Source organism: Biomphalaria glabrata, chromosome 5 (assembly GCF_947242115.1).
Source record: "Biomphalaria glabrata chromosome 5, xgBioGlab47.1, whole genome shotgun sequence".
Lineage (NCBI taxonomy): Eukaryota > Metazoa > Mollusca > Gastropoda > Planorbidae > Biomphalaria > Biomphalaria glabrata.
In genome coordinates, this window is record NC_074715.1 from 13,215,307 (window position 1) to 13,326,388 (window position 111,082).

The following is a 111,082-nucleotide window of genomic DNA, read 5'->3' on the forward strand; positions in this document are numbered from 1 at the left end:
AAAAATAAACTATTTAAACATCTCGTCACAGCTACTATACCAGTATCAACTGCTACTCCAGAGAGAACATTTTCTTATCTTCGAAGACTTAAATATTATCTACGAAACACTACTTCCGAAAACAGACTAAACAGATTGGCTTTGATGAACATTCATTATAATGTACATTTAGATGCCAAACATATTGTAGATATATTTGCAATGAAAAACAGAAACATTGTGTTATAAATAATATCAAGGTTTAGAATGTTTTACATTTCAAAACATTTCTACCCCTCTCCTCTGAAAAGTCCTGGCTACGTTCACGGTTACACAAGCTACTCAATTGTTTTTAGCATTAGAAAGCTTTAGTTCTAGTGATAGTGAAGATGATTTGACATATTTGCCAGAAAATCATGGTGTAGATGATAACATTGTGAAGAAGACAAGAGCTAGATATGATGATACTGTGGTTGACTCAGATTCTGACAGTGACAGTGTTACTAACAATGATAGGACTGGTATTATTGCTACAATTTCAGAACCAGATGATTTTAGACCTAGAACTAGTGGTAATAATGATGGGTGGCAATGGGAGAGGGTTGCTGACAATTGTCCTGTCAGTACTGCCAATACATATAGAATGTCCCAGCCTTCTTTAAGTGGAGTCAATTCTGAGTTAGATTTGACAAGAGATTCTACACTGTTTGATGTTTTTACTAGGCTAGTAGATGGTTGCTTCATGAACTTTTTAGTTGATAGCATAAATGACTTAATGATTATGCTAAAATTGTGATTCAAAAACAATCCTCCTACTGTCAGGTCCACTTTTAATAATTGGACAGACACAACTGTTGCAGAAATGTAGAAGTTTCTCACAGTTTTTATTTGTTAAATTAAATTATTTTATATCCACCTATGGTCTGTTCATTTGTTCTAATTGTTGCTCGTAGTGTGCCTGTTCAAAATTTACTTATGTGAGCGGGGAAAACTCAAAATTACTTCCCCTAGAGTAAACGAACCAAGATCATTTTAAAATATTAAAAACCTCGCCACAAAAGATTGGGGCCTCGTGGATTTTAGAACCATAATTTACACAGGAACTTGCACTTTATCAAATTGCAAACTGAGTGGATAGTGTTACTAGATTTTTTTTATTATGTCAATTTTACTTTAGATTTTATCACTTTGTTAACTTTGTTTAGCATTATTATTTTGGAATTTTATTTTAAGTTATATCACTGTGCTTAGCATTAAATTAGTGTTATTATCATGGGCAACAAGATTGTTTAATACGGGCATCATATATCTCTTTTCTTAAGTATCATCCCTCCTTTTAATCCTATTAATATCCCATTCAATTCTCTATAATACATTATGGCCAGCAATACAAGGTCCAAAACAGACTCTGACAGAAAACTCAAAATACAAGAATTGACAGAGACAGCAGCATTGTTAGAGTTAGAAGGTAAAGATCGCTCTGACTATATCTGACAAAAGTTGGATGAATGGGAGTTAGAGGAAAGGACAGCTTGAGAGCATGTGCATGAGTTAGCTATGGAAAAAGAAAAGCTCGAGCGGGAAAACGAGAAAAATGAACATGAAAGAAGCAAATATGAGCAGGAATTAGCCAGAGATAAAGTGAAATATGAGCAGGAATTAATCAGAGATAAAGAGAAATATGAGCAGAAATTAGCCAGAGATAAAGAGAAATATGAGCAGGAATTAACCAGAGATAAAGAGAAATATGAGCAGGAATTAACCAGAGATAAAGAGAAATATGAGCATGAGTTAGCGGGAGAGACAGGCCACTGAAAGAGCTAAAATAGCACAAGAGGATGAGGCGGCTCGTACAGTCGCTGATTCTCAGCCTGCTAGCCCAGCTTCCAGCCAAGGGTTCTCAAACAGCTCACCCAACATCCCCTTCGAGCACTTCGATGAGAAGAGCGAAAGTGTCGAAGTTTACTTAACACGATTCGAAGAGGTGGCACGCTATTATAGCTTGCCCAGGGATAAATGGTGCTTTAGGCTGGTTCAATGCCTACGAGGCATACCTAAAGCTCCCCACTTCCAACGGGATGACTATATATATATTGTTATGACTCTACATTACGCACTGTCATTTGGCGTGACATTGTGTACCAGAGGACACGATAGAGAACAGAGAAAGGAAGATGGCCGATGATTAGAGATGAAAACGACGCTTGTGATGTGATTAGTGTAATTCTAGATCTAGTTTCCTATTTGGTTATTAAACATTCTATTTTGTTATTTTATAATCCTTTCGTTGAGGTTATTTGGCTAAGTTATAGCAATTGGTGTCAGAAGTGGGATCCTCAACGAAAGTGGAGAAGAAGGTCTGGATCTATGTATGGGACATTGAACGATTCCATTTTCGGGTAAATCAACATAAGTTTCGGTTTTAGTTGATCAACGTTTGAATACGCACTGTCATTTGGCGCGACATTGTGTACCAGAGGACACGATAGAGAACAGAGAAAGGAAGATGGCCAATGATTAGAGATGAAAACGACGCTTGTGATGTGATTAGTGTAATTCTAGATCTAGTTTCCTATTTGGTTATTAAACATTCTATTTTGTTATTTTATAATCCTTTCGTTGAGGTTATTTGGCTAAGTTATAGCAATATATATAAAATATCTATTTTAAGTACTCTATTGTGTTCGGGGATCCTAATTGGTTAAGTTAGTCATTGTTGTGCTCTTTACTTCATTTTCAACTCCAGTATTAGCTTAAATCATTATTACTAGTCGGCTAGCAGCAGCGAGACAGACACAAAAGATTTATTAGTGGGTTGGAGACTCAGCCTAGAGAAGAGAAAGAGTTTTAAGACAGACAGACAGACTCCACCATGGAGTGGTAGTATGCAGAGCTGGTTAGCTACAATGACATCCAGGGGCGTGTGTCATGAGCTAAATTTTTTGTTTTCGTTAACTGCAAACACAGTAATATGGAGTAAATTACTTAGATAGCTTGCAATGTTAGCTCCAAGAAGTGTGTGTTTGTTCACAGACACTTTAGGATCTAGAGTAACTCTTATGGAAACAGAGATACTTTATTAAATATTGTGAGAGTAAGAAATGCTTGTTTTCACTTCATGCTTTAGTATAACAAGTAGACAAAGGATGTGATTGTTGGACAGAAAACTTCAACTTGATGTTGTTTCATATATAAATCTGATTCTAGTTTTTCTATTATCAGGTGTTAATGTAGATGCTGAAAACATATGAGCACTGAAAAGGAAAATATTTGTTGCAAAGCAATTGCAAAAGTACTACTGAAAATGTCTTGCTATAATTTAACATGCATAAGCAAGCATCTAGAACTCAGGCGAGTTTGTTAGATTCGTCATTCAATATGAGGTCAATAAACAATTTTTATGTGCTTGAGCTATAAAATAACGAAAATGTTTCCGATTTGAATAACAAATTAACATAAATTGTTATGGTCATCAAGATTTTTTGTTTTTATTATTAATTTGTTTTATTGCAGTATGTCTTATGATGCAGCACACCCACCAGATAAAGTAGCCCCCCCCCCCCCAGCATGAGAGGAAATACATCATATTTAAATCTGTATAAGCACTTTAAAAAATATTAGCAGCATATTCATCTTGTAGGTGTTTGGTTAAAGCAATTTTCCAGGAAAACAGGACATATTTGAACATATGTTGTGAGTGTGGCTACAACCAAGAATGGAGCAATCAACCTAAAATTCATCAGCCGCCTGTATGCAATTTATTGTTGTCTGCTGCTACGCTCTTCACGGCATCTCAGACAATGCAATTTTTAGATACATAAATGTAGCTAGAATGTCAAACTCTACCTTTTTCAAACACCAGAGGGATAATTTACATTAAACAGTGGCAAACAGATATTCCAGGGAACAAAAGGACATTGTAAATGAACTGAAAATATCTAATTAAATCTAAAGTTAGCAGGGGATGGGCGCAGCCATTCTCCAGGGTATAATGCCAAATACGGCTTATTTCTTTTTGAAATGCCAAATTAACCAGGTTTTGGACATTAAAGTTGTCCAGGTCAATACTTTTGTTGGTTATTACAAACAATTCTGTATCTACTGAAACTAACACTAGGCCTAATGTCAATTACACTAGATCTAGTCTGAATCTTCCCCTTGGACCAGTGTTTCAGATTGAAAATGCTACCTTTTGAAGAAATAGTTGGGTGGTGTTCACCATCTAGATGAGGACTGCTGTCTTTTAGATTACTTTATTTATTACTAATGAAATTATAGAATTGATGGTAACAGAAACCAATAGGTATGCAGAGCAATAGCAGGTAACTAAAAGCCAGAGGGATTCTCAGTGGAAACCAATGAATACTTAAAATATTTATACTTTTTTGACATCAATATTTAAATATTATGTTTGGTATTTATTGGGTTCCAAGTACTAAGGTCTACTGGTCTTTGAACAAAAGCTGGAGGGTGCCAGCAATAGCTGATGTAATGGGCCACACTCTGAAACAATTTGGCAATATTTTCACCTCAATGACAGTGCACACCAAAAAATAGTGACAACTAATACCCACTGTACAAAATTAGGCCTTTAATGGATCATGTATGGCATACAGGCAGGCAGTCTACAAACCTCAGCACAAACTGAGTGTTGAGGCAATGGTAGGCTTTCATGGTTGCCTCGAAATCAAGCAATATCTGAAAAACAAGCCAACATCTTGGGGCATCAAGATTTGGTGTTGTGCAGAAACCTCATAATTTCAAATCTCCCAATGGCCTGGGATACAATAAGGTCATGTCGATGACCGAGCCATATTTAGATAAATACCATGAAGTGTATTTTGACAATTTTGTTCCCTCTGTAAAGTTAGCTGTGAATTTGTTAGAAATAAGATTTACAGCTGTGGAACCATCAGATCTCACAGAAAGGGTTGGCCTCTGCCTAAATCAAAGCAAAAGAAAGGAGTTGTGAAACAGAATGGGTTTATTGTTACTACACAGACAAAACAGCAGGTCAATATCGTGTCTACAATTTCTGACCCTGTCATGGTCACTGTTGAATGTAGATCCAAAACAGGCATGCTAGATCTTGAAATACCTCTGCCAGTAGTCAACTATAATTGTGGCATGTTTGGGGTGGCCCTTGCTGACCAGCATCATTTGTACTACCCATTTGGGCATGTAAGTGGTGAAGATACATGCTTTGGTACCTGATTGACATCTCTATGATCAACAGTTTTTTTATCAATGAAGAAACCCAGAGCTGATGATACAGCAGATTCACCTGATTATTACAAGAAAGTTGCTGATCAACTTCTGACTGCAGCAACAAAAGTTACTCTACTAGACACATAGGCTGATCAAATCCATACCACAGCCAGATCATGGAAACAACTGATATAGACCCATTTAAAGGAGAAGATAACTTAACACATAATGATGATAAAACTAAAGCTAACATCCTAAATAAACTTTGCACCAGCATTCTCAGTTCCAGGAGACAAAGACATATTACACTTAATTTGAACCAGGTAGACAACATAGGAGATATAGAAAATAAATTAATGCCACTGTATTTCATTTCCTTTTGTTATTAAATTTTATCAAAATTTCTAACGCAAGTTTCGATGACAGATCTGCACTGGACCTTCAGCTGCTTAGTTCTATATATTATATATTATCCAAGAATCCACGATTTTAGGTAGGCTGACTATTTGCACCTATTTTTTTTTTATCCAGTGGTTCCCTTATTGTTGCCATACTGTGGGAGTTTATTGTTAGTATAGTTTACCTTGGTGATTTTATGACTTACTTGAGGCTGATAGAGCAGAACGTAAGCAGAGAGAGAAGCACAGAAGGCAGACAGAGAAAAAGAGTTGAAGTTGGCACGGTTTGCATCTGAAAGGGCAGACAAAGAACTAGAAATAGCTAGGATGGAATCAGAGAAAGAGCTAGCTTGGATAGAGTCTGAGAAAGAAATAGCTTTAGCTAGATTAAACAGACACCAGTGAGAACATGTCATCATCAACAAACTCTTATCTAGATACTCCCCGTAACGCAGTTAAACCTCCAAACTACTAAAATTCGACCAACGGGTGGATGATCTAGATAGCTACATCACCTGATTTAAACGCCATGCCCAAACTGTTGGGTGGTCCCAGGATGACTGGGCCACTTTTCTTTCCCTCTTAACAGGAAAGGTCTTCAATACCGCCATGAGATACGAGGCTCAGGTAACTAAACATTACCCATCCCTAAAGGAGGCCTTATTAAAATCTTTTGAATATACAAGTGAGGGTCATAAGGGGAAATTTAGGACATGGATGCAGTGGCTGAAACTTTAGCAGGGGCTGAAACTTTAACAAAAAAAAAAAAAAACTTCAAACACATCACAAAAACAGAGCCTGAGACAATTAACAACAAACTGATACTGCAATTACAGCAATACAAAGCGGCTCATCCAAATAAAATTTTGTCGAGAATAAAGAATCAGCATTTGTGTCCATTTGCACTCTAATTCCAGAATCAAGAATCGGGCCTACATAATCAACCTAGACAACAACCAGTTAAAACAGCCCACTTCTTGCGCTTTGTGAAAAGCTTCTAAAACTTCTTTACATGACTATAGTGAGTTACTGAGTATAAGCCTAATAGAATGTAGATATCTAATAATAATTAAATAATATATTGGATCTAGAGTCAAGTTATTACATATAATATATATAAGTAGCTCTAGATATAGATCTATCTATAGTGAAGGATATATATATATTTTAATATAAAAGTTTAAAAGGCCTACTAAGCTACTACTATATAAAAAAAAAAAAGTATATTCTATATATATATCCAGATGGCCGGTAGGTCTATCACTCTATTAGATGAGTAGATCTAGATCTTATTATTATTATTATAATAGATCTAGATGTCTAAATCTAATCCCATTTGAACTCATGGAAGTCGGCAGGCAGGGTTCAAATTAGAAAAATCTAGGGGCCATCGTAACAACAGTGAAAAAATAATAGATCTAGAATTGTAGTAATAGCAGCAATTAGCGCTACATAGCGACCGGGCATCATTCATGGATACTCTTAAGTTTAAGTCGAATACTTTTTCAAAAGCTGGCAAGCAGCCATTGAAGTCTAGATGCTCTAGATCTAGATCAAAAGTATTCAAATTAAAGAATCTAGATATCTTATCTAGAATATATCTATCTAGACTGATTCAAACCACTCTAGTCTGGACCGAGATCTAGACTTATAAGACAATACACAAGATTTTTTTAAAAAAATAGAACTTTAACTGTGTCAAAAGACTGGATGTGCGCATGTTCAAAACAAATCAAAAATCTTATTTCGCATTCTTCCGAAAATGGAAAAATAATAAAATCAGATTTTTTTTTCATAAAAAAAAAATTGAAAAAAAAAAAAAATCGGATTAAAAAAAAAAAATGTCTGGAAAACTTCGGATTTTTTTGCTAGAAAATCGGATCAGAAGAAATTATTGGAAAATTCCCATCACTGCCCTCTACATCACCCCCAGGTGTAGAGCAGGCCCTAATTAACGGTGTGAAAACTTATATAATGTTTGACAGCGCTTGCAGTTTTAACGCCAAAATAAAGAAAGCGCTGATTGATTCTGCAGATCTCACTGGTGAAACGGTAGAGATCCAAACTGTCGACAAAGCTACACCTACAATGGTCTTACCTATAGCGAGGGTTCATGTAGAATGTCCATACGTGCACAGGATCATTAACGCTGCTGTTATGGAGTCACCCGTGTACGATTTTATTCTTGGCTCCCAATATGTACCATTGGGAAATGTCAAGAAGCCATATTTTTCCCTGCCAGTCAGTAGAACGAATAGACAGAAGGATGGCCCAAATCAGCCAAACACTGGGCGCCATCACTAAACACCTCAGTTCAACCGAACTGAGGGAATTAAACTGGCATTGACAGTGTCAGAAGGTGTTGGCGTGGTCAACAATCTTGGCTCCCAAGTATAAGTATGATACCTGCATCAAATCACAAAGGTGGTAGTTGCCACCGATTCCAGCCCAGTCAATCATATTGCAACTCTACCTTCACTGCCTTAGGTAGGACGCACAGGTACCCAAACAAACCTGACCTCAACTTCAGGTCACAGTATTCTCCACCCAAACACAACAGTTCATGGTGGGACCGAAATTAAACTTTAAACAGATACCTGGACGCTCAATCTTACGACTCGTTCCTCGAATTTCGAGTTTTTTTAGGACAATTAGACTGGACAACAACGAAGCTCAAAAGAAACTTGTATGCAAGTACTAATGGTATTCTGCAAATACTTTTTAAGTGGGTGGGTATGTGACGATACGAAACTTGCACACTCAAGTTCATTTGAGTTTTTTCCAGCAAACCCTGAGAAACTTAAATTTTAACTTAAAATTATTTTCTTGTCCACCCATAACTAATTTCTTTTAGGATTTATCTCCCCTTTCTCATGGGACGTAGCACAGCATTAACTACCTTCACTAGGGCTAAGTTTAATTATTGGCCCTGGACGGGTGACCAACAAGACAAAAGACTGCACCCGCGACTTAATAACTTCACACCTTCCCTCCCCCCCATCCCCCGCAGGATACGCACCGCTCTAAGAATAGCTTTGCACTTGGGCTGGACAGATACATATTCGCTTAAGTCCCTACTCTCACAGTACAGGCCCTAAATCGGACATGACGCTTGACATGTCCAGTACATAGATACATGTGAGAAAATCACCTAGCTTTCTTCCCCACCTGCTAAACAAAATGTCCCATCTATATATAGAGAGACCAAAGCATTCTAAGTTAGGCCCGCTAGAATTCATACAGTCTCCTCTGTTAGGAAGTTTATTTGTGAGGTTTCACAAGGGACAAACGGCCTGGTTGCTACACCCGATTGCTATATCTGGTTGCTGTACCTGACTGCTATATCTGAAACATATTGCTGTAACTGGTACCTACCTCTGTAAGATCTCCACTCAAAGCTAGAAACTACAGCTGAGAGGTCCACCCCACTACTACTTAGTCTGCAGCACCAAACCTCTCTACTGTTAAACAGGCAGCGGCCTCACCCTAGAGCCAGGTTGCCTACAGCATAGAGAATATCCCGAGACGACATCCTAAGACAGAGCCGGATGACTACAACTGCCAGAAGACGACCCACGGCTAGCAGCTAAGAATATAAGTAGTCAGAGCTAGGAACATTCTTCCATTCACGCTTAAAGTAGCAACCCCTGATGAGCAATTACGTTAGATATTAACACCTTCATTTCACTTTCTGATTATAGTATTTTATCATTTATATATTGTAAACTTTAAATCATTTTATTTTATGCATTTAATTCACTGGTCTGTTCTTACTGTTAGTTGCGGTGTGCCTGTACAAAGTCTTATATGTGAGCGGGATAAATTAATAAATTTCCCCTAGACTTAAATAAACAAGCCAAAAATTAACTAATTAAACATCTCGTCAGTCATGACAGTTTAATGTCTTAGAAATCTTTAAGAAGAAAGTTATAAAAAAAAATATCTTGCATTTGTGTTTGGTAGTAAATCTGAATGTGGCCTAAGAAAAAGAGTTTAGAATTTAAATGATAGCAAGAAGATCTTGGTAGCTATTATAAACTTTTTCCTATTTCATGATAAAACTCAGTAGTTTAAATGTTAGTGTGGGAGGGTTCTCACTGAAAAGCAAAACAAAACAACTAAAAAAAAACTTCTATGTTTCAGTGAGGCAGAAATTACTTCCATGGAATGACTACATAATACAATGTCTGACAGGTGCAATGAATCAGTTTAAAGCAAAACTTACATGACAGGTACAATGAATCAGTTTAAAGCAAAATTATCACAGATCAAATGGACATATAGTTAAATTATAAGCCAAACCTGAATGTTGTAATCAATGCTGAGTAGATAAGTCATACAGACATTTTCTATCATTGTCCTTCATTGTCCTCTTCAGAAGAAGAATCAGAATACTGCAAGTTCAATACATTGGTCTTTTCCTTGTCACCACTGGAAGATTTCCGGGACAAGATTTGCTTCTTCCATGTATTCCCTGCACAATGTGTTGCAAGTACTTGCTGCTTTGGATTCTCATGAGGAGTCAACTTTGAAAGATCAAATTCTAGTGGTTTAGATTGAAGTTCAGGATCGATGCAGTCAACATCAGGCTTGTGTGGCATGGCATAGCCGTAGCAGTTTTTATAGAATGTGTCCAAGCCAATCACTGGCGTTTCTAATAGGGTTACATCTTGAGATTTTTTATCACTATTGTTTGTATATGAAGCTTCTGGCCTATCAACTTGTTTGAATGTTTCTGAATGATAAAACACAAACATGTCAATTCTGAGTACATTTTAGACATTAGAGAAAAAACAAACAACAAATGAACTCAATAGCTCATATTTCCAGTTTGAAAAATACTCTGGGGGGCTTTAATACTGGGTCTATGGGCCTGTTTGTTCTATTCTAAAATAAACTTTTAAAGAAATCTCTCCAAAAGAGTGGTATGTCTGGGTAGCAGTCTTGAGTATGTGACAGTCCAAGCGTTGATAGACTAAATAGATGATTTTTTAAAGAAATCTCTCTAAAAGAATGGTATGAAAGAAAGTTGATGGATGCTTACAATTTAATGTTATGTAAAAAAGAAATGTGACAAGCAATATATAAACAAGAAGAAACAGAAGTAGAATTCAATAAATAGATCAAAAATTTTAAAAAATATATAAACAGGAATAATAATTTTCCCCCACTAGATTTGTATAACCTACCTATAAGTGAATCATCTGAGCTCAATTTTCTTTGTTTCCCTGTGTAAGGCCTATCAGTCCATGGTGTTGCATCTATATTTGGTTCAAGTTGACGTATCTTGTGTATAAAAGCTTTATACTCTCCACGCAGCTGGCTTATACGCCGTTCAAATTCATCTATTTGTCTGCTTGGGTAACAAGAGACTTCCATTTGCTAGTTAAAAAAAAAAAAAGTGATGTAATAAGTTGAATGCTTTTTATATGGATAAGTGTGCTCAGATAAATGCTAAAAGTAAAGCAGTAAAAAGCTAACATTAAGGTAATACTTACAGTAACATAAAACTCAATATCTTTCAAGACACTTGGTAGCCATTTCTTGATTTCATTTACAGTTGTTAAAGTTTCCTAAATTAAAATATACACATATAGTTCATATAAATAAATGATAATTAGTCTTTATTTTCTTTATTTTTTATTTCAATTTTTTTTCAACAATTTATCAAAACTGGGAATCTCAATGCTTTGCCCCTAGTTTTATTCAATGACTTAAGATAAAAATAACAGATTTATTTATAATTTTAAAAAGTTATCCTCCTTGTACCAGTATTTGGAAAGAGAGAATGAAATATTCTGGCTCCAGTAAAAAAAAAAAAAAATCATTAATTCAGTACAAATGGATAATAATGGCCGATGAAAAGTTACATTTATGTCATTCAGATTAAGTAAATAAAGAATGACATCAAGACCAGTCTGCAGAATATCTTTTTAGTCAACATAAGTGTGCATAGCAGCAGTTCTATACTGATATGAGTAGCACTTTGAAAGACACAAATAATAATCATTAAGAATGAGTGCAGTTTTTCACATGACTGCAACCTGCATCTTTTTAAACATCTGAAGCAGACAAACCTGTTGTCTGCCAGGGGTCTTTTTTAAGTTTTAAGTCATCTTCACCTGCCTTCTTCAAGGGCAGCGGTAAAAACTATGTTTACAGCACACAATAACTAAATGATTTTTTTCACTCTATTTAATTACTCCAACCCAAGGACATGAATCCTCAAGCATGCCAAGACTGACTTGTCAGTGATGTAAAGTCTAACAGTAACTGCTTGAATACCAGTTTACTTTTAAACAGGAAAGACACAGATAACAAATACTGAGCTTGTTTGAACTTACTAATTTTGGCCTGGGTGGTCTTTTCTTTAGCTGTTCTGTTGAACAAAAGAAAGAAACATTAAGATATATTATCTATATAATATATTTTTAAATACTAAACATCTAGTAACTAATCTAGCGCCAGATAGGCTTTCCAATTATTTTTTTTTGGAAAAGGGGGGGGGGGGTGAGGGGGCCTATTGCTTGGATTTATAATGTAGAAGACCAAGATGAAAAGCAATTTAAACATGGATCTAAATACTAATTTATAACAAGGTTACAAAAGACAGTTTGTGTGGAAACACAAACTCAAAATCGGCCACCGAAAAGGTCCACCCAGGCAGGCTTCAATATTTTCAGAAAGAACATCCGAATGAAATTATATCAAAGACAAATGAGAGATAAGAATGGAGAAAGAAGGTTGACAGATCTTGTGTAGTGCCTGAACGCTCCAGCAGATCAAAGGATAGGTGAAAGTGAATGTAAAGTTAGATGTGAACCTGGCCTAACTAGTTCCCCTTTCAGACCTTGTGGTTTATAGGGCAGATGATGTAAAGTTCATCTGTTTTTGTGGCCTACGATTAACGAGGGTGTCATGTAGCCAGCACAACGACCAACCGCCTTTACTTTTCCCCAACTAATGTCAGGTACCCATTAGAGCTGAGTGAACTCAGAGGCGCCCAAAGATTCCAAAGTTGAAAATCCCAGTCTTCACCAGGATTCGAAACCCGGGACCCCCGGTTCGGAAGCCAAGCGTTTTACCGCTCAGCCACCGTGCCTCCCCTGGCCTAACTTATGTCTTATAATTGATCTCATTGTTTTGAAATGGCTCAATCTCTTATTCGAATCCTCAAAAAAAAAAAAAAAAAAAAATTCCGCAAGAAAAAAAAAAATTCCAAGAAAATGAAGTTTACAAGATTACTATTCATGTTAAATTAGGTCTATCTTATAATGCATACTAATTAGCTTTTTCTCATTAAAAAACTGCTTGCATAACTGATTTTAAAAATTAGATTTTTCGCTTTCAGAAAAAAAAAAAGTAGCCGTTGCATCAGAACTTTGAATGGTCTAAAATATTGTGATGTCGGATTTTCAATATCTTTTCTAGTTTACGAGATCTAAACTGGACGGACGGACAAACATTTCGCACAAAACTAATAGCGTCTTTTCCCCTTTCGGGGGCCGCTAAAAATTATGGAAGATTTGAGTTGGGATAGAATGTAGATTAAAAACAATTTGGGAATAGGAATCACTACCATTTTAACGAGACAGGATAATAAATTACTTTGAAAAATCTATGCTATGAAAGGATTGATTCTTCTCATGTTAGCACAGCACACATTGACATTGATATAATTTATTAATATCTTTGTTTCCACTGCTGACATTCTTCACTAGATCTGGAATTTAATTTTAATTTGTAACAATGTAACTGTAGGAGATAACTTTAGCCATGATAAAGAGTTTAGATCTAGACTAGAGTAATATAGACTCACTCTAGACCTAGAATTTGTTGATTTGTTACTATTACATTAGCATTGCTTAACTAGATATATTTCCTAAAGACTAAAGTAGAACTAGATAACTAGATCTATTTATAATTAGATCTATAATATATAATATAGATTATTTTATAAATCTATCATCTCTACTTTAAAAAAAAATAAAAAAATTTAGCATCACATTTTGTTTTTCAAAATTAGACTAGCTCTTAGACTTAGAAGATTCTGTCATATCAAGTTATACTTTATACACTTGAAGAAGTATATTCAATATTCTAGATCTATATCTTTTTTTAAAATCTAGAATAAACTAGACTAGACCTATAAGTATAAGTAGTATATATATATATATATATATATATATATATATATATATATATATATATATATATATATATATATAAATATATATATATATACACCCCATATATATAAGTTATTCACTTTATTCCATTCAGTGATTATAAACTCAAACTGACATAGTGCAATACAGTCAACATACAATCTAGATTTCAATCAGAATCTAGTCATTTTAAGTACAGATTAATAGACTATAATTATAGAGATTCACTTACTGCCCCTGTCAACCTACTTCATAATTTGTCTTGGAGGCTTTACTAAGCCTGTCACTACGACATGTCGCACTATCAGATGACTATCATTTGATCTAGCTAGATACTATATCTATAATGAAGTATAATGACGTCAGTTTATATAATTATAAGTTATAATCTAGAATCTAGATCTAATATTTGTATAGTGCGCATTGTAGATCTAGGGCCTATAGATTATAAGCCTAGACATAGGATGACGTAGAACACTTGAATCCGAATCACTTGAGATTGTTTTGAACAAGTCTTTCATCTCCTATGGCACATTCTACTCACAGCTAGATGTAGCGGCGCCTTCGTCACGGATGTGGGCCCACTCCTAACACTAACACGCTCCTTTCTCTAAGTGGACATGAACGGAGACTGTCTACGCTACGCTAACCTGAATGGTCAACCACGCTCTTCCCTCCATCGGTCAAGTTCTCTATTGTCTAGTCAGCCCTCGGTTTATGGCAGGGTCAGCATTTCCTCCCCGCACCCCTAGATCTAGTTCAACTTGCCACGTGACCCTGGATTATAATACAGGTCCAGATTACTTGCTGACTTGGTAACTTTGTGCTAGGCGATGTGATGATGTGCCTAACGTACCAAAGTGCATGTCATGTTTAGACAACAGTTGTTTCTACAATCGCTTCGAAACTCCATTTCTTTTACTACCGTATTTATAAATTAACTTCTATTACAGATTTGTATCTATTCCGATATATCTAAAGTGAGCAGTCGTTGATACACTGCCACGTGAACAAGTCTACGGTACAGTCATTGATCATTGATCAAACTTGAAATGAAAAAAACACAATGATTCCAATGTTCCGAATCTCCGACCTACTTTAATTTTAACATAAGTCACCTGGTTATGGTATTATTCATGACAATAATTGGCAATGTCTTCCTATGATAAGATGTAGATCTTAATCTAGTACTTGCCTAGATCTAAAAATTACCACGTGACATGAAATACGTAACAACCCTTTAGACATTAAAAGAAGCAACAAAAAAAAAACAAAAAAAAAAACCTTCAAATCAGTAGCGCATAGAAAATAATATGTTACATAATACAATTAGAGATAGGCTACAACCATCAATGAATATGGATCAATCAACCGTATCTTATCTTATATAATACAGACGTTACTTCAAAAAAGAAGATGATTACGTCCTACGCGTCATGCATTTAGTCATGCATATTAACCAATGACTTAAATTCTGCCAAGTCACTGGTTTTCCTGGCTAGCTCAGGCAACCCATTCCATGCTCTAATAGCACTAGGGAAGAAGGAGTATTTGTACAAATTTGTCCTAGCATATGGGATGAGGAATGTGCTTTTATCTTTGTGTCTTTCAGAGTATTTTATTAAATTTTGTTTTTGTATTTGAAGATTATGGTTCAGTGTTTTATGTATGATTGCTACTTTACTTTTGAAACTTCTGTCCTGAAGGCTTTCTAAATTTAGTGATTTTACTAAAGGTGTTACTCTAGTCAAATGAAGCTTTACCAACTATTCTGTTCTGAATAAAAGAAGGCTATTTGGGAAATCAGCAAGGCTGACACTTTGAAAAGAACATTCTGGAGGTATACACTCCCATACACTGTAGGCGGAAAACGTGACAGGTAGCCATTCATTTCCCCAACAATTCACTTGTCTGTTGGACTTGTAATGACCACCTCCATTTTTCTCTGACATTACAGAACATTTGGTTTGCAGGAGGGGATGGGCGGAGGGGAAATGCAATACAGAAGGGGGAACAAATACAGGTCAAGGTCTTGTACAAAATGTTCTACTTTTGCTCGTCTGAATATGATACTGGACTCAGAACCTTTACATTCTCTTTATACTGTTCCAACATTCTCAATCTATGGGAAAGATGTAATGCTGCGGAGGTGGGGGTAAACTTAACATCGAAGGCCCCGGGCTTTCCAGGTCAATATTGTGGCACATAATGACGCTGCTACTAACAATCTTCAAAGGACGCATTCGATGGTCAACGTGGACTCTGAGAAAGATGAACGGGTGGATACAATCTACATTTTAGTCCACAGTCCCACCTAGTCGGCAATAATTTGTCAAATGCTAAATTTGAAATCTTTTAATAAAAGTAATAAAAAAAAAAAAAAAAGAATTCCTTTGCTCTGGTATTGCAACGAACGTTGATGGGTTTGCACTGTAAAATGAAAATGTCCATACCGCACTAAGAGAGAAATGAAAATTTCCATACTAAGCTAATTTACCGACGGACCAGATAACAGCAAGATATCCCCGTTGTACAGGAATATTGTGTTACAGTGAACAAAAGTAACAGGTTAACGAATTTGAATGGTCCGAGTACGCCCTTCCATCTTTTACCAACTCTGTCTGTTAAAAAGTTTGTACGCGTTATTTCTACCAACCCAATCTCAGATCAAGCTAAAATATTGCACACTTATCTCTTTTACCTGACAAAACAAGAATCAATTTTTAAAAAATAACCAATTAGTTAATGGAGATCTAGATCAGACAGCTGTTGTTTTCCTTTTGTAAAAGCTGACATTTTTAATTCTGCAGGCTGTGAGGAAATATTTGAGGAAATATCACAACCTCTGTCAGTCAAACCAAAGCCCCATTCTAGATTTACTGAAATGTGAGTTTTCAACAATATGCCTGACACTTACATTGCCACCAAAAGATAAAAATGGTGCAATTCCTATTAGATAATTTACTCTTAACACCACTTGATCTTTCAATAAATGTTCCAAAGCAGTCAATAACAGCAGTCACTGTGAAAAGCTTGAACTAATCCCATATGCACTGTAGTTCAAGATTCTCCTTTTCAGGCCAGCTAGACAATTCAACTGGCCATACATGACACCCAGAAGTATAATATCTTTAATTCAGTCATTTGATGTATTTGAAACATATAATGCTACCTTAGCTTTAGTTGAAACAAATCAACAAGGAGTTGCTGAAATCTGTAAGGTTACTTTAATTGATTCGTGATTTCTGGTTCCAAGTAGACAAAATATTCTATTCATTTCTATTTAATCTTCATTAATCTCATTGTTTAAAATTAAATACATAACTTTCTAATTTTAAATCCTGCACAAACGTATGCACTTTAGACTCAAACACTGAATGAAATTCATGGTCAAATCAGTCTTTAAGCATTTTTATGTCTTTCAACAGAACATCACTGTTTCTTGTGTGCAAATTGTGAACTTGCCATTAAAGGAGATATAACAAATATTCATTTACAGACTAAATATTTTAAAGTGAGAAGCCATAATGTGAGTTAGCTACAAACATACAATAAAAGCAAAAGTATTAATCTAGCTCAAACATAGGGTTGTACTGATAGTGCTTATGTAAAGCTTTGGATTTTTTATTTTGTTTTGAGTTCTTTATAGCTGCATACTCGCAGGCCAGAATAAGACATTGGCCCCAAAACCCCTACAGAACAAAAACTATATGGAGAGCTGCCAGATCAGGAGACCATTGCACAGTTCTTTGCAGATATAGTATTACTTAACTGAACACTCAAAAATATAAACGAGAAAGAAGAAGAACTGAAGGAGAACAGTTTATTTCAAACAAAGCTACTGTAGATATAGAGTGTCAAATGAAGAACACAGCAGAAATAAAAAATAAAGAAAAATCTTTTAAGGCCAAATACCAAACATGAATGTCAACAAAGATGAATTAATTGAAATACAGCAAAATGGAAATATGCAAAATTTTATGCAATAGAACTGAAGAACCATACAGTAAAATAAATGGAGTGGCTAAAAAGCACAAGAAAATAAAAAAAGGAAATGAAGTGATACAGATCGAAATACCTCAGCAATTGAGAAAAAGCATCATTGAAACATGCCATTGCAGTCCCTTGGCTGAATATATGGCTTACACAAAGACACTAGACAAAATAAGACACAACTGTTTCTGGCGAAATAGGAGCAAGAAGTAAAAGCATATATACTAAGAGTTGTGTACAGTGCATAAGAAGAAATCCAATCACAGGAGTCTCACATATCTTCACAATTATGACCATATGCCAGTTTAAGACATGAATCCCAGTCAGGGTTCACATGTATAAATGCAGGCCTACCTAGAAAGTTTGGAATGAGTGTACATGTGTAATTGTCTTGAGATTGAGATAGTTAAATTTATAGTGGAGACTCTTCTTTATAATTGTTTACTTCAAGTATTATTTCCAAGCTCTCATTTTATAATAACAGTATGATGTATGACAATTCATCATGTATTCAATTATTCATTGAAATAAACATAATGAATATTGTATTATGTGATGCATTATGTTTTTGTCTGTTCAAGAGTTGGGTGAAAATAGTAAGAGTTAAAATAAACCAGTTTGCAGTACACCAAGCCTACTAATTAAATCGCTGTTGCTGAGAGGTAGAGGGCTTGGCTTCTGAATCTGAGGGTCCCGGGTTCAAATCCTGGTGAAGAATTGGATTATTCATTTTGGGATCTTTGGGCGCCTCTGAGTTCAACCCAGGCCTAATGGGTACCTGACATTAGTTGGGGAAAAGTAAAGGCAGTTGGTCACTGTGCTGGCCACATGACACCCTCGTTCACTGTAGGCCACAGAAACAAATGACCTTTACATCATCTGCCCTATAGACCACAAGGTCTGGAAATGGAACTCTACTTTACTTTTTTTTTACTAATTAAATACAAATTTTAATGTGATCAGTTTTTACTAAATCTAATCTATTTGACTGTTACAATGGATACACATGGAGTAGCTTTGAACTGGACTTATTTTAATATAATTGGTTTTATATTCAAAGAAGATTGAGGACTAGCTTCATATTTTAAAATTATATAATGCATGCCTTTGAAATCAATTTCTCTGTAAGTTAGAATGTTGCAATGTCATCACTATGGGAATGCTAAAAATCCTTATATATATATGTAACTGTAGTCTGGAATTGTTGATTTTTTAAATGCATTAGAAATTTCAACTCTAATTTGGATACAGCAAACATGGCAGATCAAGTCAATTTGCAAAAACCTTTCATGTCCAAATGTCATAGGACTCATTCTATATATATATATTTTATATACAACTATAATTTGTTTAGTAAAGTTTAATCTTTTTCATGCAAAAAGCACTGGGCTAGTAGACAATTAGACCCGATAATATCAAGCACTAGGCACTATGACTATTAATAGGTTAGTATCAGGTAGATAAAATAAGTAGAGTACTATATTTATATTTGATCTTGATCAGGGATGAACTGGTTGTCAAAATAAGCCAGGGGCATTTCTATACACTCTGGCCCATAACTTGATTAAATTGTATATGATGGGCATCCAATTCTAGGTCTATGGCTCCACAACCATTCATACACGCGAAAATTTGTTCACCCGACAAATCGCTCACCGACAACTTAGAGTTAGATATCTAGATCATGATCCTGTCATATAGGCAGTATTATACTTATAATAATACTGTGTAACTGAAACTGTCTCTAGAGTTAGAGAGTCTATTAGGACAGGCTATTGTATTATGCCTTGCCCTGCCTCCGCTTGTGACTAGTCACCTAGCTTGTCCTAGCCTAGATTGGCCCTAGATCTAGTAAATTCTAGTACAATCTAGTTTTTAATCTAGTGTTTACTAGATTCTAGATCTACTATCTAGATCATTATAATTTAAATAATTATATCTATTAATTACTATTATAAAATAGACTTAGAAGACAGTGATTAATTTTCTTTTTTTTAAAATCTAGTTGGTGATATATATATAATATGATAAGTCATCATAACTCATAAGTGATAACATTAACTTAATCATGATTAACTAACTTATGATTAAATAGACTATTTTTGTGTGTATAAAATAATAAAAAATGTAGAATCTATACTATATACATAGGATAGGCTATAGAGATCTACTATGATCTAGATCTAGGTCTTTACGGTATCAGAGAGTCTCTTGTCCTTTCTTTTTTTTTTTGTACAAAAATCAAAAACAGTAACAATACATCTATAATCTATATAGACTCTAGATCTAGAATTAGAATAGATTTGACACCCGATTGTAGATCTATAAATAATACTATAATTATTAATTATAGTAGATCTAATTAGTATAATCTAATAATACTATTAGTATGATGATAGTCATAGATGTAGTGTCTATTAAGTCTATTATTAATTGAGTCTAGTATAACTATAACATTATATAACTTAATATAAAAGTATAAGTATTGACTATTGACACTACTGACTGACTATTGTGAGTATGATTGAGTAGTGAGTAGATCTAGAATCATCTAGATTCTAGTTACTCTAGTCTAGAGTACTCTAGTGAGACTAGTGACACTCTACTAACTCTAGTCTCTAGACTAGTCTAGACTCTAGTTAACTCTAGTAGTATAACTATAACTACTAAGTTTAACTAGTACTAGACTTACTAGAGTCGTAGTACAGTAGTACTAGTACACTATGATGATCACTATCTCACTAGTGACACTAGACTAGAGTCTAGACTCTAGACACCTAGTCTAGTTAGTTTTAAAATTAAATAGTAATACTAATACTAGAGTAACTTACATCTATCGAACACCTTCGTTTTAAGGTACTTATCGAACACCCCATTGTATTTTTTAAAATTCTCCTTTATTTCGATGATTATAAAGAAACTAGTCCATTCTTATTGTGCATCGTCCATTTCTTGATAGTTAAGTTATAATTAGTTTCATTTTCACCCGAGGATCATTTTTTTACTTATATTCAAAGTGCATTGGTAATATTGGTATAAAAATTTCACATTTTTTGACCTCTTGGGAAGAGTGGAGTGAGTCTCGGGTTAAGGGTATTTTTTAATGCTTATGACGCTTCAGCTCAAAAAAACTATATAATACGCTTCTAATTAGGCTGAGAAATATTTACAACTATTTATTTGAAAGTGTCCTTTGTTACCTAAACATGAAAATTGAGGTTTAAAAAGGGGGTGTTCGATAATAGCAGTTTTTATATAAGCAATCTTAGCTTCGTAAGATATCGAACGCCATTTTAATGTTAAAAATAAACATCAAAGGGATATAACCCAAAGAAGACAAAATATTTAAATTATATATTTTTTAATTGTTATTTTTTAAAATAATGTAATGCAAAGTACAGATATAAATAAATCATATGTTACAATTTGTATCAGCTATTTGTGGTTTACCGTAAATGTGCTATATTTTTTTAAGTAAATAGATTTACATCGATATGCACTAATTGTACCCATTTTAAAAGCTTGATTTTATGACACATATATTATATATTATAGCTTGATGCCAATGGCATCTATGGCCAACCATGGGAAGAAATAGAGTGTATTCAGTTGTGGAATGTATTCAGTTGTTGTTTCTTTTTCAGATGCCCCATTCTATTAACTTCTGAATTTGCCCGATTCTATTAACTTCTGAATTATGTGTTATAAATACCAATACCTAGCGCATGTACTTGATGTGAAGAGATATTAATAAAACGAAAGGGCAAAGGGGGAGGTATAGAATGCAGATATGGTATTTTGAAATAAAAATGTCTTGGGCAGGTAAAAAAAAAAGGTCGGGGGGTGGGGGAGAGAAACAGTCAAGACACTGTATCCAGAGATCATCAATAATTGATCGACCATTAGAATGTGACGTCAGCCTCAAATACATAGAGTCAGTTGTGCTCCTCGATCTAGACGTGTGGCGCCGAGTCTATAAAATATTTGCCATAAAGTATGATAAAGCTCATAATGCGCTACAAAGACACTCCTTTGAAACATCACAAATACACAAAATAATAACAATAACGCATTTAACCACTCTCCTATTCTGCCTACACCCCCTATTACCCGCGCTTCCACTCTCCAACATTCACACTTTTTCAGTGCAAAGTAACAACGTAAATTTCAAGACTCAATCCAAACGCAGCCACCAGACTAACACACAACAAAAAAAAAATGGTCAGTGACAGCCCAACACACAGGTGTAAACCAGGCCATCAACACAGCCCCAAAACATTGTTCAAGTTGTAGTAAGAACAATGTTGAGGGGAAAGGGGGAGGAGCCATCAGTCGAGAACCTACGGTCAAGCCGCTAATTAGGTCACAAACACTAGGCATGATAGATACGTAGTATATATAGATATGTTGTTTGTGCGTGTGTGTGACAAATACTAAGCGTGCTCTAAAATACGTTTTTTTTTTTTTTGGTTAACCAGGTGGTTTAGGGAGGGCGGATTTATCTACATCTATAGGTAACACAGCTTGCAAGCTACCATAGCTTTTCAGCACCCCCCCCCCACCCAGATCGAAAAATATCTAGCACTGACTTTTGGGCTGTTACATACACTGAGCGTGCTAGATCGGCGGCTAGTTACGTAGGGCCGCGTACCGTATGTTTCGTTTTTAGGTCAACCAATTAAACTGTTGTGTCCTGCAATGACTTGGGGAGGGCGCGATTATCTATTGGCTACCAAATTTAAAGCTTATTAGGCTCTCCCTCAAATAAATAATATCTGGATTTAATTTATTAATGGCCTTATGTCTCAAAATAGCTTAGACCTAAATAAGTACTACGGTAATGCGTTACTGGGCTTAGCACCGTCAGTTTCTAAGCAGAGCTGATCAGTGATAGATTCCTTCGATGTGGACCATTTGAAAATGACTAAAAATCTGTCTTTCTTGACATGGCGTAAAAAGAAAATGATATAAATAAAAAAAAATATAGATTATAACACTTTTGAAACACCATACTTTTCACAAAATTTTAAGATTATAACACTTTTAAAACACCATACTTCTCGTGTGTTCGATAAGTTCCTAATATGTTCGATAAGATAAGATAAAGCTAAAAAAGTGTTCGATAATTTAAGCTTTTGAAATCATCAACCTGAGCCATTTTAATATCAAATATGGGTAATAGTTTAGATACGCAGATACCTTTGCCGACCACCGTGTTGTTTGTTAACAATATTTATCTCCCTTACCTATATTGAACTTTCAATAACTTTTTTTAAAGAGAGTTTTTGTTCTTATGCTGTCAACTTATGATTTTTTAAGTGTATTTACTGAAATGAAGGTCTAAATAAAATGTTATTAATAAATTGATGAACTTGTTGTTTCTTCTTTTTTTCTACTTATGAAATTATTAATTAAGAAATATATGTTAACAATTAGATCTATAATTAATATATTAACTCACCAAGCAAAGCGAAATAATGATAAAATAAAAAAAACAAATATGCATGAATTAAATGAAATGAAACACGCATCTATATATACATGTTATGTTTAATTTAATTTTTTTTTTTGAACAAAATTATGCATTATGACTTAGTGATCTTTTTAGAGCAATGACAATAAATGATATAGATCTAGTACGGGAAACTTATTACTATAAGAAATAATACTTTTATGTTTATCTGTTGATGATTAAGACTACAGTTAGATCTATACATTTCTAACGAATTTTGAGCGCTCTCTATTTTCGTAAAATCACACCACGAAGAGAAAGAATTTTATGAAGCTGACACAGATCAGTGTCCCTTTCTCTTTCGCCGTAAGGTCTTCTGAGTGGAGTCTACTGTCTACCAGAGATTTTTTGGCGTGTGTTTTATGATCAGATAAGACTAATGTCTGTGTTTATAACTCTTACCACTACCTCTGGCTCCACCTCTCTTGGAGGGAGGATAGGTCGAGTGTAACTAGATCACGAACGTCTTTGTTAAACGTTACGTAGCACCTGTTAAACTATCATGTTTCACAATCTGAAATTTACTTTGCGTAGAGTGGGGAACAAAAGCCAATGTATAAAGAAACAGGTAAGAAGCATATACACTATTATTTAGATAATTTATGCATCTTTACTTTCGGAGTTCATTTAAAAAAAAAAACTCCTCACCTATTACACTAAATTTGTTTAAGATGTGTAGTTGTGTGTGTGTGTGGGGGGTAGCGACTCCACCTACCAACCCTTCTCTTCACATGGATCCACTAGCGCCCATGTATTACATTCCGTTACGGAGTCCAAATCAAGTTTTTCTCTCCCGCCGTACCGTACAGGTGGCGATTGTCTCCGTTTATTCTTACGTACCTTTAAACCCTCGCTGCGCCGGCCGTCACACGCGATCTTTGTCTTTACGGCAGAACTAGGTGTGATGTAATCACCTTCCCCTGTTCGGAGCTTCGCTGCGCCGGCCGACACACGCGATCTTTGTCTTTACGGCAGAACTAGGTGTGATGTAATCACCTTCCCCTGCTCGGAGCTTCGCCGGCGCCGTGGTCATATTAGGTCATCTACTGCTAGGATCGCTGGTATGCTCATAAAGGGAGAAGGGCAAGGTACGGTGTTTTATTTGGTCAAAATTTATCCTTCTTCGCTTTCTTTGTCGGTTCGTTTCACCGACATGCAGTTCAACTGAGGTCTAGTCGGATGAGACTAAGACTGAAACGTGATGCAACATAAACCATGTCACGATCAAAACTCTCTTGGTTGTATCCTATAATGTCGGCCAGCTTGTACAGATAGTTATGTACGACAAAAACTCCCGTGGTTGGATCATATCGTGTTGGCCTGCAGTCTATAAGTAGTTACATCAAGAAGTAGTTATGTATGACAAATACACTCTGATTGTCATAGAGTCTAGTCCCCCTCCCCTATTTGGTCCACAGAAGTAGTGACATAGTATTTTTATCTTGAAGCTCTTTCATCTCATTAAAGAGATTTGATTAAGCCTTTGATTTTCATCGCCCTATCCCTATTTGGAGCCATCACAAGGTTACTAACTGTGATGCCATTGTAACATTTCCCGAATCTGTTATAAAAGCAGTTCCCTTCCACTCTTCAAGCCTATCATTACTTTCTCTACCTTGTTGTAGATATTGCTTGTTCTTATATTGTGCATTGTTTTTCATTCAATATGATTATAAGTTACCGTACATAATAAGAGAAGGATAAAGAACTTGTACTTATAGCTACCATATATTTTTTAACAGCAGCATATGGAGCTGATGAAAAAACATGGGACAAATCTGCAGAAATGCTTGCAGCTGCTACACTACTGCAAAGAGACATCTATACATTCTCACCAAACCACAACAAAACAAAATACTCATGGCTATTATTAAAACCTTTATTTCATGATGCAAACACATACATACTATCTCACACAGACAACCATATATGCTGCAATATAACACTATTGCATACAAATGGTAATCACTTTGATGTGGTTGTACCACAAGAGGCCACATGTAACCGTTTTTTTGCCAAATCCACTGCTTGGAGTATGATGATTTAGCCTAAATTTTTAAGTGTTGATTAATATTTCATCTTACAATATATTCAGATTAGATCTATTTGGCTATTTGATTATTTTTCTTGCCTTTGTATTTTATTACATAAAAATACATAGAAATATACCCATTTTTTAAAAGATACCACATTTTTCTTTTGCATGTCATTAATTTCATCATTAAATAACAATTTTTATGTCCATTATTTTCATGTATTTAAAGTCAGGGTACCGGTATCTATTTATTTAATTACTTTTATTTTGCCAATAAAAGATATTTTGTTAGGCTTAGAGTTATTTTTTTTATTTTTCTATTAATTTTTTTGTCTGTTGTTATTACTTTAACTACATGATTTTAATTTCGATTTTTAGTTATTTTTCAAAGTACAAAAGATTGTTTGCATTTTAAATGAATTTTAATATTAGATCTAATAGCTGCTAGAAAGAAAGACAAAACAGCAACAGAAAAAAGTTGGCAAGTAATTCAAGGGAGATAGTCTAGTACTAAGCCTTAAAACCAAAATGGCGTATTTCCAATGACAATATATGGTAATAAGAAATAAAACTTAAAAAATATATATTTTAAAAACTATTAATCTCCGAGGAAATCAAATTACATATTTGTAATCTGCATTTTTTTCTGCATATTCTGAAAATATAAGAGAAACCTAATTTAGCGTTTCTAGTGTCGTATACTAATACCCAAATATAAGTTTAACTATGAGTAGTAATAGAATAAAACATGTCTACTTTTTAAGAAAAGTGGATGAGGAGTTCACAGATACAATCAGTTTTTTTCTAGGTCTAATTTTTACGGAGATACACAAATTCAAACATAAAAAATGTCGGCGAATGAGCTTAACTTGTTCGATAAACGTAAGTGTCGTAAGTTACTGCTCACTACTGAGAATCTACTCAAGTCTACTGAGATCTACTCTTACTGAGTCTTAGTCTTACTGCCTGAGTGTCTCTTAACTCTTACTTTATTTTAACTGAACTAACGGTATAAATTAAAATTTACCAACCTTCCTTTTGCTGCAATAAATAAACACGGTTCAGTCTTGCGAGTTGTTTTTCTTCGTTTCTAGCCATTTCATTCACAACACCATGCAGAGGGTACTCTTTCGGATCCAAAGTTAGTATTGGGCATTGGTCTGTTTTTGTTTTTTACCTGTGTAAGCCGATTAGGACATACGTAGGAGTGCTGCAAGGAAACCTTTTTCCGGAGCTCCAGCAGCCTATTTCCAATCACATGTTATCAAATGATATATAGAGTCTATAGGGAGACCTCACTGGAGAAAATGCAGACCAGGTACAGTGGCGTAGCAAGGGTGAGTTGAGGAGGGGGAAGGGAAAATTTAAAACTCCCCCGTGCCCCCCCCCCCTTGAGCATACGGAATAAATGTGCCTCTATCTGTGTGTCTTTCTGAGTATTTTATTAGGTTTTGTTTTTTTATTTGTAAGTTCTGGTTTCTTGTCTTATATATTATAGACGTTACTTCAAAAAAGAAGATAATTACGTCCTACGCATTTCATGTTTTATTGTTTATGGTGGATATATGAGATGCACTAGCGGATCCAGAAATTTGGAGTGGGGGGGATTTTTTTTCCAAACCCTAACCCTAACGCCCAGTAAACCCTAACCCTAAGCATACACGCATACAACATATATACATATATTAAAAAATAAAGCAAGTTTCTCAACCTTCTGGGAAACAGCCATTTTGATGCCTTTCTCTTGACAGCTAGGGGTCTGGGGGAGCGCAGTAAAAAGCGTTTTCTTGCATTATTCACTGCAGAAACACATTCTCCTGACATCTGCTGCTCATTATTCATCCTATTAAAAAAAAAGGACCTTTTGAATAATGTTTTACTTGAAAATATTCTAATGTGAATTTACAGGCCCATACTATAATACAACCGATTTGTTCATTGAAAAGTTAACACATATTTAGATTAAGACTTTGAGGATCGCCGCCGAAAAAAAAAAATATTCGAAAAATAATATTTAAAAAAAAGCTCATTTGTAAGTGATACATTTTGTTCAATAGGCATGTTTGTAACTTTGTTTTGTTACAGAACTATATGCCTATTATAATTCAAAGCTCTAAAAAAAATTTCGGAAGTGGGAGGAGAAATTAAAAGGACCAATTAGATTCTACTCATAGACATAATATATATATATTATTTTTTTTTATACAATAGAAAAATATTCATATGAGTAAAGGTTGGAAATAAAAGGTGACTAGGAAAATAATATTTGGGTTTAGAACTCATCTCAATTGTTACCCTCATAATGGAAAATTTTGTATGAATTCTAAATTTTCCAAAACAAAGTCTTTCTTAAAATAAATAAGATAAATTCGTGTGCAATTACATAGGCCTAAACTCTGTCGACATATTTGACTATTCTGTTTTAAAACGTCATGTTTTCGTCTGGAAAGGGGAGAGGGCGGTAGAGTGAAAATGTTAATCCTCGCTCCTTTTTATAATTTCTGCTAATGATTGCATTTGTCATTAACGAATTCTTCGATATAAGAATTTAATTTATAACAAATATAAATTATATCAGAGACATTTTTTTTTAATTTTGTAATTTCTTAACTAAAATAAATAAATAAAAAAAAAAGTATTGGTTTGTCCGATGGGCGGAAGGCGATTGCATGTATCGCCCGACCCTCCCACCTGGTACAACCATTTTTCATTTTATATTTACTAGTGATAAAATTTGAGATCAGAGTCTGTGTGCTACATAATATACAAATGGATTAAAACATCAATATGTAGTTTATATTATAATTGTGTTCATAAACTATGTTTTCTCTATAAAAATAGGACCGCCCCCCACTCAGATGCAATGCAATATGCACTCGATCATTAGGGTCTATGGCCTATAGTCACCCCTACGGTGTTTTTGTTTTGCTTCCCTACTGGCCTAATCATCTATAGTCTAGGCCTACTAACGACGGTTTTCCACCCGAGCGCTACGTTGAGGTTGAAAATTTTAAGCGCTGTCAGTGACCATTTATAGTGAAATTAGTGATTTATATCTAGAATCTAGTACCGTAATGCACTTTTACAGCAAGTTCAATGTCGAGTAGGAAAAAAAGTCGATGAGATTAAACCAAGTTCTTAGTTTGACTTTCGTGTAAACCCCCATTGCAATGTGTGGAGTGTCTAATAGTATGTTAAACCTAGATCTAGATCCAGGGCCGGCCGGACGATTCTCTCTCCAGATGCCACAATTACGGGTTTTGTATAATGCAGCTTTTTTTTTTTTTTAAATTGCGCGTAGGTTAAGTTTGGCACTTTCCCTATTGAAAGACACCATAAAATGACAATATTGTCTATATTTCAGATTTTTATGAGTTTTCAAAATATTTTAATAGGCCTAAATTCAGATTTCGAGGACTTTTTCGTATATTTTGCAATTTCAGGAGATTCACAGGAGCTCCTGGTAATTCAGAAATCTGTTAGATATAAAAATATAAAGTGTATAATTTGCACCTAGAGTTAGCGCGTGGCCTATGAAAGTGCGTGGCCCACTGCGTTCGCATAGGTTGCAGTGGATTAACGGCCGGCCCTGTCTAGATTTAATCTAGATTCTAACCATTTGTGTAGGCCTTTGCATTTTTTTTGTCTGATATAAGATTTTATTTGTTTTTATTGTTCCAGGTATAGATCTAGATTCTAAATATCAACGAGTGATTCTAGTTTTTATTTTTTATTTGCACTTGATAAGTTTAGGGAATAACATTTTAAGTGCTGAAAATATTAGGCCTAATTTTACTAGATCTAATAGATTCTATCTTATTTTTAATTTTAGTTTTTACGTATCTAGACTAGATTCTATTCTAGATCTGTATTACAGATGTAACTTTAAAAAAAAAAGATATTATAATTACGTCATACGACTAGATCTAAATAGGCCTATGCATCATCATAAATGTCATGATCATGTCCATGATCTTTACTTCAGATTACATTGACATTGAAGTCTAGTGACAGTAACGTCTATAACTTTAGCCTATTCAATAATACTCAGTTAACTCAGTATTAATAGTATCAAAAATCAATGTATCTTTATCATAGCCTATATGATGATAGTCACCGCAGATAGTGTTATAAATCTAGTTTATAAAAAATATTATTATCTATAGATCTAGATCTAGTTGTAGTAACTTTTAGGCCTACCACTTTAATTTAGACCTAGTATTTATTTTAATCTAGACCTAGAATCTAGATACTTAATATTGTAGATCTGTAATCTAGTTGAATAATTAAAGAATTATGGCAGAACAAACCAAAGAGCCAGGACCAGAGGCAACCATGTGCAATGATCATGATGAAGTCTTGAACCAGTGGACGCAGTGGTCAAATGTAGCTAGATTCTAGATTCTACTAATGCACTTTTAGACTACAGGCTCTAGATCTACTAGATCTATGATATGCATAGATAATATAATAGATTCTAGTAGTTGCTAGTCAGTCTAGCTAGACTGTAGATCGATAGGGCAGAGTCAAGGTTATCAGACACATGCATGCAAAAGGGGACAGGAAGAAAGATGAAGGGCCTATTTATAATATTATCTTATTTCTCAGAGCAAGCAACATTTACTTTAGGTTGTACTTTTTGAACAGAATTCATATTCTGATATGTCTCTCATTGAGTCAATGGAGAGTCTATTTTGTCAGACCACTAAGAATAAGACTTCTTTATTGATCCCTATGGAAAATTTGTTGTGATTACAAGGACTCTTTTCTCATATAAAACAACACAACAGAAACATTCACATAAATAGAACAGACGCAACATAAAGAGTTCATTCAGCACCTAGACACATCTTGGTCCTTTTCATGTTTCCTGATCAAAGGGTGGTGTTGATAAAGTCAGACCAAGTAAGGTACGAACGAGTTTTTGTACCGCTCTGTTCTTGTCTTGATTGACAATAGTATGCTGTGACTTTGTGTTGTTCATTGGAAACACTTCTCAAAAGATAAATTCAAAAATTTAAAAGACCACTTTTCAAAAGGTTTCAAATGAACAGTGTTAATTATGGAATATCATTGTTAATGAATAAGGTTGTCCAAAAAAGTGTTCTCTTACTGTCCTGCCAAATATTTGTTCAAGCTGCAGTAAAAAAACTGTAGGCCTTTATTGTTCCCAACAATACCCCATTCATTTAGGTAGTAGTATATGCATGCCAATTTAATATTTCACTTATGAGTAATAGCATACCATAACATTAAACAACATAGTGAAAGCCAGACATTTTTCCATTTTAGTTCAATGCCAACTTAAGAATGTCCTCCTTTTGCTCGACGTCTGGTAACCCTAACAATATATATATATAATTTTTAGATTAATAGATCTATATCTCTAGCTCTGAAGTCTATATTAATATTATTTTATTATAGATTTAAATATGCTGTTGCTTGGTTTTAACAACAGACAAATATTTTTAGGCTACTTTGGATCTTAACAGGCTAGGCTAATAATTATCAAGGAATGTTTCAAAAGCTAAAAAAAATTTAAATATAATAATATTGATATTTAATTATTTGATTGGTTGACCAGTCTTAAAATATGGCCTGTCAATACAAATACCAATGGCTTGCATAAATACTATTGAAAATTTTTTTATTGATTCATTAGTTCTTTACTGACTTGCTGAGTAACTTGCAAGAAGCCAAGGATAAATTACAACTGTCACTGGATGAATCCGAAGTACTGAAACAAACTAATGCTTCTCTTCACTTAGGTTGGACTCTTTTGTTATATATTTGGTTTTGTTTCATGTTTTTTTTTGTTGTTTTTTTTTACTATTTAAACAATGCTCTAAATTTAACACTGCTGAACTAGCCTGATGGTTAACTACAAAGACAAACCATTATATTTTTAAAAAGTATGAATTACCAGGATAATGTTCTGTATTACTCAACTAAACTATTAAACTATCCTCATAAAGTTTACTTAAATTACCTCATTGAAATGGTGTAGTAAGGTGCAAATATATTTCAAAGATGAGTTGGTTGTAATGAAAATATAAGATATTCATACAAATTCTTTAGAGCTCTCACTGCTACTGTTTCATCCTATCACAGATTTAGTGAAATCACTGTAAAGTTCTTATACCTGACATTTAGATGTATAAACTTTGTCATTATTTCAACATAAAGCTATAGGCCCTATTCTATGTCCTTTTTGGTACCCCCTACATGTATGTGGAATAGTTTTCTTCCTTTTTTATTTTAGAATGTAGTAACTTGCAAGAGTCAATAAAAAAGTATCAAAGTAAAGTGGAAGCAATGAAAGTACTTGATAGTGAGTATTGATTTAACACTTAAATAGGTATTTAAATTTTCTTGGATGCCTGCACCTTTTTAAGGAGTGATAGGCTGTTTAAAGTACTGCATGAAGACTCAGACTTTGGACATATTTCTTTAATTTTTCTCAGTTATTGTCACTATTTGTGGCTGACAGATGTGTGTATACTGGCTGATCTTAGCAACCTGCAGGGATGGATCAGTGTTTGCCTACTGCCTGATTCTGTTAATAGATTGGATGATAAGTATGGTTTCTGAGAAAGTCTGGTTGTTAATATTTGAATGACCTGTGTGTTATGAACATCTATAGTATGACAGCTTATATTTTTAATAAAGTAGTTTGTGTATGTTGTCTATCAGACATTGACAACAAAAAGAAAACAAATTGAACACTGGGGGGAACATGGTTATGTCTTATAAAATTATATATATACATATTACAATAAAAAATGTAAAAAAAAAATCATTATTTTTTCTTCAGTAATGATTTATATCAACCCAGATGTATAGTGTTTAAAACATTTTCTAGACTATTTAATTTTCTGTTGACAGATGAGCTAGAAAGTTTGAGAGAGCAACTATTTTGTAAAGAGAAGGTAAATATTTGTATGAACAAGCCAAATATAATAATTGAGACATAAAACTAATATTAAATCATAATTGTTTAAAATAGTCAATTCCTATTAATCAGATCACATCATATGATTACCTATTAACTGATTTTATTACATAAACATGATGGTGTGATCCATTGGAATGCACTGCAATGTTTGGCAAGTCAGTGCAGGTGCTATTAGAAGCATTAGAGGCAATACTAGGGTTGATAGTCACAATGCCTAAGTAAGGGGCACGACTCCTCATTTTCTCCTCAAGTTTGACCCCTAAAGCTTTACTACGCTGTCAAGCAGCATATGCTGGAATCTCCCAGTTCTAGAGGTAGCCTACCGGTACCAGTTATTCACCTCATTTCCTACACCTAAACCATATCTAAGCCACATAAGTAAGCCAACTGCTGGATCTGGTTGTTAGGGGCTATTTGAGATGTATATCATTGAGGAGTGTTTTATGTGAGATGTATATCATTGAGGAGTGTTTTATGTGAGATGTATATCACTGAGGAGTGTTTTATGTGAGATGTATATCATTGAGGATGTGACAAGTCAAAAACTCGCTGTCAGAGTCACTCAAAATTATCACAGCATTAATTATTATTTTTCATTATTTATTTATTTTATTTTAATTATTCCCCCATCCTACCCCTGAATTCTCCACCCGCACCACCTTTTCTCCTCCAGGCTAGACTTAGTTGACCACATTGGAGATAGCGAAGGCGCGTCCTTTCATTTATCTGCCCTTGATCGGGGAAAGGTAAACACCCAATCTCTTTTGTCTTGCCCGCCGGATGTCTGAAGGACGGTCGCGGTTGAAACCACCTTGGTTTGAATGCAAGCTAATCCTTCTCCCCCCCCCCCCCCCTTCTCTCACGTCTCTCTTTGATCTAAGAGATTACAAAGGTCAACACACCGCGTGATATTCCAAGGTGCGGCTCCCACCTCGAGTCAAATCCACCCACGTGTAAGATAAATCTTAGCCTAGGGCATTTCCTGTGTCCGCCCACATTCTCCAGGCCTATATATAAGTAGATTCAAATCAAGCCAGACCCTTTCACTCCTCTATCGCTGTCGATCGAGTCTGGACTATATCATTTATTCTCCCTCCTAGAGGAATACCTGGTGGTAAGCCGAACTTAATCACAAGTTCCATCTTAATTACTTTTGTGCTATTTCCATTGGATATCATCATGTGTATTTTGTTTACTTCATTTATATTTAATTAGTGCATTGTGTATTTCTCACTGGCGTAAGTAGAAAACATAAACATGCCCTATGTATTTATTTATGTATTGCATTAATCTATTAATGCTACGTTGCTCAATTGATCGTTGATTCAACCATGTATATATTTGTACATCTTATTTTATTTCCTTTATCTCGGTTGGCCGCCTTGATAATTTTACTAGCGCACTGATACTGCGTCTAGAAAAGAGATACGAGTTATCTCCCCTGTAGTGAATTATCTCACCTTTACTCATTTTACTCTAACGAGAGTTGCGCCCCTTGAATGGACACCCTCTCCATTCAAGTGCGCTCCATTGTTCTCGATCGACGGTCATATGTAAACATACCGTCAGGATCGCTGACCACCGCCCAATTCAACCCCCCCCCTCTTTCTCTATCCACCTGTGTTGTTTATTTGAGATTATTATTTCCCCTTCTATGTACATTTTTATATTATTATTTCCCCTTTTATGTACATTTCTATATTGCTACTATCTGCCATCTATTTTCCAAATCCCATTTTTCATCATCTCCCCTTTATGCTCTAAAGCAATTTTACCAGTCTGACGAATGCACCTCAGTCGAGGGCATCGATAAGATGTATGAGAGACATGTCCTAACTTGTCTTTATTTATCCGCAGCCTCCCTCAGGTGTCTGCCTATTGCCTATTTAGGTGCTTAGTGCTATTCAGCACTGTATTTGCTATCAAGAATCACCTATCGCCTATTTGCCTACTGGCCTATCTATGTGCTTAGTGCTATTCAGCACTGCACTTTCCTATTGAGCATCATCTACCGCCTACGGAGATCTACTCAACTCTACTACTTGGCGCTATCGGCATTGTCCGCCTATTCGACGGCCCACCTGTCAAGCTATTAGGTGCGACGTCCCTATAGACCAGATCTGGGTGAGACGTCATAGCTACGCCAACCCTCTGCAACTCACTGGACATATCCTGTCAACTACGCTGCCCACGGCAGATCAGCTCTGCCCGCAGTAACCTTGTGCCCACGGTATCCGGCCACCCGCCATACTGTGCCCACTACAGATACTAGAACTTGGGACTGAGACTCCACAAGAACTATATCGCCGGCGTCCCTCTATCCGCTAGAGCGCCACCTCCAGCTGCAGAACCTCAAGCCAGGACACAGCCAGCTGCGACATCAACAGGACAACCAGCTAAGTCAGAGGACAAAGTGACATATTCTCTTATTATGTGCAAGAGTGATGATTAAACATAGAATATACTAGAGATAGATGCAAACCCTCCCCCTTTTTATTATTATATGTATATTTATGTAAATAAATATTCTTTATTTTAACTTTTGTATCTATCTTTCATTGCTTTGTCTCGTTGCGTGTCTGCTCCCGATTCATATGCTGATAAGTGGGGGTGTGATAGTTTTAAAAATAATCATCCCCTAGACATAAAACGTGCCAAACACACATCACATTTCCCCACCTGTCACAGAGGAGTGTTTTATGTGAGATGTATATCATTGAGGAGTGTTTTATGTGAGATGTATATCACTGAGGAGTGTTTTATGCGAGCTTATCCCCATTGATACATCTGGCCATAACAATCATTAAAACCAAAGTTATGCCTTTATATTTTAAACATACAAACAAACACTCTTGGTTATAAAAAATATTTCATAAAAAAAAAAAAGACAAAATTGATTTGAAGCAAATATACTGGGGCGTGGTGGCTGAGTAGTTAACTGCTAAGCTTCTGAACCTGGGGTCCTGGGCTCGAATCTCGGTGAAGACTGGAATTTTGAATTTAAGGATTTTAAGGGTGCCCCTAATGGGTACCTGACTACTCGGGAAAAGTAATGGCAGTTGGACATTGTGCTGACCACATGACACCCTGCTAGTTAACTGTTGGCCAAAGAAACAGATGACCTTAACATCATCTGCCCTATAAATCACAAAATCTAAAAGGGGAACCCTAACTTTTAATCATTGCAAAACACAGTCCATTGCTTTAAAAAAGTCTTATAAAATTCCATTCTATTTATTTATTCTTATTATTCTGTATGATCTTTTTTATTTTACCAACTGTACTGGAACAAAATCACCTAAAATATAAATACAATATTGGAAATGATTTTGATTCCCTCTTCCATAAAATAGAAGTGCAAAGTTTTAATGCACTTCCTGTCATCCTGAGATCATTGATTCACTAGAGGCATCTTCAAAGCTTTTCTGATCAACATATGCTGTCAATGTTTTTAGTGTCATTATATCTACTTTCTTTGTAGAACTGAAGTTTTTGTTGTTTCTGGCTAAAATGTTTCTAGTGTTCTGCTTGTTGAATTTTCACAATTTTCTCAGTAGGGGGACTAGTAAATCCTGCTGACATTCTTTGGCATGGTTTAATGTAGTTTTATCCATATGCGGGAATAATAGTACATTTATCAAAGGATTACTTGGATGACTGCTCTAATTCAATGCTCTCAGGACTGAGGTTGAGCGTTGCTTACCATTGTCCTCTGCTGTCCTGCAGGAGGTTCGGGTAAAGAGCATATTAATTTATAATTGTGAAGGAAGTTAGGAAACCTAAGTCTGAAAGTTCTGTTTGATTCTGTCAAAACAAATAGCTGTTTTGATTAACCATGACATGGATCCAATATAATTTGACTTTTTTTTCCCTGATAAATGATTAATCTAAACAGTCTTTTTTTTAGCAAGCATTATTTTAAAAAAATAGATTATTTTATGATATCTTATATAATACAGATGTTACTTAAAAAAAGATGATTACGTCCTACGCGTCATGCATTTAGTCATGCATATTAACCAATGACCTAAATTCTGCCAAGTCACTGGTTTTTCTGGCTAGCTCAGGCAACCCATTCCATGCTCTAATAGTGCCAGGAAAGAAGGAGCATTTGTACAAATTTGTTCTAGCATATGGAACGAGGAATGTGCCTTTATCTTTGTGACTTTCTGAGTATTTTATTAAATTTTGTTCTTGTATTTGAAGATTATGGTTCAGTGTTTTATGTAGCCCCTAAAATTGCTACTTTACTTTTGAGGTTTCTATCCTGAAGGCTTTCTAAATTTAGTGATTTTACTAAAGGTGTTACTCTAGTCAAATGGGAATATTTGTTTGTTATGAATCTCACTGCTCTAGTTTGTGTCTGTTCCAGTTTCTTAATGTTTTCTTGAGTTGAGGGGTCCAAAACAGAGGATACATATTCCATTATTAGCCTAACCAAGGTATAATAACATTTTAGTTTCATGTTCTTATTTGATTTATAGAAATTTCTTTTAATAAACCCTAATGCTTTGTTTGATTTTTTGATAGGCACTGGAAGATGCTATGATCAACCATGATGTTGCTTTGAATGATTTGAAACAAAATTTTGAAAAAGAAAAAAAAGAGTTGTTAACTCGGCTCAGCACAGAATGTAAGTTGAAGTTTATTCATTTTGAAAGATCCCAAAAATTTGAGATTCATGGTTCATACAGCCATTTGTAAAACTTCCAATATTACTTTAAAGGCCTACTAACAAACATTTTGTATATAGTTGCAGAAGAACTTGCTAAAGTCAACAGTGAGCTAAATGAAGAAAAAGAAGCCAAGGGGAAGCTACTGAGTCAGTTGGAGACATCAGAAATGGAGAGGAAGAATGAGATCTCTAGGATTAATTGGGAGGTGGAATTATTTAGTGTTACCTTTATATTAATAAGTTGGTGTGGTGAAATTTTGATAGGGCTTTTCAGTATATTGTCATTTTTTTTTTTTATACATATCTTAATTATGCAATAGGTGGGATTGATGGAAATTGTCTAAGTTGTAGATTGGGAATGAGTACTTGAATAAAATGTGTCCATTTAGAGCCTAGGACTGACAACAGGCAAAAAAAAAAATTGCATTTAAAAATAAAATTAGTAATTAAAAATATGATCAAACATTTTATAGCATAACCTTACCAAAATTTAATACAATATATATATAGGTTTTAAAGAAAACTTGGATTTAAAGAGTCCTTCTTCTTCTTACATTTCTTCTAAATTGTTCTCATTTTTAATATTGAATTGGAGGGATCACATGACCAGTCTTATGTATGAGATGAACTGCTTAGTGGTTTCTACACCAAACAGCTTTCTATGCATATCTTTTAAGGGGTATCTTGGATGCGTATCTTAATCAAGCCTCTTTATATGATCAGCACTCTCTGGTGACATGGAGTTAGACAAAACTTAGCACTCCTTTTTTATCAATTATTGTAGTTCTCAAATCAAAATGTACAAAAAAACATAATTAAAAATTAAATAAAAAATTAGATGGTACCTTCGGGATCCAGTGGTGGTCTAGAACCTTATAACTCTTTAAATGGTGTTAGCTTTTAGAGCTTAATCAGAAGATCTATTGTATAATTTAACCTAACTTTTTTTGTTGTACAAATTTAATTTCTAATGTACTTAAATTATTTTTTTTGTACATTGGACAGTATGAAGCCAAATTAACAGAGATTCAACGCCAAAAGGTACAGATGGTGCAACAACAGCATGATGGTTTTAGCAAAGATCTAATTAGAACTGTGAGTATGTATAGGGATTTAACCTTTTCCACTTAGTATCATAGAAGTCAGCAATATATGTTAGTCTGAGCACACCAAGAGTCTGCAGAAAGTAATTAATAACTTTAAATTTCATGCTAGCCAAAACAACATTATGTTCATTTATTATTTAAAATATATACAGAAACAAATGTTTAGATTCTCAGTTGTTTCTTTAGTATCTGAGTATTCTTATCAAAGTGTTGATAGTATTAACTTGTTATAGGAGCTTATCTTATTTATTTGTATTCATGGAGGAACATTGGTCTTCAATTACACCTAGTTAATACACTAATGAACACGTTTTGTGATGACTAGATGAAAGTTGTTGAGCTTGCTGGTATTTCTTTTCATAACTTTCAGTTTTTATTGTTGGGAATGGAGCTTCGTATTCTGCTTAAGTAATTGGAATGGCTTTTAAATGTGTATTACACTTAGTCTAAACTTCAACTGCTTCGTGGTAATTGTTTACAATGTATTAAAAACAAAGTAATATTTTTCTCCCTAAAGTAGAAGTTTGATCATCATTGTTAAGACTTCAGATTTGAATGGGAATAATTTGTAACACATCATGAACAACATTTTAAAGCATCATGACTACAATTTAATGTTCTGTTATGGAATAGCTAAATGGCTTAAGAAATAGCTAAAGTGATCTATATTACAGCATTATTAATGTTATGTGTACAAGATTTAAACATTGGAATTAAATAATATAGCCAAGTTACTCATTTTAATTTGAGTACTTCTATTGAATTACACACTCAGTGAGTTAGTTGAGTTTTCACTTTTTCATAGAAAATAAAATTATTGGCTTCTGAAAAAAAAAAGTAAATTTAAGCTGAGCAAACCTTTTCCTATGAAAATAATTCTGTACGCTGCTTTCAAAAGTGAAATTTTATTCAAATTGATCAATAGTTAAAGAAATGATCCATAAACTTTATCAGTGTGTTCTAGACAGCACCAAAACTGAAGAAAGAATATAGTAATCAATCATTTTGTTGTTTAATACAGGCTCCTAAGACAGCTGGTTGTTTTAAGATTAATAATTGTTGCATTTGGTTCTTTCTCAAATGATTGCTGCATAATAAAAATGATCTTATTTAAACTGAAATAAACTATCCAAGGCTCTATGGTTACCTGAATAAGTAACATTTACCTTTTTTATGTATTGGATTATTTTCAGCTATTAAAGATATTCTATGATTTTTGTTTTTCAGAAGATGCAGCACATGAAAGAAAGTTATGAACAGGAATTAGCATTGCTAAAAAACAATATTGTGACCTTGCAAACACAATTAGACAATTTGCAACAAGCATCCCATGTTCAACATAAAGTAACTAGCTCAAACCTGCTACTTCAAGAATATCCTCCTGTAAAAAGCCCCATGTCTGAAAACAGAAAGGTCTTTCTTCAAAATAAGAGAAGAATTAAAAAGCTATAGGACATCAAATACTTATTCTTTAAAATGTACACATTTTTTGTGTGTGATTTTGACTTTTATTGTGAAACTGTTGGAGGTGAATTAAAGTTGTATTTCATTCTTGATTTCAATTTCAAAGTTTGAATTGTTTGTGTAATTATGTAGCTTTTTATCTTCCTAATAAAATCTTACAAATTACCTTTTTTCACCCTTTCTTTTATTTGTTCCATTGCAGTTTGTGAAGTAAATTTAAATGTGTATGCTGGCGCATAAACATTTTGAAATAATTACATTTACTAACATGGTATTTGTAAAAGGTGTCAACAGCTTGGTTATCCTTGAAAGAAAGTCAAATAGATATGCATATTAAATTAGTTTTAGAATAAAACAAAAGCTTTACCAGTCAACAAAGATGGACTGGACATGTTGGTCAACATCTTGAGCTACTCCACAACTAAGGTGACGAAAGGCAAAGAACATGAGAGCAATGTACAAATGTAATTTTAAGTGGAGCTGTATTAGGAATTTCTGGCCATAAAGCAAAACAATAGCAGCTAGCTAGGCAAAAGTAAAGCATTTATTTGCTAACCAAGTTACAGGACATACCTTCTAAATAAGAAAAAAAAAGCACTTAAATAAATAAAATAATGTTTTTAGTTATGTTTCTATACTTTAAAGTGTTTATCTTTATTTATCTGTGTTACTACTTAAAAGCGTAGGTTGTTGTGGAGTGACTTCAAGTTTAGTGATTTTATCATTAGTGTTTCTTGGTGATTTCATTGATTTGATTGCATTATGTCCCTTGTTTCGGTTCACATCCAATCCAACAATTACTCATGAATTAACTCTCCCATGCTTCGAAATAGGAAACCATCTCGGAAGTAAACAAAATAAAAAGCTATGGCGGCCTTAGAAGTGGGTGTTACCACTGACGAGCTACGGATAAGCGACGGAACACTTAATTTAGACTCACCAGAAGTGAGTGAAAGCCTTGAAGAAATTGATTCAAAAGAAGCAGAGGCTCTTGTTGAAGATGAAGATACCAGCATTGAAATGTTGTCTGTACCGTGCAGCGATGAATCGGCCGCACAGTCTCCTACAGACCCGGAAGAACAGAAATTATCGGGGTGGTTGAAACTTGTAAGTGTGGGTTTGGGATTTCGAAAAACTATTAAACACGTGTGGTTTGTTTATGGAGAGGACACTGGAAAATTGTATTATTATCGTCAACCACAAGATTTGCTTCCATTAGGAGAAATTGACCTCAGAACGTCATCATTAACATACGATGCAAGCAACGTTGACAAGCCTGGTTTGTTTGAAATACGGTATGTAGCATGATTATCTTTCATTCCTTTTTATTGAATCAATATCTTTAATCTAAAAAACAAACCTTACAATTTGATTTATGCTCTTTATGGCAAATCATGACATTAATTAGTTCTCTATTAATGCTCGTTGCAATATTTACTAGATAATGACAGTAGAAATCTTTTTAAGTGCATTTTGCCACATCATTGTTAAGGTTGAAATTGATATATATAGTGGAATTGAGCCTAGATTCCTTAATTTATGCATCACTGTAAGCATGTGGTTTGTGATAATTACTTCAGGTGTTTCTGTATCATCGCATTATGTGCAAAAAAAAAATAAATCTTTCATTTGATCTGGTTGTAGACAAGCAAACTAAAAATTTAAAGAGTCCAAGCTAGCATTATTTTCTTAGGTGTTAAGTACATTATGACTTCATATTAGAAATCCACATGTAGTGTGTAGTGTGATAGTATTGTTATAATTTATTAGAAATTCGAATGTGGTGTGAGAGTCAGTTCAGATATTGTACTAATTGTAGCACATAAAAAATGTATTAACATGTCATGATTTTCTTTTTGAAAATGCCAGTGACTAAATTTTATACTTATTATTATTAAATTATTTAAAATTAAACTTTACAGTATTCTAAAAACAGGACATCCTTAGCTTCTATTAGTGTGTTTTTATTGACATTTCCCATTGTTTTTTGCTTACTTGGGCTTGCTAAATATTGATTGCACAAAGTAGACTTGTTTGTTTCCTTCTGTTGATATTCCTTTTTTAAAAAAAAATAGATAATATGTTCTAAATTTTGTAAATCAGAACTCCAGCAAGAAAAGTTACTTAGTTAAAAAAAAAGTTTTATATTAGAATATTTGTGTGTTTGTCTTTGTAGTGAGAAATGTATTGCAAAGTATGATTGAAATTAATGGGTAATTATTATTGTTTAAAAAAGTCTTAAGCCTCAACAAAGATGGACTGTTTATTATGTCTGACAAAGGTTATACTGATTTTAATGATTACTGTGTTATGGACATGTTTGTTGGGAGTTGCTGTTTTAACATTGAAACTTGATGGTTACTGTAACAATATTGCTGAAATAAGTGTTAGTGTTAATCTTTTTAGAGTTGCCGAGTGAATGATATAGGACACTATTAAGTTCTTTAAAAATATGATACCAATTTGAGGCATTAGACACATTCTCAGATAGTTTTGAGGCTGTGGGATAGTACACATATTGTTTTGGAGAACTCTTAAAAGACTGAGATGCATTGAAAAGCAACTTCTAAAGAAGCCATAGTCTTCACAACTCCAGCAAACAACAGCTTTATTATGTGTTATATGTGGCAAAATATTGAATGCCATAGCCAAGTCTTAATAGCTTTGTAAATTAGTGCACTTTTTCCTTGTTCTTGAGACGATGTCTTATTACTAGATCTATATGGTAAGTAAAAAAAAAAAAAAAAAAAAAAACAGGATTAGAATATCATTATTTTAATAGTGATATCAAGTGTTGGCATATTCTAAAGAGTCATGATAAGTGTTGAATAGTTTGGGGTTTTTTTTGCCAACAGAACACAGTTGCTAAATCCTAACAGATTTGATCTTCTGTTAATTATTTTTAGGAGAGGGAATGGGCATTCTAGCTTAAAAAAACAACAACTGCAAACATTTCTAATCCAAATATTCTACAATCTACATTTAGTAACAGTCTGCTTTTGGGGGATAGACCCAAATCTACACAATTTGTGTGTGTTGCATTTCTAATCTGTATAATGTAATTCACACAATTTGTGTGTGTTGCGTTTCTCATCTGTATAATGTAATTCACACAATGTGTGTGTGTTGCGTTATTCATCTGTAAAATGTAATTCACACAATTTGTGTGTCCCCGGAGCTTAGGAATGGCAGGTGGTGGTTACTATGGTTGAGTTTGAAGAATGACAGGATGTAAGGTGGGCTGTTTACCTTGGTGTTAAGAAAAGGTTAAAAACAAACTGTATTTTGTACGACATATTCTGTTCCCTTTTGGAGATAATAATGACTATAATGCTAGACGGAAGTTGTTTCCAAAGCCACTTTTGGTTTTTCGTAGATAATTTTACCACTTCACCTACACACACACACACACACACACATTCACTCTGGTATATTTGCTCATTTGTTTGTAATTGTCCGTGATTTCCTTTTTCTTTTTAAATTCACAATTCCATTTTAATATATTTATGTTAGTTGTAAAATAGTACCGGACCCGTGATGGAGGCTGAATCGGCAGGAACAGTTGATAATAGCGTCGTGTCCCACAGGTGCTTAGGCATATACTTTGCTCTGCTCCGATGACACTATGACTCCCGTTGCTGACACTACGGGGAGTCGGAGGTAACAGTGCTGCGTATCTTGTACGAATGTTCGCAATGAAGCTCTGGGGCAATATGTCTTCAACATCCGTATGGGTGCAATGAGATATGATGCACTTCTTTGGATAGCGAAGTTTCTTGTCAGGGCACTACGGGAGGTGTAAACCTTCCTGTCCTAAAACCAATCGGAGTTGATCTCTCAGGTATATAATCTCGTATCGGGTGTCACGTAATCTAATTTTTATTAAAGACAATTTGTCCTATACAGTACAATTAAGTTTTCTACGTTAATTAAATTTGAATCAACGAACGTGTACTATAGAACATTTATCGGCATCTGCACATCCAACTCAACTTCTGGGAGGCAACTAGATTCTAGTTCTCAATAGAACATTTATCGGCATCTGCACATCCAACTTAACTTCTGGGAGGCAACTAGATTCTAGTTCTCAATAGAACATTTATCGGCATCTGCACATCCAACTCAACTTCTGGGAGGCTACTAGATTCTAGTTCTCAGTAGTACTCGTTGGTTGCATGTCCACTGTTGTGTCCATTATCTAATTAGAAGATAACGAGATGTCCCTTTTTGGTCATGCGCACCTCACTTTCTATATCACGTACATCGGTCACTTCCGCGATTAGGCCCAGTGTATTTGATTTAATGCATTTATATGCGTATACCTCTAGACTAAGTCCAACTAATTCTTTCTAGGGATTATCTTATTAATTATAGACATTACTTTAAGAGTCGCAGTGATGACGTATTATGTTCTGTAAATAAACTACTTTTATGTAATTTAAAGTGTAAAAACTATTGGGAATAACCGAAGGCCAATATCATGTACTGAAATAGAATTACTAGGAACTTTAGAAACACTAACCAATTAACGTATTTCTTCATCGTAGTAATGTCATCCTAACTGGTCTTGTAGAGGGCCTGTTTTGATCACGAAAAAGACGTCAATCGAACAAGACGATGGGAATGTGGTTGGGACTAAAACTCGCCCGTTCTGACCTGTAACAGCCAATAGAATAGCGGAGAAAATAGTTTGAGTCGTTCTTGTTGATGTTCGCGAAAACTGTCCAAGTTCTACTTCAAAGATGAAAAGACGTCTATTTATTTAATAATTAATTTATTTCTTGTCACTTAGACATTAGTAACAATGCTCTTTTACTTAATCCGTTCTCTATAAAGATAATCCAAATGCAAGGCAGCACGAGTCTCCCCTCCCCTCCTTTTTTTCCCCAGATGAGCAACGAAGCATTGCTCACTATTTGATATAGATATTCTAGTCACTGCCTAGATGGACCTGGACACAGATCCTTTTGTACATACACCAGTGCGTCTCACTATTTGGTATAGATATTCTAGTCACTGCCTAGATGGACCTGGACACAGATCCTTTTGTACATACACCAGTGCGTCTCACTATTTGGTATAGATATTCTAGTCACTGCCATGATGGGCCTGGACACAGATCCTTTTGTACATACACCAGTGCGTCTCACTATTTGGTATAGATATTCTAGTCACTGCCTAGATGGGCCTGGACACAGATCCTTTTGTACATACACCAGTGCGTCTCACTATTTGGTATAGATATTCTAGTCACTGCCATGATGGGCCTGGACACAGATCCTTTTGTACATACACCAGTGCGTCTCACTATTTGGTATAGATATTCTAGTCACTGCCTAGATGGGACTGGACACAGATAATTTTGTACATACACCAGTGCGTCTCACAGTAGTTTAGACCCCTCTTTCACCCTGCAATACTGAAGTTGCATTTAAAAGAAAGTTAAATACATGTATACGATGTAAGAAGTGTGTAATATTCAGTAGATTCTTATCATACGAATTACAAACGTCCCTTCAAAGGAGATCATTTGAAGACCTTATTTGAAGTTATTTGTCATAGAATCATATGTTGTAGTGAATCGAAGGCAAGCAACAACGAAAGAAATGAACAAACTACACAAGTTGAATTATAAACTAAAAGTATAAGGCGAATAAATTCAGCATCACACAAAACATATATATATATATATATATATATATATATATATATATATATATATATATATATATATATATATATATATTTCATTTCTGCCTTCAACACAAACAATGGTCCGGATCGCACCTGTCTCTCCATGCTCGTCTCAACAATCTGTCCATAACCAGTGTTGAACAGTACGCTGGTGCGCACCATAAGCGTCGGAGGTGTTAAAATACATGTGTAAATTCGACTCTTCCCTAGACACATTACAGTTCCGGCACACCCAAAATGAATTAGATACACTATTTTATCGCCCATGGATGTTGAAGTTCAATTAAAGGCCAATATCTCACGATTATTTAGTCTAGAACTTATGAAAGTTTGTGGGAAAATATGTGCAAAAAAAGAAACAAAAATTCTATTTAAAAAAAAAGGGGGGGTGTTACATCACCAAAGAAAATACGATGTATAGGTGCCTATCATTTCTTAGATTTAGAAAGTCGTGGATAACAAAGTTTTAACTTTTGTATTGATACTATCTGATAATATCTCACGATTATCTAGTCTCTGTTAAACCTGTAGGAAAGTATCTGTGCAAAAAGGAAAAAGGGGAGTTAACTTCACTTGAGAAAGTACTCTACATATATCATTTGTTCTTCAGGGATTTACTTCCGCATTGTGTTGATAGATCAGTCCTCCGCATATTTTCTATCACTTTGCAGCCCAGTGTCTTTGCCTGCTACGTCAGCTTTGCCCTTTACATTTTTTTTTTACAAAGCTTATATACATACACCCACTCTGTCTGTCTGTGTGTCTGTCTGTAGACATTTTGAACACTGTTATTTCTCCCACACCCATTGTCGGAGCAAGTTGAAAATTTATACAATTATTTATAGAGCCTAAAAACCATGAATCAACAAAAAGAATTAACCAATTAGTCAAATAATTATTGATAATTTTGCCTGTTGTTTAAAATGAGAAAAAAAAAACACTAAATTATTGAGAGATATAATTGTAAATTCGGAGTTATTCCCCTTAGATGAGCAAATATTTTGCTTGATTTTTCCTTTTCGTTTTGTTTTAAATTTATTTATTTAACTCAAACCACCACTTTTTTTTTGTCTTGGTCAAATAAACAATGTGAACAAGCTTAGAAAGTACACGCACTTTAAAACAGTCGCCGTGAAGGAACTGCTCAACAGAATGCGTGCCATCGTCGTGGAAATTTCAATCATGTCCTTGAACTTGAAGTTATTTTGTGATCCTTTTCTCGTCTGCGATAATGTACGTTTATTTGAAGACTGTGGGAACATGACACTTGTATTATTGTAATTGGTTGAAGTGTAACACAGATGAAGTAAAATAAACATAGAAAAACACTTTCATAAATACTTTTTTTTTTTAGAAGTTCGAAATGCGCAAGAGAAAAAAATCAAGACTCATATTATCAGAATAATATCTATCCAAAACTAGGTTTATCTAAGTTCAAGCAAAACATTAATAAAGATTATTTATGCATAAACATTGAGACATAAATTATTAATGGTTTAAATTATAAGTGATTTTATAAATCCACTTGGTTGAGTTTGGTTAATCGGATCAGACCGAGACGCGAACCTTTTGGCCCTAATGACTGGCTGGTCCATTTAATAGGACCACACCAGCACACGATCGTTTTGGTCCTGATAACTGGCTGGTCCATTTAATCGGATTCGACTATAAAAATGGGATTCATTTCAGATTCAGTCCGAAAAGCGACTAGTTCGATTTACCGGTGGTCGAAATTACCGGATTTGACTGAAAAGGCATATTTGCTTCGTTTTCCTTACGCAAGTTTTTTTTCCATTTTTAATTCTTCTATTCTTATCTTATAAAATGCAGACGTTACTTCATAAAAGATTATTACGTCCTACGTGTGTCCCTTTTCAGTCTAGTCTTGCATGCCTATGCTCAATTATTTTTTTTTGGGGGGGGGGGGGGGGGCCATTGATGTATCAAATCTATCTTTTAGAAGTGACTCTTTCGTTCCATCAATCCATCTTTTTAAGAGGCTTCCTCTAAACAAGTTATCTGCTGGTGTTTATGTATGCTCCAATCTGAGACATTTTTTACTAGGACGAACTGGTCTTGTCAATTGCTGCACATCTTTTTTTATTTTTTTTTATTTTTACGAAGGATTCATTTACTTTATAAGAGACTATTTTCCTTCCCTTAAAAATATAATACATTTATTAATTTAGTGTCAGTAGAGCTGATGGTAAAAGTGACCTATTTATAGGCCAGGATGTGTGCCTCATCACCTCACGTACTGGGCTCATTGTTTACTCGCCAATGTCGTTTCCGGCAGGTCAATAGGCCAAGTGATTGAATGTAATCCAGTTTATCTTATCGTTATATAGGGAAAAGGAGGGAAGTGATTTGGCGCCCTTTGGTATCAGTCAGTTTTATTTACCTTAATAATGTCGTCATATATATACATATATGTGTAGTTATGTACCGACATCTTTCATTACATACACGGAAACTTTCGAAATGGCTAATGTCCGTGTAAATAGCGGAGGTGAAGTGATAAGAATCACAAAGCTTACCGATAGCCTTGGAGTTATTCTTCATATTTTTTTAGCTAGCATTCAAAATAGAATATCCGACCCGCCTTGGAAATACAATTCAGGACGATCGGTCTAGTAGCCACGATCTCTAATCTAGATTTACCATTCCGAAAAATAGATGGCCATAAAAAGAGCGGTGCGACAGTGCTAGACCAAAAGAGAGTTTCGATAGTGCTAGACAATAGACCAAGATAAAGAAAATCGAATATACATTTTAAAATCAATAGTAGCTGGTTCGTTTTTCATGTTTTTATTTTTGTTTGTTTGCAGTTTTTATCGTAAAATATTATATGTCTCAAGATGTCTATTTATTAAAGGCGACCTTTTTATTTATGTTGTCAGAAGAGCTGTACTATAAGAGTATGTCAAAGAAAATAGGGAAAGTGTACATACATCCAAAAAAATATATTAAAAAATCGATTCCTCCTTTATGAAGCCGATGGTAATCTATAATTTCTCATTCTATTCATTTCCTGTCAATGTCATGCTTCATTATTTCAAGGAGTCTTTCCTGTGAGCTTTGCACAAGCAAAGTCTTCTATTAACAGCCCAGTTAATGATTTCTACACATTTGAAACCATAAGAGGACAGACGCAGACGGCAAAAAGAAAATCTTAATCGACAACCGGCGGACAATGGTTATGCTTGCCCTGGGTGTGGCAAAATATGTAGGTCACAGCTGGGGCTGCGTAGCCACGGGAATGACTGCCTTCCTCATTAATTTTCGGACTCGAAGACTAGCCTCATTATTATGATAAGAATGTTAAAACTTTAATTTGAATTAACGTTGTTTTTTTTTAGAACGTTACATCCATTTTAGAACCATTCAGTTTTTTTTTTTTTTTTTTTTTTAAAGCTACAAGTAACCTTGACACATTCATTTTTGGTGTTCGTTGACCAATCATTTAAACATAATTTGACTATCTTTAGCCCACGTTTGTATGTACAAACCAAATATCTTCTTTCACCCGCTGTAACTTCACGTGGACATAATTACAAACCATACGACCTGTCCAAAGTATTACTTCAAGTTAAAAATATTTTATTGACTTCCACGACCAGTTCACTCAAATGTAATCTTTGAATAATTAAAGCTATGTGTGTTACGGTCTGGAGCAGACGAGGCTCTGAATCATACACCAAAACAGACTCAGCAATGGTAGATTGAGAACTTAAAATCGTGGTTCAACAAATAATAACAAGTCAAAAATGGCCTTGTTTACATTACTCCATTTTCTAATCTTCTTTTCTTTCAACACACATGCGCACGTAACACTATGCCACTCCACCCCCACCTCCTTTAAAAAAAAAAAAGAATACTCTCCACTCAATGAATAAAGTAACAAAGTTAGACCGATAATAAATTTGTCAGAAGAGTGGCGTACTTGAGAAATTGTGCGCGACTTGACCCTGGGTATGGTAGGTTCAACTTATCGAGTTGTTTGCCCTTACATAGCAGCGTGTACTTACGCTTAGATTGGATCACGTAATTGTTGCAAGTTCATATTCAAAGAAAGGCCACTTTTTTTTTTCAACTGTTTCCTTCGCTCCAGTGCCTGCCCTTCAGTCCTCTGATCAGGGCCGGCCATTGGCATAGGTAAACTAGGCAGCCGCCTAGGGCCTCCGATCGGTAGGGGGCCTCGCACAGGACTCATCATTTTTTTTTATATAAGAAATAGCTAAACTTGAGGAGCCCAGTGTTATTGTTGGGTCTCTAGCCTGATTAGGTTTTAAATAAATTGTGTTGTTTTGTTTTCGATTTTTTTTTTTATTATTTATTTTTCTATTTCATTTGGGGCCACCAAATTCACTTAGCTTAGGGCCTCTAATTATCTAGGGCAGACCCTGCTCTGATGTACAAAAGCAGGTTGAGGATGCTACCCTTCTAATATAATGTAACACAGTCTTGGGAAACTTCAAAGAGTTAAAACCAATGGCTTAGCGACTATCTTCTTGGAGCCCCCACTCCATTTCCAAACACTCGTTCTAGAGTTCCTCGTTTTTTTATTTATTTATTTTCTTTCACGTGCCATTGCCAAGGTACTATTATTAGATCTAATACCATGCGTGTTATCATGTGAAATGTGTTTTTTGTGGTTCACGACCGTATCCTTTAGACGTCTGGAAAACCGGATGTATAATTCTGCATGTACACTTTGGGCGGATCCTAATATCAGCATAGAGAGTAGGTCTACGTCAGATTTCCTCTCCTTATTTTATCCTCCCTCTTGTCGACTTACGTTTGGTGGGGGAAAATGTGTTAATAATTGAAACGCTTATGCTACATATTGATATTGTTAACCTATTCATATGGTGTGTCGCCCGACAGTCGCGCACCCCCTCCCCTCAAATCTAATATCACGTGAGACCTGGCGACGAGCATCCCGTGATTCAGTGGTTGATGACTTTTTGCAAAAGCAATTAATTTGCTCATAATAACTCATGAATAATAGATGAAAAAAAAAAAAAAAGAACATTTTTACCACGCCCCATTCCCCTTTTCTTTCCGAAAACAAAATCCTGTGTACTCAAAAGTACCGGTATGCACTATTCTATTTTGGTGATATGGATCCAAATATGGTAACATTAAAAGACAGTAGTTTACACTAGTTAAAGATATGGTATAATTATAGAAGATTCCATTAGGGTGATATTGGTCCAGACTTAGAAACGTAAAAAAGACAGTAGTCTAGAGTCTAGGACTGATCATGAACCGATCTCCACATAAGACGGTGCGCACCATGTTCCTGAATGTTAACTCTTCAGTGAAGATAAACGGGAATTTCCACTGATGTGTTCAAGATAGAGACCTGCAGACCAATTTAATTTTAAGATGATTACATTTTGAAAAAAAAAACTATTACGGCCAAACTAGAGTTTTCCTTTTGTGGCCAATCAGCTAGTATTTTTATCCCTAAGGTAAACACTAACCGTCAAATGTCTAGAAAAATCGTTAGAGCCGTTTTCGAGATCCGTGTCCAGGTTAACAGGTTTTGCCCATGAAGAATTAGCAAGCTGATAAGAGGAATTGGAAAAAAAAATGGAATGCAGCTCATGTCAGTGTTAGGATCCTCCTCTCCCCCCAGCTTTTGCTTTTGTTATCCCTACGCGTGATCGATGACCGCCTCTTTCTGGACACAGCTCGTTGTCGCCGACTTACATGTTAAAGGGAATGATCACATGTGTACCACTGTTTTCATAGAATGTCCTTAAATTGTAGTAAGAAAAAAAAAACTTGTGGGAATTTCCGTTACGGGAAAACATCCTGAATATCAATGAGACACGTGATTACGGCATAGGCACATTGTCTGTGAAGTAGTAAGCCTCCTCAACGTTTATCAAGTCTGTTCTTAACACATACTTAGGTCTAGATGTCTTTTCACCATCCACGGTCACTTAGCCTGGTAGAATACTTTGTTTTTAAATAACTTTTACTCTTTAACTACAAGCCTCAAATGAAATCGTGAACCTCAGCTGTAAAGCATTGCATTAAGCTGACATTTCGAAAGAACAAGCCAAACAACCCAACCATTTAAACGCGCTAAAAAAAACACACATACAAAAACACACTTATCTAAGGGGAGTTACTCCACACTTGAAGTCATATATCTTAATACTATAAGATTTGTTTCCCCATTTCAATATCAAAGCATTTAATTTCCTATTTGTTTTTTTTTTTTTTGTTTTTTTGTTTTTTATTTTATTGATTGATTTTGCTAAGAACAATGAATAATTGTGCAAAGTTTCAACTTGAATTAAAAGTGGGAGAGGCAACGTGTTCAAAATTTGAAAAACTGACAGAGTGAGTTGATACAAGCTTTGTAAAGAGGAATTAAAGATATGGTATCGTATCCAACTCCGAACTTAGCAACTATATCTCTCAAGAAAGTAGACGTTTTCGATATGGGATATTTTTTTTAAATGATTTTTTTTAGGTATAATAAATAATTGTAAAAAGTTTCAACTTGATTCGAGAATGGATGTGGGAGAAATGACGTGTACAATTATTTAAAGGGGCAAAAGCCGACATATTTAACCATATCTGTGAATACCGAAGGATTAGTTTCCCTTGTTGGCATCAAATATAATTAATAAGCAGTAATTAGTTGACTAATTGATTCAAGTATTGGCTTCGTCAATGAATAATTGTGCAAAGTTTCAACTTGATCCAAGAATGGTTGTGGGAGAAATAACATGTACAAAATGTGTACCAGAAAGAAAGACAAAGTGAGTTGAAATAAGCTCTGCCAAATGTTTTACGAGAAGCCTAATATTGTTTTCCCCTTAGTGCATGGTCTTTTAAAAACATGTCACCTATTGATTGTGGAAGGCGACTTGCTTGTGTGCAACGTAAAATATATTACCACCACTGACCCTTTCGGGACGGCTTTGTTGGCGTGTAAGATTATCTCCCTTTGTCAGCGTGTTGTGTTGTTGCTATGGAAGAAGGATACTTAAGATCCGAATGTCCTAGCATTGTTTTCATTCGCTCGAATGTCACAGTTTAACACTTGAAAACAAGGTAATGTAGTATAAATAGAGTATAGTTATAAATAGACTTAAACAGTTAAGGTCATTAGCCTTGACCCTGAACATTTTTCCGAAGGGAAGAAGTCAGTATGACCTAGCTAGTACTGTGTAGTCACTTATAGGCCTACTTACTTATGTTAGATCTAAATCTTCGTGCCGATTGGGGCTTATTAATTGTTTAATTTGACAGTTCTTAACTGAACATTTTCCGAAGGGAAGAAGTCAGTATGACCTAGCTAGTACTGTGTAGTCACTTATAAGTCTACTTACTTGTGTTAGATCTAAATCTTCGTGCCGATTGGGGCTTATTAATTGTTTAATTTGACAGTTCTTAACTTGAAGTGAGATTAATATCATAGTTAACATACAAGAGCTCCTTTGTTATAAGCTGCTGACAGGATCATATGCAGATACAAGTGTTGTGCCGCCTTAGTCGAAAAAATCCTGAACAATAAACTTCGCGATGATACAGCAATCAATCTTTCTTTATTCTTGTCCATTAAGGTAGTCTTGCCTACAAAATAGATACGACTTTTGAGCTCAATGCATTACGTTTATTCGGGGGGGGGGGGGCTGTTCTTGATAATTGATTTAATGGGGGGTAAATAAGAGTTAAACATGCGCGACTTTATTACTAATCAATTACACGGTATTCGTGTTGCAATCATGATCCATAATGACATTAAACTACTGCCTTATAGATATACCTCTATATATAAATATATAGTTCGTCCACCGTGGTTCGATGATGACCACTTTGTCATCCAGGGGGTATTGGGGGGGGGCGGGGGGTGACTAGTGACTTGCGCTGGAGATATACCTATAAACAAAGTGTTTGTCTAAAAAATATAATCCTTTTGGTCTTTTATGACATAGTCTGCAATAGAAGATCAACCATATGGTGCACTCAGGGATTCCATTCCTAAGTACAGTAAACGGAAAATCAATTAGATTTAGTATTTGATTTAAAAAGAACAACTGGCCAATAAATGTGTGTGCCTGTTTGTCAATGTTAATTAACTATTTTTATTTAAATTATGTATACCACTCTATAAGAACTTAGCTAGCTTTGTCTTCTATTTACTCTTGCTGCATATGCTTTACTTTACTCCCATTCCATTTAAATATTAATTCTATCTAGTTTTCTGTGTATTCATCCATCTTTTCTCATCATAACAAACCCAAACTACTGATTAATCGATCGTACTGGTTTAGTGCATCAATCGTACAGACTGTGCTGAATCCGCCATACGAGCTGTTTCACTTGTTAGACTATAAAAATCTACACATTTTACTTCTTTTTCCGTAATTTGAGTTACCTACCTCTCCCGTTCGGGGATATGAGACTATTACGCTTATGAACATTTAAACTCAGATCAAACTTTCAGCTTTGTCGTTGTTCGTTATTTGGATAATTTTTTTTTTTTAGATACCTAGCCTTTACCTCATTATTAAATCACTGTCGTCTGCTGCAGATGTTTTAAGAGTTAATGGACTTGTGTAATTTCAATCCACATGACACTTGTGGGCCATAGATCAAGTATTCATTAACTTGTATTGTGATTTAATCTTGCCTAATTGATAGTAAACATGAGCCTAACCTTCATTTGCCATCTATTTTGTTGTTGGAATAATAAGGCAATCTGGCAAGAAAACATTTTCATTGGCTTGGAGTCAAATAGAGGTCTAGAAGACCTAGGGGAGTGTGGCATGTACAAAATGAATAAACACATTGTATATTTTGCTGTTACTTCATAATTTAGTGCTGTGTTTCTCAAACCGGAGCTTGTCATCCAAAATACACACACACAAACGAGAAAATGTACGTCTGCACCCCTCCTCTACTTTTGGTCAGCTAGGCAAGTCTGCTAGTAAATCCTCTTTAAGTTTCATCACCCATGGGCAGAGCCGCAGTGTCAAACGATTGGATTTCCTACTTTCTGGGCTGCAGCCTGCTGGCGTCTGCAAGTACACTTTTTCATGGTTAAACCTTAAATAAAACAAAAAATTGCGGCATAGTTTGATAGTGACGTGTGAGAGACGTCTGCAGTGTGCTCTATTGTCGTAAAATTATCTTTAAGTAAATCGTCTACAAGAGGGCCGCATATTATCTTCAACTTTAAGCTCCACGTTTGTTTAATTATGTGTCATTCTGGTGAATCCCTTCTAGATCGAGATGATATTATGGTTCTAGGTTATCCATCTTAATCAATCTATCCTAATCTTTCGTACCCTCACCACTATTTTCTCTTGTACTCTGTCTTGTTTTAGGCTATGATGAAATTGAGTCTCTTCATTTCTGAAACAGTTCATCTCCGTGGCTTGGACTCTTCCCTCCCCCTCTCAACTGCTGACAAGAGTTTAAGCTCTGCAGGTATTCTATGTCTGAACTCATTACCACTAATACCACCTGAAAGACTTCAGATAGTAAGGCATTGGGCTCCAGCCCTAAGATTAAGGATGAGTGTAGTGTAGTATTTGTTCCAACTTTGACAGTCATACTTTGCCATGTCTGATACAGACTTGCTCTCTGAAAAGACAAATGACAGTCTAGACTACAGACTTTCCATATCAACCTAGAAAGCATTTTTATGCAAAGAATTTATAATGACTATTTTTAAATTCCTTTGAAACTGTATCTCTCATAGTTTTTAATTTCTGTGAATTAGATGCGAGAACCAAGTCTTTCAAATCGAGGCCCAAGACCGTGTCTACATGCTGTACTGGCTGGATGCATTGCAGAAGAAGAGAAGATTATTTAGCTTGAGACAATCCAATCTGGCGCAGGATTTTTTTATGGGCAAAAAGGTGAGAAGTAAATAGGTTACAGAGGCACGGTGGCTGAGTGGTACAGCACTTGGCTTCCTAACTGGAGGTCTCAAAATCCTGGTAAAGACTGGGATTTTTAATTCAGGATCTTTAGGGCACCTACAAGTCCATCAAGCTCTAATGGGTACCTGACATTAGTTGGGTAAAAGTAAAAGTGGTTGGTCATTGCGCTGACCACATGACACCCTCATACCCTCATTAAGATTAAACAGATGAGCTTTACATCATCTGCCCTATAGACCACATTGGTCTGAAAGGGGAACTTTAAATATGTTACCATGGTAATTCTTTATCCTTTAACCCAGTTATCACCTGCTTGCCTCCTCATTCCTAATAAAATGACAAAAAAAAATCTTATCTTATTGTTTTTCTTTTATAACTGTCAGACCAAATTATTTTTGCTTTTAACACAAATTGTATGTTGTACAGAAACAGTTAGTGGCTAATGGTCTGCTTGGCAGAGATTCCACTGATGGGAATGATGAATTGTGTCCAGCTGAAAATAATTCAGATAACTCCTCAAAGTTTTCATTGCTGGATCTTCGGAAAGAAATAAGGAATGCTGTGTCCACAATACGAGCTTCGGGTAATTTGTTGCTGATTTTAAGTATTTAGAATTAAGTGACATTAAGTTAGCTTGAATCAGAATATTTAGGGGGGGGGGGGGGGAAGTTGCAATATTACTTCTAGAATTTTTGTTTTTAAAGATTATATTCCCTAACTCCTGTATGGGAACATGATCATAGAATTAAAATTTTGGATTGTCAAATCTTTTCAATTCTCAAAAGTAGACTTACCATAAGTCCAAATAAAAAATAGCAAGTATGGAAAAGATAATTGAGGAGAAATGTAGGGAAGATAGAAATAGATGATCAAATATGAATTTAAATGACAGCTACATGGTAATGAACAGTAAAAAACAACAACAAATGAAGCCTGTGCATCAAGCCTAAATAACTGAGAAAACAGGCATGTGGATCTGCTTAGTTGTGTGGTATGCACTTTGGACTGTTGCCACAATGTGCTGAATTTGAATTGCGCACTTCTCTCCCTTTACCCCCTCAATGCTGTTGTCCCGCTTGAGGCTCATAGTATGTCATTATAATTTTCATATCGGAAGGGGCACCTGAAAGTTACAACAGAATGCCATTGTGTGGAAGAACTTTTGTTGTTTTTTTTTATCAGGATATTAAAAGGAAAAAAAAAAGGAATTAAAAAGAAGTTGTCTCCAGACTATTGACTGCCTCTGTGTTATAGAGTGTGTGTTTAGGTTTCTATGGTGATGGTGGGAATTGGTTGTGAATGATGCAACATAGGTGGCATTGTCATCATTTGGTTTTAGTTGGGAGATGACTCAGAACGTGGGACTGAAAGGAAGTGTTATTGTAGTGACTTTGATTTTGTTAAGAAATATTTTAACTTAAGTCTACTACTTTTATCTCATTTTAACACAACTTGTTTTTGTATATTATTAATAAAGTTCTATTAGGTTTTGTTCACAAGAAAGTTATTTAAGTTATATTAGTTAAGATATATTACGCCTACAACGGTTTAGTTTTCTACCAACAGGTTGGCGCTACGAGTTAATGACTGTTAACACTCTGTAAATATATAAATTTTTGTTTGTTTGTTAATCATTGAACTCAAAACAAACATTATCTTTCAGCCAGTGATACCTCCTTAAACAGAAGTTCAACAGCATTGAGTGAAGACTGGTCCCTAGTGGACGACATGTCCACTGCCCCACACACGTTCACATCAGAATCAAACAACAAACAAAACACAAACCGACCAAACAGCTTTTCTGGCAGGTCAGAAGACATTTTAGGGGATACTGCCCCATCACACTCAGAGCAAACAATTATCCTAGAAAACTACATGAGGTCACATGACTTGCACAACTGGAACAACAATAAGCCTGTGACCTCACAGAATAAACCAATGAAACCACAGGTCTCCAGCTCCGCCAATGGCAAGCCTAGTAAATTCATTTCTGCATTAAAAAGCAATTTCAAAATGATGAAGGAATCTGTCAAAGAGAGGAACCAGCGCTCTAACCCATCCAGTCGGCACAATTCAACAGGCTCCCAGTCCTGTTATAAATGTATGGTGGTAGGTTCAACCTTGTTTTGCTTATATTAATCTCTATTTCAGAAGATATTTTGCATATGATTTTAGTAGTTCACAGGCTAGAGTTAAGAGTTTTCCTACACAAGCTGGTGGGATAAGACTGTTGTCTTAATTTGAATAAGGTAGGTAAAAATAGCCTTTTCAGACCTTGCAATCTATGTGAGAAGATAATGTAAAGCTCATCTATTTCTTTAGCCCATGGTTAACGAAGTTGTTAAATGGCTATCACAACCGTTTTTACTTCACCAACATATATGTATGTCATGAACCCATTAGATTTGGGTGGACTCAGTGGCATCCTAAAAATCCTTGTCTTATTATCAGAATTCAAGACTTTTTTGGCTTAGAAGACAGGCGTTTTACCACTTGAATAGCCATGTCCCCTTTAATATGAATATAGAAAGAAACAAAAATGTAAATTTACAAATGCATTACCATGTTTTCTAAACATTAGTGAAAACTGCCTATTACCCTTTTATTGCTCCTCCTTTGAACAAGGTGCCAAAGTTTTTTTCTAAATGGATTGCTACAACAAAAATTGTTCTTTTTACTTTTCTAATCATCATAAGTGAAATATTTTTTTTATAAAGTGTCAAACTTGTGACTTGATTCATGAATTTTGTATCATCATTAGCTTGCAGAAGATTTGGCTTCTAAAGAAGAATACATTAAGTCAACAGAAGAAGAACTGCATGCCAACAATGAGATCATCAAGTTGCTGCAGAAAGAGTTAGCTGTCATGACTGCTGAGATAAACACAAGGTAACAGACACACAAATCTCTCACACTTCAGGCTAATGCAGCTTAGCCTTTTTTTTTCCACTAGTGTAAATCATTTGTGACTTTTGACTTTTTTTTTTTAAAATGTGTTTGGTTTGTTGATTTCATACTAAATTCTAATTTGCTTAAAGTCAGATCTTTTTTTTTTCCCTGTTAACTATGGCTGGTACTTTGATCCAGGTAAATCATTCAATGATAAATAATAACTTACTTACTTAGACTTAGGTCCTCCTGCGCCGTTTGGCGCATTGGGCGGCAAGCTGTCTCCATAAAGATCTGTCACTGGCAATGTCTGAAGCCTCCTCCCACCTGGTGTCCACTGTTCTGAGGTCCTCCATGAAGGTGTGTCACCATGTAATATGAGGACGTCCCTGTTTGCGCTTTCCTTGTTTTGGCTTCCATGTTATCGCAACTCTTGGTGTGCGTAATTCATTTTGACGTAGAACATGTCCCGCAAACCTCATGCGCCGCTCAGTCACAACCTCACTAAGTGTTCGACTCCCAGTTCGGCATAGGATTTCCTTGTTTGAGACCCGATCTGTGTAACTGACTCCCAAAATCCATCTCAGCCATCTCTGTTGAGACACATTTAGTCTTTTCTCAATTTTGACAGATGACTTCCATGTCTCACATGCAAAGGTGTCGTAGGATCTGGACGAATTTTTCTGTGATGCCGTATTCTCTAACTATTTTCCATAGTGATTCTCGGTGGACACTATCAAACGCTTTTTTGAAGTCCACGAAACTGATTGATAGCCGTTGTTGGTACTCAAGACTTTGTTCTATGATATTTCGTGAAACGAAAATCTGCTCTGTACATGATCTGCCTCTTCAGAAACCTGCTTGTTCTTCTCTGAGCCTTTCATCTACAGACTGTTGAAGCTGTCTCAATAAGACAGTGCTGAAAACTGTGATAAATAATAAAACTCACCAAAATCTTAAGTAACAAGTTTACATGATTTAATACTACATTGGGATTGGGTGGTGAATATGTCTTAGTATTTGAAGAAAATTGATCTAAAAGCTAAATTCAATTATCCAAATCCAGTTTATTGCAGGGATTCTATGTTTAAGTGAAGTAATCACAGACTTCCTCTTTATGAAATAAAACATTTGAAATCATGAAAAGATTGAACTCACACTATAACCACACAATATGATTTATTTGAATAATAGATTCACAATGAAGCCTGAAATTGACTGATGAATCTGGATATTTATATTAGCTCCCAAGCTCAGTTTATTAATCAAAAGTTCTCCAAACTTCTGGTACTGGAAACTTGGACTATGCAGAAAGTGGCGGATGGCTTCCAGTGGGGCAACACAAATCGACCTGGTCAGTCGACGCTAGCGGTATTTATCGATCTCAAGCAGGCCTACGACAGAGTATGGAGGCCCGGCTTGTTGTTGAAACTGATGAACTTAGGTGTTGGTTCACATATGCTTAGGTGGATCCAAAATTTCCTCACGGAAAGAACGGTACAGACTCGTGTTGGTAAGCACTTGTCGAGGAAACTTCCACTTGAGCAGGGGGTGCCGCAGGGATCGGCACTCAGCTGTACGCTGTTTTTGATCTTTATCAACGACTTGCCAGCTCTTTTGAAATGTCAGAAGCTGTTGTTTGCAGATGATATCGTGTTGTGGGAGTCAGGGAGAGATCGTCAACAGCTCATTGACACTCTCCAGCAGGCATTAACAACTATATCCTGCTACGCCAGAATGTGGAACCTTGAGGTAAACCACTCGAAGTCGGTTTACTCATGGTTTACGCTGGGCCGTGATATATTGAAGGAACCTGTCGAGCTTAGAATGGATGGGAAGATTCTGGAATGGGATAAAAAGCCCAAGTACCTTGGAGTAATTCTCGATCAGAAACTGACTATGTGCGATCATATCCAGCAGGTAAAGGAAACAGCTTCCGAGAAGTTGAATATTGTAAAGAAACTAGCTGGAACGAAGTGGGGAGCGAGAGCTGATGTGCTGAGAGGACTGTACATGGGTGCAGTACGCTCTCACATGGACTACAGTCTTCCTGTTCAGGTCTGGGCTTCGCAAACGACCTTAGCAAGCCTAGATGCTGTTCAGAACCAAGCCTTAAGACTAATCTGTGGAACCTTTAGGACAACGTCAATTGCCGCTGGCGAGATTATGGCAAACATCCCACCGATGAAATTGCGCAGAGAACGAGCCGTCATACTAGTTCACGAGAGATATATGCGGCTGGAAGATGGATGCCCACTCAGAAGTCTGGTCGACAACTGGGAGGGTAGGAGACGCCTCAAAAACCGGCCTTGCTTCATGCATGTGGCACACGGGTTGGTCAGAGAGGCGAATCTGCCGGTGGAGCGGGCTGCTCTTTCCCCGTCCGGTTCTATCTTCCCGATAGAGGCTCTCGGCATGCCGATGATACGGAAGAGCCTACTTGACCCAGTGGTGATGAAGCAGAGTCCAACCACACGGCTACTACAAGCAGCCAGAGAGACTATCGCATCATATCCAGCCGGAGTAACCACCATCTACACAGACGGTTCTGTGCGGACGCTCGAGGGAACTGTGAAAGCTGGGTACGGGGCGGTAGTTCGACTCTCTGGCAATCCCGAAAGTGACGAGCTCAGTGGATCCTGTCAGCAGAAAAGCAGCCTCGAGGCTGAACTCGAAGCAATGTTCCAAGCACTGGACTGGGTGGCTACGATGGTATGTAACGGGACTGCGTCAGCGCATGACATAGTCCTTTTCACGGACTCGGTGGCCGCACTGTAGGCCATAGAACGGCTGGATGAAGGTGCTAGAAGGGTATGGGACGTCCTAACGGTCGGAGGGCGTCTCCTATGATTCGGCGTGAACGTTACTTTGCAATGGGTGCCCGCCCATTGTGGGGTGGTCAGCCACGATTTGGCTGACCAGCTCTCGAAAACCGCGGTCGCAACGGCGCTCGAACATGATGAACCGTACTCATATGAAAGTGTACGATCCCTAGTCAACCAGCGCATGTTGACTGCCTGTTCCGCACGATTCAATTGCCACCATGCATCCCTTCTGTCTGGTCTCCTCATTGCCCGATAAAGCTCACGCCCCTTGTCCAAAGAATCCCAGCCGTCGTGCCAAAGTGTCAACATGCGCTGGTTGACGTGTACACCACGTGACATATAAAAAGCTGCTATCTAGAACAATCCTGGTGAAGACTTTTAAATTTCCGGATCTCTGGGCGTCTCTGAGTCCACCCAGCTCTAAAGGGTACCTGACAATAGTTGGGGAAATGTAAAGGTGGTAGGTCATTGTACTGGCCACATGATGCCCTTGTTAACTGTGGGTCACAGAAACAGATGACCTTCACATCATCTACCCTATAGATTGCAAGTTCTTAAAGGGGAACTTTACTTTACTTCTTTATTTTCACAGTTATGAGGTTTTTATTTTTATTAGATTGTAATTTATTTGACAATCCAGAAATGAGTTAAAACATACTAATATACTATTTTATAAATTTATCACGTCTGCTAAATTTTATTTCTAAGGAAAGAATGTGAGGGTAAAGATGAAGATGCAATTCAACAAATATTGAAACAAAAAGACAAACATATCATTGAATTGGAATACAGCAGAACTGTACTCCTAGAGGAAAGAAGCACACTAAAACAGGACAACAGGTAGTTTATTACATTGAAACAATACAGTAGGTAGTTGATTACATTTAAATAGGCAACAGGTAGTTTATTACATTGAAACAATACAGTAGGTAGTTGATTACATTTAAATAGGCAACAGGTAGTTTATTACATTGAAACAATACAGTAGGTAGTTGATTACATTTAAATAGGCAACAGGTAGTTTATTATATTGAAACAATACAGTTGGTAGATTATTATGTTTACACAGACAACAGCTACTTTATTACATTGAAAGGGACAACAGGTAACCTGATATCAAAGAGTCATCTAGAGTTTTTTTGTTGGATTTTTAAGAAAAATGTTTGTGCATTACATTATTAGTTCTATTTAGATACAAACATTTATAGAGAAAATATATTAATCTAAAATTTTAACATTTTGAATATGTGTTTTCAATAGTAGTTTAAGGAGGTTTGTGATGTGCTTCCTAGAAAATTAATTAAATTATACATTTAAAAAAAAAAGGAGTCAAGCCTGCTCTAATTCACACACTGTTAAAAAAAAGGCAGGCCAGGTTGTCTCTATAAGTTTGTGCTTCTTCTCTCTTGTTTTTTTTTTTTTTGCTGCTGAAGTGTAGAATCTATGCCATGGAAAGATAGCTTGTTTCTTTTCTCCACACTATCATGCAAACTACTGGTTTTAACTGAAGTGAGAAGGAAGATAATTTAGGTAGGTTAAGACTCTGGGATTGAGAGACAAAGCGCCTCTTTATCAAACTAAAGGTTTTGACATGGAATCCACAGATTTGTGATTCACATTTTTTTGTGTGAAAGTAACAATGCATAGTCATTGTTATAAACACATGATACATATTAATGGCCACCAAAAGTGTAGCCTATTCTTTGACATCTTATAGATTCACTATGCATATATTTAAGTTGAATTCCATGCTCTAGCCATACCTAATTTGACAGATTGCTGGAAAATGAACTCAAAGATCTCAGCGACCAGATATCCATGTTCAAAACCACGATTGCAGTCAAAGATGAAATGATTGTGAGCCTGACCAATCAGAATCAAGAACTCAGAAGCAACCAATCACTGGGCATGGAAGATAAATCTAACCTTGTAAGGTCATTTCCTATTGATCCCATTTCTCTGGCTGCAGAGAGGAAGGAGCAGGAGAGATTGGCTGTAAGTGAATGACTAACAATTGTAACATAACTAATCAGTCAGTTTTATAGTCAATGTTGTTAATTAAAGGTAATATGATCAGGAACAAACACTAAGTTTGGTCTGTAACCTTCAATATAATGTTTAATTAACAGTATAGACAACGGTCATTACTGACATTGAATTCTGGTAATACAAATTTCTAACATTGTACATTTGAAGTCAATACAATTACCCTCTTTTAACTACGGACTACTTTCCAAAGTATATCCATGTAAATTATTGACCACAGAAAAAAAGAACTTACTAATAATACATTAGAATTGTTTGAAAAATTTGACATTATTTTCAAATTGATTTCTAAATAGATAACTTTATGAAATTATTTTCTGAAATTTAGTTTGGAATTTATTTATATTTGATACCAGTTCATCTCTCTCCAGGATGCATGTAAGGCTTATGAAATACAAAACCAATTTCTGACTAAAGAAATTTTGGCACTGAATGAATTAAGACAACATGATGAAACCAGGCAAAAGTTTCTTAATATGTAAGTTTAAGCCAAAATAAATAAACCTGTTCAAATATCTAGTAATAGATTTCCTATCCAAAATATTTAATAAGTAGATAAATACTTTTTCTGTTTGCATAGTGTAAAAAAATTGTATTAAATGATATTGTGTAACATCCAATTTAAAAAAAAAATATTTGTATATCTTTAAATGGTTATTTTCCTCACTGGGACACTCATAAACAACTGAAACGGTCAAGCTTAATTCTTGGTTTTTCCTAGGAAGCACATTTTTTTGCTTGGTTTAGCTGAAATAAACCAGAGATAATATTTTCTATTTAGGAACATAGCCAAACTGGAGGCTCAGTACTATCAGACACGCAGTAAATATCTGTTTCTTTTAAATGAAAAACAAGTGCCAGTCAGAGGTGAGTACTTTTTAATTTTTACGTTAATTTTTCAAATAAGACATTGTTTTTTATTTTGTTTTTTCATAAATGAATGCAGTTGACAACAGATTCTTTACTATTTCTTTGGATGTGGCCCATGCTCTAAAATTATTATTTTCATGCATTTACTGAAGATTAACTACTCTCTAAAAAGAAAAAATTAACAGTAAAAATGTCACTTGTATTTGGCAGAAACTTTTTTTTAGGAGATTAAAGTGTTTGGAATGTAATGAAATGTGTGGTTCTAATTTCAATGCTTTTGTAAAATATGTTTTAAAATATTTTATAATTAGATGTTTATAATGAAATGAATATAAAGAGATTTTTTCTTAGAATTAAAAATATTGCTATAAAAATACATTTAATAAAAAGCCTATATAAATAGGCTCAGACTTCACTGATAATACTTCTGCTATTTACTTTATTACTAATCCTTTCTTTTTTAGCTCTGGTTGTGTTTTTCCTTTGTTTAGACTGCATTTCTTTCTGTTTATTTATTTTTTCTGTAAATGGTGAATGGTGTAATAAAATTATATATGCTAACAGTGGCTTTAAATAAGATTTATTTCACAGATTTTGGGGAAAGGTCTGGTATGTTCAAAAGTTCATAAATATAGCAAACTCATGAAATTTGAGTAATATGTAAAAGAGGTTTAGGTAGTTGGGAAAAAAGGATGAACACCTGGACTCTATAGTTACACTACACACTCTTCTTGCTTATTTTAAATTGAAATTAACATTTCCTTTTTTCTTCATTTAAATGCTCATAAAAAGAATGACAAAAATGATATATTCTAGTGTTCTTAATCAGAAGTTATACTTTGAAGTCTAGGCTTGAGTAAAGCCTGTGTTTTGTTTTGTAGCATTGGTTTTAGTTTATCCAACTTTTTATTGACCATCTTCTTGATCTGTATACTTGCGTTCTAATGCTTTTTTTTTTTTTGGCTGGCTTTCCTGTTCTGTGGCCAAATTTGTTTATATTTTCCTTGTTAAATGTAGTGGCATTAAACATCCTGGCATTGTTCTTTATGTGAATGTGTTGTGTTCCTAAAAATACCCCAGTATTAAATGTTTTACCTCACTTTTGTGAATTTTTTTTTTTTAACTCAAATTTATTGTTTGGGCCTTATCCTAAAAGTGAACTGTTTACTGGTTCACGTCACCTCACCACTTTTAAACTTGTGCGTCTGTCTATTCCCCACTAATCTATAGTAGATTCTGGCTTATTGTCTGCTGCATTGTAAAGGAATGATGACACACGTCTGTGACACATCTTTCAGTTCATCTTGTATAAATCACTGTGTCAATAGCTGCACCATATGGTGGTCCTATTGTCAATAAGATTTTGTACATACTGTAAAACTTCTCAAAATCTTTGTTTGGCTCTTAGATAGGAAGCCTAAATTCCTGTTCTTTCACACATACACTTCACTCTTTATTAATTTGTGGGGGAAAAGTTAATTTCAATTAACAGAAGAAAAATATGAATGGAATTCTAAATTTTTTAATTATTTTTTTTTACATCTTTTAAATAATTTTGTTTTCAAAGTTTTTTATTTAAAAGTTTTTACATATCCTATGCGCTGTTGAATATTAGACATATTTACAGTATAATCATTTCCATATATGTTTTGCGAAAGGTATTTTAAAAAATATTATATAGCTGGGTTTTTGTCAGTTGATTGGTCATAGATAAAAAGTAAATTTCCTACATTTGTTTACTTGAAATTTAAAAAAAATCTTTTTTTTTTCATAGTGTTTCTGTGATTATTCATTTTACATTTAAAAGTATTGTTTTGTGACAAATATTTCACTATATTTTTTTTTTTACTAAAAAGTGGATTTATGTGATATGCTTGTGAAATATTAAATTGTAGTGAAAGTATAAAAAAAGATTATTTGAAGACTAGTGACTATAAGAAACTAATGGTGTAGTGTGTAGTTTATTTTAAGACTTGTGACTATGATAAACTAATGGTGTCATTGTAGTTTATTTGAAGACTAGTGACTATAATAAACTAATGGTGCCATTGTAGTTTATTTGAAGACTAGTGACTATAATGAACTAATGGTGTAGTGTGTACACATTTAATTTTATTTTGGCTGTATGGCATCTTCTCATTGTTTCTTTGTTGTTTTTTTTTATAGATTTGAAACAAAAATTATTTGACTTTATTAATAGATTTGCCAGAGGTATGGCTATTTGCTTCTAGTAGTGGAAAGAAAACCTTACTTTTTAGAGATCTTGAAACTAAACTTTCTTTTCTTTTTCTTATTGTTTTGTAAGTCATCTTTCTTGTTCTTTTCTTAACTCTAAAAGAAACAAAAATTCAACTTTGTCTCAATAACAAGTGCTTGTGATCTTTATTTTTCATTTTGCTGTATCCAATCAAAGTGCTTTTAATATTCAGAGTAGTGCTAAGCAATAGATAAAATATTTACTTAGACTCTTTATTTTGATTTAGAGATTTAGAGTCTGGCAAAACTTGTCTCTTGAAGATTTAAACTGAATCAATTACTCATTTTACTAACCAGCAAGGCTTAAATAATTAGGCCATGTTGTTTAGGCTACAGTGCTTAAGTCAAATAGCCAGAAAGCTTATTTAACAATCAGGATATGAAACCTGCTGAATAGCACAACTATCACATTAAATGAATTATATGAATAATCAGGCATTATCTCAATCCTATAGGGCACTTCAATTGTCTATCTGTACTCTCACTGGACTTATGTACCTAATGGCATTTAAATAGATTTCTATGTAAATTTGATCCTTAGTATACACTGTTCATCTTAGAGTGTACCCAATGACATTTAAATAGATTTCTATGTAAATTTGATCCTTAGTATACACTGTTCATCTTAGAGTGTACCCAATGACATTTAAATAGATTTCTATGTAAATTTGATCCTTAGTATACACTGTTCATCTTAGAGTGTACCCAATGACATTTAAATAGATTTCTATGTAAATTTGATCCTTAGTATACACTGTTCATCTAATAGTCCAACTACAAATGTCATTGCCAATAATCCATTGCATAAGCCTCACTGAATATGGATTACTAAAAATTAAATTTTGACAACTAATTAAATTGTCTTCACTAAGTGACAGGTTTTGTCAGGTAAATCACATGTAGAAATAAAAATACTTTTTAAAATATCGGCATGTATTCTTAGAATAAAATATAAAAGCTGTCTTTTTTTCTGTGCTTTAGTGATTAGATTTTCCAAATCTTTTATGATTATTATTTTAACTGTTATTAATTAACAACAATTATTTTTTTAACATTTAATTAGCAACTAGTATTTATTGTATTTAAGAAACAGAAAATAGTCCTAAGTGAATGAAAGAAATCTAATGACTTAATTCTAAGTGAATGTTTTTATAACCCATCAGAAATAAAATTTGTCTTAGTTAAAAAAAAAAAAGGAAAAGAAGAGATGATCTTCCAAAGCTTAGGATGAATAGATGAGCTTAGAAAAAAAAAGTAACAATTTAAAAAAAAATGTCCAATTAGTTTTGTCTTATATCACTCTTACTCAAGGCCTTCGGGCAGAAAGACACTGGAGAGTTACGCCTTTCTTTGTTGGTTAGGGATATAGTCATTTAGGATAGTAAAAGCTCAACTTCATATCCTAAAGGGTGCTGAATATTTCATTTCTTAATTTAAGAGCATCCTTGAGCTTGCCCAGATCTATTGGACGTTTGACCGTTGTTGAATAATGTAAGGAGATTGACCATTACAATGGTCTCATCATATTATATACATGAACTTTATTATATGTATATCATGGATTTTTAGGTTTAATGCAAAACATGTTACATAAATAAAGGCAGTCTGAGGGGGTCCATGGTTCATGCTCTGGTCAAGACTGTCCATTGTTTAGCTACATTTAATTCACCATTTTCTCTCAATAACACTTTGGTCTTTAGTGCTGCCTTTTTATATGAAACATGTATGCATTGTTCAGGACTTAGCTTCACTCTTGTATTCTCCAGGTCTAGTAGGCATTGTTATGTTAATACCTTATTGGTTATGGCGAACCATGTAGTTAGTGGCAATATTATTGCAACAACACATCACAGTGGTTTCAATTTTTCAACAAATTTTTTGTTTTGTTTTACATGTTCCTTCATATTCTGAAGGTATTTACATCCTAGACAAACCTCCCGCAGGACAATGAGGGATGGCAGGTTTAGAATCTGGGACCTTTGAAACTACCGAATGACAGTACAGAGCCCTGCCTGGTTGTGCAGTTTGCGCACTGGACTGTCGTTCGGACTTATCGATGGTCCCGGGTTCAAACCTTCGTCCCATCCCCCGTCGTCCTGCGAGAGGTTTGGACTAGGAAGTAAATTACGGTATCTTCATTTCTGAAGTAACATCCGAAACATGGAAAACATTTTTACCACACAGCCAGGTAGCTATCCAAGTAATCAACAACATAGATAACTAACCCACTTTGTGTAACGATCAACATTACTCAAGTAATTAAGAGCACCACCATCCCCTTATTATATAACTATCAACATTAAAAATCAATACACGTGTGGTATACATGTGTGTACAGCCAACAGGGGCACAAGATGAAGTCATCTTTTTGTTTTATTATTCCCCTTAGCAATGTATCACTTGTCTAGCTGTATTGTGTGTCATTGTGTAGTGAAGCAAATATGTTCACTCTCTTGCTCTCAGAGAGAACTGAAACATAGCTGCTCAGCCAATATAAAGTCTAACTGAGCCTTCCAGTTTAGTGTTGAGCAGCTGGTTAGTTTATCAAGGTTATTAGGATAACTGCACTGTTAGTATTTAGGGTGGGGATCAATAAACTGCTAGCTTGTGTATAAGTTACATTGTGGCAGATGGCTGCAGGTTCAATGTGGGATGTAAAATGTGGAAACACATTCAACACTTTGCTCTCTCAGGTTGTCATTTTGTTTTTTAATGTTTTCTTTTTGTCAGACACATATTTCAATATTTTTTCTACATTGTAAAAATGAAAGGAAAGCTTTATATCTTATTGCACACAATTTTATATTCATTTATTTTTCCTATTATAAATTAGTTTCTTTCACTTTTTTTTTTTCAAAATTATTTTCCAACATAGAGAATTTTTTAAAACACATATACTTACAATCACCCATTGTATACATGTACAGTTTTATTTTCATAGCATTTTAAATTATGCTTTTGTTTTTTTGGGTTTGTCTCCTTATAAGTTGGCAGTTTTCTATGATATATATTTTATTGTCCCCTTCTATTAAGTACTTCAATTAAAAAGGAAATAAATCAATACCAAGGTATTTAATGTCTATATCTTATTGTGAAAGAAAATTTAAAAAAAAAGGATAGACTAATTATTGTCCTTATCTGTTTTTGACCTCCTATAAATAGATCTAGGCGATATAACAGAAACTTACTCTTGCCAAGTGTCTCTAGTGAGGTGTAACTGTTAAATTCACTTGGAGCCTCTCTTAATATTCCAATGAGTGACACTATGAGTTCTGTGAAGCAGAAAATGTTTAAGTCAATGTGCATTCACTGCGCTAACACAGCCAGCGCGGGGAATCACATTCTACTCTATCATATTCGGATGAAGAGCGGTGAGATACGCAGCTCCACGGTCTCAGCCAGTGGCAGGGTATTGTCATTTTGGACCCAGCATAAAAACAGTATTTTGCATAATGGTGATTATTATAGCTTTCATGGGAGCTAACCTCTGGGAACTTTAGAGTTTAACTTATTAAGTACCGGTATTTTAATTGTTATGGATACAAATATGAAGAGTTATTTTTTCTTTGTTTTTCAAAATATTCCTTTAAAATACTTTTTTTGAAAATTACTTAATATGGGAGTACCTTGTACTAGTATTAAATTTTCTTCAATTTAATCAACTATAAATTTAATAAACTGAGTCTTCCATTAATATGATGTCTTTTTAAAAAATAATTCTTAGTTATATGCTTATCAGCCACTTTAAAATATAACATTTGATCACAATTGCTCTTCAGTTGTCATGCTTGAACTATATCTTTAGGTTTTATTTAAGTATTTTTAAAATGAAAATCTTTACTAATACCGGTACCGGTAAAGTAATTTTTTTTTCTAAGAACTTATGGGGCATTAGAAATCAACTGATCACAAATTGGAAATATTTACACTTTTTATTTTTAAAAAATATCTAGCAAAACCAATTACTTTTAGAGACTGGTTATTTATTATCTATTTATTAACTTAATCTTGGAATTGAAAATTTCTTAACTTTTTCAATTTATATTTCTCATTGAATTATCTGGACTGTTTTTTTTTTAAATGAACGAATTGGGATTTTTCCAAGGCTATTTTTTAAATTTCCTATTCCAGCCTGTTTATAATTTGTTTTCATTATTTATTTATCTATTTCTTTTTATTTGTTTTCACTCCCAGTAAAATAAAACAAAATGACATTTTACAAAACACTAAGCTTAATGAATTCACAAAATGCTAAATTAAATGTAATAAATATTTACAATCTATCCAATGAGATATATATTTTTAAAAAAATCATATTGATTGATTTTAAAATAAATATTTTTTAGAGCTGTTACCACATTGATTTTACAACTGAAGATGTTTACATTGATTTTTGATGTTTTCCTAAAACTTAACAAACTGCTTGGCAGTTTTTTTGTTTTCTTTTTTTGTCAGTTGAAATACAATATTATCATCCATTGTGCTAAAATATTGACTTTATTTACTCAGGTGGTGATGAGAACAATTCACAGGATGTGGTCAACCAGCTATTACAGGAAGCCCTGGAAGCTGAAGTCACTGAGGCACAAGAAGATGTGGCTAAAACATTTATCTCTTCACAGAAGTCAGTTGAGTTTTTGATTTCCAACAAGATTAGATATTTCTCATCAATAAGTTTAAATGTTGTTAAAGTATACATGACTTTACAGTTTTCTTGCATGTGGATCATCAGGTGTAAATGTGGAACCATCCAGAACTACACTTCTCTCTTTATATGTATAGGGACCATTTTCTTATCCTCACCCTTCATTCTTTTTTTTTCCCAATCATTTAGTTGGAACCAATCTATCAACTCTCCATTGCCCAAGTCATTCAGTCACCTGGCCATCTGCTGCCCAAACAAAATTTTCATTGATTATTTGTTTTTGAGCAAAGACTTTTTATTCCTAATCTTTAATCCCAATCATAGTGTGGGAGAGATGTATTTCAACCAAAGACTTCAATGCTGTGGGTTTGCAGTACAATGTTCTGTACAATAAAACAACTTAGGGCATAGCTGAACTGAAATATGTGATACAAGAAAGCTGTAGAGTGAAGATCATGACTATCAATCCTAAAAGCACAATAGTAGAGTGATGTGTAAAAGAGCTAAAATTCATATAAGTACACTTTTCAAAGTAGCCTACCTCAAAGGCTCATAGCCATCTTGTCTGATAGTGGGAATAAACAATAGTTTATGAGAAAAGCTAATTGCCATCTTGTCTGACAGTGGGAATAAACAATAGTTTATGAAAAAGGCTCAAACAAATTTGGCTTTGAGTAAGCTGAACAACATAAAGCTTGACTAAAAAAAATGTGAAATTTATGCAGTCTTTCTTAATTGATGTGAAGTTTAGGAACTTAGTGTGTATCTTCAGAGGTGAATCTGAATTCTTGAAATGAAATGTCTACATAAACTTAACATTTAACCTCTGTAGAGGTCTGTAAAAAGAGTCCTAAACATAATTAGTTTTTTCAAAGCAAAAAATGTTAAAGGATTAAACAATCTTTCAAAAAGCTGCCCTACCAGGTGAAAAAAAGCAAGAGAGAAGAAAATATATGGATCTTTGGATAACAGTTTAAAAAAATGGACAGGCTTATATTTTTTTTATGTGGGTTGTTAAGTACAGCAATCAACAAAACAAATAGTGTGAATTTATGAAAAAAATCCCACTTCGACACAATATCCTTCGCACAGGTGTTATGGGATATTGACTAATTGGACAAATTAATAACTTTATTGGCTGGGCTGCATTATTTGTTTAACTGGGTTCTCAGCTATAGTGTTGTAATAGAGAAGAAGAGAATGTCTTTGATTATACAAATTACATTTCTGTTTCAGCAAAGAATATGATCAGTATGGTTTCCTAAAGTTTGACCTTCAAGACAGTGATGTGCTTCTCTCTCGGGCCAATATTTTATCAAGGCAATCTCTAGAAATGGAATACCAAATTAGGGTAAAAAGTGTTTTTTTGGCAGTCCCTTTAACTAGTTCTTTGCTGTCTGTCCATATGTCTACCTGTCACATTTAGATCTCAAAAACTAAAAGCACTATCAAAATTCCAATTCATCAGTGCTGTATCCTTGTCAAAACAGCATCTGTTTTTGTTCTACTGAATGGAACATCTTAAAAATTAAGTCTGCAAATGTTTTTTTACATACATTATTACATGTACACCATTTTAGAACAAGATTAAAAAGTTTGATTTAAAACATTTTAGTGGCTTTCATAGTTTTTCAGTAAGCATTTTTTCTTCTGTAACACACATATATATATAGATAGATATATATATGAGGGGTGCACCAGATAGTACTTTTTGATCCGGCCAAATAGTAAAAACTGATATTCGGCCGGAGCCGAATACCTAAGTGTCTTGTAAATAGCTTGTGTTGCTTAACATTTTACGAAACTGTTAAATAACATACCTATATTGGTTAGTATTAATTTTTTTTCTTTTATATACCTTATTGTTTTAAACTCTGTTACTGATTGATTTATTCAAGCTTGACAGTATTTATAAACAGATAGGCCTATGACAAATTAATCTGTGTAGCATGAGCGTGTCTGTGTGTATGTACTAGGCCACCAACTATAAAGGCTGTGTGTGGGAGGGTCAATGTAAAATATGTTAGTATATATTTAACTAGTTATTAATGTAAATCTGTCATAAGTAAAGTGCAATCTGGCTTGTATGTGTTCATGAATTTCAGACCAACAACTGGTCATCAGACTTGTAATTTAAAGTCCAAAGACCACTTCTGGTTCTGGCTTCAAGGGCTTAATATTGATAGTAGCTGTTAGTTAATAGTTGGAATCTGAAGCGTAGTAGGTGAATTATTTATTGTTTTAGATAAATCCTTTAGTAGCAAACAATATTTTATTAACAGTGGGAACATCAATTATACCTATTGTTTGTAAAATGTTTTGTAAAATGTTTTACATGTTTCGGATGTTCCTTCAGAGTTGAAGATAGTTTACTTCCTAGTCCAAACCTCCCGCAGGACGACGGGGGATGGGAGCGGGCAGGGTTTGAACCCTGGACCATCGATAAATCTGAACGACAGTCCAGCGCGCAAACCGCACGACCAGGCAGCCATCCTATATTTATAGCTTGAACCTTACATGTTGCAAAGCATAGATTTAATTGTAGTCTGTAGGCCTATTATTGATATCTATGTTTAGACCTACAATTGTATAAAACTAAGAGCATTAGGAAAACCAACTATAGAAGAAAAACTCATCCTTAACCTCCCTATCAAAGAAAAACATAAATAGACTTTGTGTTCGACTGATTTCAACAACCTGGTCAGATAGACATAGCGAGCCTACACATGTAGTCCTAGTGTAGTGTGTGTAGTTGATTGTGTTGACCATCACTCTTTTTTTTTTCCTTGGGCATACGCAATAGTGTTGAGTGGTCAAACAAAAAAGATAACACATTGGCATGGTCAGTCAAGCATATAGATAAATTATACCCGTACACTAGTTGCAGAGGTCAATTTTTTTTTTTAACACTCCAGCATATTTTTTCTTTGTTTGCTAGATCTAATGCGGTACTATTGTTAAATTTCTTTTATGCGATTTTAAATTTTACTGTAAGGTTTTCAGTTATTTATTAAGTCAAAAGAATTAAACAATGAAATTAGCTTTCTTTCTAAAGGTTTTAATACAAGGCAAAAAATATGCACACACAAACATGCACATCTTTGTTTTATTTTATTGTGCAAAGAATGTATGTAAGAAACATTAAATGCAAAGAACGTATGTAAGAAACATCTTCCTTAATTATTACTGATTTTATTTGTGGTTTTGGTAACTGTTACAAAAGTGCACAATAGTAAGCCTATGGGTGTCAGGTGTGTAAAAAGTCATCCTGGCCTGATACAGTGACTAAGTATGCATCTTAAGTAAAAAAAAAATAGGAATAACGAGGAGTTTCTTGACTGACACAAATTATTAAGAATATCGTTATCAAATCAAGACACTTAACTGCAGGAGTAATATTCAAGTTAACATGTTAGAAAAAGTAATTTAACTGTAACATTTATTTACAGTGTAGTATGCTTTGTTAGCACATTGTGTTTTTTCATTCTGGCTTAAAAATGGTCAAAGTCTTATCAATAGATTGGGTGTCAAGGACCAAATAAATAAAATAAAGAGTATGGGGTGTTTAGCTCTCCATTTAAAGATAGGCCTGGTCGTGTCTTCTACAAAATAATTAGTTACTGGCTTACTGGGCTATGAAATCTCGTGGTTTGTGTTCTGTATAGCTAAAGGTCACTCGTTTAGGTGTGTGATCTTTAGTCCAGCTTACTAATTGAGATTTATATCCAAGTAACTCGGCACACATGAAAAGGTGTGGCCTCTAGTCCAGCCATGTGATAAGATTTTTCTCCAAATAAGCAGTCCAGTTACCCCTGTAGATGTGTGGCTCAAAGTCCAGTCCCCTAATTAAGATTTACTACTAAGTAAACAAACCTAGTTCCCTCGTGTGACCTCTAGAGAGTGCTTATGTCCATCGTATCTGACTTGGGGTCACCTGTCAATCAATGAACTCAATGTGATGGACTAAACAAATAAAAGGGGGAGGGAGTTGTTCATCTGGAAATATACCTTGTTACATTAGAGGTGTGGCTCTTGTAGTCCAGCCCCCTAATAAAGATTTACTACCAAGTAAATAAACTTAGTTCCCCCGAAAGGTGTGACCTCTAGAGAGTGTTGATACGCTGACATTAAACCTAAGTCCATCGTATTTAACTTGTGGTCACCTGTCTATCAATAAACTTAATGTGGTGGATTAAACCTATAAAAAAAGGGTGGGAGTTGTTCAACTCTACCTCTGGAGATATACCCGCACAGCTAGACAGACGTCTGGTTAGCATGACGCAGTCAAGGAATATAACATTTTAACATGTTAACTAACCTACTCAAAGGTCAAGACAAATTGAAAAAATGTGCCAGCCAATGCTGCTCTGTATGTAAAGCACATTTATGATGTAAAGTTTCATTTCTATTTAAATTAACACGCCTTGTCTTTATAATAAACGATGTTTGGTGCATATTCATAAAGGCTCTATTTTTAAGCTAATTATTTTGTTTTAATATAAACATTAATACATATTCTACAACAGACATTAATGGAACCAGGTCCACTTTATGCCTATTAAATAGGTATACTTTTTACTATTGGGCCAACTATCTGATAGTGATATTCGACCAGAGCTGAATATCGCCGAATAGTGAAAAAATGCTGAATATTCAGCAGAAGCTGGAGCCAAAGTGACTATCCGGTGCACCCCTAATATATATATATTCTTAGTGCAATATTTTTTTCTTGGGACTTGTTAAATATGTGAAACAGCTGATCATCCAAAAGGTGCTTTATTTTTTAAACAAAATATATATGCATATTTTCTGTAAGACATTAGTTTTTGGTTTTGTTTGGTCACATTCTCCTAGTTTGTTAATATCAAAGCACTTTGCCAGTGTCATTTCAATCATTAATTTTTGTTTTCAATATTTAGAATTTAGTTCACAATTTTGCTTAACAGGAATCAAACTTATTTATTTTTTAGATTTTGTTTACATTACAGTGTTAAAAATTATATATTTTTTTGTCCTTAGGATGCTGATGAAGAAACTTCTAAAAAGATAAAGTGGGAAAACTTTATGGTGGGTCAGTCAATTGCCAAACCATTAGTTCGCTCACCAGATTTAAAGTTACTTATCAGGCTCGGCATTCCTCATGAATATAGAGAGAAGATATGGAAAGGGTATGAGATTCTATCTGTTTGAAACTTACATCATTTACTTAATTTTGTAGCTACTGATGTCTGAAAAATGTTGCTAGACTAGTTCAATGACCCTTCATAGCTAGCTACTAAACATTAAAATGGAATAGGATGTTTATTTAGTTTTTAACCTATTGATTGCATTCACAGTTGTATTGATTTCTATGTAAAGTCAACTAGAGACAAACTTGGAGCTAAATATTACAAAGAATTATCAGAAAGAGCAAACAATAACAAATCCAATCCAGCCATTAAACAGGTTTGTTTTTTTTCAAGTTATACATTCTTTTTTTTTTTTTTTTTTAAATGATTCTCTCCTATAAGTATATCATTTTAAAAATAAATATTTATTTTGCTTTCATCTTATATTTATCTATATTGAGTAATTATTTTATTTACCAGATTCAGCTTGATCTTTTACGGACACTGCCTGACAATCGTTATTTTGATAAAATTGACTCTCCTGGCATCTCAAAGTTAAGAAGGGTTTTGTTATGTTACAGTGTACACAATCCTCTTATTGGATATTGCCAGGTATTTTATTTTCTTGTACTCTACAGGGGTTTTGTTCTTTAAATGTAATCACCATATCATTTTCCTTGTTATTATAAACATTTTATTTTATGGCTTGCTTTTCTCCACAACTAACTCAGGGAATAAATCGTATTGCTGCCATTGCCTTGTTATTTTTGAGGGAAGAAGATGCCTTCTGGTGTCTGGTTGCCATCATTGAACATTTAATGCCTGCTGATTACTACACTACTACATTAGCAGCTGCTCAGGCAGACCAGGTGAGCTAACTTTGGTCTGGTCCAACATTTTTAAATGGATCCGGAAGTTAACAGTTCTAATCAGAATCAAAATTACAACAGTTATAATCACAGCATTGCATAACCCTAGTCAATGAAATTAGTTTGGCCTAAGATAATTTCAAAATAAAAAAAACTTGGTCCTGATTGATTGCATCTTATCATATAATTTAGAGACATTCATTTAAAAAAAAAGATATTTCTTAAACATATTCAGTTTTGTTTCAAAGTATTTGTTGAGTTATTCACTCGCAATATTTTGCTCTTTTGTTTTCTTGTAGAGAGTACTAAAAGACCTGGTGAAAGAGAAATGCGCTGCACTGAACACACACTTGGAGGAAAAAGATGTGGACCTTTCCCTCTTCACCTTTAACTGGTTTCTGACAGTCTTCATTGACGGCATCCGTCCTGAGCTCTTTCTGCGTATCTGGGATGTCTTCCTATACGAGGGCAGCAAGGTTATCTAACAAATTTTTTTTTTCCAAGAATAAATATTATTGAATAGATTTAAAATGCAATGCAAATTTTAACTATGTTTAAAAAGTGAAAGTAGGGGTAAATAAAGCGGGACAAATATGAAGTAATTTTAAAAAATCAGACAAAAATTTCAAAAAAGATTATTTTGTTATACATATTTATAAAATGTTTCATCATACATTATTCTAGATTTAAATGGATTAATTTGAAAATTAAAATGAATTGTTTTACTCATTTTATTTTTATTTATTTAGGCTCGAGTGTATTTTGTAACTTTTATTGTTTTATATTCAACAGATAATGTTCCGTTATGCATTGGCATTTTTAAAATATGCCGAAGATGACATTTTGAAACAGCCTAACAGCTTAGCAACCAATCGTTATATGAGAACACTAGGGGAGAGTATCACAGATGTGAAAAGAATTTATCAGGTAAAATATGTAGGTCATTGCTGTGTATGTGTAGCCACTTGTCATGTAGCCACTTGTCATACTGCTCTTTTCCTTAATCTTAGGATGTGATACAATGTCTTATGTTTCCTGTCTTATATCTCCTGTCTTGTTTTTCCTGTCTTCTGTCTTGTCTTCTGTCTCCTGTCTTTTTTTTTTCCTGCCTTATGTCTCCTGTCTTATTTCTCCTTCTAAAATTATGCCATTTTTGTAAAAAAAAAATTATCTTCATTTTATCCAAAGATTGCCTTTCATGAATTAAACCCATTCCCCATGCGTGCCATCTCAAACAAAAGACAGTACCATTTACAACAAGTGAAGGTAAGATTCAATTACATCAAAATCAAACGGATGTTAAAATCTCCAATTTTTATAATTATGCACTAATAGTTAAAAAAAGTTATTTTTCTATAAATAAATACAATTTTCTGTGAAAGTGCTATAATAGAAAATTTGCACATGAAAAAGAATCAATTTTTAAAAAAATATTTATAAAGATAGAAAATTTGTTCAAGAATAAATTGTAAAAGAGAATCTAAAACCTATTTTAAAAGCTTAGAAACAGTTTCCTCAATACTTAATGAGCTACAATCTTATCACTTGCTTCCTTCTGAAACATTTCCTGTATCTTGTTGTTTCCTCTCTAGATTGAATTAGAGGAGCTTGAAAAAGTGAGAAAAGACATGAGATCGGCTCATGCTGGAGATGAAGAATGTAGCCAGAACAAACAAGGTTATTTTAGTGAGGATGACCAAGAATGAGAACAGGAAGAATGTTGCCAGAACAAGCAAAGCTTTTTTTAGTGAGGCTGACCATGAATGAGAATAAAACAGAATGTCTATAATTTATTTATTACGTTAAAAAAAATTTTTTTTTGAATGGCTGATTTTTTTTAAAAAGATTGTGTGATGTTAACAGAGTAATTAATGCCAACATTTTTTATTTGTTTTTATACTTTACAGTTTATGTTACAAATATGTTTTTTTGAAGAATACCCAGAATTCCTTTATTTTTTATTTATTTTCTTCCCCCTATACAAATAAAATGAATGCCTTACAAATTAAGTTTAAAACTGTGACAAGTATTATATTTTTTTCAGTGTCAACTGTGATAGAAGTTTAAATATTGCTCATTGTATAATTCATGCATATCTATGCTCCTCATTGTACATCTGACATTTTATTCATAAAGATGAAGAAATCAAACAGTCTTCAAAAAGTCTAATTTATTTTGTGTAAATATGATATTGCCAGCTTAATTCCAAGAGTTTCAAAATGTCCATAAAACATCTTCCTGTAGACTTAACTTGAATATAAAATGGCGTTCTACAGTTTACTGCTCAATTAACTACTTAACATATAACATTATTTCCATTTTCTTCATCAAACCTCTTTTTAAGGCTTTAGGCAGAAGGAAATGAGAAGTAAGCTTTTGATCTTGAGAAAGAAAGAAATTTTTAAAAATGTTGTTGAATGGTCTTTTGAAATAGAAACTGTAGGGAACAGCCAATTGTTTTGGTTATGTTTTTCTGTTAAACTATATGTTATTAGAATCCCTTCATTTAAAAAATATAATTGTATGGAAAAAGTTGTGTTTAACTGTTTTATATTCATCAATGTTGAGGTATCTATACCATATTCTAGTGATTAGTTAGCATTACTTTTCACTGAATACCTTTTTAAACTAGGACATTTTAATACATTTTTAAATCTAATGATATATGTTGTAAGTTAAAATACATTTGTGAAAAAAATGCATTTGCTTTGTTAATCAATTTTTGTTTCCTTTTTCTCAAAATCACACATTTTTCACCTTGATACATAATATTTAATAATACAAAATTTGGTAGTTTTGTTAAAAATAGATGTTGTTATGAAGGCTTATGTATTTATATTTTAGTACACAAATGTGCATTATTGTAATAGCAGTAAAAATCAAAATAGGTCATTTTTTTTTTTTTTAGTTCTACTTTTAGTTATTTCAGAATGATTCTGTGTTTAGATTTCTTAAAAGGTTATAAAAAAATGTCCAGATTTAATTAAAGTGTACTCTTAAAACAATACTTTGATTATGAAACAAGTTATTTGATTTTACAAAATGTATTTTTTTTTTGTGGTAATTTCTCAGCATAGAATCATAAATGTTGAAGCCAATTAAAAGAAAATAACTATGTACTAACAACATAAGTATGACTTTTATAGTATGATATAAAAACAAGTTTGAGTTTTTGAATAAAAACTAATTGTCATATAAGTACTGTGCATCAATTTTTTTGCCTTTTTTTTTTTATAAAGACTCTAGAGAACACATTTGAAGTTCAACTGATACAAAATCATTAGTACATTTGAAGTTCAACTGATTCAGTCACACATTTTTTGTTTTAGTTTCTACAATAATAGTCCACTATTTCATATTCAACTTTCATGGTTTGTTCAATAAATCCCTTTTCCTGATTGTTTCTGCATTTAAATGAGGTTATGTATCAAATTTAACCAAAGGAACTCCTTTGCAAAATAACACTTAGGAATAGACCCAAGGTTTGTGCTCATTATAATTGTGTTTGACATGACAAGATTTAATTATAAAAACAAGTGATATATTTGTTTTCTAAACCATGAACCTGCTGTTAATTGTTTAGAATTTTTTAAAACAATGCCTTATTCTATTCTATTTCTAAGATTTCTAAAATTGTTAACTTGTTATCTTCAATTTAGTTTTTCTTGAACACTAACAGAATGTTCATCTTTTGTGTATATTTTGTAAATGTGTTTTTTTGTTTATAATGGAACATTGTTGCTCATTGAATTTTCCATCAAGATGTTTTTTTGTTTATACAATTTTATTTGTGTTTTAATTTAGGTTTTCAACAGTATTTCCAAAAGATATTTTGAATATTTCTTTGTGCACAAGAGGCAGTGGTCAATAAATACTTTGCTCTTTGTCCACATTCTTGCATAATACATTTTTTTTTCTTGTTTGTATATATTTTTCATTCAAATTACATAACACCTTTTCTTAAACAACATCCATGCCTGGTTAAAGTTTGATTTTGTATGATTGTTTAGATTAAACGTAGAAAGATAATTGATGCCTAAAGGCCAAGTGTAAATATTTGAAATGTTTAGGATCACTTAGTTATATTGGTCTTTTATATTGTTGTTTTTTTTTACTTATCTATAAAACAAAATTATTTTGAGTCGTTGCAGAATATCAATTTTAAGCTGCTAATAGCGGTGTGCTATGCTATGATAGGGATCTTTTATTTCAACATTGATTAATAAATGGTTGCAGGTAATAAATACATCATTAATACTAAAGATACTATTGCCACATTAAATTACTATTACTATTGCTTAAAGGATTTTTTTCCTGTAGACCAGCATTTCCCAAACATTTTCCATAACGGAACACTTTGCACATTCTGAGTATTTAGTGAAACCTTTTGCTTATTTTTTTTTTTAGAAAGATTAATTCATTCACCTTGTGCCCTACTAGTTAACTATTTCAGTAATTTTTGAAACACCTATTCAGTACTCATGGAACACTAGGATTCCGTGGAACACAGTTTGGGACAGCTGTAGAGACTTAAAAAAACAGGAAATAATTTTAGCTCTATTTAAACTGAACAAAATTGTTTTGAGCTCTTTAGACACTGAAGAATTCTGCTTGACATTGACAGTTAGACATGTACATGATGTTGATATATAAGTATGTTCAATTGTTCTACCTACTGGTATTTTCAAAAGTAGGATTGGATTTCTCAACATTTTGTTTTGTATAAATAATAAAGAGTGCAATCTACAAAACTATGAATTTGTGTATTATATTATACAGTATGGATATATGTTGGAATTATAACAATATAGGGTAGTTATAGAATATAATATATATTAACACGTGTTAGTTATATGAATTATATTTATTAGCCACGTGATTCTCTATCTCTTCTATACAAATTACATAATACACAAAGGCTATCACGTGACAGTTTTTTTTCGTTGTCTTTTCAATATTATCACGTGGCTAAATGTTGTTTGTTTACGATTGGTGAATGAGGTCCAGAGTTGTATGCCCCATATGAAGATGCATATCACGATGTTGCAATCTAATAGAAGGCCTGCACACTGACCTGCAGCGTCGCAATCTGTAGGCAGTGGAGACCAATAGCTCGTTGCCACGTCACAGGTCTGCACAACATGGCAAAGAGCTATTGGTCTTCATTGCTCACAGGACGCCACGTCGCAAGTCAGTGTTGAGATCAACTCCATCTTTAAAAAAAAAAAAAAAAAGAACTATTGTCTATCTTGACAAACAAATCAATCAGCCTGATTGATCTACCTCCTCAATACAATCGTCTTCCAAAAAGCTTGAAAAACATGGACGTCATCCATGAATGTTGAAACGTGACTAGACATCTAAATGCCGATCGCTGAAAATAATCCCAGTAGCCTAAAAACATACAGAAGTTACAGAGAAGAACATCGTATGAGATTCGCGGGACATTTAGTCAAGACGAAACACACTGACCAAAGACCGCCATTACATGGAAGTCGAAAAGAGGAGAGCGAAACCAAGGTCGTATAACATGGCGTCGCACCTTCATAGATCGAAAATTCGCACCAGTTAGGTAGAGGCTGTGTAAGTCGCCTATGAACGGTTTCTGTGGATAGAGCTTGCAGCCGTATGCGCCGAAAGGCGCTGGAGGATCTATAATCAAAACCCATGCAGCTGTGGAAGGTTAAACGCCCATAGTAACCCTACTTTAGATAAGATGAACTGCGCAATGGTAGGCCTACTGGTAGCCATCTTCTCTCTCTCCTATCTATCTATATATATAGGCCTATATATATATATATATATATATATATATATATATATATATATATATATATATATAGTGCTATACAGTGCTTTTTTGTAAATAAAAAAATGTAAAGGTGCCGATACTCAGTGATGGATGTCTAACTTTTAACTAATAATAAATTAATAATAAACGTTAAAATACAATAAAATAATAATTTCCCCCCACATTGATATATACACACACACATGATATAGGCCTATATATGATTGCGCCCTGATAGCTCATAATGAACATGATCTCCAGAACGCGGTCAACGAATTTGCATACGCTGCCTCCTCTTTCGGTTTATAAATAAACCTCGGGAAAACAGAAGTCATGTTCCCGACGTCACCCAATAAAACCTACTCAGCCCCAGAGATTATCGTAAATGGACAGCCCCTTAACGTGGTAACGTAGACCACTTAAAATATATAGGAAGTATATAGTATCAAATGACGCCTCTCTTTCAATGGAAATTGATAACCGTCTTGCCGGGGCAAGTAGTGCTTTTGGACACCTTCAGGCGAGAGTTTGGCGGAATAAATCGCTCCGCCTGCCTACAAAATCAATGTCTACCAAGCGGTGGTTCTCTCAACCCTTCTATATGGATCTGAGACTGTGAGACATGGGTGTTATACAGAAAGCAAATAAGACTACTTGAGTGCTTTCACCAAAGATATTTGCGTTCCATCATGGACATACGGCGGCAAGACCGCACTACAAATGCCCTTGCGAACGCTATGGTATGTACAGTATAGACTAAAAGAGGGACTTCTAATGGTCCGACAGTTACGCTTGACGGGGAACGTATCCCGTATGGGGGACGAATGTATGCCAATGGCAGACTTTTTTTGAGAGCTAAAAGGTGGTCTACGTAACAGAATTGCCCCACGGAAACGCTTTAAAGACCAGCTAAGGCGCCAACTAGCTAGCCTTAGCTGACAAAGAAGAGAGCACCTGGTTGCATGCGGACCCAAAACGAGACAGCTGGGGTCACTCACAAAGGCCGAGGCCCGCAAGATACACATTTGAGACATGAAAATCCGCTGCCAAGGACAGAAGCAGACGGCGAAAAGAAAATCTTAATCGACCATCTGCGGACAATGGTTATTATGCTTCAAGCTTGCCCTGGATGTGGCAAAATATGTATTTCACAGCTGGTACTGCGTAGCCACGGTAAATACTGCATTCGGACTCGAAGAAAAGCCTAATTATACACACGTCTATCTAGAATCAAGATCAATGATTATTCAAAATCTATATGTATCTAAGTCTAGTATCCTCCAAGTAAACTAATCTATTTGACATTTAACGTGCAAATAGGCGTTCTTCTATCACGTACAGTATACTGACACGGTTTGATAGATCTATTTTGTTTTTAGTTTGGTTTGTAAACATTTCAAAGTAGATTTATTATGATCTAGATTCTAGATCTAGAGACCACTACTGCCACTACTGATATTAAATATCATATTACTGATAATCATTAAATTATACCATACTCATGATACTCATAGAAGTCTCATACTGCCTGTAATACTAATACTCAGAATACTGCCACTAGATCTAGACTAAGACTAAGTCTAGAGTCTAGATAGTCTCTAGTCTCTAGAGTACTAGAGTCTAGAGTGACTAGAGTTAGAGTCTATATACTATATAGTCTAGAGACTAGAGTCTAGATATATATTAATTATTATAGTCTATCACTATAGTGTCTATAGTGTATACATCTAGTATCACTACACTCAGACTACTAGACTACTACACTGGACTACAGAGTAACACACACAGAAACCAGATTTGACCAGATCTAGAGTCTAGTATTAGTCTAGTAGTAGAGTAATCCAGACTAGTCACTAGAGTAGATCTAGAGTTAGTAGAATCTAAATTACTCTAGATTCTAGATATATCATAAATTTAACAAAATCTAACTAGACTAGTAGATCTAGATCTGGCTACTAACTGCTAGTTAATACTGGTTACTAACTTAACTAGATCTAGTCTAGTGACTAGATTCTATCTAGAGTAGATAACGGTATAACCTTACCTAGAAGTTAGTAGAGTACCGGGCGTGACTACTAGAACTACTCAGGCGTCTCAGGACTACTGTAGTGTAACTTACTAACTCAGTAACTGTACTAGAAACTGTAGTACTCTTAGTACTCTTCTTCTGTAACTCTAGACTAGTCTATACTCTAGACCTACTACTACTATAGTTTCTAGAACTAGAAGGCCTACTAGAATTTACTAGATCTAGATGTTTGTAAAATGTTTTACATGTTTCGGATGTTCCTTCAGAGTTGAAGATAGTTTACTTCTTAGTCCAAACCTCCCGCAGGATGACGGGGGATGGGAGCGGGCAGGGTTTGAACCCTCAAATCCGAACGAGAGTCCAGCGCGCAAACCGCACAACCAGGCAGCCATCCAACTAGATCTAGAATAGATATCTAGTAGACGTCTAGTGACTAGTCAGTCTAGATCTAGTCTAGAAAAAAAAATCTAGATCTATATATGATAGTAGTAGTCGAGTAAATTGTAGTCTAGTTACTGTAGTGTTAATCTAAAAATCCTGTAGTCTAGAGAGATCTAGATCTAGTCAATAAATGTCATCTAACTGCAATCTAGCATAAAGTTGATAAAGAAAAACCTGATTCTGCGTATCTGGCCATGTAACATCAAACATGTACACTAGACTACTAACTAGAATATATGGATCTAATACTAGAAAAAATCTGTACATAGATAGACTCTATAGTATATAGTGATAATAGTAATAGTGACCACTGACTATACTGTTTTGTAACTAATGAAACTGCTTAAGACGTAAGAACAGAAGCATTTCTCAAAATGATTCTAGCTAGATTTTTAGAACTAGTCCAACTAAAGATCTTATTTAAGTTAATCTAAGTTAAGATGGATCAACTGATGTCTAGATCTAGTAGAGATTAAATCTTTAACTACAATGTAATACATAATTTTCAGTGAATTATTCAGTTCTTGCCCAGTTAACATTTAATGCACATATCCAGGATTGAAGACTTGGGACTTGGGTGGAGACCATGAAAGGAGAATCGATCTAGTTGCTGTTAACATCTACCTGGTCTACGGACTACAAGTCACAACAAGTATTTACATGTGTCTAATTTTAGCATGAGCTTCACGGGAATACAAAATGAACATGAAGGTAATTTATTTTGTTTATAAACCATCATCTTTCCTTTGAGTTCCTCATGGAACATAGGGCCTCCGTAAAAACACGCCACTCTCCACGGTCTCTTGCTACTTTTTTTATGTCTTCCCAGCTCTTTCTGGTCCTCTCAGCTTCCATCACCATGTTCTTTTTGGTCTTCCTCTACGTCTTGTTCCCGGGGGTTCCACTCTAAGGCCTGCCTAGCTCTGTTGTTGGTATCTTTTCTCAGGGTGTGACCAATCCATCTCCACTTCCTCTCAAAGATCTGCAAATCTATATTTTCTGCCCACTCATCTCCCACAGTTTGGTGTTTAGCATATTTCCTCTCTTCGATTAATTTTCATGCCTCCTCACTAATCCATTGTTTTTTCTTCTTAGGGTTAAGGCTTAGTACTTATTGCTTGTTTCAGAAATAATTTCTTTGAAATTTTGCCAAGATTTATCAACGCTTTGTTCGGCCTCATATAATTGTTGAACAGCAAATCTATTTTGAAGGGATAGTTGGAATTCCTTTTTAATCTGGGTGTTGTGAAGCTTGTCTAGGTCAAATCTTTTCCTTTTGTTAATTTCTGTTTTATTGCTGGCCAGCTTCATTTTTAGTTTGGCTACATCTAGGTGGTGGTCTGAGCCAATATCTGCTCCTCTTCTGTTCCGTACATCTAGTAATGTGCTTCTCCAGTCGCGGCGTATGGTAATGTGGTTGATTTGGTTCTCTGTCTTATTGTCTGGTGAGACCCATGTCACTTTTATAAACCATGATATTTTGTAAAAAACTATGTTTAACATTATTATTGAATTTTTAAAATTTTTTTTTTGGTTAATTGATAAACTAGTTAAAACATATTTTGAAAATGCCATTTCAAAATTTCTTTTCTAGTACTTTTAGATGAATAATGCATTAATTAGTTCTGTGGCTATGGTATTTGTTAAGCCAAACTAGTGTTTTTGAATTTGTTCTCTATTTTTACAGTACTTTTTTTTATTTTTTAAAAATTTAACTATATATATTTATTTGTCAATATAAGGAAATTGTTTTTATTGAGTTGATTGATTTGTGTAGATTCTCAAAACAGAAGCTATTCAATGAGATTTATCTTTTGCTCTAGGCATAATAGTTCACTAGGAAGTGCTGTGGCTGATTAGTAAAGTGCTTGGCTTGTGAATTACTGGTCTGTGGTTTGAATCCTGGTAAAGAGTGGGATTTTTAATTTTGGTATCTTTGGGTGCCTGAGTCCACCCAGCTTTAATGGGTACCTGATATAAGTTGGGGAAAAGTTAAGAGGTTGGTCAATCTGCTGGCCAAACAACACCATTGTTAACCATTTGCTTCAGAAACAGATGACCTTTTAACCTTTACATCATCTGCCCTGATAAATTGCAAGGAATGGAAACTTTTTACTAAGAGTTCATTTCATTATCATATGAAAAATTTGTGTTGTCTTAAAAGGAAAGACTTAACTTATTGATTTTAGCCAGTGTACTGTTTTATCTAATATATTTACTAAAGTAATCTTGTTGAGATGATCTAACATCTCTATTAGTATTCCTTGCACAGCTTTCATACCAAAAATACAGTGAGAGTATACACTATAGCCGATGTATTTTATCTTCTACTTACAGACTCCCAATTTAATACACAAGAATCACACTCTTCAAATCTTTTCATGCCTTTACATGGTCAAGAAGACTTATCAAGACTTAGGTAACTCATTGGTTTACATTACTTTTCACTTTATGTGAGATTGTGACTGAGTAGTTAAGAGCTTGGCTTCTAAATGGGGGACAATATTCCTTATTACACGTAGGTTAAATGAGACTTCTTGGCAAAGTAAAAAAATGTGGACTTATGTGCTGGCACATACATTTTGGGATAAAAGCTTTCCCTGATCAAAGATTCATCAAAAGGAGAAATTTCGATGACACTTAGGTGAGGCACATATGCTAATCATTGATCATTGAAAAAAAAAGTGAGTTTTATATCAGTAACTTACATCTTTCAGTTTAATATTCATTTTAAAATTATTTTATGTTAATTTAATACAGAACAAAAAAAATTTACCTAGACATAGATCATTTATCCATTGTATTTCTAGAGTCCTTGAATTTAATATAAGTAAACCTCCATTAAAGATTAAGTCTTAACTCCTTGAAATAAATATTTGTAAACTTTTATTAAAGTTAAAGTCTTTAGTCCTTGAATTAATAATTTTATGATGAATTGTTATCTCATTAAACTGTATTGATGAAGCTCAGATCCAGTTTCTCTATTGAGACAAAAGAGAAATTAATTTAAAAGATTTGGCTGACTTTTATCAGTAGATTGTTTCTTATCCATAGTAAATTAAAAAGGGCTTATATTTACATACACTGCAGAGAGAAGTTTAAGTATGACAGTGACAGCTCTGATAATGAGAAGGCCTTAATGAGCCTGGGCAGAGTCTCTCAGTGGAAACCCATCAAGTCCACACAGTGGCTCAGCTCACACTCACCATTGAAGAAGTCCTCAGCAGGTGTCAGAACCAGAAAAAACAAGCCAAAAGTAGGATGTACTTTAAAGTAAGCATCATTTCTTGTGCTTAACACACTGCTTATAAAGGGACACAGAGATTTTTTTTATTTAGCTACATAACAAGCCTTATTATTATTAATGCGAGTTAATTTTAAAAGATAAGGGTGTGTGGTGGCTGGCGTGAAGTGGTTGGTTTCTGAATTGAGGAATCTCACCTTAAAATCTAGTTGAAGACTTGGATCTTCAATATTGGTATTTTTAGGATGCGTCGAGTCCACTAAACTCTGATGCGTATCTGACATTAGTTGGGGAAAGTAAAGGCCATTGGTCATTGTACTGCCCACATGACACCCTTACTAACTGTCAGCCATAGAAACAGTTGACTTTTACATCATCTGGTCTATAGATTGCAAGGCCTGAAAGGGGTATTTTTACTTCAAAGATAAACTTATATGCTAGAAGTGTCAACTAAAACAAAAAGATGGTAATGGAGACTTTAAAAACATCCACACTGCTCTACTTCATTCTAGAAAAAAACTATCAACAAAAGTAAAAATAATGCAACAATAAAATAGACAATACAATCTTTTGTACTGAAGTCAATTTTTTGTCTAGAAGTAATAAACCTTATTCAACTCTTACCTTGCATAACTGCCCTTGTGGCTTCATTTCACCACTGTACCATGTCATGGCTGAAAAAAACAACTCAAGTACTTTTATTTAAAAAAAAAAACTAAGTATAGTGACCACATATTTTTTTTTTAAAGCTTAACTTTTGAAAAATCTTTTTCAGAGTGAGCTCATCAGGAGCTAACATAACAAAAAGTTCGCCTGTTACCAGTTACAAAGAGCAAGAGGAGTTGAAGATGGACAGCAGAAGTGAAACAAGGAATCAATCCTCCTCCTCGTGTGTCATGATTACGGATAGCCCAACTGTGTTAAACAATGGAAGAGAAGCAAATGATGTTGACCTTGGCAATCAAGAGGATGATTTCTGGGATGGTAACTTATCTCTTATAAAATTAATGGGCAGATGATGGTAACTGTTGGAGAGGGGGGGGGGAGTTTGAGCATCAGCTTGTCAATGTAAGAAAAAAACCTGCTGAAGATGTGGGATTAGCACCCACCTTGAGTAGCTGGAGCTTTGTTTGGGCTACTATGGGCTTAGAGAAAGTGATAGAACATTGCATTACAGTGGCGTAGCAAGCAATGTGTGGGCGGTGCGGGGCATCAAGTGGTGGGGGAGGGGTCCATCAAACTGGTTATGGACATATTTATAATGGTGTTGTTTTTTAAAAATTACTAATCAGTAATAGTCCAATCTCTTTTGTGGATCAGTGGGGGAGGGGGTATCTGGGAGAAGGTTTTCCTATCATTCGGAAAGTATGAAAAGCTTAAATAACAACTATACTTTTTTCTGAAATTTGAAACTTTTCGCTGTTTTAAAACTTTTTTTTTTGTAGGGCATTATGAGGAACTGCTGCACAGGGCATCAAATACCCTAGCTATGCCACTGATTGCATAAGTAACGTTAGATGAGGTACTCATTAGAGTTGGGTATCCTAAAATTTCTAGTCCCCAGCTGGATTTGAACTTCAGACCTCTCAGTTGAAAAGCTAAACGCTTTATTATTTTGGTCACCATGCCCCATATAATTTAAAGAGATATCTCAAATTTCAGAGGAAAAAAGGAATTAAAAATGTGTGTATGTTTTCATTTAAATATGGCACACACATATGAGCTTTAAAAAAAAGGCTATTTCAAATTTAAGGGAGAAAAGGAATTGAAAAAAAAGCTTTTTCAATATTTCAGGGTTTTCACTAGCAGAGACAGAGAAACCAAAGTTGTCAGTTCCACCATTGTCACCCAAAGTAAACTTTCAACTTGACTCTCAAGTAGCGGTAAGAAGTTAAACCCTTTTATTTTAAAGTGCTCTAATCAATATTAATAAGTAAAGTAATCAAGATTTAATAAAGTATAGAGTAATATAGCAAACAGGATTGTGCAGAAGACTTTACTGCGTCAATATAACCTTTTTAAGGTTTTGTTAATATTAACCTCCTTAAGTTCTTCTAGATTTCTATCCTTGTGATTTATTTATTTTTTTTGTCAGTAGAGTTACATTTCTTTCATTGTGTTCACTTTCTGTTACAACATATATTTCAATATTTCATAGTGTAACTATTTTTATCAGGTTCCTGCCCCAACTAATCAATACTTACGTGATTACCAAAGGGAAGGAGTCCAATTTTTATACCAACACTACATCAACAGAACTGGAGCCATACTTGCTGATGACATGGGACTTGGCAAAACTATTCAGGCAAGTATATAATTAGAGATAAGTTTTTGTTTCAAATGTTGTTGTTTTATTTACCAAGCTAACTGTGCAGGACTCGCCATTAGTGTAATGGTCCCTTGAGGAATGGCGCATGGATTATCGACAGGGACGTGGAAGCTCTCTTTCAACTCTGCACTGTGCAATGGGAAAGCTCTCGCATTCCCTTGGACACTTCCACAGGAGTTTAGTTTTGCTATTCATTTAGCCTAATTACTTCCTCTAGCGATCGTCTCCATTGTCTTTTGCTATTCATTTAGCCTAATTACTTCCTCTAGCGATCGTCTCCACCTGAGTGCCACGTTGAGGCAAAATAGCACAACTGGGACTTCCAGACCTAACCTCTAGTAAAACCCCATATAATTATACTTGAAACATACCCATTTTTTTTTTACTCGTTCAAATGTAATTGAATCAATTTAAGAAAAGGCTTTTAAATCAATATCCTCTTTCCCTGGCTTCATAAGTATTCAGTGATGTTTCTCCTTCACTAATAGCACTATCTTCAAGTTAGAAGATTATAGGATTCTAGCATTTTTTTTTGTCTTAAGTTATTGTATAAAACTCATCTTTTGAGCATTATTTCATTGTTACAAGTATTTGCACTCTATAAATGTATTATTAAAGCTCATGTGTTCTTTGATTAGGTCATTGGTTTTTTGTCTGCTGTCCTGGGAAAACAAGGAAACAAAAATGATACTTTAAAAATGATTCCAAAGTTTATTAAAAAGGTACCTACATACATAGCGCTAACAATATTTTAAAAGTTAGATAATTTATTTCTTTGTTTAAAGTCTTTTATATTTTTTAATTGAAAATGTTAATTTTTTTTTGTTGAACTGAAAGTTTTCTTGATTCTAGAAATACCTTAAAGCAAAATTATTTTTTTTAACCTTCAAGATGTCTGGACATTTAACTGACAGCCCACCCAACAGGAAGTGTAAGCCTTTTCTTATTATTGGACCATCTGCTGTTGTGTATAATTGGTTGGACGAACTCAACACATGGGGATACTTCATTGTGAGGTAATAGACATCTGTTTAATTGTTTACAGTGTCATATTACACACTTTGTTTCTGAGCATAGACACAATTGTAGGTGAATTGTGGTTTAAGAAATTTTCTCAGGATTAAAAAAAATCATTCTTCGCGTACCTTTAATGAACAACTGATGACTGAAATGTGGATTGGGTGGTTGAGTGACATAAACTACGGAAAAGCTCAAGTTTGAATCCAGACTCCAAACTGAGCTGTGTTTGCTGAGTTCCTAAAGGCAGCAGAGAAACATTTATACCCCCACAGGTCCATAAAAGAGACCAAATCAGAGTGCAGTGAGAATGCAATAATAATATAAATAAATTAGACAAAGATTGACCTATTTATTAGACCTTAAGGATATACAAAGAAGCTTTGCTTTCTATATGTAGATGAATAAAAGTTCAATTCACTTTGCCTGTGTGTGTGGTAAAATGTTTGTACACATCATTTCTTCCACACACAATCTCGGATCAAGCTGAAATTTTGAACAATTATTTCTTTTACCTGACAAAACAAGAATCAATTTTAAAAATTAATCGATTAGTTAACTAACTATGGGTAATTAATTATTTTGATTGGTATTGATCAAGGGAAAATTATTGGTAAAAGTTGAATTAGTCCCCTGTATACCTTTTTTTAAAGTTTGAAACTATAACTATAAAACCTTCTATTTTCATAAGCATTTCTCTTGAACAGTGGTTAGTGGATTAACTTGAGGAGGCTAGAGCCCTTGAATTAGAATCCAGGTTGTTCAACTTTAAACATTTTTTTTTTTTAGAAATGCATTTAAAAACCAAGCACAGTACTATTCACCCAGATACCTTTTCTTTCTCTCCTCACCCCTTTCCCAACCGGTCCAGACAAGTGATAGGATCATTCCATGTTGAGAAAGCTAAAAGCATGAAATCGCTCTTATTAAAAACAACTGGTAAAAATATTTCTAATCACACAGATTTATTATTGTTAGTCTAGATCTATTACATGACTGATCCAAACTAATTGATACAAATATGCTTAATATAAGTTTTTTTTTTTTTGTTTTTTTGACAAAAGTATTTTTTATATTTTGTTCTAGTTTAGTAAAAAAAAAAATTTTTTCCAGAAAATTTCATGGTTCAGACAAAGATGTCTGTCTGTCAGATTTGAAAAAAGGAAAATTAGAGATTGTGGTAACAACATTTGAAACCTACAGAGACAACTTGGTAAGTTGAGTGAATGAACTATACTGACCTCTAGGTGGATATTATATTTAGGACAAATTTAATTTCCATGACTTACTGGTGTTTGAACTGTAATTTATGTTTTTGTACTATCTGTTTTAGTTTGCTATTCAAAGGATCCCATTAAAAAAGGAGTATCTACAAGGAGAAACTGAACAAGACAATTATAGGGGTTCACCACATTATGTTTCATTAATTTCTTTTGAGTGTTCTTGCCTTTTCTCACTATTAATGAAAATATTACACTCGAGGGGAAGTTCCTATGTTTAAAAAAAAACAACTAATTATGCAGAGGGGAACATGGTGTTTTATTCAATTTATGTTCATTGTTTCTGTAGGTGTCATTAAATCAAATAGAATGGGAAGCTGTATTTGTTGATGAAGTTCACAAAATCAAAGTAAGTGATACTAAATATATGTAATCTATATATATTAAAAGAAAAGTAGCAGTCAAGGTATGCTGACATTTTTATATAATTTGCTCTCAAAATTTAATTTCTAAAATGTTAATGTTTTTAAGGGTGTCAAGTCACAGGTGACGCTGGCATTGAAAGAAATTAACACACCATGTCGCTTTGGTCTGACTGGAACAGTGCTACAGAATAATTTGACAGAGTTGTGGAGTTTGTTGGATTGGTAAGCAGATGAGCTAGCTTCTTTTACATACTTGGATTGATAGATTTCATTCAAATACATAAATTTTAAAAATGATTGTCGGTTTTAAGCTTGACAAAATATATAGGTCATAACTGTGTCTTCAATCCTATAATCTTCTGAATTGAATATAATGCCTTATATGGCAAGCTTAGAGGAGGACAGTGTAAGTGCTATAAAGATCAACTCAAGCGCAATTTTTCCCTCACTGGCATATAGGAAAGTAGCTGACAGCAGATGACCTCTGAAAGAGACAGTTGGAGAGCTCTCACAAAGGCTGTGGAACAAACATTTGAGACTCAAAGGAAAGCCATTATTGAAGACAGGCATAAAAGACAAAAAAAACAACAACGGTTTTGTCTGCACGAAATGTGGGAAAATATGCAGGCTGCAACTGGATTTGTGTAGTTGTGTGAAGCACTGCACTCATCTTTAATCTTCAGAATTGAAGACATTGCTATTATTGTATTTAGGTGTACTTGCTTCATTCAGAGGTTACCAACTTAGTCCTCACTCCAACATTTTGTTTCCTTGTGTAGAAGGTCAAGGTTTGACTACATTCATTTTTTTTCCTGATTGTTAAGAGTTCAACAGAATTCTCCCACTCCTGTCTGCAGTTTGCTATTTTGTTCAGTTTCCTGCCCACCTCAGATTTGTTAAATCTTCTCTTTCTGCCTTCCACTTTTATAACACTGTTCTTAGACAACTTGTAGTAATATTGTTATTATTACTTTTAGATATTAGATTAAATATTGCTGATTTAGCTCCAGCTTTTTATTATTGTAATATAAATTCTGTCGCAATAGGTCTCACTAATTAATTTACTTAGATCTCAATGTATTTTTTTTAATGGCCTGTTTATGCTGGTAAGAATTTATAATATATTACCAATGTATTCATTATTCCCAGGGCTCAGCCAGGTGTTTTAGGAACTCTGCCACAATTTGAGAATGATTTTATTGATGTGATTGAACTGGGACAGAGACAGGACGCCACTAAGAGGGAACTGGCTCAAGCACGAAAACGTAATGGAAACAAAATTTATAATCTTTTAGATTTTCAGAAAATTAAGCTAGTAACAAAAAACAGGCTGCGTACATTATCTTTTTATGCAGTGATTGGCTGGTGGAGTGCTTAACTTTCTTACCAAATGTTCTGGGTTTGAGTCTTGGTGATGTTCCTGTTCCACCAAGCTATGATGGACTGGACCGCTGTCGTTTGGTGAGGAGGATAAAAGGGCTTGATTGTTGTGTAATCCTTGTACATCTCTTTTGTTTGCAAAGCACATTCATACCATGTTGTCAGGCCTGTAGCGTTGAAAAGATATATAGCATTGATGATCATAACCTAGTTTTCTTCAAACCTTTAAATGAGTGAACACTTTTGTATTTTGTAGCAATTATTTAACATTTTAAGACATGCATTCCATTTCTTTTTTTTTTTTTTAAACCTTTAAATAATTAGTTGTGTAATATTTAATGGATTACTTTACAATATCATTAATATTTTATTATCATCATTGTATCTTGTATATTTATAATATTGTTAAACAATCAATCAATCCACCTTTGTTTCCACAGAGAAAGATAAATTTGCCAAAATACGTAAAACTTTAATGCTGAGAAGAACCAAAGCTTTGATAGCTGATCAGTTACCTACCAAAGGTAGGTAGTCTGACTGTTAGAGATAGTCTGAGGACTTGGTAGTGCTGTATTTATTTCATAGTTATGTTATCTTCCAGTGAGTATTATTTATGAGATTTTTGGTCTCCTCCAGAGAATCAGTATTGATGTTTAATGATAATAATAATCTTTATTATCCATAAGGAAATTTGTCTTACAATTTGCACATTACACCAAACAAAACATTAGAACTATAGAAAACAAAATATACATTCACACCAGACTCACTCATAATTTAGATGTGAAAAGTTAATATCACATAGTTTCTATTTGATGATTTGATTGCCAGGGGAACAAAAGAGTGTTTGTGTCTGTTTGTCTTTGCTATCAGTGTCTTGTATCTCTTTTGTGATGGTAAAATCATAAACTCCTGACCCAAAGGGTGATTTTTTATTTCTAGAATCTTTTTAGCTTTTTTATGGATATAATAGTGCTGTAATTACAAGAAATGATATTGTTTGTGTTATTTATGCTTGAGAGTTGTCTGTCTCTTCCTGTGGTTTATAATATTATGTATCTATTGTTCTAGATGACATGGTTGTGTTGTGTAAACTAACAGACTTCCAGGTCAGCATCTACAAAGCTATATTGGGCCATCCAGACATGTATCTCATCTTACATTCAGACGAGCCTTGCGACTGTGACAGTGGCAAATCAAGAGCCTCCTGCTGTTACAAGGTAATTGTGAATACTTCATCTTGTAGCGGTTAAGGTATAACAAAAGTTTTCATCACATACCTAATCAAAATATCATTAGTAAGTAAAAAAAAAGTAAAGTTCCCCTTTCAGACCTCTCAGAAGAGGAAAAATTGCAACTTTTTGAAAGCCTTTTGTGTGTGTTTTGTAGTTTTTTTTTAAATGAGTCACATTTGGTGAAAAAATGGCCAATTGAAAATCTGTAATTATTTTTCTAAATTACAATAGTATCATAGTTTTCTATCACTTGAGTAATTATATTCCAGGAAAGAAAACATATATAAGCTGCTTGTTATGCTGAAAACATCTCTTATTTAAAAAAGTTGACTTGTATCTAGAAAGTTTACATTGGCCTTTGCTGGAACTGAGGTGATCCATCTTTTTGGAGTTTTCTACCTTTAAAGCTGTTACCTCATTGAAATATACTTAGATATTAGGAAATCTCTTAGAATCTTCTTTGATCACAGAGTTCTTGGGCTTGGTTCCAAATCTGTACCAATCAAGCTAAGTAAAGTTCTCCTCTCACACCTTGCAGCCTATGGAAAGGTCATCTGTTTCTGTATTCCAGAGTTAACTAATGTCAGGTACCCATCAAAATTGGGTGGAATAAGATGCGCCCTAAAGATCCTGAAATTAAAAATACCAGTCTTCACCAAGATTTGAACCCTGGACCCCCATGGTTGGAAGCCAATCGCTTTACCACTTAGCCACTGTGACTCTATCAAGCTAAGACAACGTGTAAGTCTAGTATCTTCCATTGATTATATTCCTTACAATATTTTATTGTTTTTTTGACTTTAGAGAGCTTCAGATGGGACAAAGATTTGGTCAATGATATTCTCATTCATGCATCTGCTACTGAAGGCAGCCAATCATATTGCTCTCTTGATTCCCAACAACAACAAGCTGAATGACAAACAGGCAAGATTAGCGATGAGTGTTTGTGAGCTGGCCTTCAGAGATCATCCTCACTTTGTGGAACAGACAAGCACAGCGTCTTTCAGAACACTTTCAGATGCAAAGTATTGTGGGAAAATTAAAGTTAGTAAACCTTCTATATCAATTATATTGTACTATTTACTTTAGTAAATAATTGTAAACAATTTACCTTGTAGAACTATCATAGTTATTGAAACACAATGTTGTTTAGCATAAAAATGATCTCTTTCTATTGTATTCTTTAGATCCTAGAAGGTCTTTTGTCAGTATTTGAACAGAATCATGACAAAGTTTTGATTTTCTCTTATTCTACAAAGGTATAGAACTTATTTATAAGAACATTTTGTTTCGTTGTAAATGTTATTTGAACTTTTCTCTGTCCCCTTCAATAGAGAAGGAAAAAATCATGTTTAAAATACATTTTTATGCATTTACAGCTTCTGGATATTCTTGAGCAATATATCATCGCAAAAGGTCATGAGTACCGGAGAATTGATGGGAAGGTCAGCAGTCTGTGCCGCAGGAACATTGTGATCCAGTTCAATAAAGATCCAAACTTATTCCTGTGCCTGATATCCACCAAGTAATTACAGTCACTGTTTGGTTACAAAGTGTGCTATCACAATGTTTACTTAAGCAAGAAATAGGAATGACAATTATTTGACACTTCATCTTTTTAATTGTGAATCTCAAACAATTACTTTAATTAATTTCTGAGCTTAAAAAAAAAAAGTTCTATGTAGCCAACTTTCTGCTCACTAACAATTGTGAATAATTTTGCATTAACGCAGTGACATTATCAGGACTATCTTATTGTTTGAATTGAGTCTTATTTCTTAAAGAGTTTTCTATGTTTAAATTAGGGCTGGAGGACTTGGTCTGAACATGACTGCTGCTAATAGAGTCATTATATTTGACCCAAACTGGAATCCAAGTCATGATCTTCAGGCTCAGGACAGGTGAGTTCTTAGGTTATGGTGCTAAGCACTTACTGCAGCTAATCAGCTTAGCATTTTATCATTTAACTTATTCCTCACTTTATGAGACTATCATCATATTATAGCATACTCTGGAGTCATGGAGAGTCACTAAATAAATAAGAAAAAACTCCAGACCTTTGTTAACAGAAGCCTATGCTGGATATTGTGTTTGTTCATTAGAATCTATGGATCTGTTTTTCTTTTTAGCCTTATTAAATTCTGCACTTTTGCAATAAATTCATTTGGTAAAGAATTCTAGTTGCGCATTTCTTTAATATTCAGACAAATTGGTCTCTATATCAACTCTTTGTATATTAATGTTTCCTTGGTACCTTGAACATGAAAATATAAAGGTCACAAATGAAAAATGATTGTGGTTTGGGAAGTTTATTTTCAAATAGAAACAAAAATGAATAGCTTTATTTATAATTTGTTGTTTTTTTGGTCTTCACCAGGGCTTATCGTTTAGGTCAGTGCAGAGATGTTCAGGTGTTCAGACTTGTATCTGCAGGAACCATAGAAGAAAATATTTATCTAAGACAGATTTATAAACAGGTGAAATAATTGACTGCATCTTTAAAAGAATAAATTTAAAAAATTGTCATTCCAACTAAAATTTTTAATGAAAAATGTTTTTTTTATTTCCACACCAGCAACTGGATGAAGTTGTCATTGGTACAGGGAATGCTCGCAGATATTTCAATGGCATCCAAGGAGACAAAGAAAATCCAGGAGAACTCTTTGGTATTAAAAACATGTTTAGTCTTAGGCCAGAAAATTCGTCATTGACATTGGATATTTTCAAAGTAAACATTATTTTGAGTTTTTCTTAATTCATTGTTGTTTTATTTTATAGGGGTGGTCAGAATTTAGCAACCACAGAAGTATTTGCATTGCATTTTACTTCTTGAGAAATGATCTTTTCCCTTTGCAACTTCTGATGTGGCTAAAGAGGCAAATCCTTGAGGTCACAGGCTGGGCATCTGTCATCTCGAGGCGCTGTTGCACTTTCCCCCTTCTTTTACTTCTGTTGTGTATCTGCAACCCTGGACCCTTCCTTTATGCTTGCCCTCTTTGTGGATCTATCCAGTGTTTCTTTTTCCCAACTGTTAGAATCAATTTTTAAGAGCTTTATGTCATGTTCGCCTACGTCAGTATACCTCAAAAGTAGGTGACCAGCGGCTTTCCTACCTTCTGTTAGATCACCATACAGAATTATACAATTTAGAAAACTGTTAAAAATGGGCTTCAAATTTAATTCAACAAATTATTATGTGTCCCACAGAGAAATGAAAAAATAGAGAAAGCATTAGCTGGCTATGACATCACTAAGTATATACCTTCCAAAGAGGAGCTGTCTCAGCAGCAGGAAGAGGATTCAGACGATACTGAGGTGGAGGAAATATCTTTTGATTCTGAGGCTGAGAAGAAGGAGGAAGAGTTATTTTATAAAAACTTGTTTGGGTCTAGAGGTAACAAGGTTTACAGAATTTGTTATTAGGTTGTTGTTATTTTTTTAAAACTAGAAACATTGCTGCTAAAGATGTAACTTGCTCTCTCCTGATAGTTTCTATGCCCCAGGAGGATTTGCTGAGAGAAAAAAATAGAGCAACGAAGTGTAACAAATCTAGCGATGTCATTTCTGACTTCTAGACTTTATTGACTCAGATTTTCTTTCCCCAGAGAAAACTAGCTCCATGATCTTCCGTTAAATCAAAACTTGACTGCAAATGTCAAGTTTGGGCAAATGTTAAAAAAAAAAAATCTATTTGAAAATAATTTTTGTTTATTACCTGGCTATCCTTTTATTTTTAATGTGAATATTATTATTTGCATATATTCAAATTAAAATTTTAAAATTTGACTTGTTCTTTCACATGTTATTAGTTCTGCTTTTCTTACTCTATTTAAAAGCTCTTGTAGGTCCTCACATCAAGCCATGGGGCATACAATTTTTTATTTTTTTTAAAGATAGAATTTCAGTTTTTCTCTGTTAACTTTTTTTTAATCATTGTATTAGTCTTGTGATCTATGAATTCAACATCTACAGATACCAGCACTTTCCAAACATCCCCTGTTCAAGCTTCAATACCAGAAACTAGTCCAGGCAAACAAGGGTCAGTGGATCTTGTAGCAGATGAGAGTGATGAAGAATTTTCCCTGATTCCTAAACTACACAGCACCAAGGTCACTCCCGCTAGGTCAACTGAACAAAGAAGTCTGCAAGCTTTGTCTGGACATCATGACCTATTGAGTAAGCTAAGTAAATGTCCTGAGACTTCTGTGCCCGTGTCTCACCAGATAATCTGTGAGCAAGCAGCAGATGGGGATTATTCAACAAACCATGATGAGGATTTAAAGCAGGATCAAAGTTCCTCAAGAAACACTTTGCGTATTCATACAGGTTTGCAAGATCCTACAAGGTCCTCTAGGTCCACCAGTAAGATTAAAACTGTGGCTAAGAAGCCTATGAGTGGATCTTCAAAAGAAGGAAAACAAAAGTTTACTTCCATAAAGTCTGTTCTGAGTAAGTTTTCCTCTTGCACTAGTGTTGTGACGTGTCAGGGGACACTGCTGTTATTGTGTTGTCAGTTATCATGTCAAATATTCATTCAGCAATATGAATGTCATGTCTATATTGTGTAGATGTGTAATTGTAGTTCCACTGATCTACATTCTGCTAGTTTGAAGTTCACCTTGTAATATTTGTGAACACCTTATATGAGGCGATAACAACTTCAGCAAAGATTTAATTGTGTTTAATTGTCTTGAAGATTGTATCCACTTGAACAAGCCATTTGATACAATAACTAATGATACAATAACTAATGATACAATAACTAATGATACAATGGGCTGTTCAAAACTTCCTTAAAATTAAAAAGGATAATGTTAATGATGTGACAAAAACTGAGTGGCTGACAAAATATCTTCTCTAATGCACCACTTATATTGATTTTCTAAACAAGACGCTCAATGAGGATAATATTTGTTCCTTGATCTATTAATTTACATAATATATTCATAGTTAATCAAAGCCATTGTCCTAATTATGCATTCTAGAAATAATTACTTGAACACTCTAACTCGCTAGTTCATTGTAGATTATTCTAGATTTAAACTCCCTTGTGAGTGTTGTTTACTTATGGAATTATCGCACTTCAAAGTGTTATAAAATTTACTTAGAAGAATAGTTTTTATCATCTTATCTCGTGTTCTGAGCTACAGGAGACCAATAGTGTGCTTCTTTGTTGAGCAGTTTATTATATTCTGCCTGACTTTAGAATTTTGCTAATCGTTATAAATCATTTTAGTGTCAAAATAATTTGGTCTTCATTGTGTTAGCACTAGTCTATATAGTCTTAAAATTAAATAAAAAATGTGATTACATCCTGTGATTAGAGAATTTTTAGAAGTATTTAATTTGTAATGTTTAAATTCTAATTATTTGAAAGAAAAGAATGGAGCGCTTCATACTTTGAAAAACAATCAAGTTGTTGGCTCTAGTCGTGCAGAAGATCACATGACCCGCTGTGCCATAGAAGATGTCTTTTTAAAACATATCAACACCCAAGTTCCTGCTGTGCAGTGTGAGCCCTATTCCCAGGTAAACTCTCCTTGTCACTTTTCAGTATTTTTGTGAAAACACACCCAGAGTTCCATAATGCTTACAGATCTAATGGCATGATAGTGAAGAATGACAATTTCTCCCAAGTTTTCTTTTAAAAATTTTAAAAACTATTTCTAACTATTCTCCGATTCCTTCAGAAATTTTTGGTTTCTTCTCTAAGTTTTAACTATTTTCAACTATAGTGAATAAGCCGCTCTCTCTTATCATTAGAACCTATATAAATTAAATGAATGACCATTTTGCTAAGTATCATTTTACAATTTTCCATTTATTATCATTGCCTTTTTTTTTTGCTCATATTTGTTGGAAATATCTTGGGTGCATTATGTGATACTAATAAGAATGATGGAAAACAAAGGAAGAAACAATTTTGTTTTCAAAAGATAGTGATTTGTTAGTCATACATGATGTTAAGTGATTTGTTAGTCAGACATGATGTTAAGTGATTTGTTAGTCATACATGATGTTAATTAGGTGACTTTTTTTAATAAGCTAATGATACTTTTCACGAGTTCCATGTTAAGTGATGCAACCATGGTGTAATTGGCATATTCATGAGAGTGGAAACTATTTCTAGAAATTTTCTTTACATTGTTTTGCTGATTTTATATTTGAAAGCCTATTCATTTCTTGATAGTTTTCTCTTTCTCTGGAATGTTTCCTGCTTGCTGCTACTTCTCACAAATGCCTGTAGTTTGTTTACATGTATTTAACCCAAGTAGTTGACATTTCTTTTGTTGCATGGCTCAATGAAGCATGAAGAGCCCAAGAAAAGGTCCAGGAAAAATAACAAAGTCACAAAGGAAACAAAGCCTGATGTCAATCGCAAGAGAACAATCCAAAAGGGTCATGTGACTGTTATTGTTGGCCAAACACCTAATGCCATCCTCAGGTAATAGAAGCTCACTGGTCTTTTACTATTTTATGTTTTTGTTATTTACATTACAGGGGGTGCGGTGGCTGAGTGGTTAAGCACTTGGCTTCTGAACCTGGGGTCCTAGGTTCAAATCTCAATGAAGACTGGGATTTTGAATTTTCAGGGTGCCCCTGAGTCCACCCAACCCACCATGGGCAAGGTATAGGGGGTTGGTCATTGTGCTGGCCACATGACTCCCTGCTCGTTATCCTTTGGCTAAAGAAATAGATGACCTTAACATCATCTGGCCCCATAGAGTGCAATGTCTGAAAGGAGAACTTTACTTGACTATTTACACTAGAAAGTTGTTGTTTTCTCTGACTTGAGACTTAATTCTGTCTGTATTGGAATAAGTTCTTGTCCAGTCCTATTATTATGTCTCACTTTCACCCTAGCCTTTGGACTTTATATTATTTCTGATTGCTCTCAGATTTCTCACTTGAGTTTTGTCTTCTGTCCATTGAATGCAGGCAGCAGTGGTCAATGCTGTGCAAATCAAGAGGTGTAGATTCTCATGAACTGGCCAGATATATCTTACAATCCACACAACAAGACAGACTGAACATTCTACATGAATTTTATCAACAGCAATTCCCAGATCTTGAAGACACTGTGAGTGAACTGTATAAAACAGGTATTTATCTGCACTTACTTATTGAAAATAATATCTTGAAATGAAAAAAAAATGTTTTTAGGAATTGTTAAAAACTGTCTAGTGTAGAGATGAAAGAATCACATAAAATTAGAATAAAACTGTTTAGGAATTTGAGGATGTCTCTATGTCCATCTCATTGTTTTGTACTATAGCTTATTGCCTGTTGAAGTCACCAAACTGTCAAAGTAAGTCACTTTCTGACACCAACACTCTATTTAAATGAGGTCAACTTCATACATCTAATATATAAAGTAGAATGTAAGGGGTATGTATGTATGTCCCACATAGAAATCAAAACTGTTTGACCATTCTTGACTTGATAAAACTTTGCATAAATGTTCCTTAGATTATGGCGGACACTGTAGTGTATGTTTAATGTCCTCTCAACCGGTAAAGGGTGGGGGGGTGCTAAAATTTTTTAAAATTCCTAAATTTATCTCTATTAAAGAATAAAACTTTTTACCTAATAGGGTAAACCCGTTTTCACAGTATCTGATATTAAAATGTCAGGTAAACGGATAAACACATTTTCACACTCTACTTTATTTTCAAGGCAAAATAAAAAAAAGTATGTTAAGGGAACTCTCGCCATGTTTGACATAGATCTAGATCTAAATTCAATCCACTAGATCAGTAATACCCATGCTAAGGCCTGCTGGCTGCGGGTCATATCTATTTATAAACAAACTTTCCTGGGAGTGAATTGGAAATAAGATTTAAACTTAATTAAGATAAAACATGACAGAATTATAAACCTAGATCTTCACATGGCTAACACCTACTGATTTAACTCATATATTAATGTATAAGATCTTCTCTTCAAAGCACAACTGCTCTACAGACTCTTAGGTTAAATATGAAAAATTATGTTTTTTTTGGAAACACTGTCTTTATATCATATTGCTTCTATTTCAGAAACTATAGGTGGTGAAATTGAAAACAAGACCAATTATTTTTCAGACAAAAATAAAACTAGTCATCAAGAAGGCATTTCTCTGATAGACTCATCCCAAGAAATGCCAGCAATGCTACTGGATATGAGCACATTAGCTTCAGAGTCACAAGGTCCACTTCCTCAGCCTGCAGCTCAAGAAAGTGTCAGTGCCAGTGTGGCAGTAAAAACAAAAGTCAGACAATCTAAAACCTTAACTGGCAGTCAGACAAGAAAAGGTAGGGGGCGTGCCACCCAAAGTGCATCCAAACATGGAAACACACATAAGAGCTCATTTGTCAAAGAAACTTGCCTCCATGCTGCCATGGATGTCTCGGTAAACCCTGCAGGAAAACAAATTGCTGTTAGAGCATCTAACTCTAAAGTATCTGAAGATACGTTAACAAAACAGTCTTGTGACGACCCATTCCCACATACATTTGAAAAGTCTAGAAATAGTGAAAAGACATTAAATAAACAAAGATGTAATGTTGCCAAAGTATTGGATGACATTTTCCAAAGTTCAGATGATGAATCAGAAAAGCAAAAATCATTTGATGAAAAAATGAATCAGCATTTAGCATCTCCAGGAAAAGACACAAAATCTATTTCACATTTAAATGACAGTTGCCACTCATTAGATTTCTTAAGCAAGCATTCCCAAGAAAATGAATTTGAGTTTTTGATTCAGAGGAAATGTAAAAGTAAGAATAAGGAGGAACATTACAGTACTACTGAAAAAAAAGAAACAAACTTACAGTTACTGCATTTAAATGACAGTTGCAGCTCACTAGATTTCCTAAGCAAGAATTCCCAAGGAACCGATGCCTCCAAGAGAACTTGTAAGACAAAGTCTTTTGAAAAGCATGAGAGTTGTGACATTAAGAAATTGAAAACAAGTTTCCAAAGAACTGAATCTTATCTTGATGTTGATGATCTTGATGACTTTAACTTTGACAAGATGACTGCCACACCATTGGATGGATCTGAAAGCTTATTTTAAACCTTGTATATGCAAATAAATGTACATACACACAGACATATATGCAAATAAATGTATATACACACAGACATATATGCAAATAAATGTATATACACACAGACATAATTGCAAATAAATGTATATACACACACAGACATATACATATTGTTATAAACCTGGTGGTGGCACAGAGAGGGGTAGTGGTGTGAGTGTAGTCAGCCGACGCAAATCGCCCCAGGCCAGCGCTAGACGAGCGGTCAACCGTGACGAGTTACGACGATCGGCCGAGACGAGTTAACAACATGAAGGTTCGAGTAGGATCGGCGTCGTGAACAGAGCTCATTAGCGTCACGAGGGTTGTAGTCATCTGACCACCTAGAAACGTCGAGCGGCGTTCTGTCCGGTTCTAGAAGGCCAGTAGGGACCCTATATAAAGAGCGGAGGTGTCGCAGTCAAGACGGTTCAGAAAGCGGGTTCACGACAGGAGTTCAGAACACGGTCGACTACAGCACAGTTCAACGGTGTGGTTCTGTACAGAGCATTACGACGGTTCAGTGCGGAGTACTGTCAAGTACAGTTGAGACGAACGGCGTCTTGATCTTGGTCTGTGATCGAGTCCGACACAACGAGCCCAAGTGTGTGAAGTCAGTCCTGAACTGTTGAACCCAGTGCAAGCCCGGAACAAGACGGAGAGACCAGTGCAAGACTTGATACGGCGGAACGGTGTTATCGGAGAGATATTTGTTATCGCAGAGCTATTTGTACTGTTCTACGTGCTGCCAATTGTACAGTATTGGCTGTTATTTATGGACATTAAACCTTTACGTTATTTTGGAGCCCTGACTTGTCAAGTTCTTTAAGTTGGTGGTGTATGGTGCAGTTTGCAGAGAGCCTGGATAGTGAGATTCGTAACAACACTGGTGTCAGAAGTGGGATCGGATCGGAATCGGATTGGATCGGATCTACTATGGCTCGTCTGAAACTGCTGTACGAACTTGAATTTAGAGAACTGAAGGAAGAACTCCGTGATCGAGATCTGAAAACGAGCGGAAATAAAGAAACCTTACAAGCACGCCTCCGAGAATGTATAGTTGAAGAAGAGGAAGATCCAGACACGTATCTGTTTGAAGTCGCACCAGATTTTGGAGAGTTCATTCGGGCTATGAGTGTGACACTGAAAAAGTCCAACGAAGAGATCTGTACCAAGCTTGAAAAGATGTATACCTCAGTGAAGGAAGTGACGAGCCCCGTGGTGAAAACGATGGACGTGGTGGAAGAAACCCTGTACGACCAAAGAGACTTGAAAGATAAAGGAGCTGCGCCATCGTTAAACAATGAACTACTAGCCACCCAAAGCTTTGAAGAAATATGCAGTGACAACGGCAATGCTGATGAATGTGGTGCTGCCTGTCAATCTGAAAACAGGGAGTACAGACCTGTGGAGCCGAAAGAGACAGATGAAGAGACAATGGAAGCTGCCCATAGTTCGAACGAAGCTTGTGATGCAGCTGTACCTGATATGAGCACCTCAAACAGCAAGGCATATCAAGTGAATGTTTGCTCCGCGTCCAAGCATTTTGCTGAGGAACGTTTGCAAGTTGCAAGTGGCGTACGAAGGTGGGACCCTACTGACGCTTGCCCAGATTCTAAGACCAGCGAGAGAAGCCCTGATGGTGACCATAAGAACCCAATGAAATCTGACGAAGCTGTTGAGGGACATTTGCAAGCTAAGAGATACCAGCCAGGTCCGTACCCAACAGCCGTTGGTCCAGCTGCCAAGACTGGAGAGGAAAGTCCTGAAGGTGGTGAAGAGAATCCAAGGAAGCTTGACGTTGAAGTTGATGGACATTCGCACGATGAAAGTCATCGACCGGGTCTGAAACCAACAGGCGATTGGCCCGATACTGAGACGAGAGAGAGAGGCCCTGATGGTGGTGAAGAAAGCCGAATGGAGCCTGAAGCCGAAGACGAGGGACCTTTGCACGAGGAGTGTTACCAACCTGCCCCACAAGCATGCCCTCCAGACAAGGCTGACGATGATGACCTGTCCCACAATTCCCTGTCCTGTGAATTTGAAGCCCATCCCAGTCCTTCTTCGCAAAGCCCTATGAAACCACCTCTTTGGTCAACAATCTTGGTAATCCCTGCCCTTACATCCTATACCTCTCCATGTGTCAAGTGGCTGTCCTCAGTACCGACCGACAAGAGAGCGATGCAACCACAACGTCACTGCAACAAGAGGACGATCAACTGGAGGAAAAGAAGAAGGCGGCGTTTGCGTAGTCCAAAGTGCATGGTGATCCTACCAAGAAATAACTGCAGCCACATGAAGACCAACTGGCGGAGAAGAAGAAGAATGCTACTTTTGTTGAGTGCAACATGGATGACGATGCGACAACGACATCGATGCAACCAGATGAAGGCTAACTGGAGGAGAAGAAGAAAACGTTTTCTGAATTCAACGTGGATGGCGATGAAAGCACGACGGCAAAGCAACCAGGTTAAGGCCAACTGGAGGAAGAGAAGGAAGCGACCATTGCTGACTGCAACATGGATGGCTCCATCAAGCTCAAGAGGCAAGCCAACTGCCACTGATCGCCCCCCGCCTGCAGCGATGAAACTTTACAGCCAATGTCATGATGTTGATTCTGTCCGGGACGGACAGATCTAAGGAGGGGGCAGTGTTATAAACCTGGTGGTGGCACAGAGAGGGGTAGTGGTGTGAGTGTAGTCAGCCGACGCAAATCGCCCCAGGCCAGCGCTAGACGAGCGGTCAACCGTGACGAGTTACGACGATCGGCCGAGACGAGTTAACAACATGAAGGTTCGAGTAGGATCGGCGTCGTGAACAGAGCTCATTAGCGTCACGAGGGTTGTAGTCATCTGACCACCTAGAAACGTCGAGCGGCGTTCTGTCCGGTTCTAGAAGGCCAGTAGGGACCCTATATAAAGAGCGGAGGTGTCGCAGTCAAGACGGTTCAGAAAGCGGGTTCACGACAGGAGTTCAGAACACGGTCGACTACAGCACAGTTCAACGGTGTGGTTCTGTACAGAGCATTACGACGGTTCAGTGCGGAGTACTGTCAAGTACAGTTGAGACGAACGGCGTCTTGATCTTGGTCTGTGATCGAGTCCGACACAACGAGCCCAAGTGTGTGAAGTCAGTCCTGAACTGTTGAACCCAGTGCAAGCCCGGAACAAGACGGAGAGACCAGTGCAAGACTTGATACGGCGGAACGGTGTTATCGGAGAGATATTTGTTATCGCAGAGCTATTTGTACTGTTCTACGTGCTGCCAATTGTACAGTATTGGCTGTTATTTATGGACATTAAACCTTTACGTTATTTTGGAGCCCTGACTTGTCAAGTTCTTTAAGTTGGTGGTGTATGGTGCAGTTTGCAGAGAGCCTGGATAGTGAGATTCGTAACAATATATATACACAATATACATATATATACACATGTGTACATTTCTATGCCATCCCAAATTTTCATGTTCAAAGCATTGCTAAAAAAAAAAACATTTTTAATATCTATTTTTAACAACAAAACTTGTGATGGGAGATAATTATATAATTTACATATTATTATTATTATTTTTTTTTTAATAATTAAAGGAAATTTTTATTTAAGCTTACTCATTCTCACATTTTTATCAAAAAGACAAAGATACTGTTTGAACTTTTTTGTATTATTATATTTCAATAGCACAAAGTATCCCCTTACAATCAATAAGTGTCCATGTAGAATTTATAATACATATTTCAAGCTCTTTACAGTTTGTATTGTTCTTCAACTTTTAGCTGATGTAAAGATGTGTACATAACTCTATGTATATTCCACATTTTGAGTGACAGTGAAGCATATTATAAATATAAACTTAGGTCTTTCAAATGTACTTTATCTGAACTATGACCTTTTCTTTATACAATGGAATGATGGAGAAAGAAGTGTTTCTTACAGGAGTTAGCCTCTCTGCACTTGTACATTCCAAATAAAACAAACAAGAAAATATTCAGTTTTGAACACAATATGATCTTAATGTTACATCTTCAAGCAATACACTGAAAAGAATGCTATGTAGAAACTGAATAGAATGTTATGTAGAAACTGAATCGAATGTTATGTAGGAACTGAATAGAATGTTATGTAGAAACATTATGAAAACCTTTCAGTGGAAGTAAAATCTAACTCTTGTATATGTAAAGACTTTTACATTGGCTATGTATAACTAGATCTGTTATACAAAGTTATGTTTTTAGACTATATATAGGCTTATATTTCTATACATATTTGATGCAAGGTTTAATTGTGTACCAGAGTTGTTATTGAAACTTCTCACCTCTCTCCGATGTCTAACTTTCTTTAAGCCTACCAGCTTCAACACTAGATAAATGACAAGCCTACACATTGTGACCTTTAACCTATCCCTGACTTTACCTTCATTCCATGACTAAACCACCAGAGATGAAGAATTGGGAGCTAATGAGAAGCCCAGTGACACCTTAGGAACACTTATTGCCCCACGCTTCTGTCTGAAAGTTTCTCAATGATCAAGACCATTCTGTATTAGGGTTACACCATGTATCTTTCCTAAGTCAATAATTGATTAATTTTAAATAAATGTTTAAAGTTTCAACTTGATCCAAGAATGGGTCTGGGAGAAATAACATGTACAATTATCTAAGGAGATGAAATCCTACATATTTAGCTGCCTTTAGCCATAGGTGCGAATACTGGAGAATTAATTTCCCTTGTTGTTATCAAACAAAATAATTAATGATCAGTAATTAATGGTCTCATTGGTTAAATTTTTTTTATTGATTCATGTCATGTCTATGCTAAAGAATAATTGTGCAAATTTTCAACTTTATCCCAGAATGGGTTTGTGAAAAATAATTTGTTACAAACTTTTTATGAGGCAGAGTGAGTTGATATAAGCTTTGTAATAAGCTTGAAATTGTCTCTTGTTATATTGAACAGTATTTTTACTTATCTACTTACATTATTGTAATTCTCTGCTCAGGAGAAATGGCATGGTGGACTTCAGGCTACCAGATCTCTATTAAATCTCCACATCAAGGCCTCAAAAAAAAAAAGTTACTTTTCTAGAGCATTACAGTGACCCTATTGCAGCCAATTTCACTCTTCATTCTAAGCCTATCCAAGTTCCACCACTATTGACATTTTCAAATTGCATAACTCTGACCCACGCGAGCAGAAGTCTCCTGGATCTCTACCACCAGACCAGTGCGAAATACACTGTGACCTTTAACCACTCCCCCCCCAATCCTCACATAACCTAGCTCCAACACCAGTCTCATAACAAATGCATTATAATGTGAAAACATTTTTATTAGCCTATTTGATGTTCATTCTGTTATTGTTTTACTTTATGGTATACACGTTTTTATTGTTATGGTGCATTTACATTGATGTTTTAAAACAAAAATTTATGTCTAAACAGTTTTTAACTTGTTTTCAATCTTAGAGATTTATTGTGGGAGGTGAATTGGTCCCTTGGTGTGACTGATGTTGTAATGTTTGGCTATTGCCTGTTGTTATATCATGCTTATATCTGGGATTATATATGACTCGTTCTTCAACTGAAAATCTTGTGATTTGTTCTGCAAAAAAGACTTAGTCAATTATATTTAGAAGAAAAAAAATCGTGTCTTGTAAATTAGAGACATTTCTGCAAAAGAGAAGAAACATTCGTAATAATGTTTCTAATGCCTACAAAATTAAAGAAGGAAAAAGATGATTCTGCCCAATTTCTAGATTGAGTGTTTAACCCATGTAAAACAACAGTAACATATAGTGGGATAAGAATAACAGAAATGTGTTCAAATTTGTGCACATAATTTAAAATCTTACAGATGCTATGTTTGAATATAGTCAGATCTAATTGAAATATTCATATTAAATAAATATACTCCACATTTAGTAACAAAAAATTAAAAAAAAAAGATAAATAAATTTGAAGCATTGTATCTGATGTATAGGTTTAGGAGATTATCGTGGATCTTAAAAAAAATCCACCAAAAATTTCTTGTTGTCTCCCTTGATAGGTAAATACATGTGGTACTTTTAACGAACTTAGTAAAACATACTAATGATACCGACACATCTGTAGCAACAAATAAATATTAACAACAACAACAACAAAAAGGCTCTAATCGGAATTTGGCCACTAAAGATTGCTCCATGCTACAACGACAACCTAATCGGGGGGTAGAGCTTCGGAGTGTCGGCACGATGGTTCCGAGTTCGAACCATGCCCGCTTCTCTCCCGTGCCCGCTTCTCTCCCTTGCTGTC

General features: G+C 34.8%; 4 protein-coding genes across 14 annotated transcripts; 3 read left to right on the top strand and 1 right to left on the bottom strand.

Annotated features, from left to right (window-relative positions):
• Positions 1–3,557: 3,557 nt before the first annotated feature.
• On the bottom strand, positions 3,558–26,419 carry LOC106062898 (uncharacterized). The gene is made up of 5 exons (XM_013221216.2): positions 26,325–26,419; positions 11,930–11,964; positions 11,084–11,158; positions 10,775–10,967; positions 3,558–10,320 (listed from the first exon to the last, which is right to left on the bottom strand). Exons 1-5 carry the CDS (start codon positions 26,389–26,391, stop codon positions 9,938–9,940), a joined length of 753 nt encoding a protein of 250 aa, XP_013076670.2. The 5' UTR covers positions 26,392–26,419; the 3' UTR covers positions 3,558–9,937.
• LOC106062877 (coiled-coil domain-containing protein 152-like) lies at positions 23,321–39,663 on the top strand. 5 transcript variants are annotated; one of them, XM_056031063.1, is made up of 8 exons: positions 23,321–23,826; positions 30,956–31,061; positions 31,556–31,624; positions 32,179–32,222; positions 36,779–36,881; positions 37,002–37,129; positions 37,929–38,018; positions 39,257–39,663. In XM_056031063.1, exons 1-8 carry the CDS (start codon positions 23,761–23,763, stop codon positions 39,479–39,481), a joined length of 831 nt encoding a protein of 276 aa, XP_055887038.1. In that variant the 5' UTR covers positions 23,321–23,760; the 3' UTR covers positions 39,482–39,663. The 5 variants fall into 5 exon arrangements, with proteins under 5 accessions (XP_055887038.1, XP_055887039.1, XP_055887035.1 ...); XM_056031064.1 differs by lacking the exon at positions 23,321–23,826 and adding an exon at positions 25,387–25,848; XM_056031060.1 differs by lacking the exon at positions 23,321–23,826 and adding an exon at positions 26,043–26,175.
• Positions 39,664–40,332: 669 nt separating this feature from the next.
• On the top strand, positions 40,333–81,366 carry LOC106062736 (TBC1 domain family member 2B-like). 4 transcript variants are annotated; one of them, XM_056029342.1, is made up of 20 exons: positions 40,333–40,788; positions 54,945–55,083; positions 55,534–55,690; positions 56,771–57,216; positions 57,869–57,996; positions 61,530–61,661; positions 62,597–62,816; positions 63,239–63,345; positions 63,649–63,734; positions 65,904–65,948; positions 70,503–70,617; positions 71,875–71,989; positions 75,658–75,806; positions 75,975–76,083; positions 76,227–76,358; positions 76,478–76,615; positions 76,915–77,091; positions 77,408–77,542; positions 77,804–77,881; positions 78,208–81,366. In XM_056029342.1, the coding sequence occupies exons 1-20, from the start codon at positions 40,361–40,363 to the stop codon at positions 78,319–78,321; spliced, it is 3,150 nt and encodes a 1,049-aa protein (XP_055885317.1). In that variant the 5' UTR covers positions 40,333–40,360; the 3' UTR covers positions 78,322–81,366. The 4 variants fall into 4 exon arrangements, with proteins under 4 accessions (XP_055885317.1, XP_055885318.1, XP_055885320.1 ...); XM_056029345.1 differs by lacking the exon at positions 40,333–40,788 and adding an exon at positions 52,117–52,267; XM_056029344.1 differs by lacking the exon at positions 40,333–40,788 and adding an exon at positions 52,613–52,779.
• A 2,437-nt stretch (positions 81,367–83,803) lies between these two features.
• Positions 83,804–104,797, top strand: LOC106062703 (DNA excision repair protein ERCC-6-like 2). 4 transcript variants are annotated; one of them, XM_056030150.1, is made up of 27 exons: positions 83,804–83,936; positions 85,386–85,587; positions 87,214–87,295; positions 87,967–88,149; positions 88,896–89,104; positions 89,915–90,003; positions 90,297–90,425; positions 91,088–91,171; positions 91,341–91,465; positions 92,580–92,679; positions 93,036–93,095; positions 93,218–93,333; positions 94,261–94,376; positions 94,932–95,015; positions 95,563–95,711; positions 96,531–96,770; positions 96,914–96,985; positions 97,106–97,251; positions 97,532–97,627; positions 98,104–98,203; positions 98,302–98,454; positions 98,934–99,120; positions 99,699–100,175; positions 101,104–101,255; positions 102,035–102,171; positions 102,666–102,829; positions 103,766–104,797. In XM_056030150.1, exons 2-27 carry the CDS (start codon positions 85,554–85,556, stop codon positions 104,782–104,784), a joined length of 4,503 nt encoding a protein of 1,500 aa, XP_055886125.1. In that variant the 5' UTR covers positions 83,804–83,936; positions 85,386–85,553; the 3' UTR covers positions 104,785–104,797. The 4 variants fall into 4 exon arrangements, with proteins under 4 accessions (XP_055886125.1, XP_055886126.1, XP_055886128.1 ...); XM_056030151.1 differs by having other exon boundaries at positions 83,815–83,936; positions 85,433–85,587; XM_056030152.1 differs by lacking the exon at positions 83,804–83,936 and adding an exon at positions 84,258–85,226 and having other exon boundaries at positions 85,433–85,587.
• The last annotated feature ends 6,285 nt before the right edge of the window (positions 104,798–111,082 follow it).

Excerpts from the sequence above, each read along its gene's own strand:
- LOC106062898 (XM_013221216.2), bottom strand. The coding sequence starts at position 26,391 with ATGGCTAGAAACGAAGAAAAACAACTCGCAAGACTGAACCGTGTTTAT. Across the intron at positions 11,965-26,324 it reads TTTATTGCAGCAAAAGGAAG|AACAGCTAAAGAAAAGACCA; the intron begins GTTGGTAAATTT and ends TTTGTTCAACAG. Across the intron at positions 10,321-10,774 it reads CTCAGATGATTCACTTATAG|AAACATTCAAACAAGTTGAT; the intron begins GTAGGTTATACA and ends TTTATCATTCAG.
- LOC106062877 (XM_013221194.2), top strand. The coding sequence starts at position 29,590 with ATGGCAGAACAAACCAAAGAGCCAGGACCAGAGGCAACCATGTGCAAT. Across the intron at positions 36,882-37,001 it reads AACTCGGCTCAGCACAGAAT|TTGCAGAAGAACTTGCTAAA; the intron begins GTAAGTTGAAGT and ends TTTTGTATATAG. Across the intron at positions 38,019-39,256 it reads GCAAAGATCTAATTAGAACT|AAGATGCAGCACATGAAAGA; the intron begins GTGAGTATGTAT and ends TTTGTTTTTCAG.
- LOC106062736 (XM_056029342.1), top strand. The coding sequence starts at position 40,361 with ATGGCGGCCTTAGAAGTGGGTGTTACCACTGACGAGCTACGGATAAGC. Across the intron at positions 57,217-57,868 it reads CCTGTTATAAATGTATGGTG|CTTGCAGAAGATTTGGCTTC; the intron begins GTAGGTTCAACC and ends TATCATCATTAG. Across the intron at positions 63,735-65,903 it reads AAAACAAGTGCCAGTCAGAG|ATTTGAAACAAAAATTATTT; the intron begins GTGAGTACTTTT and ends TTTTTTTTATAG.
- LOC106062703 (XM_056030150.1), top strand. The coding sequence starts at position 85,554 with ATGAGCTTCACGGGAATACAAAATGAACATGAAG. Across the intron at positions 88,150-88,895 it reads AAAGTAGGATGTACTTTAAA|AGTGAGCTCATCAGGAGCTA; the intron begins GTAAGCATCATT and ends AATCTTTTTCAG. Across the intron at positions 99,121-99,698 it reads AAACTTGTTTGGGTCTAGAG|ATACCAGCACTTTCCAAACA; the intron begins GTAACAAGGTTT and ends CAACATCTACAG.